The sequence below is a fragment of the Poecile atricapillus genome, chromosome Z (genome assembly GCF_030490865.1).
Source record: "Poecile atricapillus isolate bPoeAtr1 chromosome Z, bPoeAtr1.hap1, whole genome shotgun sequence".
Lineage (NCBI taxonomy): Eukaryota > Metazoa > Chordata > Aves > Passeriformes > Paridae > Poecile > Poecile atricapillus.
Window position 1 is genome coordinate 18247235 of NC_081289.1, and position 142898 is coordinate 18390132.

Consider the following 142898-nt stretch of genomic DNA (forward strand, 5'->3'; position numbering starts at 1 on the left):
TACCTGGAAAAGAACATGCTTGCAGAACTTCTACAAGCATGAAGAAAATGAGGTGTAAAGGCTTGTGAATGCTGTTCATAGTTTGTGTCTTGGAAGCTCACATTTCTCTGTTTCTTCAGGTGCTACGCCAGTTTGTAAGACATGAATCTGATACGGTTACCTCATTGGTACTTGAAAGATGTAAGTAACTCCTGAGATGTAGTTTAGTTGTTACTCATTGTGTTTATCTCAGTTCTAGAGTGTCTGAAATAGGGCAGGAGAAAAGCAGGGAGGAGAATGATAGCTCCTCAGGGTAGCAGCTAAGAAGGTGTTGTTTCAAGCAAAGACTCTTGTGAGTGGTTTCCTATCTGGTCTCAGTCTGTAAGGTGAAGCAGCGCTTTAGGGGGAAAAGAAAAAAGCCCTGACAAGGACTACCACCTCTATAGGGTAGGTAGTTGTACTTCTTGTGGCAGTGGTTTGGGCCTGCTGTTGGCATGGTTTCTAACACCTGCCTTCAGGTGTCTTGTGTGCTTTTTCTCAGACTCCTGGGGCACTTGTGTGTGTGCTGCTGGCCCAGCAGGATTTGCTCTAGGCATGTTTCAGCCTTCACTATTCACTTCACGTGCTTACTGTGCACAAGGGATACTTCCCTGACCTCTTCCAGTTGTCCTTGAACACGGAGAAGGGATAGAGTGTGTCTGCCTAGGCCTGCTACTGGTGTAAAAACTGACTGCTATTCTGAGGATGGAGTATAGTAATGCAACTTTGTTTCAAAGGTACTGCTGTGCGTGTGTCTTATCATTATGAAACAAAAGTCAAGATAAGTTAATGCAAATTTGTCTCAAGTGGTACATGGATGTGTCTGTGAAAGAGATGGAGCAGAAAGAATAAAGAACCTTTGGCTTTTTAAATCAGTTATTTTGCAGTGATAATGACATTACAGGCGCAATCAGCCATCTGCTGGGGCCCAAAAAAGCCAAATGTCACTAGAGCTTAAAAAGTGCTTAGGAGGTGCAGAAAGTTGTGTTCCTGGCCCTTGAGAAAAGCTGCTGACTGATGGCTTGCCATGCTTAGAAGCATCATAATTCACCTGTATGTCTCTGTGTTCTCTCTTGTTTCAGCCATGAATCGTGTTCAGCTGCTTGGTCGGGTTGGACAGGACCCTATCATGAGGCAAGTGGAAGGAAAAAATCCTGTTACCATATTTTCCCTTGCAACCAATGAGATGTGGCGGACAGGAGATAGTGAAGTGGGCCAGGGAGGTGAGTCTGCACGAGCAACATGTCCCAGGTCATGGCTGCATGGCCTGTAGCACCACACTTGCAAATCTCTGGGGTGCAGGAAGGTTCCTTTGATGTCAGCAGAGATGCTGGTGCATTTGTGTGTCTCTTACTGATCTCCAACAGCATATACTAAAGAGAGATCTGCTGTTTGCCTTCCTCAGGAGAGGAGATGGTGTTGAGTGGGTAGTTTGTCACTGTCACTGGTGGGGTTTGTCAGAGGCATGGCAGGTTCATACTCTTACTTGTATTTCAGGATGAGAAAAATAAAGAAAAGATAATTTTCTCATTGATTCTGTCATCAGTTTGCACCTGCAAATGTCTCATTCTCCAAATTCTATTTGGTATGGAGTGTCTGAGGGGAGAAGAAACAAATATTTTTTAGAGGGAACTGAGGGAAGAAATCTGTTCAGCCAAATGAAGCTAGTAAGATTATTTAAAGGTTAAATCAAGGTTAATAAGATGATCACTGTCTTAACAGAAAAAGCAATGTTTTAGTTTGAATTGTGCTTCTGCACAAGACTTTGTTTGGACGCAGACAAGTGGAACATTTTGTTCTGAGTGAAGTGGGAGATGGAGTGCTAGTATACTTCTGTTTTCAAATCACTTCTCATAATTTGAGAATACCAATGTGTTGAAACTAATTTCTGAGTCTTGGATCGCAAAGAAGATTTGGAATCCAGCTCTGTAATTTCTGTGTCCCACAGGTGATATCAGTCAGAAGACAACATGGCACAGGATCTCCGTCTTCAGACCGGGTCTCAGGGATGTCACCTATCAGTATGTGAGGAAAGGGTGAGTGAATAACAAATGTGGGTGAGGATTTAATGCCTTAATATCGGACAACTGTAATAATTATGGTGACCAGGAACTGTAGTAAGATACAGGTGCCATAAAACAGGTTAGCAGAGCTGCTACAAACAGCTGATACAAAAGCCTGTGTGCTTAGAATCAGATTCTGAATTCAGCCTTTTCATCAAGGAAGTGTAGTGATAATACAAGGAGTTGTGGGCTCCAAGTAAAAGAGGGGAAATTTGGGTTGGATATATGGGTGTAAGCCTTACTGTTAAGGTAGTGAGGCCCTGGCACAGGCTGCCTGGAGAAGCTGTGATGCCCCATCCCTGGAAGTGTTCCAAGTCAGGCTGGACAGGGCTTTGAGCAGCCTGATCTAGTGGATGGAATTCCTGCCCACGGCCAGGGGGTTGGAACATATGGTCTTTAGGGTCCCATTTTAACCCAAACCAGTCTATGATTACAGAGTGGAAAACAGCAGCACAGTTCTCTGACCAAAATCAAATTCTTGGGTTTTTTTCAGCTCTCGAATCTTTGTTGAAGGGAAGATAGATTATGGTGAATATACAGACAAGAACAATGTGAGGCGACAGGCCACAACAATTATAGCAGGTAAGGTGCAAAGCACCAAGGTGCCCCTTGCCCTTTTGAAATGAAAAGGGGCTGGAGGACCTCTGAAATGGAGCTTGGTTTGTCTTCATCCTTGGTATCTGCACTCAGGGATTTTGAGAGCATGGACAGTGTGTACTAGAAGATTTCCTCTGGCACTGCTTGTGAACACACAGAAAATGAGAGTATACAGTTGCAAACTGTTGGTGTCATTTGCTTACCCCACAGAATGGATAAAGGAGTAGGCTTGTGCCTTGGAATTACACAACAAAGAAAACTAGGAAACTCAACTTTTTCCTGGACCCTTTAAATAGCCTGAGCATCCTACATCTTTATTGTGGCTAGAGCTGCTACCATGTTGCTTTTGAGTGAGGGATAAATTAATTGGGTAGTAGAGCAAACATTTCTGTTGCACAAGTATGGCTAAAAAAAAATAGGACAGAGGAAAAGGAAGGGAAAAAAAAATAAAAAGAACACTCATATTCCTGGATGTTTCTGCTGCCTCTTTAAAAGCTAGCAGTGCTATAAGTTATTGGAAGGGAGAAGCAATTCTCTTTTTTAATTAGTATTCTCCTAATGGTTTCTTGTTCAAACTGCCCAGTCTCAAGGTGCTTCAGAAATTCCTTAGGCTTGATGAAGTAGGAGCTTCCCATAGTCCTAGCAGCTGTGGACATGGTAGTGCAGACTGAGCATGACAGAAGAAAAAGGAAATAAGCTGTAACTGATAGAGATTGTAGTCAAAGAATGAACCATTATTTTAAAATGTTTCTAATACCTTTGACTGTTCAGCAGCTTTTCATCAGCTTTAGCACACTTGTTTCATAGAACATATGGCCACCTTGAATTGTCTGCTTTCAGGGGATGTAGAGAAAGAACCATGTATTGGACGCTTTTGTTTAATGAACTATTATTCCGTTCCAAAATCCACATCCTAGCGACTTATTTTAACACAAATACCTGAGCTTCATGGTGTGAAGGCTTGCAACAAGGCAAAACAAAGCTCAAGGTTAATTTTTTAAATTTATTTTCAGATAATGTGATTTTTCTGAGTGACGGCTCGATGAAAGACAAGGTGTGATGTCCTTAGTGCTTGGATCCAGGCCATTTCATTCCTTTGGTTTTTCAGTGCTTCATAATTCTGTAATCACGTATACAGCTGTAGTTTCTTTAAGAAATAAATAAAATGTTTGTTACCTAGAGGGTACTTCTGTGTGTTTTGTTTTCCCATGTGCTTTCTCTCTGTTACAATCTTTTGGATTCCTTTCTTTTTTCCTTTCTAAAAGGCACCCCAGGCAGCTGTATCAGTTCTTGAGCTGATGAATACTATATTCATCAGCTCGATACTATATTCATATATACAAATGGGACTCACTCGAACATCTTCAGCTGTTTTCAGACTTTATGTCCTTGGCTGCCTTAATCTCTCTCCTGTCTTGCAGGGCCTGCCAGCCTGATCCACTCTCACTGTTGACATCCCTCCTCTGTTCCATAGGTGTCATTCCCTGTTTTTCTTTCACTAAGCCAGTTGGACAGTAAGTTTAAAGCAGAACCGTTGGCCTTGACTGGTGCTGGAAATTTCTGTCACAGACCCGGAGAAGGCCTCTTGTGCATCTGCCCCTCTGCTTAGGTCTTGTTTGTTGTGGTATTTGGCGTAGGATGACTTGAGCCTTTCCATCCGGTACCTTGGTTAGGGTGCTGTGCCCATTGTTCGCCATCAGGAGGAGCTGGAGGAGCGACTGCAAAAACATTGCGGGCCCGGGATTCTTAGTGTGGGAGTGGCGCTTGTTTAATTTCGTTTTGTTAGAGAGAATTATTGTATTATTGGTAAGGAGTTACTCAGCTGAAAGATGTTTAATTCTACTACACGAAGAAGAGATGAAATTCCCACTAATACAACATGATGTGAACAGGGAAAGGAAAATATTAGAGGTGACAATTTCCCTCCTTCAGAGCTGGTGGGATTTTGTATCTCATCTCTGAGCCCAGTGCAGAACACATTAATAGTCTTTGCAGCTCTTTCCCCTACAGAATTTTGGGGGTTTTTTATGCCCAGTGAACATTGTGTGTATTAACAAAAACTTCAATTCTTTCAGCATCTATTTCTGGCTGATGTTAATGCTCTAACAAATATCTGAGTCCCTGTCACTGGCATACTGGGGTGTTAGATGCATTGCAAAGGCTTAGCTACATCAGTGGCTTGTCATCCACAGGTGATTGTCTTTTCAAACAAAGTCCTGACTTTAATTCCTTTAACTACTTCTTTAATCTGAGCCTATTGTACTGCTGTGAGAACTGTGATGGTGCTATTGCACAGTAGTGATCCAAGTACAGTTTGTACTTGGTCCACACAAATTTCTCCTGCTTGCCAAAAGCTGGGGTTTGTCTTGAGCTTTCTGCTAGGGGGCCTTGAGCAAATGTGCTGAGGTTCTGTTCATTCAGTGGTCACCTTGTTTGCACTCTGCTGTGGTGGTGGAGCTCATGGCAGTCTGTTTTGGAGCCTGGGAGCTGCCTTTCTACTCCAGACTCAGAGCAGAAGTAGCAGCAAGGATTCCCTTTACCACCACAACAAAGTAGCCAGAGCTGCCAGAACTCCGCAACTGCTGAATGCCTCCTGCTAATCTCTGCCCCTGGCTCAAGGTGGAGACAGCAGAGCTAGCACAAGATATTAGCATTAGGTGCCAGCAAAGAAAAATATTTGCTCAAGAACTTTGAGTTTTCTTGCCCTTCCAGTTCTATTTAAAGTAGCTAGTACACTTTTAAAGATTGACCTGCTACAAAGACAACACACACTGACGCTGAGCACATACTGGAAGCAGTGTGCTGAACGTTCAGCACAGCGTGGCAGTAGGGTAGGCCTTCCCAAATGATTCTGCATGGCCTTAGTTGCAGCAAAAATAACCAGTGACAAAGGCTTGTTGTGTGTTCATCTCTTATGTCTGCTCTGCTGCTCTGGGGCAAAGTTAATCTGTAACTAACTCATTTCACTTGTGAGAAAATCCTGTGTGAAGTCAGCATTCCTGTAGCATCTGGTTGTTTTTTTTATGGGTAGGTACTGGTTCTGTGAGGCAATGGAATGGGAATGGTATCACCTGAGTGAAATACAGTGATTCCTTGTTTATAACTAGGCAATGAGTGTTTTCCCACAGTGTCCCCCGGAAAATGGCATTCTGCTTTTTCTTGTCTGTGCCAGCATCTTGTGTAAACCTGGTGAGGCAAACCCTGGTTGCTTACATCAACCAGGATATTTAGAAGTGTTTGACCTTAACAAGGAATTTATTTTATGTATTTATGGAGATAATTGGAAAAGATAAGTATGGGTGACTTCTTTTTAAAATGTCAGCATGTTCACCAAGTATTTGGAGCGTTTCTGAACAGCTCTGAGGTAGAGCTATTCTGGTCTGGAAAGCAGCTCCATGGCACTCAGTTATTTCTGTTAGCCTGCTGTAAGATATAGGAAACTCTTTTCTGCTTGTTTTTGTGGCTGGTGACATGGCATTGTGCCTGTCACACACCAAAGAAGGCTTTCAACTTTAATTCTCATTAATCTGCAGAAATTGCTCTGTCCACAGAAATTATGAGGCATGAATAAGTAAGAGAAGATACTTCAGCCAAAGAAATCAAGTCCCACTTTACCAAAATAGCCCTCTCTGTGTTCTGTGGGGTTGGGGGCACTGTGTCTGTGTTCCCAAATACAGGCCACACTTCAGTTCAAGACCATCAATGCCTGTGGGGGGGGGCTGGTGAAAGCCCTTGCAGAGGGGCAGGCATTGCAAAGGCAGGAAAGCTGAACTGGTGCTTAGAGAAGCCCCTGGGTACAAGAGCAAAGAAGATTCTGGTAAAGGAAGCCTGTATTTCTGTCAGTGTACCAATTATGTGGGTTTAGTAACAGGCTCTCTTCAGGGCTGGCTATCCCACTTTTTTCATATGTCAGAAAAGGAATAAAATGCCAGGATTGTGGGGAGAAAACTTTACTATTCTCAAGCTCACCTTCTATTTTTAACTCTGAAATTTCTGTGGTGGAAGCCTTTTTGCCAAATAGTTGTGCGTGTCTGAATCTACAAACTAAGGCTTGGTGTCTGTTTATCTTGGCAGTGGTGACCTTCTCAGCACAGCAGTGTGATTTAAATCTCATTTACACAAGAAATTTGCTTTGTTAGTGCATTGCCAGATACGGGGTAGTGCAAGTAAAGTCTTTGCACAACACACAAAGAAATAACTTTCACAGGGCTTCTCCTGAGACAACCTCTTGTGGGAAAGGTATGACAGTGTGTGTGAGATTTCTTTCTTCTGCTTGTTGCTTAGTCCTAAAAGTTCAGCTCATTACCATACCTGGCCATTTCACAAAACATCTACAGTAACTACTGTGATCAGAAGTTGACTGCTGGTTTATTCTGTATATTCTTAGACCTGAAATTTGTGCACTGCACTCTTTTAAGAGGTGCTGAATTTGTTGAAAAAATCTCTAGCTGTGGCTGTTTTCTGTTGCTTTCAAGGGGTAAAAACTTTATTTGTAGCTGGTCAGAAACCTGCCTGTGGGCTCTGTTGCTGTTTGTTCTTTCCTGTTTGGTTTCTCAAACTGATTTGAACAGAGTGGCTGTAGAAAATAGATGGTTATCTTGATCCTGGTTGTCACAAGTCAGAAAAATGTCACCTGTAAATATTTAATGAACCTTTGTGCAGCTGACCTGATCGAGAACTGAGTATTGATGTGGTTGCAGGAGTTGTGGCTTCTGTAACCTGGATCTGCAAGAAGAAAGAGAGCACCTTTCCTTTGCTAGGCTCTGTATTGTTGCTTGCTTTGTTCTTTGATATTTTAAGTAAGTGGTGTGTGTTTGGAGCTCTGCCTTAGCAGCCTCCCCTTTCTTAGCTGGTTTTCTCTGTAGGTTTTCATGTGTGTTTTCTGTGTGGGCTTTCTGCTCCTTGCAGAAAGGGAACAGAACTCCCAGTGAACAAAAACTGAGCTCTCCTCTTCCCTGTATGTGCAGATAATATTCTCCCTACCCTTTTATGTTCTTGTAGATTTTTGGTCAATTTTTGCACTCTCCCCCTGTGCTGCAGAGCAAGTTCAAACCCTCTTCAGAACAGTGGGGTGAGGAAAGGGTCTCACACAAAAAGAAGAAATCAAAAATGCTCTCAGATTTACATGGGTTGGAACTTAAAATTACTATTAAAGCTGCTCTAAGAGAAAAGTAATGGAGCATGGAGAAAAAGGCTTGATTTTCAGCAGGCTGGTAACTACTGAAATCCACCATTTAAATCCTCCAAGGAGCATGGGATAAAATTAGGATAGCTGTGTCTGTATCATGTTCCTGTTGGTTTTAAGGCGCTTTCTCCAGTGCCTGATTTCTGGTGCAGTGTCAGTCTGGGCAGCAACATATGACACATTAGACTGCTATCCCATGTGTTGTATCAACACACTGAATAATTAATATTCTCTGGAAAGGATGAGTTTCACTTTTGTCTCTTCCTTCTGGGTGCCCTGTATGTGCTGCTAATCTCCAGCAGAACCTTGTTCTTTCAGATTTCCTTTCCCAAGAAGAACTCAACACATCAGGGTGGTGTCTTTGCTGTTGGTTTCCACCATGCAAAGCAAATTGGTCACATTTCCTTTTAAAGTCTTGGGTAATTGTTTCAGAGATATTGAAGCTCAAAATTTACATGTAGCCTTGAACACTAATTTTAATAACGTGTCAGTAACTGGGCAGGGTGCCCAGTTACCAATATTGTGTTTTATATTTATATTATAGCCCCAGAAATGGAAAGTTTTGTGTGTCAAAATATTTCAGTGGCCAAAGAAGTCTTCCAGCATACTTCTGAATTCTTAGCAGCTCTGTGTCACACAGCAGCTGCTGCGTCTCAGTACCAATGATAAAGAGAGAGCTCCTGGGGAAGTGCAGAGGGGAAGGGACACAACTTTATATGGTGAAGGAAGAGTGGAAAACAGTGGGGAAAGCAGTGTGCTGTTTACCCAGGGTGCCTAATTTTGTCTGAGCGCTTTACTCAAGGGGGAATGACAGAAGTATGTGCCTGTTCAACTCCTTCCTTAAATAAATACTTCTGCCTGAGAAATGTGTTAGGGTGAGAAAGTTCAGCCCAGTGCTCTTGGTCAAATAGCAGTCCTTGGGAGCCCCTTGTTCTCGTCATGCTCAGCAAAGGAAGCTGCACTCACCCAGTCAGGACCACCTTCTTCTAAGGTGTTTCATTTCGTTGGTTTAGGAGGCAAACACGGCTCTCCCTTTAGTCTTCTCATTCTGGCAAAACATTCGTTTAGTGCCCCAGCCGCAAGAAATTATCTAGTCACAGCAGTGATTTTAGAAGGTGCTAATCTCAGCCAGCAGGGTGATGGAGAGCCTTTTGTTAAAGGGATTATCACAAGGCCACAAAAGCTTTGAAAGGAAGAACGCATCCAATGAAAACACGGAGGCTCCTGGATAAGGAACTGACCTTTACAAATTTCACAATCTGCATCTCTAGACTGGCACAATGGAATTGCTTTGATAAACAGTGCCTGGCAGTGCCAGGACACAAGAAGTTTGTACCTCTGGCTGGGCTTGCCAAAGTGGAAAGTAGCAATTCAGGCACTGGTAATTTGGCTTTAAATTTTTAACTTTTGTTACACTTTTACATTTTTTTTTTTCCTAATCAAACCCCAGCAGTTTGATAAATTTTAAAGGAGCCAACCTGGTGCAATCATCATAAGTTCTCCTATTTTTGTTGTGCCTATTAAATGCTGGGAAATCCTTCTGGCTTTGTTTTCCTCAGGGGGCAAGTCTGGGCTGTCCTGAGCGCGGACTGGGTGACTCGCGCTGGCTCTGTGGGTGGATGGAAGCGGCTGCCACAAGAGGTGATGGCTGAAGGGAGGTCTGGGAGGGAGAGAACACGCCAGAAGTCCAGTTCTCGTTCGTGCACAAGGCAGCCTGGACGGGTCAATGAGTGTTGAGCTGACCCCGCAGCACCCGGCCGTGCCCGGGCCCCGGGAGCTGCACACAAGCACTGAGCAATGCCCAGCTTTCTGCATCTTAAACATCCGGCAACTTTCCACTTCTAAAGAACCATGGAATGTCAGTGTTGCCCCGGCCTGGCAGGAACACAAGTCTTAAAATACCATACTTTCCCGTTGCCTGGGATTATTTTTACTGCCGGTTGAGGCAGGCTGCCCAGAGCTGTGAAGTTCCGGTTTTCACAAGATGGTTCTGACCTGGCTTCACTGCACAGGTTCGCTGGGCCGCGCTGACCCCGTCCCGTGTCCGTGGGCCCGCCCTGTCCCCTGTCTCTGGGGCCGCCATCCCGGGCGCAGGGCCGGGGCCGCCGCGGCTCCCTCCCTGAGGGCGGGTACGGGGCGGGGCGGCGCGCGCCGGCCGCAGTCTTGTCGCTGTCCCATTGGCTGGCGCGCCCGCCGCTCCGCCGCGCCATTGGCCGCGCGCGCCACGCCCACGTTCCGCGGCCGCGGCCGCTCGAGGCCCCGCGCTCCCATTGGTCCGCGCCCGGCGCTGCTCGCCCCCGATTGGCGGGCGGGACGGCGGGGGCGTGTCCGGGCGGGGCGGGGCGGGGGCGCGGCGCGCAGCTGGCGGGGGTGACCCGCCCGCCCGCCGCCGGCTGGGGGAACGCGCCGGGGCGGGGGCGAGCGCGCGGCTCCGCGGCCCGGGGCAGCGGCGGGGGCAGGGTCCAGCAGCGGGGCGGCGGACGGACCGACGGACAGACAGACCGACCGACGGGCCGGCGGGGGTGCCTGCGGCCGCCATGGAGGTGTGCGAGAGCGGCGGGGAGCAGCCGCCGCTGCTGCACTGGGACCGCAAGCTGAGCGAGCTGTGCGAGCCCGCGGACCCCGACACGCTGCTGAGCCGCACGGTGAGGAGCGGCGGGGGCGGGCGGCGGCTCCTGGCGGCGCCGGGAGGCCGGGGGTGGGATGGCTGAGACGCCGCCGTGGGCGGCCCCGTTTCGGGGGCCGTGGCGGGGTTCCCCGGGCTCCCCGTGGGGCGGGGGTGTCCCGGCGGGAGCCGGGGTCGGCACCGGGCCGGTTTGGCCAACAGGTGACTGCCGCCGCTCCGGGGCTGCTCCCCGAGGGCCTTGGGGCCCCCTGTGCGCCGGGGGGGTCTCCACTCCCTCCCTTCCGAGCCTGGCAGCGGCTCTCGGTAACCGGGGTCCCGCAGCCCCTGCTCCGGCCGGCGCCGCTGCCCCCGCCCGGCCGGGGCTCCCTCTGCGCTGCCACTTGTCCCGGGCGAGCGCTCAGGAGTCGCCGGCCGTGTCTTCTTCTTCCTCAAGACGAGACTGTCCCGACTCCGTCCCACTCCCCAAGCGCAGGAAGTGACACAAGTTTCCATGTTTTTGTTGTTTATTTTTTGGCTGGAAGCCCCGTATTTTGTTTTGCGCAGATCGCGTGGTTAGGACAGTTCCGAGGAAACGTGTCTTGTTATCTGTGCCCTGTTGGCTCCCTGTCACTCAGGAGGCTCCTCGTAAGCACAGCGATGCTGCCCTGTGGGTGCAAATCCCGGCTGTGCCGGGCGCCTCGGGACAGCAGCAGCAGCACGGGGGACTGCCGCAGCCCGCTGCCGCTGCGAGGCCCGGGCAGCCACGCTCGCTGTGCTTGTCGAGCACGTGTTTGAGAGCCAGAGGAACGTGGTGGTGGCCACTGGGATGTGGCAGTGCCCCAGGGATGGAGCTGGGCAGGGGCTCCGCGCTTCTTCCTTGCCCCCAAGAGGTGCAGTAGAGCCCCGGAGTGAGGCGCCCAGCTCTTCGTGCGAGCAGCGGTGATCCCACAGCCGCTGCTCCTGCGCCGCTCCTGGCGTTGGTCTTGGAAGGCAAACGAGGAAAATCTTATTTGTTGTGTGTGGTATGTGGTCGTCTTACTGATCCGGGATCGTGTCCGTCACAAGCTCCGAGCCTCGTTCCAGCAGGAAGCGAGCCTGCTGCACGCGTGACGGTCTTTAAACAGTGTTTGGCTCCTTTGTCTTTGGAAGTCTTGGCCTTTATTGCACAATATGTATCTTCTGGTAGATCCAGGGAAAAGCAATCATGTTATGGTGGCTTGTGTTTTTAAAAGAGTCAGCAGGACCACTCATCAATGGAAAGCTCTTCCTTCAAACAGCTGTTTTCTTATGGGTTTGTTTTGTTTTGTTTTTCCTTTATCAACAAGAATATTTTGAACTAAATGAGAGGCTCTCTGGAGAGTGTTCCCCTTCAGATTTTACGGTTGTGTTGGCACACTTCCTCTTGCTCTGTTTGGATCGTTGTGATGAGAATGGAGTTGCCACTCCTGTTTTCTTACTCAGTGTTCTCATATCTTCTTTATTTAGTGCCTGGAAGGAGATCTTGCACTTGGGTTAGAACTTGTGGCTGCAGTGACATGGATATGTGTCTTTTCTGCCCTATTTCAAGGAGCCTGAGAATTGAGATGAAGTGTGTCTTGATAAAGAAAACATCCTGTTTGTCTGGTGGATGGAAATGGGATGCTTTTCCCTCTTCTGTTTTCAGGTTTTATTGGGGATTTTCAGCTTCAAATGCTATGATGATGAGCGTTTTGTAAGGGGCAGTGCATAGCTGGATCTGCAAAATCTTGGGCAGTGATAACCTTTTTTGGGAGCAACACTGACATTGATTTGTTTGTATTCTTTTGCTGATTGGGTCTTCATGGGAGTTTAAGATTTCTTCAGAGACCCTCTCGAAGCCAAATAAAAAGTGTGAAATAAATTCCTTTTTTTGGTTGTTCTTGGAATTCTTCTGACAGAAGTTTCAGAAAAAAGAGCCCAACTAAATGCTGTAGAGTAGGTATAGTGAGGTATTGCAATCTTTAAAGAAGAATGTGTATGAAATTAACATTCTTTAGAGTGAAAAAACCCCACACTTCTGCCTGTTGAACTTGTTCTTTTGTGAGTGTGTCCTGCCATGTGGAGGAAAATACCGTGCTTGATACCATGAAACACAAGGTCTCTATTTACCTCTGGCCAAAACTTCATAGAATAATCTGAAATACCCAAAACAAATAAACAAGCTCTCTGGATGAAACATCTGTTCTTCTCCTGGGTTATGCTTTCCATCTGGGAGGACTGTTTTGACCCAGTTACTCTGCTGTTTGTAAACTTACTGCAGGGTCTTTCTGGAAAGACTGGATGATGAGGAGACCCGTCTCGTGCTCCCTCTGCAGGAGTGCCCATGCCCTGTGCTGTCACCCTCACAGCCAAGGAACACATGTCCTACAGCATCTTCTAGTCTTCACACACCCCTGAGGTGCCCTGTAGCTGGAAGTGCAGGTCTGCACATCCAGGGAAACCGTGGGCTTGGGAAAGGTCTCTGGGACAGTCATGCAGCCCTGGGAGCATGAGCTGGACTGGCAGGGGAGGAAGGAGAAGATGGTGATGACTGAGGGCAGAGCTCATGAGCGGGAAGAAGGATCAGTGTCATTCCACAGTCAGACCTGTGAATACAGACTGAGGGTGAGAATTGCGTGCCAGCTGCCTTTTGTGTATTTTGAGTTAAAAATTAACCTTTCTACGACCAAAAAGGCTGTTCCTGGCTCTTGTTGATTTGATGCTAGTAGACAAGTGTGAAAGTATGCATACACTTAAAAACTTGACCTCTATTTTAAACTGTTCCAGCCTGCCTTAATTACCAGGGCTGAAATCCAACCTCCTGGGGATTTACATTTCTTTTTAACAGCTGGTGATTTCACCAGTGCCTGGAGCTGTGTGAGGAGCCGTTCCCTCACCCCACTGGTGCTGTCAGTGATATCATCGGCTCTACCTGGAGAAAGTGGGGCCTCGAGGAGCTCAGCTCTGCTATTGGCAGGCAGCAGTCCTGGAGGTGTCTTGTTCAAGTCCTCACAGTGCTCACCTGGAGGCCAGATAGCTTTATAGCAGTTGTTTTTCCAGCGTGGTTTAGTTTCCCATGAAAGCAAAGGCTGAAAGGTTTCCCAGAAGTGTGTTCATGGTACGTGTCATGTGTTTGCATTATATAATCTTCATCTGTGCCGTAGCTTGCTGTGACTGTGTTGGCAGTGCCATGTGCTGGCACGGTGCAAGGCAGTGTTGTTGTTATTATTATAAATATTACTATTGTTATTCTATGCTTTTTCCTGGTGGTCGAACAGAAGGGAAACACAACACCTGCCACTGCCCAAGGGGAGCAGGAGCACAGCCAGGTGGCAAAACCTCCCGCTTCTTGCTGCTGCTGTTACTTTCCATAACACACAGGTGGGCTTGAAGTGGGAGAGCTCTGCTGTTGGCCGTGGGGCTCTGCTGGAATTGATCTGTGGTTGGACGTGGCCCAGCTGGGACCGTGTCTTCTGTGACAAGTGCCAGATCTGATGCAGATGGATAAGTCTGACAAATATGCTGTGAAATGCCAAGTACCTGTCCCATTGCTGGATGGGGGCTGAAAGAAAGACAGGTGGTTCTGAGGAGCCTTTGACATTCAAAAACCTTTGACTCCTTTTGTAATACTGAGGAGGAAGTTTTAGTGTCCCCCATTTTCATGTTTTTTTTAGTCCTTTGGCTGCTGCTTCCAGATGGTGGCAAAATGCAGCTGAATGCAAGCATGGATGTGATCTCGGCATGGAACATGTAGAACTGCAGCTGCCCTACAGGTGTGGGGGGACAGCAGCTGCCTTAGATATTTAGGATTAAATTCCTAGATGTCATGTCCTGGGTGTCTGGATGAATTGTTAACTGGAAGGTTACCTTCAAATGCCAAGTAGCCCAAATGGTTCATTCGTTAAAGAGCGTGATTATTGAACTTGGAACTCATGAAAAAATTGGAATTAGTGAAATGTCACATTGCTGCTGCTGTTGTCTGAGTGGTGTTTGAGCCCTGTGATCCTGTTTCCATGTTTCTGGCGATGCTGTGTGCGGCTCAGCCCTGGGACAGGGGTGTAGCGTATGTTGGAGTGAGAGAAGGAAGCTTCCTAGGCTGCAGCTACCAAGTTTCTGTCTCCCTGTGAAAGCAAAACCAAAGGTGAAGGTTAATGGTCGGGGTTGTGATTGTCATCTAAGATGAGCTCGGGAAACTCTGAGCTGGCCTTCTTTCCTCCCCATTGCAAACCTCGGAACCTCAGCAGCGCTCGCCTGGTGATTCATTTCCTCTGCCACAAAAACGATGGTTGCTGTTACTTTGTGTTTCTAATGACTTCAGCAGGAAAGCTGCTTCTGGATGAGCTGCCAGGGAGTGCCTCGAGCTTTTGGAGTATGGCAGTCGTTATTGTAATGGATGGCAGCGCTTGATTTTTACAGCCTGTGTGTATTTAATTGAGAGCTGTGGTTACTGCAGCGGGTGGGGATGGGGAGCTGGCTCTTACTGTGGGGTGGCTGCATGTAGCTCTCTGGTGTCAGTATAGTTGGATCCAATTTTTGTTTCATTTTGGTAGGGGGAGAGCTACTTCATTTATTTGCACATGGGGTTTGGTCTGTTGCCCACAAGCCATAAAGCTGAAATCTCTCATTCTTTCTTCTCTATACACCTGCAGCTGACTTTATGTAAAATATTTGTACAGTCAGTACTTGCAAAGATTTTTCCAACATTTCCAGTAAAGAGGGGAAATGAGAAAGTGAGATTTTAAAGTAGTTGTGTACAGAGCTCATGCAAGGCAGCAGTGTTAAATTTTGTCCATGACTTTCCATATCAATAAAAAAGTCAACATCACAACTGCTGAACAGCAAAATTAGTTGTTCCCAGTGCCTTGCACTGCAAACCATTTCTCCTCCTCATTTTCTTCCCAAATTTAAATAAGAAACCTATTCCAGTTTGCCGAGAGACATGTCACATACTTGTAATGGGTCTAACTGATCTACAGTTCCTCTAAAAGCTGAGATAAACACAAGTAGGAGACCATGAAACTTTATCCTGCTGTTTTCTGACAGTTAAAATTAGAAAAATAGGGGTATTGAGTTGCTGGCTGTAACTGTATAGTGAAGTGCTTGATCTGCAGTGAAGACAGGAGCTGGAAAAATTGTTAGTCTTTCCTGGGACTGACTTTGAAGCGTGGTAGATAAGAATGAGCCAGAATTTGATGTACAAACCCACTATTTATTCTTTTTCCTAATGGATGTGGCTGATGTGTGCTGTCCTCTGTAAATGTTTCCTTTGGAAAGCCAGTCCTTACACATGGAGCAGGCTGTGCACGATAGCAGGGGTAAAGGAATTTCACTTCTGGTGTTGCCAGACAGGGCTTTCCTGTGTCTGGAGCTGTTCAACTTATCTACAGGGCTGGTGGGAACTCGTGCTCTTTGCTGGTCTTTGTAATGTGAAGGGTCCCTTCTTAGCTAGGGCTAAGTGAGTTTCCCCTGTCCTGGGACGGGGACCAGGTTTTTGTTAAAGCAGTCTTGCTTTTTTAGGATTATCTGTGTCTGTAGAGGAGGCCAGTGTGTGCTGTGCCTTGCTGGCTACTCCTTCCTCCAAAGAGCTGGGAGCTCAGTGTCACTGTGGGCTCATTTTCTCTTGGTCCCTCAGCTCACAAGGTCCCTGTGAGTTACCTGGTAGCTGTGAAGACACAGTGCTTTGAAAGTAGCCCCCTGTCTCTGATCAGGCGGATTTTCTTACTGCCTTTGCACTTGCAGATAGGTGCTGCTTTTTTGTATCCTAATGTTGGTTATCAGGCCTTGCTGTCCTTAGTCTGTACACCTTCCTCCCTGCATTCCCAAAAAGTGGTTTTCCAGTCACTTCATAATCTGTCATCTGTATCCTCTGTCTTAGGCTGCTCCTCTCCCTTTTGGAGAAGGATCATTTTGTGGGTGAGATGTTAGCAATTACTGATGTGTGAAATTGCTATCAGACAGTGTCTGACCTGGCTCAATGGCATTTGTCACAGCCTGTCTTGGCAGCTGACCCTGAGCTTACAAGGTCTCCCCTTTAACTCCTCTGATTCCCTAGAGCATCTTGTCTTTTTCCAAGACAAATAGGTTCCTGGTGAGTCTCTGAGGGCTGCTCTCACAGCAGAGCTCTTAGTCTGTATTTTCAGGAGGGCACATTCTTTTGTGCTGTTGCTCCCTATTTGTCTCTCTCTGAATCATGGAGATGCCTTCTGACTGTGTTTTTTTTGTGGGTGACAAGACCTGACAGTGCAGTTCTGCACCTGGATGTAACCACAGGCTGCTGTGGCAGCTGCCTGGGAGCCCATCCAGTTTTAAAATTACTTTTTTTGCCAGAAATTAGCTTTCAGGGATATCAGTTCCCTGACATATCTTGCCCTGTAGCAGCCCAGGTACTGACATGAAGGGGCACGTAGGAATATTTGGCTGGGGAAGGGGTAGTGGAACTGCATTTTGAGCTAAAGGAATGTGCAGTGGGAATGGTCAGAGTAGATTTATGAGATGTGCTTAGATGCAAGCCTGGTGTTCATGTGTGTATTTATTTGATACCAGAAGATAATTATTTGGATGTCACTGGAAAGAACAGGGTTTGCCTGGAAGAGGTATTTGTTCAAGGGTCTGTAGGAAAAATGGTTGTTTGAGAAGGATGTGGGTATGTAGCAGAAAAAGAGACAGACCTGATGTTCAAGGAAGCACTGATGTTGGATTGGTGCATGGCCCCACCACCCCATCATGATATCAAGTGCTGGTGAAAAGTGGAGGCTGCCTTGGATGCTAAATTATTTTTCTTTCATAAAAGCCAAAGGAGTGACTTGCAAAGAATAAGCTTGGCTTAAGGGCCACAATTTTGCTGGCAAATATGTTGCCCTTTCACCTCACTGAAGTAAAAGGCAGTAGAGAAGACAGGTGAAAAATGGTGGGGTTTAACAAGGCATAGCTGAGGTGCACATTCAGTCTGAGATGCTGAGCTTTTCAGAGCAGGGACTTTTTCCTCATTCTCTCTGCCTGTGAGCTGACAGACTCAGATCACAACTGCAGAGAAGAAAGTCCCTGGACTGAGTGCTAAATGTGTGCAGGAAGGATAGACATACTCTACCAAATAATGAGCATTCCCTCTCCTGAGAGTGAGTGGGGAAGCAGAGAAGGCAATGTAAGAAAATAAAGTGTGGTTAAATGGGACCTTAATTACTAGAGTTGTCCCCATAGGTGCCATCCATCCAAATGTGGAGCTGAGTGCTGCCAGTGACCTCTCTGTGCCTTCTCTGTGTCTTGGAAACTACTACCTTCTATTTGTTTTGCCATCTGCTTCTAACTGGCTTTCAATCTTCTGTATGTGAGCTGGCTCCACTGTGGTGACAGGCAAAAGTTTAATGGAAAAACGTGGCACCCACTTCATCTCTCTCCTCTATGCCAAAGAAAAACATTCCTGTGCAGCTGTGCCGGGGCTGACTTTGTCCTTTCATGCAATCTGTCAGTCATTTGGGGTGCGAAATAGAGACCAGGCTGCTCTAGTAACCTCTTAGGGAGCTTTGGGTGTCTTAAGGAGTTTAAAGGCCTCCTTCACTGCCAATCTGAATGTGTCCTGAGCAGCAGTTCAGGGCGGAATTTGATGGAGGCTCCTCTCCTGTAGTGTAGGGGCAAAGAGCAATATTCCTGATGGGCTTTAGTGGCTCACCTGGAGCTGGGCTCACTGCACTCCTGCAGCTCTGCTGGGATGAGCCCAGGCTGTTTGGTGACCCTGCAGCGCTCATCTCCAAGCTCTCGCTGCAGCTGCAGATGCCGGCAGAGGTAAGGAGTATGGGTTTTTGGGTGAGATGGGCTGATCTCCAGCAGACAGGAGGAAAGTTATTTGCCCTTGTTCTGCACCAAAGATGTTGAGTGTTGCCCCTGATTTTGGATATGAGCAGAGTCCTCAGCTGTGGCAAAATTGTTTGAAGCACGTGGTGGCTTGTGAAGTAAGAGAAGCAACTTTCAGTTGCTCTGCTTAGGAGTACCCAGTTTAATTTCTCTTTTCCAAAGCTTGCACGCTGTGATGTGAAGGTCTGTAGAAAAGAGTGGAAAAAGTTAGGCTCTTCACACCACAGCATGGCAGGACAGTGAGAGGAAATGGACATCAGCAGAAGTGAGAGAGGTTCAGACTGGTAAGGAAAAAGGGCCTCACAGTGAGGATAACAGCACTAGAGAGAGCTGCCCAGGGAGACTGCACCACCTCTTTCCTTGGAAGTTTTTAAGACCTGACTGGCTAAAGCCCTGAGTAAGCTGGTCTTAGCTTAGTGTTGGCCCTGTTTGGGCAGAAGACTGGGCTAGAGACGACCTGAGCCCCCTTCCAGCTGGAGCTGTGCTGTGTTTCCTTTCACAGCAGTCTGGACTTGAGGCACTGACCTGCTCACATTGAGATAGGGCACTGCTGGGCAGCAGACTGGTTTGTTTCAATGCTGTTTGTCTGTGCTACCTCATACCTGTGTTATTTCCTTTTTATGGATAACCCTGAAGCTATGGGTGTGGGAAGAGACCACCTCATGGATTAGCTCATGTGAGTAGCATAGGGAAGGTTTTCTAGACCTAAAACCTGAAAAACACCCAACAAAAAAAACCCCCAAAACTCCAATCTTTGTATACCAAGCAGATCTCCGTTCTTCATCCCTACAGCAAATTCTGTGTGCAAGATAATGCTTATCCCAAGGCTGCTTTTTTTCCCAGTCTTCTGTAGTTTCTTTTGTTGGCTTTAGTGCCAACAAATCTGTCTGCAATATTTTGGTTTTGTGGGGGTTATCTGAAGACATTTGTGTTCTCATTTACGGAGCTGCTGTTACCCACAGGAGAGATTTGTGTATGGGTAGAACCAAAACACAGGAGCAGCAGAGAACTGATCTTCTCTCCTGGATTTTGTCTCCACTGCTGAAGCAGTGATGGCACAGCTGCCTTAGAAAGCCTGTGATGTTATGGACAGGATGCCTTTGGGGTGCCAGGACTAAGAACTTAGATCTAAGACTGCAGTATTTCTTGCAGCCAGACACCTGGCTTTCTGGGATCTGTCCTGGCTAGCAAGGGATGAAGACTAAAGGAAAATATGATGTCTGAACTCTCCACTTTCATAACTCCTAATACGAAGCAGTGGCTGACTTTCTGCAAAACATCTGTCTTTCTCATCATGGGCGTAACTGGCCTCGTCATCAGCGCTGATGGTATGTCTTGTTTGAGCTCCTTGGAGCTGCAGCTCCCTTTCCCTCCTCCTCTGTGCCTCCCCCCCGCACAGCTGGCTGTGTGACTCAGGCCTGGGAGTGGTGTGGGGTTTCAGGCAGGCTGGTAAGATGTACTTTTTAGAAAAAGGGCATAAAGCAGAAGGGGAAGGGTTCTTTTCAGAGAAAGAAAAGCAAACTGGCACTGCCTACATATGGCTCCAGTGCCTTGCTCCTTGGTGAAATGCTGCAGGGACTGAGGGCTCTCTGGGGATGTCCATTATGGCTGGCTGTGAGCCCTCTGCCCTTCCTCTCGCTGGGAAGCATTTCCCCCTTGCCTCTGCAGATGGATGCCTGTGTGTCTGGCTGAGCCCTTCCCTCACTGCACTCCTGGAGGGGCTGAACCACTGGGAGAGGGCAAGAGCCGGCAGCTGCAGGAGGGCTCCAGATGTGCGTGGGTGCTGCTCCCTCGGGATCCCCAGCCGGCTCTCTCTGCCAGCTGCTGGAAGGCACCGCTCAGGCGTGACTCCCTGCAGGAGCAGGCATGGCAGGAATGAGTTCTGGCACAATTTTTAAGGCATGAGCTTTCTGGATGCAAAATTTGTCTCCTCCTCCAGCTTTAGTGCTTTTTCAATTCAGCTCGTTTGCTCGTCATGGCTTTCAGTGGGTGCTGTTGCTTGCCAGAAGGACTAAAAGAGAAAAAGTAGTATTTTGTACTTGTCCAGGGTGACTTGTGACTTCTCACTTGGGTGTCCTAATTCAGAGCAAAATTTCAGCTAAATTTCCATCAGAAAAGGGCTTTGGAGAGTCTGCCCTTTGACTTGGGAATGTATCCCTATTGCCATTGCTTCTTTATTGGGATGTTAGAAATATGTTAGAAAAACCACAGGGAAAAGATGAACTTAATTTATGTTGTTGGTTTTTTTTTTCAACTACAAACACTGCAAGATCTGCAAGATCAAAATGAATACAAAAAGTGCCGCTGACTTTCAAAATTGTGCAGTTAAAACCTTGATTACTTTTCTAAAAAGTTTAAAGGCATTTCATGTCCAGAACATCTTTTTTTAGCTTTACTGAAAAAGAGCCTTGACTGGGACAGCTTGCTGGCAAGATTAGTTGGGGATTTTAAAAAGTCCTACCTGGTTTTAAGATGTGGCTTCAGTGCTCAAGAGGGACATTATGTGGTGGCTGGGATGGAGCCACTGCAGCTACGAGGAAATTGTTTCAAATTCACAGGCATTTGAGAGGGAAAAGGAGCTTGGAATTATAAGCAAGAAATTAGAGTCTGCAGAAACTTGCATTGCTGAAGAGGCTTTTGAAGCACTAATTGAGTGCAGAAAGCTGTAAAGTCTAGGTATAAAGGAGCCAGGGCTGTGGCTGGCGATGGCAAATTAATGGTGCCACTACCATTGTGGTGATAAAAGTGTTGAAAAGTATGGTTTGGGGAGATTCTTAAAAATCTGAGTCTTGCAGGTGTCAGTATGTCACAGTTTGGCTGAGGACTTTTCAGTTCTTGACACCTGGATATCTGTAAGAGAGCCTGATTTGGGAGAATTCCGAAAACAGCCGCAAAAGTAAGTGGTTGAAGTATGAGGTTTGTGAGAAATGATTACAAACATTAAATGTGTATTGCTCTGAAGGTGGGCAGGTGTTGGGAGGAGTTTGAGGAAGTGGTGTGATCAGAACAGTTTATATTAAGCTCACAATACTATTCTTGAGGCATCTTTCTCAGTTTCCTGTGATGTATGTAATTTACAGTAATAGTACCAGAATAGAGCGTTCTGTGAAAACTTTGATTTCAGCTGTGGTTCTTGTAACACACAGATAATGAATATTTCTGTACTCGCAGCAAGATCCCTTCAGAGCTTTGTGCTTAGATTAAAATTATCGAAAAGGGGATTAGGAATCTTAAGCTATCATTATGCTGTGTCTTTTTTAAACTGCTAATGTCCTCTGGTGTAGTATCTTTTCTCTTTTTGTCCAATCTAATGCTTACAGGTTAGAGAAAGGTAAGAAAGAATCAGTGTGAAATAAAGAGAAGCTGATGATGATCAGCAAAAAATATCCAAGGGGAAAACACAATGTTGGCAAATCATAAGGTTAGAAAGGAGACTTTTCTAAATGGTGTCGTATGAAAATTAACCACTGTCAGTAATCAGGTTACAAAACATTTTGGAACCAATAATTCTAGATAACTGGAAATCCAGATAGGCTGGAAGGTCCCAGAGGAGAAGTTTGGCTTGTTGACATTGATTTTTGTTGGGTCATGACATCATGAGGAAATAGCTAAAAATATTCAATTAAAGAGTAAAGGGGAGGAAATTGAAACTATTCACTAGAGATCCTGGTACCAAAGATATGTGAAAATACTTGGAATCTTTTAGGATTTCTCAGTTAGAGAGTGCAATAATACAGATAGGATTTAACCCTGGTAGGTAGAATTTAATGGAAAGCAGACAAACCTGGTTTCATTCTTTGAGATGAAAAAAAATGACAGTAAATGGAGACATTTTGCAAGCAATTGGCTATTTATTTAATTGTATTGGTTGAAAGACTTTACCGCAAAGTGTATGGAATTAAAGGACTGACTCAAAGTAGTTGCTAATGAAGAATTAGTGTCAGAGGATAGATTTATTGGGTTCTGCAAAAAGGTACCAGACAGGAGGCTTCTCAAGGTTCTCATGCATGGTCTGGAAACAAAGTTATGTGACTAGGAACAAAAAAAATGTGTCTACCTATGGGACAGTGAATATATATTGGAAATCAAGATTTGGAAGGCATAACAAGAAAAGTGCTAAAATATACTTAAGAAAAATGCTCAATCTTTGAGGCACACCCATGTTCTCTCCTGGCAGTTACATTTCAACAAATTATCAGATCCTATGTAAGTGTGTACCTCATGGAAACGGTGGATTAGGACGGGGAAGATTAGGAAGGTTTCATAGTCCTTTCTAGCTTGAAATGCCATAAAACTTTATTGCTGGGCCTGTTGACTCTGGGTACTTCAAGGCATAACATACATCACATGCATCACAGCATTTGGTCATTTTCCTGAACTGTTGATTTCAGTGAAGTTTGAAGAAGTGCTTTAATTGCTTCAAGCTGTTTTTGAACTGCTTGTGTTTATCATGACACCTCTTGGCACATATTAAGGAAAAAAATGTACAGGGTGTATGGAGAAGGATAAGATTTCTGCTAGAAAAGAGACGTTAGTCCCAAAATACAAGGCCACCTTTATGTATATTCCCTCTTGAAGCTGAGTACTAAAGGTGGCCTTGTGTTCTCTGAGCCTCCATCTGGGGTAGACTGGTAAAACACACATGGTTGGTGTCAGGGTGCCAAGGGTCTTCAACTCTGTCGAGTGAAAGGCAGAGGAAAAGAAGAAAGCAAAGCAGTTAGGGTGAGGTATGAGGAAAAAGGGAATATGTGAAGATGGGATAAATACCATCCCAGATAAAAAAAGCAAAGTTTGTAGCTTTGATTTTAAAGGTGTAATTAGTGGAAGGTGGTGGTTGGTATGGTTCCAGTTGTACTAATGGTACCATCTTTTGCCCCAGTGTTTAACAGTGGAAGATTGTTCTTGTCCCTCTGTCTCTGTGCATCACACTACAACCCTGTACTTTTCTACACCATCAGCTGAGGAAAGCTTAAAATCCCTTGCCTGTGGCAGGTCTTACCTCATTAATGCCTGTCCAGAACTTCTACAGCATTTTAAGAAGTGTGGAGATCACTGTGCAATCCAGGGTCAGTCTCCTCATAGTTTAGAGGGGAATAATCGTTAATTCTGACATGCATATTGAAACAGAAGGAGGAGAGTGCCTGGGACATTTGGGAAGGGTGAGTAATTTTTCTCCCTTGGCATCTCTGTATTTAGGTGGCTGGCCGACAGGAGATGCTGCTTTAGACTGCTTCCGTGGCATGGCATAACCTTTTGTAGTGGTAATGCTGTTTTGTTTTTTCTCTGGAATATGCTAGAAGCAAAAATATTTTATTCAAGTATAGTATGGACAACAGATGTGTTTTGAAAGTGTCCAGAAGCTGAATTGGAAACATGGCAGTGATCAGGAGAGTACTCGTCTTCTCTAAAGCAGTGTTCCTTCTTTTGGCATGAAGTCCCAGTGTGCCTGTGATGTGATGTGATGGTCTATGGGGGAGTGCTGCTGCACTCGTGGAGTGGCCCCTTCCTGACCTGCTCTGCATGGAGAATGTCTGGCAAGGAATGGAGCTCCTCAGCCTGACGATCCTGTTGGGCTGGTCAGGCTCCACCAGGAGAGGCTGAAGCTACGTGCTGCTGGGAGTCACCTCCGGAGCCTGTGTGGGGATGGAATAAATGAGCAATGCTGGTTGTTCAGCACCAGTTAGTTTGTGGAGCAAGTTCTCCTCCTGTGACTGCCTTTCTCGTGGAAGCCACTGGACAAGACATGCCTGACTTTTCAGAGCACTGCCAGAAGGCTTTTGAGGGGTCTCTCTTGACTTACAGGTCCTCTCTAATTGAGATAATTAAGGCACTTTCCAGCGGGTGTCCCAAAAATCTCAATTCCCACTTCTACTTAAATATCCAACAAGAGGTCTGGTGTTTGAGCCAGGCAGGCTGCATTCCATCAGTTTAGTCCAGCAACAGGAAAAAAATGGGAGTCAGAATTCTGTGGAGGTGATATGGAGTGAGCAAATGCCTGAGATAACCTGGACCAAGTAGGGGTGTGAAGAACTGTGGAGGCAGATGGGGTAAGGAAATGTAATGAGCCGTGTGCAGCCCAGGCTGTGACTTCAGAGGTCTGCACTAGGTACCAAGGAGAAATGGCTGTGCTGGTGCTGGGGAACAGCTCTTTCACCAGCTCAGTTACTGGCACATGCTGCACTGTCTGTGAGCTTTGAGGCAGTGCTGTGACAATCTGAAATGTGTCCATGTGATGCTTTGCTTCAGAGCTCTTGCATTAGGCAGAGATATTTGACACATCTCGGATTGGAGCTGTACCCATACGGGAGCTGATCTTCTCTCTGGACTTTGGAGGGGAGAGGGGCCTGGTTTAGAAGCAGCTCTGAGGTTTCACGTGGCCTGGTGCTGTCTCATAGCAGCAGGGAGGAGGTTGGGTTTTTTTGTCTCTAAACAGATGTTCAGGGATTTCTCTGAAGTACAATGACACAGTTAATGTAACCAGCACATTCAGGTTCCTCACTGTGGTTATTCGCAACACAGGGACACTTAAATCCTCTTTTGTTAGCTTAGCCAGGGACCAAGCAAAGACCTGGTTCCTTCAGCATCCTGTATTTTCCCCTGATTTGGTTTGAGGAGTGGTGCCCGTGGTTGCACCGCTCCTTTGGGCTTCTTGGAATCTCCCTGCAAACGCGCCTTTTCCAGTTAGTGACGCAGCGCTTCAGGAAGCTGAGCCAAGCCAAACAGGGATGTTCCCCACTTGGGGAGTGAGCAGGGAGCCTTAGGACCTTATGGTCAGTGTAACTGCAGGCAGTATATTCAAATATTAACTTCTCAGAGTCTCCTTTTTAGCAAATAGTCTTTGTTTCCTGGTGGTGTTCCTTTGAAAACCAAACAGGAAAATAAGGCTGGGAGGAAGGAGAGGGTTTTTCCATCCTGCTCTGACAGGGAAGAAAAAAAGTAGGTTACAAAATGTCAATTTTTTTGGATAGTTTTATGCGAGGAGCAGCTCTGCCTTCTCCACTGTAGCCTAATGCACAGTTTCTCACACTGCTGGATGGGCTCATATCAAAGTGTACAAGTGTAACCACTATGGGGAGTAAAAAGGGTTTACATTATTTTATTGGAAAAGGGTATAGCCAGAGGATCTATTGAGGGGATCCAGGGAAGGGGCAGAGAGATGTAGAAGAGCTGAGAAATGTGTGCTCTTTCAGCCCACTCCTGCCCTAGAAACCATACAGTGTAGGAGGGTGTCACTTCTGCTCCTTGCCTTCCTGGTAGGGACTGGTGGTCTTGTGGAGCTCTCATTGTTATGTTTTTGTGTGTCTAACCCAGATCTGCCAGCTCCTGCTGAGTCTGTTTTCACTGGAGAACCTCTTCCCTTTCCAGATTAAGCTTTGGAGAGCTCTTCAGGGAGTTCAGACTAAGGGACAGGGCATGGACTGGACAACAGTCAGTTTGACAGAATATGGGAGGAAAAAATAACAAGGAGCTCTCTTAGCTTGAAACTTTAATAATTAAGGACTAGTTGGACTGACCAGGAAGAGATTTAAGAAAGCAGAAACTGTCTGTAATCTTATTTAAGCAAGAGTTATAACTAAAGGAGGCTGGGTTCCTTTTATTCTGTATTTCTAGTATATGCATGATGAACCTGTGACTTAGAATATTTATCTTCAGACTGTACTTTTTTTATCTTTCCCTGGCAGACGTCATGAAGTTGTGTGTATTGATGCCACTGTGGAAAGCTGGGCCTGCTGGTCAGAGGCACCTCTGGGAAGTCTGGATTGCTTGCTTTGGTCAAAGGCTGACTGATCAAGGGTAGTACAAGCTGGCTCAATCACTTTGGTTTGGATTCTGGCTGGGCTTGGAAGGGTTTAAAGGAGGTTTAAAGACAGGGGGAAAAAAAAAAAAAAGACAAAATCTGCCTTTACCAGGAAGTGATGCAATCCTCAGAAGATCCAAATTTGATTCCCTTTTCAGCAGGGGAAGGCGTGTATTCAGCCTTAGCAAGAAACTGTCATCTGTCCACTGGTGTGTTTTTCTTGGAGGTGTGCAGTATTTTGGAGACAGTTTTTTTATTTTGGGAAAAGAGTGGGAGTGCACCATCCAGAGCAGAATATATCAGAATGTGGCACTGGCACATTAGCAAAATAATGTTTAACTAATGTAGCTTAAATAACTTGAAGAAATTTAATTGCTCATTAATGCGGTGGGATTTTGCTAGATGGAAGCATATGTGAAGAAGAAAACACGGAAGTGTGAAATATTTTGAAATCTCCTCTTGTATCTGCAGTGCTTAAAATGTGTCTTGATAACTCTGTAAGAATGAAATCATTCCTGTTACGAGTTTTTGATAGTTACCAGCCAGTTCTGATCCCTCAATGATCTTGGGCGACATGGGAAGTGCACTGCTCTGGAATCTGAGATGTACATGGCTTGTCCTGTTCATTAGACTTTGCACAGGTGCTGCCTTGCACAGGAGACACAGATTTGGGATCTTGTGGGAGGGCTGGAGCACCAACAGTGCTTGTCACACTGTGTAAATAGGGAGGGAGGGGTTTGTACCTCTGAGTGCATCTGTGGTGTGGGTGGCTACAGACTCAGCTGCGGGAGGGCGGCTGAGCGAATGTTTTACTGCTGCTGTCACAACTATATATGGGAGACCAGAAAAAAAAAACAAACCAAAAACAACCCACTGCAGTGGCCAGGCCAAAAGAGCTTCAGCTGAATTTTATTTTCCACTTGCTGAAGCATGTCTGGATTGTTTCTGTAGTAAGAAACAAAGTCAGGTACTTCTTGTCTGGTGGATGGCAGCTGGCCCAGAGAGGAGTAGATTGCTTAGTTTGAGGCTGATCTGTTGCTACCATGAAGTACATGGCTACCTAGAGTAATCTTTTTTGGTGGGATTTGGGAACATCACATGCCAGAAGCAGATGTTCCCTTCAGGAGGAAGGGTTGAATAGTCCTATGTGTGGGCTCTAACAAAAGTGTGCTTGGGTTTTGGAGGAAGCAGTGTTGCTAGTGCCCTCCCAGAGCCTGCAGAGGCAGCCCTGCTGGTATAGCCTGCAGGATTATGCTGGTTTATGGTAACTCTGACACTTCCAGACATTCAGTGACTCAGGGTTGGGGAGAGTAGCCTATGAAGTCTACTTGGCACTTAAATTTTGTTGTTGCAACATTATGAGAGACAGTATGTCCTGGACAGGATGCACTGTAGCCCGAGGCATTTCAGGCTAATCCATGAAATCTTAAGGACAGGGAACCACACAAACCTCACATTCTTCTCTAGGGAAGAGCTGTTCACCCTGGAGATAGTACAGCTACGGAGTGCAAACTTGGACAGGATGTGCAGATCAATCTGCTTTTTTTTCTCGTTCTCTGATCATGGCATGAAAATTTAGTGAAATTGGACTTTAAAGTGCATCTTCATACAAAGAAATTTTATGAAGTCTTTATTGATAGAGCTCAAATTGCTCATTCCATGAATTTAAGAAGAGTTCTTGAAGATATCTTTTGTCTCTACCAGTTTTGGTTCTTCCTGATGCTGAAGACAGAGTATCTCTTTTTCAGACTTACACATATGGGGATAGGTACATTTGCAGATCCCTTACAGGAATATTCAAGTTTTTCTTGCATTTTCAATGCAGAATGCTGCTCTAGTTTGAGGAGGTCACTTCTTGCACTACCTTATCTGGAAAATAGATGCTAATGTACCTCACCATGTTTTATGGAATAATTATAGAATATATTGTTGGCAAAGATCTGCTGCAAGAATGTGTGTATTATTTTTTATTTTTTTATGGAAGTGCATTTTTCACTTCAGTGAAGTTCTGTGCACCTGACCTCAGCCAGAATGGTCTAATTGTTGCAATTAAATCACCAAATTCTGTCATTCGTAATACCTGTAAAGGAAGCAGTGCTCTGTGCATGGCAGTGTGATTTAGATGAAGCAGCCTAAACAACCTACATCATAATGTCTAGTTTTACAAAGGCTTGCACACACCAGATGATGCAGGAACAATGCATGATTTTTTATTATGTCACTGTAAGATTCTGTATGGAAACACTGATTTACTTACATGCTTCTACATTCTCTTATGTTTCCAAGAAGAAATAGGATGTGAGGTGAGCTGCTGCTGTAAACAATGCAGTTCTGAGAGGTGGAGAGAAAAAAGAAACCCCAATTTTGCTGGGAGAGCTTGAGCTGTACAAATCTGGGTGCTTGGGCTGCTGCTGTTCCAAAGTTGTTGAACTTTGCTGGTGTCTTAAATAAAGTCAGTCCTGGTCGACCAAACAGGTAGGAATAAAGCCAAAATCAGCCGTGGGAGGGACAGCAAGAAATGAACAACTGGTTAGGTGTTCTGGCTGTCCACTTTGGAGCTGCTGGCATAACTGAACCTGGAGTAACTCCCTCGTACTGCTCTGCCAAGGTGATCTCTGTCAGCTTGAATAATCCACAGATCCATCTGGGTGGAACTAGGTGTGAGCAGCAGATGCGGAGTGAAGCTGCTCACTCTGACAGAACAGTGACCTCTGGGAAGGAGAGTGCCATCTTTTGAATATGAGGAATAACCCAAAAGTTTCTGGCAGAAGGGCATGTATCTCTGCAGGTTATGGGTGTTAAACACTTTTATCTCAGAATTCCAGCAGCATAGCGATACTAGGGTTTTCTTGGTGGTGGCCTTTTGCGTGATCTGCTTATGCTGTGGGATGCTGAAAAGAGCCTGAAGTGCACCTTTTGGTGAAACAGATAGGATGGAAGGTCAGGCTATAAGAAATTGCATATTTATGAACTCCTGCATTTTCAGTCTGGTATGATGGCTTCAAATTGAGTGTTGCAGTTGGAATGTGCCTCTTTGCTGTGCTCAGTCTGAGTTTTAATGACAGTGCTGGCGTAACTGAGTAGTTTGCATGTGACTTTGCCAGGACTTGCTCAGTTTTCAAAATGTGCTCTCATCCATTGGATATGAGCAGCATTTAGACTCTTGAGCTGTTAAAGATAGGTTGCCAAAGTATGTTTCATAGCTTGATATTGTTATAACACTCCTTCATGCATGTGGGTTTTCAGGCACATCGAGGTTTTCTGAAATGTGTTCCTTCAGCTTTGTTCACACTGGTTGTGTCGTCTGAGATCCCTGCTTTCTTCACCGCTATCAACAGAGAAAAATGGTTTCTCAGAGTTTGAAAAAACCCAAGTGTTACCCAAAAATGAGGGTAAGATAAGATTGTGGTCATTTAGGCTGGAGAGTGTTCCTTCAAAGTCTAGGAATAGGCAGAGGACCATGCCATCACAATAGGCTGCCTTCTAATTGCTCCCCTTGCCCCTCCTCTTCCCCATCCACTTGAAAGTAGAACTTGGGAAAGAAGTAAGAAAGACAAGAAAGAAGCTGACCCCAAAATGTAGCCAGCTGGGGCAGTCTGAGCCGGTGGAAGCAGAGGCATGCAATTAAAAAAAGCTGCGTGTGCCCAGTCCCAGACATTCCTGCAGCTGCCGGCTCCTGGCGCGGTGTCCGGGTGGGCTGGATCCCTGCTGGATCCTGCTGGATCCCTGCTGGATCCCTGCTGGATCCCTGCCAGCCCCTGCCTCGGCAGGGACTCTGCTGGGGAGCGCACCGTGGATGGGGAGACGCGGTGGCTATTGCTCTTTCTCCACAGGGCGATGGAACTGCTCCTGCCTCTGCTCAGAAATGTCTCACTTTCTGTTTATGTGCCTTGGACGAGCTGCGCTGAGGGAAGAAAGAGCCTCAGAAATCCATCTGAAAGGCAGATGGGGCACAGCTCCCCTCCAGCGGGGAGCCCACCTCTGCTTTCCAGCCTGCCTGCACAGTCCCCGCTCTGTGCGCCCGCGGGGGAACGGTTTCACAACAAATGTCTCTGTGTTTCCTTTGGATCCGGAGGGAAAGGGGCAGGGGTCAGTGCCAACAGTCAGGCTTTTGAGACCCTGGGCCCACTGAGCCTCGCATGTGTGCATAACTTTTAACCAAACCCCGTTGAATCCATGTGGTTTTATTCTGCCAAAGGGATGATGTAAATCCAGGGAGAGGTTAACACATCGGTTACTGGTAGTTAAATATAAAGTGTGAGAGCATGGCTGGGACTTTGGTGGGGTGAATCGTGGGGATGCTCTCGCCTCTTTCCAAGGACAACAACTCTGTGTTTGTGCTTTGGGCTGAGGCAGGCCTGAAGCTGCTCTGGGCACATACTTGGTCTTTCTTTGCACAGTGTTGCTTTTCCACGCTGCTGCCTCCAGTTGTCCCTCTCGTGTCTCTGCTGGGGACTGGCGTGGGAAGAGGTGCCTGGGCCTCACACACCAGTGTTTTAGCTTAACCCTGCCCTGGAAAGCGAGTTGTGCACCTCGTCCCTTCCTGAGAACAGGCACGGCGGGGGTGAAGGCCTGCTCCTGCCATCACGAGAGTGATAATCCTGCAGGTGTCTAGCATGATGTTATCTTACACCAGGGCTGTTTTTCTGGATATTTTTCTAGAACTTGTTTATCTGAGTTTTTGGGCAGTGACTGAAGGGTTCAGGTATCTTGGGGCTAGATATGTGTCTTAGATAAAAAGCACCTGGGATGTTCTGGGTGGCTGTTGGTGAAATATTGTCCCTTTCCCCAACATCCCCACATCCCCAGGGCTCTTCCCATCACAGGCTCACAAGTGTGCTCTTGTGCCACCACTGTCACTGGCTGAACAAGGTGAATGACCACAAGACCATTTTGCTGCTAGAGGTTATCTTGTCAAGGATGGAACTTCTGTCTGTCAGGAGAGGAGGCTTGCTGGTGGTGTTCCTGCCCTGGTTTCACAAGTGTGCTCTTGTTTTCGGGAAGAAAAGAGTCATTGCCATGGGAATTTGAGTGTTGAAAGGCAAGATGGGGAGCTGTGCACATTCCTCTTCTGCTCCCCAGTTGTGTCTTTGTGTCTTGTTTATTCTTGTTGTATCACTGAAGTCTTCAAGAAGGTCTGTGTTGCGGTTCTTGTAAGTCCTGGTAGGAACCCCCTCTTTAGTCCTCCTTAGGTGCTGAATTTTTCCTCTAAACAGAACACCAGCTTCATAGTGTCCCAGGAGAACACCTGAATATGTGCATGGACATCCCTTAGCAGTGAGAGATTTCACAGCCCTTGGCTGTGTCTGTAGACCATTTGCTTATTGGCCCAGGTGGTGCAGAGTTGTGTTGTTCTCTGATAATACAGTGCATTGCCTAACAATACTGTGATGTGATGTGGTGTGAAAATTCCTGTCCAGCTTTGGTTCCTGCAGGTACAGCGCTGTGTGAAGGGCCTCTGTCTTGTCAACAGAAAAGCCAGGAATACAAATACCTACACATCAAAAAAGGCTGATTCTCTGCATGTATCCTTGTTTACTGCTTGAGCTTCTAAGAATGGATTTACATCAGGATTGGTCAAATCATCTGCTTAAAAAAGAATGGCTAGAGCACTAAACCTTTGAAAGCATATCAGATTGTCAGTGATTTTATTTGTTATTTTCATTTTAGTTAGGGAATATACAGTTTGAATTGCTATTGGCATGGGAACCTGGTTTAAATCTATTTCCATGTTCTGTCCTGACCTTTTCTGACTGGTTTAACAAATCCTGTGGATAGGGGAGTAGGTCTAAGTGCAGCTACATGCACTGGAGATTGTAAGCAGGATGGGGAGGTTGATGATCTCTTCTACTCCTTCCCCCCCATCCCACTCACCTGGCAGCTTATAGAATAGCACATACAGGAGTTATGCTAAAAGCTGGATGGTCCATTTAAATTTCTGTTATCTCCATCTGTTTGCAGGCTTTTCTGGGTGTGCCTGCTATCCCCATAAAGCTCAAACTGGAGGCTTGTGTAATGGAACCCTTTAGTGGAACAAAACTATTAGGTCTTTCTGTAAAATGGTCTAGTGTGTTCCTTTTACAAAATTATAACTTTCTAGACCTTTTGAAATGCTACTAGATATTTTTTATTGCATTATTGGAAAAATAAAGATAATTTAGTGGGGAAAAGAGGGAAAGCTGCTGTTTCCAAAAGAAGAGCTTTTCTCTTTACTGTCCTATGCTTGAATTCCCAATGTGTGCATGCTTGCAACTGTTACAACATGGGAACAATTCAGCTTTACAGAAATCCCAGAAATACTGAGTTCCTCTCCTTTGGCATTAGTGCCAGCCATGCTCATTTTTACTTGCCAAAGACCAGGTCTTCCAAAGCCATCTGAAACCACAACTAGTTGGTAGAACAGAGCAGTGTTTTTAAATCCCTTGCTATTTGCACATCCGACGCTTTTCTGGGAAAGTTTGCGGACTCTGCAAACTTGAACTTGTTTCATATTCTTTAGTTTCCTTTGTTAGACTTTGCAGCTCTTGCAACCAGAAAAAAAAAATAAAAAAAATAATTAAAATAGAAGCACAGAGAGGAGGATGCTCAGTAATTCTGAAAATCTGATGGTTTTAGTTTTGGCATGTCTGAGTCTTTGTATTGTTATTGCATTAGATGTGTGATTATTATGAGCCTTGATTTATAAAATCTTCTTGTTTGTGAAACTTTGCTCTCATCTCTAGAGACCAGAAGCTGCTGAAGGGTGTGGAATACAGATCTCCTGAGGAGTGGCTGAGGTTGCTGGGTTGTTTAGCCTAGAGAAAAGAGGCTCAGGGGAGACTTTAGTGTTCTCTACAACTCCCTGAAAGCAGCTTGGGTCAGTCTCTTCTTCCAGGTAACAAGCAATAGGAAATGGCCTGAAGTTGTACCAGGGTTGGTTAAGTGATGCCGCTGAAGATGAATAGATCACACGGACACAGGTCGAGGTGTGGTGAAGGAAAGAGAGAGTTTATTTTTCCTCCCAGGATTTATAGGCTTCTGACCACAGCCAGGGATTGGATGGTCAGGATAACACTTTCTCACTGCACTGGCCATGAGAGATGCCCATCACAAGACGTGTAACAGAAAGAATGTACACATATCTATGTTTATAGTTACTGTCCTGGGAAAGTCTTTAGAAAACCATGTTAGCAAGCTCAGAAGCTGAGTTTTCAGGGTGACACTTAAGGTTGGATAATATGAAAAAAAAGTCTGTGGAAGGGGCTGTCAAGTATTGGAACAGTCTGCCTAGGGAAGTGGTTGAGATTCTGTCTCCACATAAACATTATTATTCTTGGTTAGAAGGATGTTGGAATGCTTTGCACAGGAACCGTTTGTTCTTGTATGTTAGTTTAATGAATTAAAACTTGTGTGGCTTTGATGTGCTTTTCTTTTTTTAATGGAAGCAAAAGGCACTCTGTGCTAACCTGCTGAATGCCAGGTACCACTTTCAGTTCATTGGGGCAACATCAGTTCAGTACTTGATCTGCTGGCACACTGATGCCTGTCCTGGCAACTTGGTTTGGTTTCATTTCATGATGCTGAATTTAAGTGGTGTGAAGTCAGTCCTGTCATCTGTAGCCAGCTCCAACCCCCACAGGAAGCAGCAGTTTTAGGATCACTTCTCCTTCTTTTTTTTTTTTCCTTCTTTCAGTTAAAAAACCTTCCTGATACCACACATTTGTCCGTGTCCCTTATGCAACAGCTTTCTGTGTAAAATCCGCTGCAAGTTTCAAATTCCTCAAGAGTCCCATAGCGTTTTGGTCTCCCTCCCTCCCAGCCCAGATGGTCTGTAGCAGATGCTCATCCGAAATGTTACGCAGCCAACGGTGCCGTGTTAAAAAAATGATCTATATTTAATACACACAGACACACAAGCATGCACACACATACACATGTATATAAATCTATGTATATATAGTCCTAACTGGCTCTGGAGTTGCACATTGCAGATGAGCAGTACAAGGTTCCCCTGATTATTTTTTCTGGCTCTGTACCTGTGTTTCCCTGGAGCCAAACAGCCTCATTTAGCTCCGGGAGAGTTTTCCTCCCTTTGCTCTCCGCTTGAGCTGCGTCGTGCGGGGGGCTGTGCTGGGTTGGTACCTGGCAGCGGGGTGTGGTGTGGCCATGTGCCACAGGTGGCTTACAAGCTGCATGGAAGAAATCACAAGGCCTGAAATTTGAATGCACATTTTGATTTCTGAGCTCCCAAGCTTGCACTTTATCTCTGGGTAGCCCTCAGAGCCTAAAGTACCGTATGTGGTGTTGACAAGGTGGCATCTTGAATCCGGTGTTCACCCTCATGACAGAAAAGACACTGAGGTGCTGGAGCAAGTCCAGAGAAGGGCAACAGAGGTGATGAAGGATCTGGAGCACAAATCTTGTGAGGAGCAGCTGAGGAAGCTGGGGTTGTTTAGTCTAGAGAAAAGGAGGTGCAGCGGTGACCTTCTTGCTCTCTGTACAGCTATCTGAAAGGAAGTCATAGCAATCTGGGGTGGGTCTCTGCTCCCAAGTGATAAGTGGTAGGACAAGAGGAAATGGCCTCAAGCTGTCCCAGTGGAGGTTTTAGATTGGATAATAGGAACATTTTTTTTACCAGCAGGGTTGTCAAGTACTCAGAACAAGGCTGCCTAGCGAAGGGTTTGAGTCACCATCCCTGGGGATTTTTTAAAAGATGTGCAGATGTGGCACTTTAAGACAAGGTTCAATGTTGGACTTGGCAGTGCTGGCTTGGACTTGATGATCTCAAAGGTGGTTTCTAACCTAAACAATTTCAAGTGGTTGTGTGTGTTCATCTCTCGCTCCTGGCCTTTGTGCAGTATTCAATGCTGTGCCCTGCAACAAGGGGCTTTCTCTATCTCCCAGCTGGCATTGGTTTTCTTATGATCCTGATAATTTTGGTACTGAATGTGATGCAATCTTCCATGGCACTACCCTTGAGATCCCTCCCTTCTCACTAGAGTATCGCTTCCTTACTGCCCCTGGGCACGTGGCAAAGGGCGAAGGCAAAGGGTGCCCAGGCTGGCCCAGGTGGTATGTGATGGCTCTTACCCAGCCCTCTAACCACCAGGCCATATTTCTTTTCTTAGAAGAAGGAAAATGTCTGATAAAGTCTGGAAAAACCGCATTTTCCACCCTGCTCCCCCCGCTTCTAAACTGTGGGGTAGTGGTTGCACAAGCGGGGGCTGAGGGGCCCCTGGAGGCACTGGCTGGGTGCTGGGACAGGTCCCATGTCCTTCCCAGGCACACCCCAAGGCTGGGCCTCCCCTGCATGCTCCCCATTCAGGCACCCAGCCACCTCTGAATAGCTGGAATAGATCTTGGCCGTGGCTGGCAGAGGCCTGAGCTAGCGCTGGCCGGGATAGTGGGAATGAGCGATTACGTGTGCCTGTGCTTATGCAATGTCTGATACTTCCCTGCGCCGTCTCTGTACCCAGGACACTGGCAGGCTCTTTCTGCAGTCTCGGGAGAGGAGTCTTCCACGCTGCACAGCTCACTGGCTTGCTCAATATATCCAATTAATTAAATTTCAGTGCTGCAAGTGAAAGCGGCTTTGTTTGCGCATTAGCGTTTGGGAGATGTGGATGGGGAAGATGCTGTGCAGGGCTGTGTGTGTGTCTGTGTGTGTGTCTGTGTGTGTGTCTGTGTGTGTGTCTGTGTGTCTGTGTGTGTGTCTGTGTGTGTGTGAGTGTGTGGGGGTGTGTGAGTGTGTGTGTGAGTGTCTGGGGGGTGTGTGTGTGTGTGTGTGTGTGTGTATGTGAGTGTGTGTGTGCTGGCTGGAGGTTTTGGCTGCAGCACCTTCTGCTTCAGTGCCAGAAACTCACATCGCCTTGCCGGCATTCATCTTGTAATTAATCATTAAAACTGGATGAAACTCCTCCTTTCCTTAAATGCTCCCTCTCCTTTCATTCTGTCAGCTGGTTGCTTTTAAAGCTTTTCTTCATCAAACTAAAAAAGCTTATTTCTAATGTAAAATAAGAGCACAAGTAACCTTGTTCTCACTGTGTTTGAATGGGGCTGCGCATTACGTGCTCGTGTTTGTGCTCTTTGTCAGATTTAAAGCAAGAATAAAGTTATTTGCTTTTGATTTCTCTGCTGTGGGCAGCCTTCTGCTGCTGCAAACTTGGCACTTGGAAAGGATGATAGGCCCTGAAAGAGATGCCCAGACACAAGCAGCTTTACTAACTAGAAGACTTAAAAGAGACTTTGAAATGAGCAATTGCTAAATGACTTCTTTTGAAGCAAATCCCTTCACACGGAAGCTCCCTTTTAATTTCCCCATGCAGTTTAGCATTCCTCTCGCTTGGGCTCACAGGGAATCTCCATCAGCACTGGACGTGGCCATCTATTGGATGTGGCAATCAGTGGTGGACTCTGGAAAGGATCACAGTGCTCTGTGCTTGGGAGTCCTTGCAGTTTGTCACAAGTTTGCTTGTGCTGTGGCGTGGCTGCAGCTACTCCTCCGGTCCTGAAAATCAGTTTCAGAAGGATAGGGGATGGTTTGCATGCGTGTGTTTGCGTTTGCAGTCTCTTTGATAGAGAAGCCTTGGGGTCCAACGTGAGCTTGCCAAGTCTTTCCTCTGAGACCCCCTCCCAGCTCGCTGTTGAGGTGTGGCTCTCGCAGTGATGGCAAGTGGTAGGGGCTCCCTCTCCCACCTAGCTGGAGATGTCTGAAGCCTTCACCAGCCCTCTGGTGTGGGGAGGGAAGCTGACTCACTTGTGCAGCAGAGCTGGAGAGCCCAGCCTGAAAAATAAACAAGGCTTTCAGTGGGCTGAGGCTGCGGGATGTGCCGGCTGCTAGAAGTTTGCCGAGCAGTGTGTTTGGAGCGGGCTTGTGAGTGGGAGGGTTGTGTCTAACATGGACAACCTTTGCTCCTAAAGCTGGGTGCTTGAACTGTGTTCCCCAGCTGCCTTCCTGATAAGGATATCGAGTTACCTGGACTCCAGGGAATGCAAAGCTGCATCAGCAGGTTTCCCAGCTCCGGGTTTGCATCAGTTTCTCCAGAACACGCTGCCATTCTAGTAAACAGCCTTGTTTTGCTGCCAGAAGGCCAAAGGAAACAATTATGATGAATTATTTTAACCTTACGTAAATCAAGGGCTATAAAACTTCACCAGATTGTTTGAATTCCTGCATATCTTTCTAGGGCAACCTCTAGTCTTCAGTTAAGAGTGGTTTGGGTTGAAGAATTTACACTGTTCCTTCATGATTGATTGTTCTCCCGTTTATTTAATATTGTGAACCACAATGAATGGATCTGGTTCCAGCTGGTAAACTTAGCTGAAAGCTGGTAGAGCCATCCTCTTTAAGTCTTATTCCCCGTTTCACTACTTAGGAACATTCACGTTCTGCATTTGTTTCCTCTTTGATAAGCTGAATACATTGTTTTGTTCTTGTTTGCTTATATTTTGAGGCAAGATTTCCCTTTCTATAGTGATTCTTATGATTCTCTGAACTTTCTCCAGTTGTTCAACTTCCTTTTTGTTTTGAAATTTGGTGGCAGAGGAGTAGAGCCTGGCTGTGGCCAGGAGCAGCTGCATCCACCACGAGCATGAAGAAATTTGTGCTTCACACCTCTCTGTCTTCTGAAGTCCTCAAACTCATGTGCTCTGGGTTTCGCAGGGAACAAACTTGTGCAGCAGGTTGTGTGATTGGTGTGAGGCTGCAGTACAGAGCTGTAGCTGGGGGTTGAACTTTACAGGCACACTTCTTTTAAATGTGAAAGAAGTTTCTCATTTAAGAAACAAGTACAAACAAAAGTATTCCTAAATAAATAAAAAAAGGCAGAATTCCTACAGTGCCTTCCTGCTGTTCTTTGGGTGCTGGCTGCACAGCATGGGATGGCTGTGCAAGAGTCCCCAGCGCTTGGCTGCACCTCGAACTGTGACCTGGAGTACAGCAGGGGTCTCCTGCATTTGCAGCATGAGCACATCTGCAGTAATCCCTCCCCAGGACCCAGTGGTTGTGGTACCTGTCCCACAGATGTTCCTTCAGCCATCTCTCCCAGAGTCCTGGGGTCTTGGTTCTAATTGTCAGTCACCCAAGTGTGGCTTGGAGCCTTTTGTTTGCACCATAAGATACTTTTATTTTTATTTGTTTTTACCTTCAGCTTTGCTTAAGACATGTCTCTTGTTTATGGCTGCTTACCAAGTTCTCTGTGTTTTGGTTTTGTGACCTGTGTTTTGTTACTTGCTGCACCTGCTGATACTGCATTATCTGCAGCCTTCTGCAGTGGTGGCTTTTCCTCTCAGGTCACTGATAAAATATTAGTCTGGGACCAGGAGCTGATCCCCGTGGGAACCCACTGAAAACGTGTGGCACAATCAGCTCATTGCATGTGTGTGTTGTGATTCACATCTGGAGATGTGTTTCACATCTGGAGATTTCTGATTTCCTTGTCACACTGAGTGAGCCCTCCTTGGTGACTTCATCTCCCTCTGGCTTTGTTTGTGTAGCACCAAGTCTATATATTGTATAGCACCTCACACTACAAGGGGTACTAAGCTTGTAATATTATTTCAGAATGAGGTAAAATTTAAGAAGCTTGATTATCAAGTATTGTGAAATTATAAGCATAAATTAGATTTATCTTCCTTTTGAAAATCCTTGGGCTCTTTACTACTCTCTTCCCTTTTCCATCTCTTCCCTTCATTGGACACGAGCAGTAGGTAGGTTAACTTGCTGTTACTTTGGTTGCCTTGTTTACACTTAAATATTTTTGTATTGTTTCTTACAGTCCATCAGTACTGTCTCCTACTGACAATTGTTTCAAGAGCTCCTTAGAAGCTCTATTTAGACTTTTCAGATGGAAGTTTTCTAGGTCTACTAATTAAAATGGCCAACTTTGAGTAGCTGTTTTTATAGTCTCTCCCATTATTGTTGGGATAAAAGTCATTTCATTACCATCCTGTGGGATGGCTGTATCATCTGGTCTTATATAAAAAGCAATAATTCAGAACCGCCCCCTCCCAGGAATATTCAATTAAACATTTTGATCTTCTTTTTTCTCCCCTAAATAACTGCAGCCAAGCAATGGCCTGATCTATAATTAACATTCCTCTGGATCATGACAAACTCAGAAGCAATCTTTCTCCCTCCGAATTGCATTTTCTATTAACTCTTTCTTGTTTTCTAGATTCTGATTTATGTTAATTCTCGGTAATTTTTCCTTTCTCCCAGTTGCTCAAATATATAATATTTATGTTCCCGTGGTAAGCAGGTTTGTTTTCCCTGTGTGGTTTTCTCTTCACCTGCCATGGTGAGATGGCAGTGGTTTTTCCTTTCAAGTGGGGAGGAACAGAGGAGAGAGAAAGTCCAGAGCAGTCACGCTCTGTGTCACACTAATAGTCAAAGATTTAAATGGCAATGCACAAAAGTCAATGACACTTGGCAAAAATACACAGCTGGGGATGGAGGACATTCTTGCACAATCTTAATATGCTGCTTATCTGTCACTGGTTTATTTTATCCCTTTCCAGGTGCTGTGACTTTGACTCTTCCTGTTGTTTTCCTTCTGCTCCCTTGCTTTTCTGGCTCTGCTTTGCCAGAGTCTTTGACTGCAGTTTGCGGTTTTATTCCCAGTTCTGCTGCCCTTCTTTGTGTCCTGCAAGGGGATGAGTATCTTGGCCTCCCTTTCACCTGCTTGGGAGCAAAGGCCTGGAAATGGAATGTGCAGAGAGGAGGTAGAGATGAAGGAGAGGGGTGCTCTGAATGGGAGAGGGCTAAAAAAAAGAAGCTGAAATATCAGTTCACAGACAGATGATGGCAACACTGACAGTCTCCCCTGTATTCCCAGGATTTATGAGGAGAGAGAGCTACCATACCTCTTGCTAGATAACCTATTCCACAAGTCCCTGCATCTCTGGAAGGAAGCAGAGAGGAGAAATAAGCACACAAGTTTGTTTTTGTTTAAGACCTGGTCTTAGGATACAGATGTTTCCATCTACTGCTATCTTGAGTCCTGAACCCAAGTCCAGTACCACTCATGGTTTATTTATGTATTTATTTTTTATAAAACTGAGTGAAGTAATGTTTACTGGCACTGTGACAAAAGGCTTGTCATAGAAAATTGGAATACCAGCTCTCAAGTGTGGGATATCTTAAAATTATTTGACCAGATGCATGCTACACATGCTTGTATGTGTATTTTTATTTGATCTTTTTCATATCCTGTCTCCTTTTTTCCTTTCTGCAGATTTCAGCAGGGCTTCAAAACAAATTTTGTCTGCCTTTGGCACAAGTGGAAACCAAGTGACCCACCCACAGTCTTGTTTTGACATAAAATGAAATGTGTCTTCCCTCAGAAGAAGGGTCCCAAAGTACCAGTGCTGATGGAAGTACTGGTCCATACAAAATGATGTGCCAAAACCATTTCTGTGGGTTCCTGTGTGAATTTTTGCAGAGTTCAGGTTGTACAAGTGCAATGTGGGTGTCCTTAAGTATCCATCTCATGGTACAGAGGACCACTAGGGGTGGCTTTAAAATGCAAGGCTTTTTGCTGTGGGATGCATTTGGTAGGGCTGGCTCATCTGAAGCAGCTCCAGTGTCCTGGCTCCAAAAACCATGTTCTCTTTCAGGTAGAGGGTAGGGATGTTCCTGGTGGTGTCATCATCAAGTACTGTCACACTGCTCTTCATTAGCTTGCTGGGCTGTAGCAGGTTTGACATGAAACTTGCTGCAGAGTTGCAAACTGGAAATGTTTTGACAGTGAGGGATGAGAAGTCTGTGATGATAGCTGCTGTTGATGAAGTCCTGGCTCTGTGTGCATCCATGGTGTCTGGGCTTAGTGCAAGCTCATGGGAAGTGTGGGAAGCACGTCAGATCAAACCCCAGGATGTGTCTGCTGAGAGCAAGGTAGAGGACTTGTTTGGAAAGGTGTTCTTCACTGTGGTTGTTTGTTTGACTGTCTGGTGAGATCACACACTGGAGGAGTATTTGACACACAGTCAATTTTTTTAGTGCAGGGTACTTCATGTGTAACCCTCAGTGAGAGCAGCACTGAACACAAAGTCCTGCCAGTGTGTTTCTCCTGCCCTGATAGCAGGTATCTGTGTGATAGACACAGGTCCTGCTGGGCAGGGTCTAAACCCTGTGGCAGCTGGGGCCATTGCTAGCCAAAGGCTGCTGATCCTTGAGCTCTGCGAGGGTTGTGCAGTTCGTCCTCCTGGGTAGGGCAATATGACCCTTTGATTTCTTTACATTTATTTCACAGAACCACTCCATTTTGTTTTCCCTCCATCTACTGTGCTCAAGCACATGTTTCTTGAGTTCAAGAAAGGGTTATATCTGCGTGGTGTTTTTTTTCTTTTTAAAACTATACACACATCTGCAATTTCAACCATTATGTGTATGAATTTTTGGTAGTTTTTATAAAAGCTAATTAATGTTTTCCATAATCAACTCGGGGTGTCTGCATTTAGGCACTTGATAGTCTGACTCTTCAAAACTGAAGAGTACCTAAATAAACATTGAGGAGCTTAAATTTGTGTCTTTTCAAGCCTCAGTTTCTGTGCTTCTATTCTTAAAAACAAACAAACAATGCATCTGAACAACCCCCCCCAAAGAGTACTATAAATCTGTGAAACAAAGCCTCCTAACTCTTTTGTGAAATAAAATGCCCAATCTCTCTTTAAGCTGCCAATACTGATCATAAAGCCTTGCTCATTTTAATAATAACAGCTTTAATTAAAGAGCAGGCTTTTGATGGGTGGTGTGTAGGTTTGCAGCCAGTGTTAGGAAAAAGAAAGAATGATTGCTTCTGCAAGCTGGAACCCTGCTATTTAAACTTTGCAACCATTAAAGAAGAAACACTGTGGAAGGAAAAAATCAGGATTTTTATTTTAAATGTCAAGTGTCCTATCAGTCAGCACTAGCAAGCACTGCTGATAGGGCAGAAGTTGTTTCCTACCTACACCAGTCAGACTAGTGAAGGATCCTCCTTTGAAAGATACTAATTTGGTCCTCAGGGAGGAGGCTGTTGAGAACACTTTAAACATGAAACAGCTGAGCTGGAAAGCATCTGTGTTCTGCAGGACATCCCCTGCACTAATGGGAACCTAGATGTGAAATTACAATTTTTCTCATAACAGTATCAGTGGTTATCTTTTCCTCATTCCTGTTACAGTTCTAAAGTCAGCTGGGAGTTGGACTTGATGATTACAGGTTCTTTCCAACTTGAGATATTCTGTGATCTCTAAGATACATACAAGACTAGTGGATTTTGTTTAAAATACAGGAACTGTGCTGGCTGTGCCCCTTACAAAGGGCTCATCTGTACCCAGTAACAGGGGATGCTGTTACATGAGGCCTGAGATGTATTTTCTTTCATCCCCTCCCATTTCCATGTTGAGGGAAGATGTTAAATGAAGCCAAGTGCAGTGTGTTCAAACGGTGTGAAACTCTCCTATATTGTTAAGATCTGTCTCCTGTCAAGAAGGAACTGGAGCAACCATGTTCTTTTAAAAATGGCTGTAAGTTGGACCAGCTGTGCAAGAACAAAATGTGTTATCCCTGCTGCCGAGCTCTTGAGCAGCAAAGAATATCCTAAATGCCCACCATTGAATTGTAAAATCTGTGTACAATCTGAAAACTTTCTTCACTCTTTATTTTTTGACTTAACCCTGTGAGTTACACGGGAGACACTAGTTTGATGTAAAACTTGCAGTAAATGTGAGTTCCTTCCATGGAGCCTGGAGGTGTAGCTAGGGTGTAGACAAGCAAATTAATATTATCTCACAGCAGATATTTATGACTGGCACTGCATGGCTGAAGCACATCTGGGGAAAAAAAAACCACCAAAAACCCAAACAAACCAACCAAACATACTTTTCTATTTTCTTTTTTCACTGCACAGCTTTTAATACATAGCTGGCCTCTTCAGGTATCTTGTGTGGGAGACCCCTAAGTTTTGGGAGCTGAGCTCCCCTCCCTGTGTTGTGTGAGCCACGCTAGCTGAAGGTGGCAGGAAGAAGTTTTGCTCTTGGTGGCTTGGAGGCTTGTGAGATGCAGATGGGTCAGCCAGGCCTGTCTTGTTGCCTCTGCAGTCACTGGGGTAAAGAATTGTGACTGCTGCTCGCTGGGTGAGGGGAATGGGGACAGGTAATGGAGAGGTTCAGTGTACTGTGCTTCTGCTGCTCAAGCTGGCAAAAAAAATAAGGGATAAGGGAGTAGAGGGGGAAGAACTGAGACAAAAGAACAGCTACATCTGACCTGAGAGCATAATCCAAATGCTTATTTGCAACACAGAATTAGTAATGTACTTTGAGGTCTCAGTCAGGGACTCACATGAGGGGAGCCTTTTTGAAGGGCTTCCAGCTCACTGCCTCACTGCTCTGGCCCCAGTGACTCACTCTTCTGGCTTTGGCATTTTGGGGAGAGGGTGGGAAATAGCAAAACATGCACCCAGCCTGTTGAAAAGTTAGGCTAGATCCAAGAGCTATGCACTGGGAGAAGGGCAGGGGAGTGTGAGAAGGATTTTCCTATTTTGCATAGCTCCCAAGAGGCTTGGGCTAGGAATGAGCAATAGCATCATTTTCTCTTCTTGCAGACAGTGGACTTAAAAGACTGAACTTAAAAGGGCTGTTTCTCACCCTTGCCTCAGCTGCACAAGGGCTTCTTTTCTTCGATTTTTGTTTTTCTTTCTTTTAACCCATATTTAGTCCTGTCTATTTAAGAGTTTCATTTAGGTTTTAGTTATCTTTTTAAATGCAAAACACTTTTTTTTGGTGGGGGTTGTTAAGAAAAGTGAAAGAATATTTTGGAAGACAGGCAAAGAAGTAAGGATGGTTCTTGAAAAATCCCCCTGATGAGTTAAAAAAATGCATGTCTTCTTTGCTGGTTGTGGGGTGGAAATATTTGAGTGTTTGCAACAGGAGTGTGTGCATACATGTGTACATAATGGGGTGGATTATAAGATTTGCTCAGCATGAACTTCAACATTTCCAACTGTGTAACCTGAGCAAGTTGAGGAGATGTGCAGATTTAATTACCATGTAAATCTATTAGCTCTGAATTTCCTGGCATTTGTTTTGCTAATGACACAACCTGTATGTTATTCACTTAGTGGATTTTTTTTTTTTTTTAATCTGCCTATTTTATTTTTTAAGTGGTTAAAATGCTGGTGTGAGAGTCCAAACAATTGTGTCTGCTCTTACAGTGGATCTCTTTGCTGGTTTCAAATACCAGTTTTGCATTACTCTTTATGTTCATCCACAAATGAAGGACTTTCAGTATAGTTACTGAGTAGATATTAAAGGAGTTTACAGTATAATAAAGACATAAAACCCAGGCTGTTTTGTACCTATGGGTGGATAGTGGGATTTTTTTTTTTATCCCATGAGTGCCTATTGTGTACCTGACACTTCCTCCTGTGGAGGGGTGACTGATTCCTTCAGCCTGGGGAGACTTTGGGGTGAGCCAGAAGGGAAAAACTAACTCCCAGGAGGGTAATATCTTGAATTTGTGGCTGGTTATAACCCTGGCATGTGCATGGCTGCCTTGCCCCGGCCTGCTGGGAGAGCTGAGCTTGTTTTGCAGTGTGCAGAAGGTGCTGTCACTGCAGCTGCAGCTCCCCTCTGGCATGGCTCTGCTGGAAAAGGTGGGATTGTGCTGCTACGGTGTGTGGGACTTGCAGCTGATGCAGTGCATTTTGCAGGCTCAGCAAAGCCTGCTACTTTTTAAAAAATTAAATACAATTGGAAAGTGTCATCTTGACTTCTCTGCCTTCCTTTTTAATGAGTTCTTAGAAAGTCAATTTTCTGAAGATGACTTTCATTTTTAGGCATGGTAATGTGTTGTCTTTAAACGACCAACTGGGCTGGTGGAGAAGCCAGCACTGCCATGCACCTAGCAAAACCTGAGTGTTTTGCTTCACAGATCTTCATTTGATCAGACAAGGAGGAAAAAAAAACCCTGGTTCCTGAGGCAGTTGGAGAAAAGGGTTTTTGTGTGGCAGGAACAGGCAGATGCTGTGGAGAGCTGCAGCCTGCGGCACAGCTGGTCTGCAGCCAAATGCTACTTTCGAAGAGCTGTCCAAAAATCCGCTGTGCCCCCGGATGTGAGAGCTTTCCTCTGTTTGCTTACTGCAACGTGATGTCCGGAGGTGTTTGTGTTCCCCAAAAACACCCAGGATATAGGCATGAGCCAGTGTCCAGCCATTGAGTGCTGGAACTCCTCAGGGCTGCAGTTTACTTTCTGTATGTAAACAGGAGTGCTGCTGTTTTGTTTGTCTTTTCAGGGTTCTGGGGGAAGGGGAGGCGGAAGATAAGGTTACATCTGTCCTAAATCCCTGACTTTTTACAGAGGTTAAAGTCTCAGCTGAACACATCTCTTTGCTATGTGGTGAGAATAGTTTAATAATTCAAACAGACTCCTTGTACTAACACATGTCTGCAATTAGTGCTGGGGCTGCCAGTGGGGTGTGAGGATAGCAGGAAGCTGCCAGCTGAGCTGTCTACAGAGGTATTAACAACAATAAGGGAAAAGAAGAAAAAAAAGGCAGATTCTCAGTACAAGTGCTCTTTCCTCTGATTTTTAAATTTTGCAAAGGTGAACTCTCTGGGTGAAAGATGGCCAGCTGCAAGCCATAAACAAAGAATTTCTTTCTTTTGCAAGCAAATTTATATACAGGTTCTAAGGGTCAAAGTCTCAGTTTCCTTCCCAAATTGCCCTTTCCTGAGCGCAGGGGTGGTTGCTACTGTGTCAAAATTGAGGGTTATTCTGGGACTTTCCAGCTATGGAAGTGGCTGATGGGCACTGAGGTGCATGTGGAAGCAGAGAGGGGAGGAAGAGGAGGAGGAAGAGGAGGAGGAGGGGGGTTGGCAATGCTTTGAAAAGAAAGAAGGAGCAGCTTAGGTGTAGGTGGAAGTTTTGGGGAATTGGAGGTCTGGCTGCCCCTGGATGGTTTCTGCTTTAGCTGCTGCTCAGATGCTTTTTCTTCTTTAGTTCTCTAAGCAAATGGAGCCACTTTCAATGAGACAATTGTTTTTTCAAGGACAAAAGGTGATCTAGCTTTAAGCATTCACAGTAGTACAGAAGTGTATAACGTGTGAAAGATTCCTGTAAATCAAGGAGTCTGTGATTTTTTTTTTAATCAGAGTGAGAAGTCCAGATCGCTAAAATTGTCTGCTGAGTTCAGTAGCTGCACAATCTGACCTGTGGCAGTCTCTACTGGCCAGTGTACAATGTTATATCACAGACCATTAAAAATAAACTTGAGAATTATAATGAAGCTAGAAAATAATTTTAGAAACTAACCATTTATTTGCTCTCAGACAATTCTCTTATAAATGCATATCCTTTTCTTGCTTACAGCTTGCTGCTTTGGAGCTGCATGTGAAAAGGGGAAAGCACAAATATTGACAGACAAACATGTTGAACATTCTTCCCCACCCTGAGATCCTCTTTCTCTCTGGTTTTCTGAAGTTGAATGTTTGTTTCCTCTTTTGCTTTTCCTGGAGTGATTTTAGGAAAATTCCCCATTCAGAAAAGAAAAAATAAATAAAATCTGCTAGACCTAACTTCAGTCAAATGGAAAAGTAACATAACATTTGATAAGCTTTTATTCCATATCAAAACAGTGATAGACAGAAGGCTAATAAAAATCTTTATTTGTCAATTTGCCAAAAATAGCTGAGTAGCCTGTGGCCATGTTTCTTTCAGCTGAGTCTGTTAAGTTATAACATTTAATAGTGTCAGACTAAGTCAACACATAGGTATGATACTTTCAAGGATGACATCCTGAAATTGGATGATGCTGGTGGTAAAGTAGCTGCATGTGGAACCCATGGGACAAATATTGTAGCAGACATATTCCAGCATCTGCTGTTCATCAGTCAGAGTAATGCATGCAAGAATTAGAATGAAGGAAATCTCCAGCTTTAGGAAGATATGTAAACAAATATAATTGACTCTTGCTATTGCTCCAAATGAGGTGTGTAGACTGGAGGGAAAAACATTGTCCCTAAGAAAGGCAAAAAAACCCAAAAACAACCCCATTTTTATAGGTTCATCCTTGACTTCTTTCATGGTTGGGAAGTATTTCTGTGCCTTGTTTACACATGAATGGCTGCCTAAACCATTTTACTCAATGTCTTTGTTGATGTACCATCAAGTTCAACTATTCTGGTCATCCTTTTTCTTTCTTCTTTGCATAGTGGGGTGTTGTAGTTCATACTTCTGTCCTTGTTGGGAAGCACCTGGTTGTGAAGTGCTAGTGAGTCCTTGGGTATCAAAATTAAAATAAACGAGGCTTTCTAAGGTGGTCATGACCCTCTAGCAGAGCCCTCTAAGAGTTTATTAGTGTTATCATTTACAGTAGGTAAATATGAGGCTACAAATCTGTTTTGCCATTTGTAAAGGCTTTTCTTGAGCTGGCTTGTTATTCCAGCAGGGCAGCTGTGGTCCTCTGTTTATTGCCCTGTATTCAGTCAATATTTTCTTTTCCTCAGCGTCAGTCAGAATTGACTCAAGACTTACACATTTTGAAAAAGGCACAGTTAGCATTTGGAAGAGGTGCTTGAACATCCAGGGAGCTCTCTGAGAGCCAGCTGTGCTCAGGGTTTTCAGCATGAGGCTTCATGGCCACAGGTGCTGCTGGAGCTGTGAAATGTGAGGGTGTGAGCACACTGTTTCCCTTGTGGGTTTATACAATATTGACTTGTTTAATTCTTAATTTAGCCTACAGGAAACTGAATCTTGAATTTCAGTGTTTGTTTCTGCAGGAGAGAGCACGATAAAGAGCCAAGATCAATACTGCTTGCAAAAACTAAACAAATCAAACAAACTTAGACTTTTATAGCATCGTGCCTCAGCCGACAAAGATTCCTATATAAGATGGTAGATAATGCCTCATTGTTCAGAAAATCTCATTACAATTCACTGTGCAAGTATTCTTATATAAAAATAGAATTCTTTGTGTGAATGAGATGAACAGGAATGATTTGTTGCAGTGCAGATTTTTCATCTGCCAAAGATGTAGTTTTCTGACACTGGAAAGAAGATGAATAGACAAAGTTTTTGGCTATTGATGGGAACTGCATTGGAGTTTGAAGGAAATAGATTGCAATATTTGGTTTGTTCTCATTTGAATAATAAACAAACATGAAATTACTCTGCTACATAGAGATTTAATATGTGTTGCTAGTGTAATGAATTCAGTGCAATAGACATAGTGGCAATTAGTAGTGTCTGTCAGGAGCTTTAGCTCTGGGGCCTAGAAGCTGGATATGGGCTCTAGGTGGAATCCTACTTCTAAAATAGACACACAAATCAATCAGGAAACCCATTTTATAGCAAATGTGTTAATTGCTTGGCTGTGGATGTGCATGGACCCGTTTTCCTGGAGCACACAGAATGTTCTGCACAGCTAAAATAGTCATATGTGGTGTCGGAGTCTGTGCTGGAATGTGTTTCATTTTTCTTCTGTGCTTCAGTGAGCATTAACCCCCTATATTCTATTCCACACATACTATGTTCTGGTGACAGATCCTGTAGGAGCTTTCAGTCTATCTGAGGGAAATGTGCTTTCCCATTTTTGGTGGTGCACTGTAGTGATCCAGTTGGTGTGGCGGGAGGAGGCTGCTTCAGGACTTGAGTACCATGCTTCCATTTTCCATTTTTTGTTGCAGTTTGGTGACAGGCTCTTCAGTTGTAATGTGTGCCTCTGAGAGGACTTTTGTTCTAGCTGTGGTGATTGGAGGAGGAGGTTGTTAGACAGGGCTGGTAGATCCTGCTGCTGACTGGCACGGACAACCAGGGCACATATAGAATTGTTCTGATCTATTCTCTCCTGTGGCTGGCATGACAGACAGGCAAGGAGATAAACTTTCCCCTGCCTTTTTGTCTCCACAGCACTTCACAGAGTTCCTGGATGAATTTTCACCTGATGTCCTAGGCCAGCTCTTGAATGATCCCTTCTTGTCTGAGAAGAATGAAATAATGGAAGTGGAACTGTCTCCAGCATCCCCAGCGCCCCTCATCCAGGCTGAACACAGCTATTCCCTCTGTGGGGACTCTCGACCTCAGTCTCCCTTGACCCACATCTCGACTGATGACAACTTTAATGAAGGTACAACACACTGAGCCCGTGTTCATTTGTTGTGATGAAATGCTCCTGGTGGAACTGTGGCTGTGGAAAATGGTGATGCATAGAAAATGATGAAAACCCATAGCATTTTTAACAGTTATCTGTAATTCAACAGTTAGAAATGTCTGGAGGGGAAGAAGGGGGAAGGCAAGAATGGTGGGAGGAGGAGATCCAACCTTCTTGTTCTGCTGTGAAGGGGTTGATGGAGGAGCAAGACCATGAATATCTGGCAACTCTAAAGAATAATTGCAGTGCCAGGCTGACTCCTTTGACTAATACTTGGTTTATTTTCATCATTAGCTTTACAATACAAAACAGTGCAGTGTTAAGCTGCATTACAGTAAAAGGGAGAGAGATTAGTGCTTGTGGCTAAGTATTACCAGCTAAGCTGATTGTGAAGATCCACCAGGTCTTCAAAGGCTGAGAGTTTTGTAGTCCGAAGTGCTCTGTTGGAACAAGATGAAATCTTTTAGATATTTTACAAGAGGACAACTAATAGAACCTGTGAGAAGGATTTTTCAGTGTGGGACAGGATTTTTTGGAAATGATTGGGAAACATAATCTACAGAAAATCTTCCATTTTTATATTTCCTAGTTGTTTTATATGAATATTTTTAAATTAACACATACAGGAGATATTAATTGTGGAAGGGGAAACAAGCACAAGGAACATCAGAAACCAAGTTTTTCTGGAAGTTAATAGAGAGAAGCTCTAAATTAAGCTAAAAGTGAGGGGAGTTTCCTTTTGGGGAAATTTCTGAAGAAATTCATACTGCTGAGACCACTGTATTAGAACTGTAGTCAAATGGTGTTTTAAAAAGCCAAGAAACATTAGCATGTGGATTTAAAAATAGAAAATGAATGGAAAACATTTCATCTTATGTTCAGTCTGATGAGTGTCTCATAAGAGAGGAGGAGGAAGAAGAGTTGTTCTTGGTGTTTGGGATTTTATTTAATCTTAACCCCAGGATCTTGCTCACGACCTTTCTGCACCTATTGACTTCAAAACAGTGAAGCTCAGAGAAGTGCTTAAGAGAATTGCAGTATTAGAGTGCACCTGGCTGTCAGATAGATATTCAAAGGCATCACCCTTAGGATTTTTCATTCCTTGAATCTGTGAGAGCAGGCAGAAAGGATTTTGTGGATGGCAGTACTGCAGGGCTTGACACTGGAGATGGAAAGCATCTCTGTTACTGGACAGTGAAGGTACACAGCACTCCTGACAGCTCCAATGAAGGCCAGTCCCCTTGGTGGAGCAGAGCACAGATACTGGAAGCTCCAGTGTCCTTTTGGGGACCAGAAAGTACAGAGTGTCGAGGAGGAGGTCCATATGCTCCAACATGATCCTCTGCTGCTGGGGACCTGGGAGGGGTTTTGTGGAGTGGCAGGAGCTGAGACATATATAGAATGTCCAAAAAAGTTGCATTCTCCAAATACCTATCCCAATGGCCAGGTTGGTGAGCTCTTATAGTGTGTTCATGCTTTTTCTGTGGTGAGGAGAAAATAGGCTGGCCTTATTCAGCACAAGATCTTCAAGACAGGTTTAAGCCCTTCAGTGTCTGCTTCCATCTTTTGTTTTTTTCCCCAAGTCTCCCACCACCTTATTGAAAATTTTATTTGATGTTTCCTCTCAGCCATTATGGTGAAGTGATTGTTTGCTCTGATTCCATTTTCCTGGCCACTCCTGCAGGGGAACGAGTAATTTCTGCTGTGAGCTGTTTCTTTCTGGCCACTGCCTGGCCATTACCGTAATTTCTGCAGCTGCTGAGTTGACCTATTCCTGTAATTGTAAATTTTATATAAAGTTTTTCTAAAAGGAGCTAGAACTGTAAAATCTAGGAAACTCATAAGCCTGGGTTTAACTTTTCCGAGAAGTCCTGTTAAAGTTCAGTGTGAGAGCACATTTAAGTGGCCATAAAGTCAAGGTCCAAACACTGGCTTTCCCCACTTACTCTTCTGACTTCACTGTATTGAGGCCATTTTCCCAGCTTTCTACAGAATAACTTCTTTGAATACTTGCAGTCTGTTGCTAGTGTGGGCTCTCCGAAGGTGTCAGTTTTAAAGCACATGTGTACAAGACATCTGGCATTTAATGCATTATTTGGTTTCTCCCCATGACTAGAATCTATTCTTAGATTCAGTTTTGCATAAACTTTAAAGATACTAGAGGGAGATTTACAGGCTTGACCTGTCTGCTTGCAGCTGGCTGATCACTTTTGTTTGCCTGAACTGGTGAATAGGACTTATGGCCTGGGGAGGGCTTCAGGCTGCAGCATGGAAAAAGGAGGCTGTGTCCTGTTTACAGACTATCCACACCAGCTTCACTGCCACCTCTCTCCCACCAGGTTTCTGCTTTCTAGTTTTGATCCCTGGGGTTTTTGGAACAACTGTAGGGTGGCTGTGGAGAAGGGCAGTGGGTAGCTGCAGAGTGGAAAATGCTCTTGAAAGGACATGAAGGAGCTGGGAGGGCAGACTGTGAATAGGGCTGATGGGTAAGGGAGATCTCATCACAGCCTTTTGAGGCACAGATTCATTTCTGACAGCTGTAAAGAAATAGGGAAAGCTCATCCACAGCCTGATTTTCTGCTATGGTCTCTGCAGCCTTTTAGAAAGGAAGGGCTGTGGGTCAGATGGCCAGGAGCAAGGCAAGACCCAAGTTTCAGCAGGCACTGTGGTTACTCTCCTTGTGACTTGAGACATGAGTGTAGGCTCCCTCCCTGCCCTCCCATGCCTGATCTTGTTGGCTGTGGGCACAAACAGCAAAAGAACAGTGGCTGTCCCTTGTTTGGGACATGTGAGATACATGGGTGACAGCTGAGTACAGGTAATACTGAGGGGCTGGTGTGTAGCAGGAATGCGAAGGCAGAGCCTGCAGCATCTTGTGGGGCTTTTCATCCTCTGAGATGAGTTCAAGTGCTGGGGGTGTTTTATGGTGGGGCTGGGTTTGATTTTTCTGGTGTTTTTCACTTTGTGAGCCTGGCAGGGCAGTGAACAGCTGACCAGTCATTTGGATGCTGTGTCTCCTCAGACTGTGCCCAGGTGCCTGGGTGCATTCCTTTCCCAGTCCCCTGAGGCCTCTGCTTTTGAGACTAGTCTGGGTCTCCACCTGCCCCTCCTGTTCATGCTTTCCTGCTCAGGAATGCTTTGAAGTTACTTTTGGATTTGAAGAGGCTTGTCTTGGCTGAAGGTTTGACAGACTGATTGCTGAAATGATGTGTTTCTGTTTTACTCCTAGCTGTGCCAAAACTGGGGCTGGCCCCAGACTGTAACCTGTATTGTTACTGGGTTTTTATTGCTGAGGTTATGTTTTTCTGTAATGTGCTTTTAAAACTTGAATTTTCTTTTTCAACTATTAAACTTCAAGTCTATCTCTCTACATGGTTTGAAAAAGAAAAACACAAACAAATAAGAAACCCAGATGAACCAAACAAACACCCCAAAACCATGGCTCCCACTTTTCTCCCTTCAACAATAAATCCATCCCTCATCTCAGGCAGGGCTATGAAAAACCATTGCTTGGGTATGGATTTCACAAGCAGTAATCAGTGTCATATGCTCTCTCTTTGCATAGAGGCACCTCTATGAGCTTGAGGCTCAGGTTGGTCTTCATAGATTTTATATGTATATTATATATGTATGCACACACATAACATACGTATGTATATGTGAGTCATAAGAGTTTTATTATTTATAGTAGGTTATATTACTAATCTGAGAATCCTAATTTTATTTTTTATATAGCCTCTATATAGAGAGGTATGATGTCCTGCTTCTGTCTTTCTCCAACTACATTGAACAATGAAAATGGGAATCTCCACTGCCCTGATTTTAGAGAAAATGGAAATTAACAAAGAAATTCACTTGTGCTTTCAAAAGTTGCTGCCAAAGCTATACTGGTAATTTTTAGAGCATATTCCTGCAACTTTTTTTCTGTGTAATTCTTTCTCTTTTGTATTTATTTAGGAAATAAGGAGAAAGCCATTAGTGGGAGTAGCCTGTATTTGAATGATTTGTATGTGGAAAGGTAGCAGTCAATCCTTGTCACCATCTGCAGTGTTAAAGTCATAAAATTATAGAATACTCTGAGTTGGAAGGGACCTATGAGGATCATCCAGTCCAGTTCCTGGCTCTGCACAGGACACCCCAAGAATCACACCGTGTGCCTGAATGCTTTACTCTGTATGAGAACAACTAAATTCATACCAGAGTATGAGGAGATTTTAGAACTTCTATATATCCAAGGTCCACAACTCAACAGGTCACTCTGCATCAACCCTGTAACTCCTACTTGAGCAGCAGCATGCCTGAAAAACGTTAGTTTTGAGTTGGAGGTGGGTCTTCAACTTACAGTTATTGTTAATAATTGTCAGCTCTATTTGCAGTCTGGCCTGCTTTAGCTTCCAGTTGTACATAGATGAGATCTCATTTTAGCCTTTGTTTCTTTTAAAGAGCCATCTGCTCTCTGAAACCTCTTTCCATAGGTGTTTGTAGGCTGTGATTAAGTTCCCTCTTGATTGCTGCCTGGATACAGTCTGAATGAACTGCACTTCCTTGGTGTTTCCCCTGAGGTGGAATCTTCTGGAGATTCAGCTATTGCCATGCCTTTCTCAGCACAGGGACTTTGCAGTTTCTTTTTCAAACTCTTTGTCAAGTGACTACAGAAACGGATTTCCCAGGAATAGTTTTCCTGATGATGCTTGTTATGGGAATACTCCTCCCACTTCCAGTCCTGCTGTTTCTGAAACCAGTGATCTCATTTTTTCTGTGGTGTTGCACTAACAGCTTGTGCTCACTTAGTTATGTACTGTGAGCATCAAGTCCATTTCATGTGTGTTGAATTCATAATAGAGATCTGCCTTCACAGCATCTGTGTGGGGTGTGAGGAGAAAAATCCAGACCTGAGAGAGAAAACTTTTATTTGACCACAGTGCTTCTGTAGGTAACTTTCTTATACCTTAAAATATCACTATCCTATATAGAATATTTAATGTTACCCAACTTTAAGGCTGTAAATCCAGCTACCACCTCAGTCTGTGCCTGACTCCCATGTACATAAAGGTGATATGTCTTTGTTTCTATCTTAGTAACTTTGATAGTGATGCACATTATCTGTGGGTTTTACATGGACTCCATGCTGGTCAAAGAGGGGATGCTGGTAGAATGATGATAGTTTGTTATGAAAAAAGCTATTTTTGCTATGCATTATAATTAATGTGTATCACTGCTGCTCATCCTTGCCCCTTTATTTAGCTCTCCCTTCCTGGCACTTTAAAAAGGACCCCAATGTTTGGTAGTCAAACAGTATCTCTTTTGTCGCAGCAGTTCTGAGGGCTTCGGTTTCATTGTTGGCGGTGGGAGCGTGTGTGCGCGCCGGGAGGGGGAAATGCCATCTGGGAAATCTGTGAGAAGAACTGTTTGTCGATGAATGTGGGCTCTCACCTCCCGAAGGAGAGAGGGGGAGAGGTAGAGGCGTTGGAGTTCAGCACTTCAGGCATAATAAACAGGGCCTGTGCCTGACAGGGAGCGTTATGTGAGCCCAGAGCTGGGCACTGAGAACCATCGGAACCCAGGGGATGGGGAAGGAAGCAGTTATTTCTCCAGAAAGGTCCAATTTGCCTTTGGGAGGCTGGAAAGTCTCTGACTGCAAAGTTGGGGACACTGAACTTTCTTCCCTGCAAGTAGCATGTCCAGCTGCTTGGACATACAAAATGTATGCATCAGCAGCCCTTTTGGGCGCATGGTGCAGAGGTGCTTCTCCGACAGATCAAGCAGTTGTTTTCCCCACAAACAACTTGTGAGCCACTTCCAAGAGGTGCCTTCCCTTTTGCAGCTAGCTGGCTCCCAGCTGGCAGCTGTTCTGTGGTGGAGAGCTCGTGAGCACCCCTAGATCCTACTGCTCCATGAATGGAGGCACTCCCTGCTCAGGATGGGGTTCAGGTGAGCACTGAACACGTGTCCAGAGGCCAGCTTTGCACACAGGGACCCTTGGTGCAGTTGAAGCACTGTCTGCATCAAAGCGTGTCATTAGCGTGTGGTGAGCTGAGCCTGGGGCTGCAGATGGTCGTGCATGGCACGGCTGTGCAGAAGCCAGGTGGGCTGTGCATCCAGCCCTGTGGTGCATGCTGACATGCATGGAGTGGGGCATGCACCAAAAGGAATTAGTTGGAGCCCTATTGTTTGAGTCTGTGACACAGCTGAAGAGGAAGGTTATTTAAATACACTTGGCTTTGACTCATGAGGGAACTTCCTGCATTACCCTGTTCAGAGATGGCTTTTCTGATACCTGTGCACTTTGATAGTCTGTGGTCTCCTTAAATTTTCACTTTTGTTTTTCTCTAAGTTACTTTACCCATCGCTTGAACAGTGAACTTTAAGATGGAGGCAAAAGCTGCCTCTTCATTCTGGTGATACAAATAAAGATACATCCCTTGATGTTTCTGGAGGTCTTATTTGCACACTGGTTTGAAATGACGTTCAGTGCACGCATCTGCTTACTGTGATGGAGATCTGTAATGGTGGTATGGGCTTTTATTCCCCTTAAAGATTGGGTTCAGTGGCACACCCTTCATGTGGGTTGTTTACACAGTGGTGCTATCTCACTTTTTACTGCAGGGGAAAAAAGGTGAAACCCATGTTGTTTTTCTGGATACTTGCATCTCTGTACTTGAGATGAGTGAAGGAGGGTGAGATGCAGAGTGAATCTCTCATTTATTTAAAAATGCACAGTAAATGCACATGCAGCTTAATTATCCAGCAACAAGCGTCTCTGTAAACTCTAATGAAGAGTGCTGAAAAGAATGTGGAGAGCAAGGGACACGATTTTAGTTATTTTTGCAAGTTCTGTTTTTCTGTACATTTATCAGAAAGGGTGAAATTTAGTCAGTGTTGGAGAAGATCTACTTTTTCACAGGAAAGGAGGTGGTATGTTGGACAAGATTGAGGAATTAGTTGGATAGAAATAGGAAAAGGAAAACAAAACTTTCCAGGAGCTCTGATATTAGAAAAACTGTATAGTTGAAATAAGCATTTTTGACCTTGTTTTCCACTTTTCCTATCCTGCATTTCCTTAACGTGTTCACGGAACAAGAAGAGAAGCAAAACGTTGCAGTTCTCCTGAGAGATATGAATATCCTAGAAAGCTGCACATGGTCTTATTAAGACACTATGTAGAATTTTTTCATATCTGTGTATAAATACAGATATATTAAAAATGTTTTTTATAAACACAGAAATGGTATATATTAATTATGACATGTAAAAACACGGCTGTTGTTGGTTGTGTGCCTGAATCACACACACTGATTGCAGCTACAGCTGTGATGCTCAGAGGAGCACATTTCTGTTGAAAATCATCACAGTGTGTGAGGTATGCAGTGGAAGATGCATGCTAAACAGGTCTGCAGGAGAAGAGGAACAAGCTTGATGATGGAATAAGCACACAAAAGCTTTCTGAAGAAATGTAATTTTAGTCTTGGATACAGGAGATCTTAGGTGCATGTGTCACAAACCCTGGGTGGCTGTGATGAATGGGTTTTTTGGATGCCTGAGTTGAAACTCTGATGTTTAACTTGCAGCAGTGGTAGATGCTCACAGCCCAGCCTGAAAGCTCAGTGCATACTGGATTTTGATCAAGTGTAATAATGGGGCTAAATAATCTGAAAATCCAATTCCAGTTATCTCCAGCTGGACATTTTAAATTGCTAGTTACTTTTTGGCCTTAGTCTCTCCATGTCTCACTTGAATTTTCAGCTCCACTGTGAAAATGAATTCAGGTTATGGAGCATTTCCCTAGGAGGGAATTAAATAGCCCTGTGGGAACATATTTTGAGTTGTATTTGGTAAAGGAGAGGTAAGGTTGTGCACGAGACAGTGCAAAGAACAAAACATGGAATATCTTCTCAGTTAGTGAAGCACTATGCATTCTGCTTGTTGGATAAAGCTCGGATTCTGCAGAGAAATTGGTCACGTTATTAAAACATTCCTATTTTTAGGTGTATATGATGTGCAAAAGGACACTGAGTTAAACTTTCATAGGTATTTCCTAACACCTGGGCACTTTGCAACCTGAATGTTCGGTTCACATGGGTGATTTACCAGCACTAGTGCACTGCATGTAGAAGTGTTGGGCTGGCATTTTGCTAAGTACTGTGTGGACTCCCTAAATGACATGTTCCATGTGCCAAAATGCCTAGCATTCATGGACTTATGGATGTGTAGGTAAAGGGGAATGCTACTCATCTGAGCAGTCCTTGCATGATGGAGTTCTGAGCTTTGTAGAAAATTTCAGCTGGGGAGGGAACTGACAAGCCAGGATCACTTATTCAACACTGAACTGTTTTGAAGCCTGAGAAGAGATTTTTAAAGAGAGAGAGCCAAAGTGACAGTACTTAGGATGTGTGTTCTTAGCCATTTTGAGAGCTAAAGCTCTTCTTGTTTAGGCTTTCTTCTTTCTATATCTGAATGACTTGTGTTCTGATTGTTCTGTGAAACCTCTCCCGTGGTTCTCTATAACCTTCCATCAGAAATACTCCTGTCTTGGAGGGTGTGCCATACCTCTCTATATGACCACTGATTTATTAGCCTGCTCCATTTTTCCTCTTGGCTTACATTTTTCTGATTTTGTGTTAGATTCTCAAGGGCTTTGGGAGAAGGGTTGCCACTTTGCTCTGCTAGTACAGTGCTTAGCAGAGTACACTAAGATGCCAAGGAACTATTATAAGAGTAAAATAAGAATGATTTTCAGATAATTTCAACCTGCTGCACTCAGGAAGAAGAGAAAGGAGAGTGGTAAATGTCCTTTGTAGCTCCCTTGGAGCAGAGGAGGGATTGTTGGTGACTTCAGAAACTAGAATTTGTAAAAGAAAGTAACTTGTAGCACAACATTCCCTGATCCTGGTACGGAATGTGTAACAGCAACTTGGGAAAAGGGGTGCGGGAGGAGAGTATCAAGGTGAGATTTGACCAGTCCTCCATCCCTTCCTTTCACGGGATTGTTCATCTGGAATGACAGCTGTCACCATGCTTTGTAAGAGGCAGTGTCAAAAAAGTGCCAGATGCAGTTCTTCAGAATTATCTCAGTGCTAAACGCAGCGTGTTGCTGTCGCTGGAAACCATCTGTAGCCACACAAACTGGTCAGACTGGCTTAAAGCCTAGAATAACTCCGAGTAGTTTATGCAGATCTAAGTGGTGATGGCAGGGATGTCAGGTTAATCAGCAAAGTCAGCTTCCAGAGGAGTAAAATGATGGATTCCAGAGGAGTGAAATGACCAGCCAAAGGCCAGCATATCTTGCTGTCTCAGAGCAGCTGAATATTCGTGATGAGTCTGGGGATTAGAGGTGATAAACATCAGAAAGTGCAGCCTTAGAGGACATGCCCTGTTTTGCTGGTCACCCTTGGCTGGTTTTCCTTTCTACTTTCCTGATGATACAAATTTGAGAAAATTGAGGGCTAATTACTGGCTTCGCTAATAGCTCTCATTTATCCATGGCCTTCACAATAGCGCTGCCCCAGGGGTAGCTTGACCCAGAGGTGCAGGAGGCAGCAAACAGAGGCTCTGCACAAGGTTCTGTGGGGCCAGTTTTGACACAAGTTATACAAACAGGCATTTGAAAGTTGCGTTTGCCAAAGGACTCTGGATTTCCAGGCAAATACCACTTGAAAGGTTTTACCTGAATGATGCATACAGAGCAAGGTGGGAGGGAGCTGCACTTTTTTGTCTGTGAGTAGAGAGGCTCAGGGAGGGTTGAAAAAGAGCAATGTCCTCTCTCCTGAGTTAATATTTAGACAAGCCTACCTATTTTTTTTTTCATAAATACTTCTATTTTTGAATTTTTTGCATTTCCCAGGAAGCTTTGGAGTAAGCTCTGCAGAAGCTTAAATATGGTGTTTAGCCCTTGCTCTGCAGTTAAATCTGGCAGAGCTGCTGGCCTTGCTGTTCCTGAGCTTCTGATTACAGGATACATATTTTTCATTTTTAATTCCTTGGTGTGTCTTTACTCAAATTACCTCCTTCCTTGCCAGTGGTGAAGGTTAGGTCCCACCACAAAGTAATTACTAGAACTGGAGATGAACATTCTTCTCCCTTTTTCCAGGCACCCACCTTCTGCCCAGTGCCTGTGTGCTCTGTGCGTGTGTGGTCTTAATAGCAAGGACACACAGCAGCACAGAGGCTGAAAGCCCACTCTTATTTTTGTTACCTGTTTGCAGCTGAACTCTGTTGGCATTTCACCAGCTTGATACACTCAGCTGTGAATGAAGGGTCTTGTGCAGCCTTGCAGAATGCTGGTGGCACAGCACACCAAGGATGTTGGTGCAGCACACAGTTAATTCAAAGCTCTGTAGCTTTTACCAGCCCTACGGTGTGTGCATTACTCTCTGTTTTAATTTCATATATGCACTAAAGAATCTGTTCGAAGGCAGTAGAAAGCTTTGAAAGAAAGATCAGCACTCTTTTTTCTTTCATGTATATTTGCTTTCAGATTCCAGTTGCTCTGTTTAATGGATGTGCCTCTCATGATGACTGCTCAGTCTGTGGTGGAGGACTGTGCCACATGCAATTGGGATGCAGTGGCCCTGGTATAGGATATTCTCCTGCAAGAGGAAAGACTAAAGTCTTTCAGTTGGAATAGGAAGCTTTCTAAGGCAAATTGCAATTGCCAAAAATGCATTTGATTATTTTGTATTTTTAAAAGGAATTGTTAATAGCCTTGTGGAATTGTTTCAAATGTTGAGTGTTTCCAAGTTCTTGGTCCTTTGTTATACTTCAGACCTGGGAAAATAAGTCCTTTTTCAGCAAGTCAAACAGTGAATGGAAATTGGTAGCTAAACTTACTATGCCAGCCTTCTTCCAGTTCTTGGCAATGCTGGGCAAACCCTTCAGCATTGCCTAGAAAAAAGTTTCATGGCTTTCTCTGGACCAGTGAGCTTTCAGTAAGTGGATTTAGGGGATAATTCTGCCAACACGTGATGCATGTTTCATTGCTGCCAGATAAAATATGCATCCTGTGCTGTGCCTTCCCAGAGGCTGTATGGAGGAAATTAACATGATCACCATGGCACTGGTGCTCCTGTGAAATCATCAAAACCTGTATCCTCTTTTGCATGTACTAAATGAGTCCTTGGGGGAAAAAAATGAAGTCAGGGCGTGACAAATACTTTGTTCTTAAAAGTATAATCCCACCATTTGAGCTATTTGCTTACTGCAGGCAGCAGAAGCAGCAGAAGTCTGGCTAAAGGCTATCTCTAGAAGGAGGAATAAAACTGAGTCAGCAGGCATTAGCCTGTTTGGGACATGGCTCCCTGGCTGCTTTACCCAGTGGCTTGTTTAGTCTTGTTCTGCTACGCATTAGCAGCTTTCAGCAATGTGCAGTGATTAGTGCTCTGTGTCTTTCCTCGCTGCTCCTCTGTGTATCCTGGGGCTAGGATTAGGTTACAGCCCTGAAATGGCATGGTTGTCTGCATTGACTGAGAGCTGAATAGTAAGGGCAGAGTTTTGTTGATAGACTTAAAATGTCCTCTGTGTTTCCTTTCTGTGGAGGAGGAATGACATTATTTTCATTTGTAGTCTTTCTGTTTCTGATCTAAACATGTGGTGTCCAATTTCCTTCCCTGGCAGGTGACCTGGAAAATGAGGAATGGTGTCTGGCTGCAGAGTTTACTCCAGCTTCAATAAAGACTGAGCCAGGGCTGTGTGAGACATCAGGCCTTGCTCCCTCAGTCAGTCTCACCGTCGCAGCCACGTCGCTGGAGGGGGAACAGCCTGAACTACAGACAGATGTCCTGGTACTGCAGACTCTCTGTTCTCTCTGCACAGTTAGCTGCAGGTTCTCCTAAGGCTTCACACCAGTGTACCCTCCTTGGGGCCAGAGCTTGGCAGTTCAGGGTGCACACTGCAGTCTCCTTTAATGGTTTTTAATGGTTGCTGGTGTCCCACTATTGCTGTAAGAGCTTGTATTTCAAAACACTTGTCTGCATCTTGAGCTCTTAATGGTTGGGTATACAACTTTGTCTTCTATGCTAGCCCCAAAGCTTGGGGCTCTTGGGTATGTAGAAATATTTGAATAGTTTCTAATGAGCCAGTTGCACCTGAACTGACTCATTCACTTGCTCTATCAAGCCTGTGACAAGCTGAGTGTCTGTCATAAGAATTTGCTTTAATGCTGCTGTGCCTTCTCCTAAGCAGAACAAGACTCCTTGTTTGGATTGATTGGAGAGTTTCCCTGTTTGCCTGCAAAGTTACTTTTGCCAGATATGTGAAGCTTTGACATTTCAAGCTGCTGCTACTTCCAGACCAAGCAGCCTCACAAAGAGCTTTGTGATGCTTTTCTGACCACAGCTGGAGCAGCCAGTGGGCATTCTAAAGAGCTTAGTTTGGTTGGTGCTTGGGTTAAGGAGAATGAACTGCAGCAGCTGGTGGCTCACCAGGGTCCCCAGCCAGTGGAGGAAGAAGCATAGCTGTTGTCAGCCCCCAGGATGCAATGTCAGTCCAGGCTGGAGGGAGTTGATATATGCTGAAAATAAATGTTTCCACTTGGATGTGGATCAGAAATTTGTGCAACAGAAATTATTTAATGAGAAACTGAAAAAAGCTAAGCACAAGTTTCCCATCATTATCTCCTAGCTTGAATGTGCTGTTCCCAGGATGTAGTCCTGCTGTAGCTTGGGATGCTGTGGTTTGCAGAGTGGTGGGACTTGCTGGTGGCTCATTGCTGTTGCATGGATTGGTTACACGGGTTGCTGGGAGAGATTTTGGCTGCAGGTAACCCGCTGGTGTGCCAGTCTGGCTTCCTCAGGCCTGGGACTGTAGCACGCAGACAGGCTCTGGGCAACAGCCCTGTCAGTGGGGCAAGCCAGGTGTCTTCCAAACTTCATTCAGCAGTGACTGTCTCTTTTCCTGCCCCCCAGCACTGTGAAAGGGACTTGGGTCCCAAAACCTGGTGCTCAGTGACTGGCACTTTGCTCTTGCTGCCAGATGACAATGGCCTTTAACAGGCTCTCCCTGACTCCCAGGGGTGTTTCTGTCCTTGCTCAAACAGACCGTGCAGTTCAGCACATCCTAGCAGCAGCTCTGTTGCTAAGAGAAGTAATTTGAGTGGGTTACATGTTAGCTTTCAGTCTGAAATGTCATCTCTGAGGAGTAATCTTTTATTTTAGCTAAATATAGTAGTAAGAAAAGCCATAGTGGGAGTAGTCAGGGCAGTATTCTCTGTAGCCTGGTTTAGCAAACTGTGTGAAGCAGTTAAAGCTTTGCCTTTGGCAGAGCGGGGGAGAGGAAACCTTTCCATTTATGGAGAAGTAATCCTTGTGTCCTTCTATGAGGATTTTTAAGGTGTGTACCCCAGGTTTTCATGCTTGTTTTAATTTCTCTTTTATAGATCAAACCACTGACCCAGAAAGTTCTTCCAGAGATTAAACTGGAGCCCCATGAAGTGGATCAGTTCCTGAACCTCTCTTCTAAGGAAGGTCTGTTAAATACCAAATGAAAATGTAGGGGTGGATGTCCAGAAAATACAATCAATGTACTTCACCCTGATTAAATATTTGGATTTCTCCTTCATCATGTTAGTTTTTAGGCTGAAGCTGTTGTTTTATAGGGATTCAGCTAAGGCTGTTGATCTGGCTGTTGAAGATCCAGAGTCTCTCTGAGCCTTTATGTGAGGTTTTTCTTTCTTTCTTTCTTTTTCCCCTTACTTTTTCATCACAAAGAAAATGATCCCTTTTTCTCTGTAGGGTATTAATAATTGTACCAAAGGGAGCTTGAATTATTCAAGTGCAGGATTATTTAGGATAGAAAAGAAATCAATTTAAGGAGACTTAGTTAAGATATAAGTAACTTTTCTCTTAATCTCTGATGCAAAAGCAGGATGTGAGTTTATATGAAGATAAAATTTAGGTGAGTCTGTTTGTATTATATTAATTTTAAGAACAATCATTATCTCTTTATACTACTCTCTAATGTGGAAGGAGGAGCAAAGATCCCTTCCCTGAAAGCTAAATGCAATTAAAGCCAAGAAAACTTTGGAAGAGCCAAATATTTGTTGTGAAATCTGAGCAGATAACTGCATTTCAGTTAGAAACACTTGATATCCTGTGAGTGAATTAATTTCTGTGGGTAAGTAGTACTGCTCTAGGGAGAGAAGCAAATGATGTAGCAGGTGGATAAAGGGAAGGCTGTATCTCAACTCACGTGTAGATTTGTTTGCTCACTTTGTGGGATTAAGGGCCTTTCTGTTTTTCAAACATTTCTTCTTCTGACAACTGCAAGAGCTAACATGTGAGACAAAAAGAGTATTATAGATTTCTTTTTTATTACTATTTTTCTTCTATCCTCCCTCACCACCCATTTTATCTTTTCAACTCAAATTTACTAAGCATAACAGAAGTGGAAAGTGGCAAATTAGCCCTGTATCTACCTACTTCAAAATCCAATTTCTGTAAATTTAGCTCAGAGAAAAAGAGACTTAGTTATGGCTGTTTTGAGTATCTGCTAAATTGTCCATTTAATAATAAGAGTAGGTGAGACATGTCCTGTTTCTCTCGGTCCAGACCCATTTCATCATAAGCAGTGCTTTGACAGTCCTAGAGCTGATTCTTTTTTCTGCAGTTGAGGTTGTTGGATAGACAGTGTGAGAGAGGTTCCTGTGGTGGCTGCCTGTGCTGCTCCAGCTCCATCAGTGCATTGAAGCCTTTGCTGTCACTAGGTTGTCAGTCACTTCTCAGCTCTGCCAAATCATGTCCTTAGGAGGCCTTCCTCTTCTTCCTGATCATGTAACTCCTTGGATGTCATCCCTTCCTTTGCAAATACTGGCAAATTCTTTAATCCACGGCAAAGTTAGGAAATACTATTGTTTTTGGAGAGAAAGTATGCTGGCTCAGAGTCCCTCTGTTAATGTGGTTTCCCAGGAACAGGGAGCTTGTACTTTACATTATACATGAACCTCAAAGCATTTGAAGAAGGAGCTGAAGTGTAGGTAGAAGTGACTGGAGCATATGCACAGAGCCCTGTTTTGTCTGTCAAACCTAAAGATAGCTGCTGCATTTCATTCCTTCTTTGGAGACCTGCATGCTCCCAACCTCTTCCAAGTTGCCACTTTTGCTTGATCCATTTTTTCGCAGACACTCCTAGTCTTGGCAACTGTGTGGTGCCGGCGGCGGCTGTAGTGGCAATTTAAATCGACACCTTAAACCCTTGTGTTACTTTCTGTCTCTTGTGCCATTTAGCAGTGGATCCCCTGCATTTGCCTCCCACCCCTCCGAGCAGCCATGGCAGTGACTCAGAAGGAGGGCAGAGCCCAGCTCGATCACTCCCTCCTTCCAGCCCAGTCCAGCTCCAGGCCACAGCTAAGGTTGTGTCGCGCACAGCTTCAGTGCTCTCCAATTCCCCTCTCCTGACTGCACCACATGTAAGTTGAGCTGGCTTTCTCCACCATTTATCTCTGTGGGTTGTTTTTTGGTTGGTTGGTTGGTTGTTTTGGGTTTTTTTTAACTTTTTTAATTACTGGTTTTGACAGAGATTTGCTAACTTTCTGTTATTGTTTCGATGAATCCATCTCTGGTCAAAACTGCAGATCCAGTAATTCTCGCTCACTGGTCTGTTCTGTTCCCACAGGGAACAGCATGTGCCTCTCCTTTAAGCTGAGACAGAGTTCACTGGTGTTATTAGGTTTATCCCATCATGGACTGTGTTTTGCCCTGGGGCCCAGCCCTGCTGGGTTGACCTGTCTTTGGTAGATCTGCATCTGTCCTCTTGTCATGTCATTAGCAGGTGGTGATCTTCAGGGAGGGATTTTCAGTAGTGTTTCTCAGGTGTCTCTTTCCCTGTGAGAGCCAAAGGCAGTTTTACTGTTGGCTTCAGTGTGTACAGAGCTGGGCCAAGAACAACTGTTTTGAGGGAATCCTGTCCCAAAGTTTTGAACTCTGAATGGAAGTTAGCTGAAAGGTCTTCCACACACTCCCATTTGCAGGAGCCTGTTCTAGTAGGCCTAGTCCTCTCCGAAGTGGGAGACCTGCTGCCTCTCCTCCCTAACAACCTTTTCTTCTAGGACTGTGTGCACTTACTGTTTTCTTTTATTTCATTTCTATGACCCTTGAAGAAATTACAGGGGACTGGCCCCCTCATCCTGACAGAGGAAGAGAAGAGGACGCTGATTGCAGAGGGCTACCCAATCCCTACCAAACTGCCCCTGACAAAAGCAGAGGAGAAAGTTCTAAAGAAAATCCGCAGGAAAATAAAAAACAAGGTAAATGTTAGCTAGCTTTGCTGGGTGGTTCCTAGTTGTCCTTTATTTTAAAAAATGCTGCAGAATTCTGCAGTAATGGTCTGTGGTACTGTTGAATGCTGTAAGTTGTCTTTTAACAAAGTGCTTTTCTTTGTTCCTAAACACATCCATCAAATTGTCTGTCAGTGTGAGTGTGCCTCGGAGTAGGTATTTACCTGACCCCTTTAACAATAGAGTATTTAGCATGCAGGGTATCAAGTTGCTATGGCTTGGCTCCATTTAAAAATCAGTACAATCCTACCCTTATGGTAGGCAAGGAGTTCTGTATTTGCTTAGGGAGGAAGGTGTTCTTTTCTGTTTCCTGTTTTAAAATATAATGTGTATTTCAGTGCACCAGTCTTCTGATCACTGAATTCACTGACTACATTGTGCAGTTGGTACCAAAGATGTCAAATGCTCTTTTTTTCTTTCCCCTTCTGACATGGGGAAGATCCTAGTGATAGGGAAGAATGCAATTTTTTTCAGACCTGGCCAGCTCACTTGTTTTAGAGGATTTTATCACATCTTTGGTGGTTACTGTATTCTGCTAATATTCTGCTAATGGTTTTTTCAAAATTTTCTGAAGTGATCTTGTGCCTTTCATGTACCACTTACATAGAATCAGAGTCATTTATATTGAGGAGAAATCTGGAGGTCCTTTTGTCAAAGCCTTGGCTTGGAAGGCAGGGTCAGCTTAAAGTAGGTTGCTCAGGGTCTTGTCCAGTCATGTTTTACTGCCGCAAAGGGTGATGAGTCCCCTATAGTTCTGGGCACTGTGTTCCCATTTTAGGCCACCCTTGTGGTAAAAACAAATAAATAGAATCCCTAATATGTAATTGGAATTTCCTTTGCTGCAGCTTGTATTTGATGCCTCTTGCTGTGTGCCTCTGAGAGCTCAGACATCATCTTTGTTGCATGAGATAGCTGAAGACAGCAATAGGATTCCCTCCTTGGCTTTCTCTTCTTCAGTCTGAACAAGCCCAGCTTTTTCTGCCTTTCCTGAAATGTCATGTGCTCTGGCATGCTTATTATAGCAGAGATCTGCCTCTGGGTCTGCTTCTGTACATCCAGAGGATTTATTTCTGAGCCATGGACTGCACTGCTGTACTCATCTGTGGCTTTGCAGCCACTGAACAGAGTGGGAAGAGCCACTCCTGGACCTGCTAGCTACAGTCTCATTGATGCAGACCCACACTTGGTTGGCTGCTTTTCCAGCAGGGGCACACTGCTGACAGATGTTTGACTTGTTCATCAGGACCCCGTGTCCTTGTCTGCAAAGCTGCTTTCCAATATATTCATGGGCTTTTCCTCTCCCAGATGCATGACATCGTCCTGGGATCAGCTTTTGGTATTTGTCCATGGATATTCTCTCCAGATGAATCTGATTTACTTTTTAAGATTAGCAAGAGATGATCTTTTTTTGTGTGATTGAAAGGAGGAGCCTTGCTTCAGAGTGTGGAAATAGATCAAGTCAGTGCTTTGCTTGCCAGGAATAGAAATGAGAACAAGACAGAGGCTTGAATCTAATAATATTGGGGCTTTTTAGCAGTTTATTAATTTGTCTCTGATGCTTTTGTTTTCTGTGCAAATATTTGGTGTTTTCCCTCCTTTTTCCTTAGATCTCTGCCCAGGAAAGTAGAAGAAAAAAGAAAGAATACATGGACAGTCTGGAAAAAAAGTAAGCCAGCCTCCTTCCTGTTTCAAGCAGGCCAATAGCACTAGTTTGTGGGACTGGGAAGTGATCCAGCTGTGGCTGCTGGGATAGTTCCATGCACAGAGTGCCAGCTGCCATCTCGTGGCAATGACTGAGAAAAGGCCTTGCTCCTCTTGTTGGGGTCAGGACTGTGCCTGCCTGCAGCAGGTCGTTAACAAACACTTCTCACCTTAAATTAGGCAAGACCCAGCTGTATTGGCTTTCGCCTCAGGCAGCTGTGTTGGCCTAGAGGACAGGCAGTGTTCAGGGAAAGATGGATCCAGAGTGAGTATATTCTGTCTTCTAGCGCAGATGAAAACAGAAATAGGAAGTGGGTGAGTCAGGACTGCCTGGGAAAATAAGCAGGACTCGGGAAAATAGCATGTGACCCATCAACTTCCCTTAGCAAGCAGGAGCCAAACCCCCAGTTAGTGATTTATATCCCAAATTAATCTTTCTTCCAGGAGATGAATATTCTAGTATTACTCTTATGCAATTCACCAGATGGTTCTGTTAAAACCCTTGTACCATCTTTGGTTATATCCCTGATGTAATTTTCATTTTTTTCTTGTCTCTTTATAGCTCTGTCTCGCTTCCTCAGAGTTACTCTTGTGAAATTCCACCTCATGCATACCAGATATCAAGGCTATTTCCTTTTCCCATTTTAATTCTTGAAGCTGTTCAGGATGGTCCTGTTTGTCTTCTTAGGTCTCACATATTTTACTTGGTCCTCTTACATCTTGTATGACAATCTCCTTTAGTTTGGGGATTTCCAGGGATGGTTTGGAAATGGGTAGTATCTTGGGACAGTCTTGAACACTGTCTTTAATCTTGTGGCTTATTAATCCTCATAAACTTGAAATTTGAGCCTCTGATTTCAGAAGCGTGGCATTTGCCAAACAGCTAATATAACTTTTGCTATGTGTTTCACACTATGAAGTGTGATCAAATACTACGACTGAAGTTCACTGCTGTAATGTTTCTTTAAATGTAGGCAAGATCACAGAGCTCTCAGTGAAAGCAAGTTTGGCTTGTTTTCCAATCACTTGAATAAATAACTGATGTTTTTATATTTCTCTTTCATTGTGTTGTCTCCAGAGTTGAGACCTGCTCAAATGAAAACAGTGAGCTGCGTAAGAAGGTTGAGGTCCTGGAGAACACTAACAGGTAAGGTATGAAGATCATCAAACAACACTTGGCAGCGGGCTATTACCATGAAAAGTGAAAATCTGGAGGTTAAGAGATCAGCTGAAATGTGAACAATAGCTGTGTCTGATGGGGTTCAAGTCAGAGAAAGAAGTGGAAGGCGAGTTATTGTGACTGCAGTGGGATGTAAAGCATGGAGGTTTTGATGTCATGTCTTAAACTGCCTCCCCACCTGTGGTGTGCTTGAGTGCTTTTAGCACTCTTCTCTGAGTTCTTCCACTGCCCAAGGGAATGTAATTAGTAATACAAAACAAAAAAACCACTACAGTCCAGCTCTCCCAATTGCCTTTATTTAGTGAAATTTTGCCAGGAAGCCTTAACCTGAGACATGACACTTAGAGAAATGACAGTGCTGAAACTCACAAGTCATTATTAGTTCCTTATGCACTACTAGATGTCATTGCAATTATTGTGCACCCTTCTAACTATCTCACACCTCAGAATTTCCTTCATTTGTAGGGGAAAATCACCTTCTTCCTTCATTTCTGAAGAAATGGGTGACTCAGTGGCTTTTTCAAAGGACACATGGCAGAAAATGTTGAATAACTAAGCTTTTAATTGGGTGTTAGCTTGAGAGTGTGCAGTGTCAATTCTGGTTTCTGTTCAGTGTGGCAAATTCCAGTGAGTAGATAGTAGATGAGCCCACTCCTAACACTGTCCAGTTAGAGGCATTTGCAGTGTTGTTTGAATGTTACAGAGGAACATGATGGTGACACTGAAGTGTGGGAGGAGGCTGGGTTTTGAAGATAAGACCCACAATCGTGGAAAATGGCCCTAGAGCTGATCTGGCAGCCAGTGCATTGCTAATTGAGTGGCATGTGTTTCTAATCTCTGGATCCAATCTCTAATTTCATGAAGCCAGACCCTGTAGTACTGTGACTTGCTGGAGAGTGTCTCCCACACACTGCTCATGCAAAAAGGCATCTGCTGCTTGCTTGAAGAGAGCCAAGCCATTTCTGTGCCTCTTATATCGTTCTCCAGGGCTTAACATAAAAGAACCAGGAACTGTTCTGTAGCTGTGGAGTAGGGATGTCTCTCACCCAGAATGTGTCCCAGAAGGTACTGAAGCCAACTTCTCTTAAGAAAAGGTTCAGCTGTAGATTATCCCCTTGGGGACAACATGTTGTCAACCCTGGAGCTGTTCTCCCCAGTTAAGATAAATTTTGCCAGCTGCTTTCATTTCTGAGATGTTGAGGGTACACTCATGAGAACAGCTTTGTTGGCGTTGTCCATCCTTTCAGAAAGGACCTTTAGCATCTTATCTATTATTTGATTATCTTAATTCTTTCATGCTAAATGCTCTAAAATATTTTAATTCACTTACAAAGGTAGGTGATATTATCTCCAAATCCTTCATACTTTGGCCGTGTGGGATGAGTTGCATTGTTTTCTTCCCTCTGCAGTAGCATTGATATTGCTCTGTAATCTCATGCAGAGAAGCAGATGTTCGTCCTTCTGCACAGAAATTCTTGTAATTCATGGCAATGCTGTTTTGGCTATTTAGATATCAGCTGTGTCTAAAATCTGCTAAGGCTTACATGTGAAGTACTGAGAAATTTCTTAAAGTGCCTGCTTTCATCAAACATCAGTTTTGTAACATATCATATTGTAGAGTTTTCCACCTTATATCCAAAAAGACACTTTTCCTATTTACTGTATAATTGTGCAGCTTGTACAAAGAGAATGGTTCCAGGCCCTGGTTTAATGTACATTATCCACATCCAGTGAATTCAACATGTCTCATTTCCTCATTGGTATTTGCACAGAGCCTTGGCACGACATCCATAAATTGTTCACATGTTTCAGAACTTGTCTTCACAGCATCCTATAGCTGGAACTTTCATCTCCTACATACAGTCAGGAATCTAAGTTCGGAGCAGTGGTGGTCAAAATTATTTAGTGGCAGTTTGGTGTGTCAGATGCCTGAATTTATATCTTTAGGACTTTATTTCTCAAAGTACCTAGCACAGTTATGCACACATGTATCTTATTTAATATGCTGAAAGCAGAGCCCTAGTTGACTTCAGCTGTAACTTTGAGTGCTCATTTCAGTAAAAAATTAAGACTTTACTGAACATATTATCTAAAATTAGATCTACAAACATCAGAGCTGTTCTCCCATTGTGAAAGATTGTGAGATAACACAATGGAAGATAACAGAAAATTAAGAGTTATGATTACATGTTAAAACTATGCATTCAAGTATAGTTGTAGACAGAGTTGGATTTTTACCTTGTTGAAAAATTTGGCTATAGCTGCTTACCTAAAAGTTCATGAACATGTATTGCTGTCAGTCAGTATCATGTTTGTGTAGTCTAGCTGGATTGACAGGAACTGAAGGACAATTTCCAAAGCATGCAGCTATTGAATAGCAGTTTCCTTTCAGTATATGCAATCAGATTTTAAGAGCATGTTAATCTCTATACAGAAAAAGTTAGCATAGATACATACCTAAGACTTCAGGGGAACCCTGCTTGCATTTCAAAATCTGGCTCCAAAACATGCAAACACTAGAATTTTTTTTCTGATAAAAGTGTTCCTTCACTACTCTCGGTAACATGAAAAAATATAGAAGATTCTTCTTGAAAGCAAACCTTAGTCTGAAAATCTGAGTCTGAAAAGATGCAATATCAAAGGTGCAAGTGTGGTCATTGCATCCACGAGCATCTCCCTAGGCATACACACATCTTAAAAGACAAGGCAGGAGGCTGGGGATCAAGATGCTAGAGTTTTTAATTCTCATTACTGAGTGGGTGAGTGCAGCATTTTTGTCAGCTTTAGTGTTAGAACACTAGCATATGTTACCTCTCCTAATTCGTGTGACTCAATCCCTTAAAAGAAACCCATCCAAGTTCCTTCCTAGGCAGTTTTCTCAAAACTAAGGAAGCATATTATTACATGCTTATCTGTTTTGTCTTATAGCCACAAGTGAGCCTTGGTTTGAGTAGCATCTAAACATGTGGGAAAACTGCTCTTTTAGAAATCAAAGGGTGTGAAAAGAAGCTGGCTCTGGGTATTTAACTGAGTTGTCCCAGTCACCAAGAAGGCTTGACCCACTCACATTTTGGCACTGAGACCAAAGGCAGAAACTGCCAGTGATCCAGAGGATTGCAAACATTCTGACACCAGCGTTGTCTGCCTGGGAGCCAGGTCTGTTTGGGCTTAAAGACAAGTTTGAAACATCTGTTTCTGGGTGTGACGTGTTGAGAAGTGCTTTTGCTTCTCACTTCTGTTGAGTCTGTATTTGTGAGTATCTGGTGATCGCTTTTCCTGGAGAAATGATAGGCATAGGATCCGGTGCATGCGTGGTTGAGAGTGTCACACATGGACAATGAATGCAAGTGGCTGCCAGAGCTGCTCCCATGGAATAACAGTAGCCAGCTGTATAGATCTGCACTCACAAGCACCTTAAAGGCAATGCCTTGTAAATGAAAATGGGATATCCTTCCATTTCTCCAGCTCCCAGTCATCTAAAGAGCAAGTTGCACATCAGTCTGACCCACCAAGGGTTTATTAGCACCAAAGCATCCAAACTTCACTGATTTGCCTGTCTGTTCTTTCATTTGAGACTGGTAAAGTCATTTTACCCAATAATTTTCAAGAAGTAAAGGATCTAGGTTTAAGTTGCAATGGCATATTTTGCACTTAATTTCAGGCCACCATTACAATATTTGACAAACCTTGGCAGCCTTGGAGTAGCTCCTTACTTTCAGACCAGCGGGACATTTGTTTTCATGCTGAAATACCTTTCATGAAAAATTGCTGGAGATTTTATTTGTAATTCAAATGAGGGAAAATTGTGGATTTAAATGGTCTTTTAGTTAAAACCTTACTTTGGGATTTGTCCCCTTTCCTACAAATGGGATGGGCAGATAAGAAATCTCTGTGTAGAGTTATAGAATAATTTTTCTCTCTCCTTATCAGAATTAGGTTTTGTTCCTCACACAATAGGAGCGATCCTCTAGAAACTTTTGATTAAGTGCTTGGTGTCCACTAGAAGTTGTCTTGTTTGTTTGTTCTTTTGTTTGTTTGAATTGATGTAGGATTTTAAACAGAAATACTGACTTGAGGAAATCTTCCGGGTGGTTCTGTAGTGACAAGTTTTCTCTGCTTAATTAAAGTATCTCTGCAAGCAGAAGGGAAGGCTTGATTTGGTCCATACTTTTGTAGTGAAAAGGCCTCTTCTGAAGATGAATTTATGTGAATATGCACCAAAACCAAGACATCACAGAGCAAGTTTGCTGGCATTATGTGGAAGGAAGTGCAGGAATCTTCAGTCATTTTACAGCTTTCCTGTGAGGTGCTTCCATTGGCAGGGAAAAGCGTGAAAGCACGCTCACACCTCCTACGGAATTGACCCTCTAATTGAATATCCCTGGGAAATGTGTCAGACACAGTGAAAATAATCCCTGTGGGTACAAACCCCCTTAGCATGCTGTCTTGGGATTGCATTTTCTCCTGTTAGGACTTAGCCATAGGCAGTGCATGCCACTAAAAGCATTTGTGGCCTTTGTACTGCTATTTAGAGGGAGCATCATAGTTCAGGAAAGTCCCTGTTCTGCAGGGCAGAGATCTGCTCCTTTTGCCTCTCCTGGTCCAGATCACCCATGCAGCTGTCCAGTCACAAGGTTTTGCATGGGAATCTTTTGACCTCAGAATCCAGTCTTCCACCATTCCAGATTCAAATAGAGAGTAAAAGCACCAAGGAGCATCTCATTTTGGCAGTGGCAGGATAAACTGATGTCATCTGATGAAACGTGTTTCTTGTTCTTGCCTTGGTTCCTGCTCACAGTTTGCAAATGCACCTGTATCCTGTCAGCTCCAAACACTGAGTCCTTGTCTGTTGAGAAGAAAACAGTAGCTCTGCTCAAAGAGATAAAGTGCTTGGGGAAGAAAGACATTTTATGTGAAGGTATTTGGTAAATAAGGTGGGGGATGAATCTTCCTCAGAATACCTGCCTAATCATACTTTTCAAAGAGACTGTTTTGTAATCAGCTCTCTGGGCCCCCTCTGCCCAACAGGTTTTTTAAATTGAGCATGAAAAGGCAGAGATGAGCAAAATGAGGAGAATTGCCTCTTCTCTGTTGATTTCCTCACCAGCCATTAGCTGTTTTCTCACTGACGCCTCCACAAAAAGTGGCAAGAATGATCAGCATTTCAAGGCTGCTGCTGCTGCCAGCCCCCGAGCTGAGGAGGAGGAGGAGGAGGAGAGCTCCTTCCTCCTCACTCTGCAGAGCTGTTCTGCATCGAGCCCAGTGAGTCAGGCCTGAAATGGGGGAAGGATTTAGCCTTCCAAAATAGCACAGAAAGTTCAGGGTTGAAAGGGCATTGCTGTCTAACACAGCAGGTGGCACACGGTGGGAATACAGTGGGCAATGTATTCTGTGCCAGGAAACGATGTGCACAAATCTGGTGAACCCCATGCCATGCGGTGGATGTCAGGAGGGATTGGGGAGAGCTGCCAAAGGGAGCAGGGAATTAGGATGGTCTCATTTATGTGGTGGACACTGTTCATATCTCTTCATTTGCCTGTGGTCTCTGTATTACTGAATAAAGGATTGCACTGGGTATATCGCTCTGCTGTTTAAATACTGAGTTGCAGAGTAAGCCATGCCCTCAAGAGCATGCAAGATATCCTTTCTTAACAAGTTGAGAAGGATCTGCTGGCCCAGATAAATCTGTGCTGTGAGAATGCCTTGTGCTCATTTCAGAATGTATTCCTGAAGTCCTTGAATTCATTAAACCCTAATTAGCAGTGAGCATTGATGATTTAAAAAAAAAAATAAAAAATCTATGAAAATAGGCAGACCAGTGTATATTGAGCTGTGGAGGCACCTCTGGATCTGACCTACAATTAGCTTTTAGCCAGTTTGGTCTTAAAATACTCCTTCTATTTTCTCTGACATCCTGACCTTGCTTCTTGCTTTAGCTTTTGACGTAACAGCCTCCAAAACTGTCGTCTGGAGTTTCTATGGGGTATCCTCCACTGCAGATTGTGAAAGTTACAGGAGAAGTGAAAAGTAAACTTGGAAACAAACAGCAAATTTAGCATCTTGGTACAAAATTATTCTACATTTGTGTTGAGGATAGGCATTTGGGTTGCTCATAGATTGTTCAAAAAACTGCTGTGGAAACCCTGTATCAATCATACTTTGAGATCATTTCCCATTTAAATTACTTGTATTCTGACTGTAGTAATTTATGCTGTATTAGATAAAAAACCAAAAAACAAACAACCAACCAGTCAGAAAGGCTCTTCTGGTCTGGGACTTGACTCCAGTCACAAGAGAATTGTCATTATGATTGGGACCTCTGAAAGACACAGTCAGAGTAGCCACTTGAAGCATCTGCAATTTTTTGTCAACTCTGCAGGATTTAATAAATAGCATTAACGTGTTTTATTTATTAAATGAATGTGAGACATGAAGGCTGTGCCTATGTCTGGTTTTAAGTCCTTCTCTTTAAAAGTCAGCTGACGTGTGTTCTAAACCAATAAACAGCAGGTTTTGGGGAAAAGAAGGTTTTGATAACCAACTGTGTAACCAACTAGAGCAGTTGGAGGTTTTGATAACTAACAGCAGTTATAAAGCAGTTATAACCTCAATTCTGCATCTTTAAAAATAATGGCAAAGCTCCTGCTGAATTCATGACATAGTGTCAGGTTATGTATGCAACCGGTCACTTGCATGTAGAGCAAGTGCCATTTTGTATAGAAACACTGAAAAGACAGTTTTTATTTATAAGAACTTAATGGAAGTACTGAAGAAGTAATTGTTCAGGGACATCAGCTGAGGGAAAAGCAAAAGATCTTGAAAGTTCCAGTGCTAATACATCTAAAAACTATGTAGAATTAAAAACATTCCTTGCTAGTAATTTCAAGGAGAAGACTTTAACTCTCTCTAGCTTATCCTAAATGCTGTATTATTTCCACATGTGGAATTTGAAACAAGAATCTATTTAACCAACAAGCAGGTCGGTGTGTGTGATGCTTGTCTGTTGTCTTTGCTTTCCAGAACTCTTCTGCAGCAGTTGCAGAGACTCCAAGCCGTGGTTGCTGGCAAAGTGTCCCGCTCGTGTAAGGCAGCTAGCACACAAACAGGGACCTGTCTTATGGTGAGTGTTCCTAAGGCTGGCTGGGAATTGTAAGGGAATGAGAATCTCTTTCCACTCCTCAAAAGCACATCTCTTGTTCTGCAAAGCCTCTCAATGGCAAATTTGCAGCTTGGGGAGCTCCTTTTCATCATTTGACAATTTTGAGGGAGATGAGACTTGTGACTGATGGAGATTAATGATGGTGGGAAGGTACTGAGTTCTGGAGGAGACTGGTCCTGCACTTTTGGTTGGGTGCTGCAGTGATAAAAGAAGGAGCTGTGCTCCTCCAAGTTACCCACTTTATTATTTCCTGCAGTATTATATGGTGGAAATAGTGTCTAGAAATGAAAATGAGGGTGACCTTTGAGGTTCAGTGCTTTTGATACCAATAAAAATAAACTTGCTCAACCAAATCAAAATATGACTGAGGCTGTAAATCTGCCTCTGTCCTATTTCAGTAGTAGTAGTCAAGATAAGAAAATGAGTAGACTGAAACATTTCCTTTTCCCTCCTTACACTCAGCTATCAAGTTCCCTTTATATCTAAAGTGCTGTAAATTGATGGAAATCATTTACAAGGCCTAAGCTGTTCTCCCAATCTAGCCTCACTTTCTCTTGGAAGCAAGACTGGGCCAGCAGCAGAAATAACCTTGTAAATCCTCAGCAGTATCTGTAGAACACACATGGCAGCTTTGTCTGCTTTTCAACTTTGTGAGGAAATAAGACAGCTGGTCAGAATAGTGCAGTCATTAAAAACGAACCCCAGCATTGAAATGTGCCCTTTAAAACACTGAATGGTTATTGTACAGCTGCCTTTGCTAGGTGTAGAGTGATGAGAGTGGCCTCAAATGATTTGTTTTGATACAGTATCAGTTCTCATGTGCGCATGTGGGTCAAGTGCACTCACCTCTCCCGCATCCTCCCTTTGCCAGATGGTGGTGCTGTGCTTTGCAGTAGTTTTTGGCAGCTTCTCTCAGAGCTATGGGCCATATCCTTCTGCTACGAAGATGGTGTTGCCCAGGCAGCATTCCTCACCAGAGTCCTACACAGATTCCATTGGTAAGTGACAGCTATTCCAGTCCTGCTCTTTGCTTGGTTGTACTTAAGCACTTGTTTTCCACACCCATTCCTAACCCCTTTCTCAAGCACTTCTTGCAGTTCTGCTCCTTAAATGGCTATTTTTTAATATATATAACTGTGTTTTTCTAAGAAAGATAACTTTGCAAACTATGCTGCTGGCAGCAGACTTCATTAAAATGAGCAAAACCTTTTCCCCACTAGCCTGCTTGATACTTCTGTTTAAAGAATTTTTTGCCTCTGTTTGCAGAGCTAAAGTTAGTGGTGTGTGAAAGGTAGCAGGCTTTCTACTTGGTAGCAAATGTTCATACTGTTAAAATGCACAAATTATTTCAGTTGCTGTTTTCTTTGCCAATGTCACCAAAGAGTCCAAAGGCTGAGAGGGAAACTGTTAGTATTACATAACCATAATGGACCAATGTATTATGAAAGTTATTATTTAATTTCGTTCTTGTTTTGTGAATAATTTAGAGCTTTTTGATCCCTACCTGGACCATTCCTGCGGTTTCTTTCTTCAGCTATCAAATTGCCAATTAATCAATATGGAAAGGCCTTTGCAGCTTTGGCTCTGGCCTAACAGTTTCCATTTCCTGAAATGACCAGGGCTGTTCTCTGAGCTGTCTGTTGCTCATGTCATGTTGCCTTCTGTCTTTGTATGCAGTGAGGTCAAGGAGTCTACTAATTTATGAAGAGCCTCACCAACTGGAGGAGCCATCAAGCCCGATCTCCTTTGCAGATCGCAGTGACAGGCAAACAGACGCCTCCAAGTTCACAACACTCTCCCTGGAAGCTGTGTCAGGGACACAGCAGGATGATATCATGCAGTTCACAATAGCCAACGAGACAAGGCTAGAAAAATCAGTGCTGCTGGGCCTGCAGCAGCACAGGTGAGTGCAGGGTTGTCACACTGTGTTCTGTGTCACTCTTGTTCATGGCTGAGCCTGGCAGCTCAGCTGTGCTGGGCACTGTGAAGCGTGAGGTAAGAGTTTGGTTTTGATCTGGACAGCCTATAGGCAAAGTCACTGTTGCTCTGGAGAAGTGGTTGCAACAGAATTGTGCTAGTACAGCTCCCAAACTTGATACTTCTGCCAGAAGCCTAACCCCTGTAAGCCTGTTAGTTTGGCTTACCCACTTCTTTAAAGCACTTGTGTGCTTCCCAAAGGAATAAGCTTTTGGCAGTTGTATGGAAGTGTGAGGTTGTGACTCACTGGAATTTCAATGAGGTTAGGGCATGAAGAGCTGGAGTTTCTCATCTTACTAAAGCATTACTGTGGAAAGTTTGCAGGACTCGGTCTCAAGAGACAGACATGTAAAATTATCTGACTATTTAAGTTCCTACACTGAGTTCTCTCACTTTTAGCATAAATGTAAGGGATTTTTTTTGGTGGTGGTGGTGGTGGTTTGTTGGGTTTTTTTTAGGCATAAATGTAAGTTTTGCAGGTCTCTGAAAAGAAAGAAAGTCACTGGTTTAAATATGTGTGCTTCTTTCTGCTGCACCTTTGCTTGCCTGGCACCAAAGAGATGACTACTTCAGTATAATTCAGTATGTTACCAGATTCAGCTAACTGACAATACCTACCTGGTAAATACTGAATGGTTCTTTAGCATTAGCCAAATCAAGCAGGATATGTACTTAGAAAAATTACTATTAGGGTTAACCTTTGGTTTTTTATTCCCTACAGAGTCAACTCGGAACTAGAAGGAAATGAAACACTGAAGATAATTGAAATAGATAGAAGAGTCAATGCCACCTCTTAAAAATAAAAAAGGCCTTTTTTCCTTGACTTCCCTCTTTCCCACATATTTTCAACCAAAGTTCCCCTGACTTGTCATCCTCAGTGAACCAAAGTACAAAAGAGAGGGAGTTCAACTTCTGCCATTGACTGGTGAGGCTGTGACTACAGATGGGATCTCTTGTCTTTGTAACTCCCTTCCTCACGTTGCACACAGTCCCTGTCTCTGCTTTTATCCCTTTCCTGTCTAACACTGCAAGGGCAGGATTGAATTGTGATGGCAGATGATGCCAGCAGCGTGCTGATGACTGGTGGGTGGGTGTGCCTGCACAGCCTGATCTGAGCACAAGGACATTCTGGAGAAGGGTGAATTGTGTGAAACCAATGGGAGCATGTGGGTGATGGGTTTCCTGGGAGAAGGTAATTGAGAGAGAGAGGAGATGCAGCATGATGGTGCTTAGAGTCTCAGCACAGCTCCGTGCCTACTGGTCTACAGCGCTTGAGCCTTTTGGGAGGATGGAGAAGCACATGTGCAGCCTGCTTCTGTAGGGACAAGAAAGGGCCCTGACACTGCTGAGTTCACAGCACAGGCAGGAGAGGGCTGGTCCATGATGCTGCTGAATTGTCCTCCCCTAGCTCTTCCTCTTCTCCCCTCCAGTCTCTTCATCACTTAGCATGGTAGGTTTCTCTATGCATTGGAAGCAGTCCCTTGAGAAATTAAACAAAGATCAGTCACTGTCTTACCACACTCTTTGTGGGAGAATTATGCTAGTTTAACTAAATCTGTTTAGAAAGCAGGTTTTGTTACATTTATGCAATATTTTAGATGGATGGCCTTTCGTCTGCTTAAGCTAATTTATTTAGCTTAAATCAGTTCCTTCCCAACAAACTAAGTCAATGTAAGGCTTAAACCAGAAGTGCCTCCTGAGAGGACCATATAGATTTAATTTATTGGCTTCTAGCTGGTTGATGAAAATTCTTGTGTAGACCCAGTCTCAGATTGTCTTGTGTTTTCCTTTTCTTGCCATCTTCCTGTTACTGTTGTAAATAGTATTTATTAGCTTTGAAAAATTCTGTTCAGGCAGTTGCAATGAAGAGAATTGAGCTTTCCTAACCCTGCAAGTGATCTGGGCAAACCCTGAAGTCGGACACATAAACATCACTGAACACCCATTTCCTCCCCTTAATTGTCCTAAAATAAAGCCACGTGTCTTATTTTCCTCTTACCTGCTTTTCCAGAGATGTGATCTGAGACTAACTGCTTTGGGCACAGACAGGCCCAGCTCCTGGCTAGAGGTGGTGGGTACTGTATTAACTGTGTGGCAGGGCAGCCTCTGCTCTGGGCAGCTGATGATGTTATGTAGGCAGGAGACCTGGCAAAGGAGGAATGGGATGAGCACGTGGGGAGGTGAAGTGACTGGCCCAGGCTCATTGAGAAAGCCAAGAGCAGCATTCTGGTCTGATCCCAGTCCAGTACTCTTCTCCATGCTTTGTTTCCTTCTTGTCCCGTGTTGTTGTTGTCTTCAAGTGTCCTCTCTCTCTCTCTCTCTCTCTCTCTCTGTACCCTGGTCATGCCTTTGCCTGAGCTGTGCTTCTTGCAATTTGTCCTTGCAGGGGCATAGTTGAACTCAGTCCAGAATTTGAGCAGGGTTTTATCTGGTTCTTACAGAAGGGCACTTGTGCTCCATTGAGGATGGATCTAATGTGAAAATCCTAATTCAGCAGGTTAGCATAGCTACTTTACAGTTTACCAGAAGAAGTCAATTAAAAAACAAAAGTAATTTGAAACTCTCTTTTATTTTTTTTTCCTAATGATAAATAAGGGAAAAACTAACCTAGCCTTACAAATATTTTTTTTTTACTATGTACAGTAGATATTTCCTGCATTCTATTTTGTAAAATATTGAATTTGTATTTTATTACAGCATCTGTCACACCAGCTCCTTTCTTGTTCTTCATTCTCCTTAGAATTCCTTCCTTTGGTGTCCTATTTGCCACCCTCAGGCGTGACTCAAAATCCAGTGAAATGAGTGGAAGGGATTTGGTGACTTGGAGAGGACTGTGGATCAGTCCCCTCTGTGCCGTTTTAAGAAGGTGTTTCACATCTGTGACAGTGAAACAAGTGCCTGACTCCATGAGCTAGCTCTGATGTACAGATATGCTTTTCTAGGTAGTGCCCTATTCTTCTATGCAAGTGCCTTATTATTTTACCTGAGGTGACAATGAGAGTAGAAATGCTGTTGTAGTCTGTTCTGCAAGTGTTCCCATCTTGGCATGGGTCAACCTCCACCATAAAGTCTGTTTCCCTTCACAGTGATCCTGCTGGGTTTTCTGAATCATTCCAGTATCCATTAACAACTTTTGTGTTTGGGGGTTTTTTAAATGGTTTCAGGCTTCACATGAACAGTGATCACTTGTGAGTGCCACCAGGGATGGCTGCATTGCTCAGCCACTTGAGGTCAGCAAAGTGACAGGAGAAAGCTGAGACTGACCCCAGCTGGTCAGCATAAGTGGGCAGGGTCAGAGTTTAGAAAGTTCCTCAAATGGTCTTTTTTTTTTTCCAGAGCACCCTTGGTTTGCCGGATTTGAGGGCAACCAAGTGGTTAAATGTTTTGCAAAAGAGGCCCCAGGGTGTGAAGCACAACACCACTTACTTGGTGTTGCAGTTTGCACTGTGCCCATTGCCAGCTAAATGCATCACCTCCCATTTCAGATACAGCTGGCTGACTTCACCTTGTGAAAACCAAAGTGGAATTATTTCTCAGCTCTTAAAGGACAGATGATTTTGCACAACCAAAATGGCTCCTCCTCTCTGAAACCTACTGCACTGGCCACCATTAAAATTTTGCCCTTTTTTTAAATTTAAAATTTTAAATTTAATTTGGGCATATTGGTGCAAATCTGATATCTGGAAGATAATCATATTTTTAATCATATTTTCATCCTGAGTATTTTAAACTGGCCATGGTCTGGGTCAGGCCTCTGTACTAATTCATCCAAGCTAGTATGGCCATACTGATTTCTTCTAAGTGTTTGATAATCTATTGCTAGAATCCTAATTTGTGTAATCCTTTAAATTATTTTTAGGTACTCTTTTAGGGAATCTCTTTGCCTAGCACACACATTGCTTGGGGATTTATTGTATTATATGTTACTTTATAAGGAAAAGCTTTGCTTCACTTTGGTATGTTTGTGATCATTTTTCTTCAGGGGCTTTAATAGAACAGGTTTCTCTGCTAGAGGCCAGGAAGTCCCCTGTCATCACTTACCCACAGGCTGTGGTGTGGCCAGGACCCCACAGTCCCCAGAGGGAGTTTGTGCCCGTGTTCTGTACCTGGCAGGGGACAGAGGAGGCAGGAGAAGCCCCAGCATCCAGGGAATACCCCGGTGGGAATATTGATGCACTGCAGATCACATGGAGAGGCAGCTTTTGTGCTCTGAGTTAAGGGCATGGGGCAGGAGTAGGAAGGCACATTCAGGGAGAGGATGCCAGTAAGTGCTTTTAGTTAGTTCAGCTCTTTTACTTGAGGCCTTAGCTTTCTGCCAGTGTGCTTTTTCTGGTGATCAGTGACTTGGTGCTGTGGAATCATGTGTGTGTGTATATGGACAGGGTAAGCAAAGGCCTTGTGTGCTACATAATTTCCATTTCCAGTAGAGGACTTAAGTGATAAGAGTCCTCAGCTGCAAGGTTATGTTGCTCCTCAGCATAATTTTATAAACACTAGTACACTTACTTTTTGGCCTATAGCTTTAGAGCATGTCTAGATCTGTTGGGTCTTTGCTTCTAGAGAGATAAGCTATGAAGGAATGTAGGGCATTATTTTATATATATGTATATTTAAAAAGTCTGAAGCACAGGGCATGTGACGTTTCTAACCTTTTTACCAATGTGTAGATAATACTGTTTTCTGCCCCACCCCAGGCTATTTATAGTTCTTTGCTTCACTTCTTTAATTTCATCTGTACCACTCAAAATTTTTCGGCTGCACAAACTAATGGATTTGGCTTAGGTTCTTAGGCCACATCCCAGCTGATATAGCCAGCATGGTTCTCACACACTGCTCTTGGAGGCTGCAGGTCTGATTTGTACTGACAGGGGACCTTTTCCTCCACATCTCTTTGTATAACCATGTATCTTGATGTGTTCTTGATTCTTGTAACATAGACCAAAAATTAATCTAAAACCTCTTTTTTTTCCCTGCAAAAGAAACCAACGCACCTCTCCACTCCCATCCTCCCAAACTATCAGTGGTGAATTCTGTCTAGACACTTTTAGAATGTAGGTCAAGTAAGTGAATGATGCTAATTGCTACGTTGGGAGGGATTTCCACTGAGTATTTGGGCTCTAGATTCTAGCTAGCGCCAAGAGGCCATTGTTCAAAACCCACGCAGCTAAGAACAGAGGAATACAGAGTATTTTTATACTCTTGGTGACTAAAATATTTCTTTCTCGAGTCACTAATTAAAAAGGGAACATTTTGTATTCTGAAGGTGAAATGATAGGTCAGTACTTTGTAGCTACAAAAGTTGTCCCAGCCTATATAACAGTGTAGTGCTGTGATGCATTGCTGCTTTGCACTATCTAGTGTTAAAGTTTAACAACTTTGGGGGTTGAAAGGGGAATGGACTGATGTATGTGTTAGGTAAGGTCTGTACAAAGAAAATGTAAGGATTCAATCCATCTTGTAGTTTTCTCATGGCCAGTAAAGTGACACTGGGCATTCAGAGAATTTCTTGAAGGTTAATCCCAATTAATACTGCATTGCTTAGGTGATCAGCATCCATTGGAGACTCCAGGATTGAGAGGGAAATTGCAATTTGATTTTCTCATTTTTATGTCAGGCCTTTTTCTGCTTTACCAAGGTGTGTATTATATATATGAATCAAATTCCTGTGTAAAAAAAAGTGCCTCATGCAGGGAACTCATTTGTGATGCTGTTTGGATCTGATGCTGAGTGGAGTTTGAATATTCTTTATTAGCAGTAGTCTCTTGTCTGCCCTACAGCCAGTCTCCAGATTCTTCTTCCAAGAGCTGTGACTAAAGAGGTGAGACCAGAACATGGGAAAGCTGGATTTGTAGACCTGTCTTACAGAAAGTGTGAAAGAAGAGGCAGGTGAAGGGACTCCTCACATCACAGGGAAACCTTCTAGTTCTTGATTCCATAAATCAGCAGTGATAGTCTCTTTCATTAGTTACCTGCTAGGTTTAGCTTTACTCCTATTCCCCTTGCTCTTTAAAGCTATGCAGTCCTGTGTATGTAGAGCTGACCTGTACATTATATCTTACTTTACCCTCTAAACATCAGGTAAAAATGTTTTTGAACCTTAGCAGTCCATAATGAAGGGAGTGGAAGAGAGAGAGGGGGAAGCAGAGGCAGGTACTGCATTTTTTTTTTAACAGAACTCTGCTCATATCTGACTTAACCATAGCAGATTTTAATCCAGTGGTGCTGGTTTAATGGCATCTTGCTTTCTTAATTTGTACAGTTAGCGAGAACGGGTGTGAGCGTGTGTGCATCTGTGCACATGTGCATGGTGAATGATCAAAAGGTATCAAAACCACAGAGTTTCATTTGTAATTTCTTAATGTAATAAATGTTGCTAAATAAAGGCATCTACCTGAACACACAGGGCACTTTGGGCTTGGTGCAGCAGAAAGCCCAGGCATTTCTCTCTGAAACCTGTTCACATTCCACATCACTGAGCACTTGTAAAACTGTTGTGTGACTTGCTGTCTGAAGACTGTCCTGTGATTAATTGTCGACTGAATGTTGTTGCACTGTGTCATTTTGTCTGGCCTTTCTAGAGAGCAGTTCTGGCTTGGTACAAAAAAATAATTATCTTATATACTGCTATCATTTTTGGTCTGCAGAATTATGGCTTTGAATGCCTTTTTATTTTTATTTTTTTTTTTCTTATAGTGGTGTAAATTAGTCTTAAAAGGTGGCCCTGGGAGCACTGGTGCCCTAACCACCCCTGGGGCACAGTGAGATGCCAGCCAGGGGAAATAATTTACTCTCAGAGGGTGGTGCAAGTACATCCCAGTTTCCCTGAGATTCACAAGGCCTTGCAAGGGTAAATTACCTGGTGTTGCTCTCTTGAAGAGAAATACATATCCATGGCCAATTCCATTGCCTTGGACCATGCAGAACAGCACTGTGTGACTAAGTCACTCTGCTGTGACACCCCTAGGGCACTTAAGCTGATTTTTCCCTTTTCTCTCTGTTCATGTGAATGCAGTATAGGTTTGTGCAAACATGTAAAACTATCTGAGATGTCAGGGACAGTGATCCTAGTGCAAAAGCACCCCCCCAAACTCCTTGGTAAGCTTCACTGGGGCCTCTTCTGACTGCAGATATCTCTATTCTCTTGCCATGTCTATTTAACTCTGTGTCTGTCTTCAGTGGCCTGTCTATTTTTGTACAAGTGCTGTCATCTGGATACGGTCCCACCTGATTGTTCACACTGCAAGCATGTCCATTGGGTGGAAATAAATTGCTGTTTCTCCTTTTTAAATCATCTGCCTGATTCTGTGAGAAAACAGACTACCTGCTTTTGTAGCCTAAATATGTATGTAGTGAACTATGTTATGCTTTTCATTTCTTGCAAATAAATATTTTCTGTAGAAAAAAACAAGTACTACTTGTTTGATTTCCTGATTATCAGAAAAAATCGGGGCCTTTGACTTTTCCACATGTGCCACGTGTCCATCTTCAACACAGCAGAACCCTGGTGACAGAAAAGGCAGCTGAAAGACAATGATGTGGGGTTTTACTGAAGCTGGCTGCCCCTTCCCTTTTTGAGATTAGCAGGGAATTCTGTCTCAGTAATGGGTGGAAATCGGGTGAAGGCCGATGACATTTTTTAGTGACAGTGACACTCAGTGCTGTGCTGCAGCCCCATTAACAGTAAATTCTCTGTACAAGTGGGATCCAGGAAGGCTGATGCTGGAGGGGGCATTGCTTCAGCCCAGTGACACCATCTGCCAGGGCTTGCTGGGGCTGATCTGTGTGGCCCTCTGGAAGATAAAGCCTTTCCCTGCTCTGGCTTTGCACTGGGCTTGCTTAACCTGGAGCAAACTCTTAAAAGAGCACTTCCTGCTTTGGCTTTTGGGGACTGGGTCTTCTGCTGCCCTCGGCTCCTTTCCTTAGCCTGCCTCACCCCTGAGGTGTTTTGGGAGCTTTCTCCAGCAGTTTGGAAGCTGTTCTGCCTGCGTGAGTACCCAACATTACACCCTACAGCCAAACACAGCATCCAGCCAGGGCACAGAGCTGACCTCTGAGCGTTTGGGTAGACATGGAAAAGGAAGATTCCTTTCAGTTTGGGTCGGCTTTTTGCTGGTCATCCAGGGAACCTGACTATGGCAAGCTAATTTGTTTTATGCCAGTTTCCTACTAGGAGGGAGACCTCATCTATGAGTACCATGCACCCCTACAACAGCACCCAAGAATTTATCTTCCCCGGGAAATAGTAGCCATGGAAGTCACAGTTCCAGCTTAACTGGAAATAGGAGTGAGACAGATGGCTTTGGTGCCTCCTTTCCAAGGCCTCTTAAAGGAGGCTGCTTTAGAGTTTGGGGAAGGCAGCATACCATGGAAATTGGGACACCATGGCCTGCACTAAACTTGTGGCTGATGCGGATTTTCAGAAATGCCTCGATTTTGGGCTAAAGAGGTTAAATAGCAAAAGAAATTGGCAGCGAAGGAAGGAAAAAAATAAGCTCTTCTCCAAGGATCTACCCTGCATGCCTCTTGCTTTCCAAACAGGCAATTTCGCTTGCCAGGACTATTGATCCAGGGCACTTGTTTGCAGCATCAAGCCATATATAGCATTTTTAGAGGAAAATCGTTAGACTGTGACTGATTGGGAAAGTTACCCTCAGCTTAGTTTTAGCTGAGCTCAGTTCCTCCAAGCAACCAAAACACAGGCCGGTGATTTGCCCTGGGTGAAGAATCTCCTTGGCTCTCCACGTGACCCTTAAAGCATCACAGAGGAGGTGATGCTGCAGGGAGTCTGTGATTAAAAAAGAAACCCCACACAATGGGGAAATGCTGTGTGATGAGCTGTCAGCCTCCCCACCTATCAGCCTCCAGGACATGCTGTTCTTGGAGAAGCATCTTAGTGTTTGAATTCAAGGCTGGATTTTGATAAATCCTTTCTCAGGCTGGTTCCTGTTGCAAGGTTGGAGGAAGGATGTCCAAATGCAGTTCATGATGCCTCTCATGGCATGTTTGGGTAGAAAGTGTTCTCCTTGCCCTGTTAGCTTTTGTTTGTACCTACTTTACAACAGCACAGACTTAACCCCCTTGAAGGTATTTCATGGAAGATTCATTCCTGATGCTCCCTTTCCTGATTTGTTTGCTTTAGGGTTTTTTCAGAAACGTGGGCCTCATGCTTGTGGCATGCTGGTGAATTTGGCTGGCCCTATTCCATGCTTCGGATTCCTGGTCTGCAAAGCCAGTGGCAGCTTATTCCTCTCTGTAAATCACGCTGAGATTAAGCTAAGCAAGGTGATCCAAAGGAGATGGAAATTGGAAACAAAAGCATATTTCCTTTCTAATGAATAATAATGCATGAGTGTCTTGTCTCACTCCAGTTTGTGCCTCAAAAGTCAAAGTAATTTATTTGATTTCTCATTTTCTTGGTGTTGCCTCTTTGTGGGCTTCAAATGGTCCCTAGGAACGACTTCTTTAAATTTTCATTACTGAATTAATCTTACACTGTATTTGCATGAGTTCTATACATTGCTATAAAATTAATATTTTTTGTATCTCTAGTAAGGAGAAAATTACAAGTTCTGGCCCCTCTCTGCTGTGGTACAGCTGAGGGAAGATAAGAATAGGTTCATGACTGTTGGGTTGTCTCATTTTCTCTGTCTAAAGAAATGCTGAGGTTCTGGTTAGCCTTCTTTCTTCAGCCTCTGGTAAAAACCTGTGTTTGATCTGCTCAGCTGAGGTTGGTCCCTCCTCACTGAGCCTCCACATCCCTCAGTTTCCCAAAGGATGAGCAGTGTTCTACTAGACCTTCAAATGTTGACCAAAAGGGAATGTTCTTGTGGGTGGATCCAATCTATCAACATTGGATCTGGAATGGGAAGTTGGCCACTTATGTCACATTTAAAAAAAGATTTACAGTTGGAGGAGATGCAAATACATGCATACACATGTCCATGTGTATAAATATATTTTTATATGTTTTGTATGTTCTTCCTGAAAGTTCAATGCTGGGGGCTAACTTGGGGATGAATTTTGTATGAATTTAAGGAATATAGAGCATTTAAAGTAGACTGACTTCCCACTGGCTGGCCTGGCACACTGAACAAGTAAGGTTCCTTTTCTTCCCCAATCCCTTTTTTCATATATCCATCTCTTTTGTATTAGAAAAAGAATTTTCATTCCCTCCCGCTCAGAATAAAACTTACCTCAGTGCACACAGTCTGTGCACACTGGAGTGTTCAAAATGGGATTTAACAGGCGTGTGAGTAATGGAATAAACCTTCCCTTGGCTTTACTCCAACAGGCTGAAATCCCTCCTTTCTCTGCATTTCCTCTGTCATTCCCACCATCCACCCTGCTATTCATGGCATGCAGTATGGTGAGAAGTTTCCACCCAGGAAAAAGAGCTCCCCACCTGCTGAACCTTGTCAGCTCTCCCAGACAATCAGGGGAGGCACCGCAGAGCGATGTGAGGTGCTCCATTTAACCTGACAGCGATTAAGAGAACCCAGACATGGAGTTCGGATTTTTGTTAGCATGATAATCCCAGATACTGGCAAAACCTGCTGAAAAATCTATTTTTGTGCTCATCTTTTCCCTCCTGGCCCAGCGGTATGTCTGCAGCAGCCACACCTTGGAGCAAACGTGATACTCCTACAAAGTTTTTGCTGTTGCTGCCTTGCTATACCCACAGGGATTGACAGCTGCACCACAGGTGTAATTGCGTAAGCAGGGCTTTCCTTCACGAGCCTCAGACTCTCATAATAGCTCATATTCAGAAAAAAGGCAAAGGAAGTCAATTTAGCTCTTCATGTTGCAAATGAGTCATGCAAATTGCAGCAGTCAGAGGAAAAATAGGTAATCCTGGAGCAGAGTGTAAATTTGGTCATGTGGATAAAAGGGTTATTGACAAGCAGGAGCTACAGGAGGGCTTATGCTGAAGGAGGAGGCAGCTCAGTGGCGTGGATGTTCACTGGAGAGGAGGTAGGAAATCCTGATTAGTTGTTAGGCTTTCCTCCAGATGCTCTGGGGGAGGTGGAGCTAGTAGCTGGGGCACAGGCCGCAGAGCTGTTCTCATGTGGTCTAAAGGCTGGGAGAATAAAGCTGTGAGATGATGCAGAGTGTTCTGCTCTCCGAGTGCAAAATTAATTTGCAGTTACAGGTTTTTTAGCGCATGTCATTGGCATCTTCTCATAGCAACGGGCCACACGGTTTTCACCAAAGACAAAACCTCAAAAATAGCACTGACAAGAGAGGGACTTACAGTGCCATCCCCCCATCCCTGAAGCTGGCTTTTGGGTGGCTCTGAGCTGCTCTTTGACAGGTCCACCCCAAGGTGGTTTAGTTTGGTTCTGCAAAAAATAATTTTCATGTGATCTTAAATTGAAGGCTTACACAAACAACATTGGCTGCTGATTTCCCTGGGAGCTCAACCAGAGACTTTCCAGCCTGTGACCCAGCTCTCAATGGAAGGCACTGATGCTTCCAGTAGAGCTCCATGCTGGTTTGTAGATCTCTCTGCAAACAGCTCAGAAGAGGATCTGGACCTTCCTTTTACAGTCCTGCATAAGAACCTTAGTTTTGCTCCTAACATGCAAAGGTTCTACATGGCTTAATTGTGCTTTACCTGCTTCACTAGTAATTAAAAATACTCTGAGGTTTGGGGGAGAAGACATATATTTTACAAAGCACCTGTGCATGCAGGGAATGTATGCAATGGTTATGCACAGGGGTAGAACATTCCCTTGAAGGTTCACTCAACTTTTCAGTACTCATGCTGTAGTGAAAAGACCCACTTTCCATCACCCAACAAGGTGCTGGTGGCTACTGCCAACAAGGGACAGGTTGATGTTAATTGGCTGGCTTGGAGGGCCTGTCAGTGCTGAGGCTGAGGTGAAAGATGTGTACACAATATGTGCTTCATGTGGGGAAGCTGAATCTGTGGGTGGGATTGGGAAGGAGCAAGGATCAGCTGTAATGAATCTGTTGACTGTCATAAACCTGACTGGCACAGGGTTCACACAGAAGAGGCAAGACTGCTTTGGGAAGTCATCTGGGGAGCACAGGAGTTAATGAAATCTCTTCCTGTAGGGTTTGCCTTCTCTGTAGAGCTTAATTGTTCATGCTTCTCTCTCCCTTTTTTTATTTATTTTTTTTTTTCTTACATCTTTCTATTTTGGATTGCATTACTTCTGAGAACATTTGGGCACAGGAAACAAAGCACAGCCTATGTGTAATTCCTGCAATAATTTCTGTACAGCCACAGACCTCAGCCTTTTCTGTAGTTTTTAGTCTTATTGTCACCGTCAGCTCTTGTGCCGAAACATGCTGACTCCTTCCTCTGAAGTTTTCCTAAGTGTCCCCTAATGAGGAAAAGGGAGAGGCAGGGGACGAGGTGGGACTACAGTTAAGCTTAACGAAGGGGCACCGTGATGCTCGTCAGAAGATGTCTCTGCCGCAGGAGAGAGCACCAAGCTGAGACCGCCGGGGGAACAAATCGGAAGCAATTGGCAGACGAACAAGGACTTCTTCTACAGAAGCCGAGGGCAGCGCTGGACGCTCCGGGGCTCTCTCGGGAAGGGATCTGCAGGGTACCCGCTGGGGCGTGGCTGCGGGGCGTGGCGCTGCCGGGCGTGGCGGCGGGGGCGCGGCGGGGAGCGGCGCTGCCATTGGCCGGGGCCCGGCGGGGCGTGGCTGCGGGCGTGGCCGCCCAGGAGTTTCCCACAATGCCCCGCTGCAGTGCGGCCGCCGATGGATGCTGCGCGGTCGCGCTGCCATTTGCAGCCGCCGCGGCTCGCAGCGCGCCCCGCGGCCCCGGGAGCTGCTGTCCCCCGGCCGCCGCCGTCCCCCAGCGCCTGCAGCCGCCGGCCGGCCCTCCCCTGCCCCCGCCTCCTCCTCCTTCTCGGCCCCGCTGCCCCGCCGCAATGAACCCCCCCGCCGCGGCCGGCGGGGAGGAGACGGGGGCGGCGGGCGGCGGCGGCTGCCGGGGGGCCGAGGGTGGCGGGGAGGCGGCGGGAGCCGCCGGGATCCCGGAGGAGCAGGGGCTGTCGGCGGCGGACGAGTCGCTGGAGGAGAAGCTGCGGAGCCTCACCTTCAGGAAGCAGGTGTCCTACAGGTGGGTGCCGGGCGGCTCCGGCCGTGCTGCGGCCGGGCAGCGGCGTGAGGGCAGCACCCTGGAGCCTGAGGGGCTTCTCCTTTCTTCATCCTGCAGCCTAAAAGAGCGCTCCCAGGTCTGCATTCCCTTAAGCCAGCGAGCGAGCTGCTCTCAGCCCCGCTGCTGCCGGCAGGCTCGGGGCGCTCCTCGGGCGAGCAGCGCCAGGGGAGATGGGGAGCGTGACGGGGAATGCGGGTGAACTTCAGAGTTACTCCGAGCCGGAGCCGCGGCTCCTGCGCCGCTGCCTGGGGAACAGGCTTTGCCCTTCTCAGTGCAAACACATCCACCCGTGATCCCGGCGCCTCCAAACGCTCCTTAAGGCGACAGGAAAATCCTTCCTGGCGGCGGCACGGCTGCTCCCGGGAGGGGTTTCTCTGCGGGAATTGTCCCGGAGTGCGGTGTCCCCTCCCTGCCTGCGCCCCACTCATTGCATAAGCCCCGGCTGCTGGTGAGATGGGGGCTGCTGTGCCCGCACCCCACGCCTGGCTGAGGGCCACCAGCGGGCAGCCCCCGGGTGCCACATCACCTGCTACGGCCAGAGCAGGACGCTACTTTCGTAATCAGGGTCTTCTGTTTTTACGGCTGTGCCTTTTCCTCACATGTCTGATGTCAAATAAACGGGTTTGTTCCTCCTGTAAATACACCTGCGCCAAGGGGCCGTCGGTGGGGCTCGTCTGCTCTTCTGTCACCAGCTAGGAGCTGCTAATTGCCAGCATCTGCAGAAACGGATTGCTGTCTGAGAAGGTCCATGCCAAAAAGTTTTTGAGTCTTACCTAATTCTAGTTGCAGAGCCCCTGTGGAGGCAGCACACCACCGGTAACCAGCGTTCTAGTGTGCTTAGGGATGAGCCCTCTCAGCTGGGAGGACAGAAAACACAGAGCTGTTACTTGGCTCTGCAAGAAAAGGGTGTCTCTAGTCCCAGGTAAATTAGCTGAAGATTCTCCCCAGCCACGGGGATGCTTAATGTGCTGTCAATTTACAGCTGGGATAACTTAGGAGCTGGTCTGAGTCTAAGCTCTGCATGTGGCAGGGCTTAAAAATGATGTAATTAAACACTCTTCATAGCTGAAGTTTTATATAATACTTGATGTGTGCAGAGAGACTTTCCCCATCAGGGCTGACGGTCCCAGTGGTGAGTGTGAAGTTTGGGATGATTCATCCCAGACTCAGTAAGGTGAGTGATGTGAAAATGAAAACTTACTGGACACCTCTGAAACAAACATTGCATCAGTCAGCTCTTGGTACTTTTTCATCTCTACCCTGACAGTTTTCTTAGCTTGTACCATCTGGGGGAAAATCTGTTGCAGGTAAAGGCAAAGTCTGAGGTGAGCTGCTGAAATAAAGTTGCTGCTAACAAGATAGGTTTGCTCATCTGTCTGCTCTTGGGACAGAAGGCAAGGAGTTTGCAGTAAGTCTTCTGTCTTTCTTTGGTGGGGGGCATGAGGGCGGGGAAGAAGAGGTTCTCTGTTTCTAATGTTCTGCTCTCTAGATTGTCGAGAAGTGTGTTACAGATGTGGGTGTTCTTGAAATTTTCTGCATGGTCAATATTTGTAAGGGTTTCATAATAAATGCTTTTAGGAGGAAATGTAGGGGTCTTTTTTCCTCCTTCTCCTCTCCTTCATCTATGCAAGCTTATAACAAGTCTTGAACTTCAGATATAAAAGATATTTTCTTAAGCATCTCTTGTTGCATATCACTTGACTTAAGATACGTGCAAGAAAGTACATTTTCTTTGCATCCTTAGATTTCTGCACCTTTTTCTCATTTACAGTTGGTTTCCTACAGATAATATATGCTTTATCATTTATCCATAATGAGAAGAATTGGGATAGATAGAACAGTAAAAAACTTCCACAGAGGACCTCCACTGAGTTCTCCACACCTTGCAACCCTGGCTCTTTAAATTGCTACCATTTCCCTCACTAAATTATGGTGCTGAAATACATTTGCAAATGTAAATGGCTATATTAGGTCCAGGAAAACCTATTTACACTGGCACTTGGACTCCCTTACCCACTGGCACAAGAGAAATTATTCAAGGCTTCACACAGCCTTTCGAACAGCTCATTTAGGGCTCTCTATGCAGGTGCATTTACATTGCCATACACACCCATACAGCTACATTTATACGTTCAGGAAAAAAACCCCAACAGCTGGAACTTGCTTAAAATAATAAAGGTGCGTGAAAATGCATGGAAAAAAAAATCTTCTGGTAAGAGTTGAAGGAGTGAAATGGGAGGTTAGGGTATTGTTACAGGGGGAAAATAGGAAGAAGAACTTCTGCTGTATCAGTGTTATTAAACTGTAGTTTACCTGAGACTGGATTTAAAGTATTCTCTTCCGCCCTCCCTTCTTTTTTGTTTTTAAAGAGCAAATATCGTCGATGTAATAATACATCTCTGCTTAGCTGACGTTGTTGTTGCGCGCAAAAAATTTGTTAGTTTCTCTAGGATTGTACCAAACCTATGAGTAACACGTTCAGAAATCAATGTTTCCTACTGATGTGGCCCGGAGCTCGAAATGCAGAAACTGCTGTATTAAATATGTCATGATTTTGTGCAGCAAATACCAATGTAGGCGTGTTTGTCCCCCAGCCGAACCAGCAGGAGGAAAAAGTTGCTTTAAATGACACAGGTATGCCTCGTGGGGAGCTTGAGGGCTCCCATGCCCTTACCATGTTCCCAGCCATGCCAGCTGGCAGTCCCCAGAGCTCGTTGTCCCCTCCAGGAGCTCGGCTCAGAGCAGGTCCGTGCTGGCTGTGCTCTGTCACAGCGCTGCGCTGTTTTTAGGGGCACACGTGGTGGGGATGTGTCGCTTTCCCTCCCGTGCTGGAGCTGGTGGCTTTGGGGCGCGGCTGTTCCCGTGTGCTGCCAACCCCTCTGCAGGGATCCAAGGGCTCTTCTTTGCCCTGGAGCTCCGGTTCTGCCCGCTGGGATCAGGCACGGGACGGGGGGCTGCAAACAGAACCTTCAGTCCCTTGCTGAGGGGCCTCTTGCAGGCCGAGTGACAGCCAGAGAAATCTCCCTTTCCAGGGAAAAATCTCCCTTTTCAGCCTCACGCTCTTAAAGGAAGCCGACCGACCCAAGGGTTGGATGCTGACATCAGGATGCCAACAGCTAAGCAGAAATTCTTAGCCCCAATATTTTCACCTTACAAATATGGAGTTAAGTATCTTAATGGTATTTTGGCTCTTCTGCTGAAAATCTGAAATATTAGCTCACAAAATGAGAAAACTTTTTTTTAATTTTTCTTTCCTTTTTTTTTCTTCTTTTTTTTTTAAATAAACTGATAGAACCAAAAGTTCAGTCTCCCACCCCGCTGTGAAAAGATTGGCAAATGAAAACTGAAAAGTGAGTTAGATATGTACATCTGCCAGAGAGAAATGCTTTCTACAGTTAGGTTCTCAGAGTACTATTTACCCCATACATTTCTAGACCCAGCAGAATATTTAGAAGATATTGGAACAGAAAGCTGTAATTATTTTTTCCCTTTAATTTTTATTATTTTGTCATTGCAAAGTTTGTGAGGAAACTCATGGTGTCCTTTAGATTAAGCAGAGGTTAAAGTTGTTGTTAAAGTTGCATTCCTGAAGTAATTCTTGATATAAAGAGAAAAATTCAGATTGTTCCAAAGACTGATGCTCAGTAAGAATATTTCCACAATAAAAAGCTAAGGTAAGAGGAAACCTGGGAAATAAAGCTTTATCTGGTAGTTTCCTGCAAGTATTTGCACCTCCAAAATCTAATCTGAAATGCAGTCTTGTCATTTAATTGTTTAAGCTTAAAGAAATAGTAAAAGCAATAAATAAATGAATAAAACCCCCAAACAAACAAAAGATCACCCCTAAAAATCAAAACAAACAACACAACCTAAAGAGCAAGCAAACTGGAACAATCAAGAGAGAAAATGGTTTTTGATCTCTTAATTAATTATTATTTAGAAATTTAGGGAATCTTGATTAGTGGCATTGGAAATAAAAACAAAATTGTAATTTTTAATGTGCCTCTTGTGAGAGCTCAAGTGGTTTTTGGCAAACAGTTCTCACTAGAGAGTAGTTTTCCTAGAGAAACGCAATTTCATTTTGACCAAGTTGAGAAATCCCGACCGAGGCAGTGGGTGGCAGGCTGGAGAATTTTTGTTCCTACTTGAGTCATGGATTTCCAGCCGTGGGGCCATGATGAAGCCTGTGATGTGACCCCCATGATGTGCTGCTAACTGGCAGCATCCTGGCAGCTCAGTGGTCGTGCCTGGTCTTTGGCTGAGGTGTCTTGCTCCAGCAGGGAATCGTGCTTTCGGTAATAGAAGAGGCTGGAGGTGCTGCTTTCCTTAGCTCATTGAGTCCCCTGGCCGCCCAGTTCCACTCCTGCTGGGATGACTCACTGTGGAGGGTCACCACCTCAAGTAGGTGGTTTGAGTTTCCTTGGCTGAAGTTTCTCCCCCGCTTGCCAAATGAATCTGTTTGGGATGTGCCTTGTGTGCTTTCCCGACCCTTCCTCTGCCAGCAGAAGCCAAGAATCGAGCTGGCCTCTCCCCCTGCACCATCAGCAAGAACTGCTTGTCTGCCCTGGCAATAAGTAACAGGAGTTATAATTAGAGTTGGTTTTGTCACTGCATGTGAAGGGGGAAAAATTACGGCAAGGAAATTCTGGGAAATCCTTATTACACAAGCCTTGTCACTGCATGTTGATGAGCATACAAGTACCTGAGACTACAGATGGGGACCAAAATAGAAATGTAAACATAGGAAACATCCTCATCTTTTTTGGTTCTTTTATTTTCAGGCATGATAACAGTAATAAAACATGCATAATTTCTTAGTAAATATTAAATATAGACAGGATAATAGAGGTGTCTCCTATTACTAAGACTTAATTGTTTTATGAAATGTGACAGCATTTACTATTGTGCTGTGAAGCATTATAAATAATTAAAGCTGAATGACATTTGTAAAAATGAAAACACCCAAGCACCAAGAGGAACACACCAACAAGCCTTTGATTTTTTTGATAGTATTGTTTTATTTTACCCAAGTTTCCTTGAATCTTAACACATTCTAATGCTATAAATGAGTGTGGCTGCTCTGCATGAAAGTGATGGATGAGTTTTTATCTTCTACCAAATGTCAAGGAAATAATTCTCACTCTCTGGCCTAATCTCAGAGGATCTGTGTGCAACTGTCTTTGTTAGAAGCTGTGGGTAGGTACTGTGCAGTCTTGTTGCCACCCACTCGCGTAAGTGACTCGATTCACTCTGTCACCCAAGACTTTCATCACCATTTTGTCATTTCCTCCCAAAGCAGATCACTGGATGGTTTTGGTACGTGAGGGGGACTTCATGAAGCTATTTGATTGATAAAGCTTTGAGGTGGAAACTGTGCTGCAGCAAAATGCAGAAAAATGCAGAAAAATGCAGAAAAATGCAGAAAAATGCATCCTAGCAGTCAGAAAGAAGAATCCTACCATGGGAATCAAGCTGACATTTAAGGTTCCCTCCTGACACTGAGCTGTGGCTGCCAGTCTGGCTGTCAATGTCTCTATACAGCACAAAGTAAAGGGTCTGTCTTCAAATTCAAAACGTGTCTGACCTTCTCCCTTTTCTATCTGGGCTTAGCAGCACCTCACAAAAGAGATGTTGTGAGTGGTAGCTGACTAAAATTACATGTGAGCTGCAATGGAATTATGTACATAGTCAGAAGGAGATAAGTGCATCAGTGATCTGAAAGAGTGAGCCTCTGTGAGCACATAATGAAGCTGTTGTGTAGCACAGGCACGGACCTGTACACCCAGATTGCCCTGCAGGTGGAAAATTTCATCGTGTAAAAAGTGCTGAATCAGGTGCCACATAACTTTGATGAAGTGGAAAACCAATTCTGCTCTCTCTAATCCTTGGAATAAATCAGCAGGTAGTCAGTTCTTCTCTCCTAGGTCAGCCATGGGACTGACAAAATTATCTTCTTGAAGTCTCATCAGACTTTTGATAGATTTGTTCGAGTTTTTTTTAATTTTAAGATTTTTTTTTATTTGGCAACTTGGCTGAGGTTTTGGGAAGGAGATGTGCATAGCCAACCATCTTCTGTGCTCTTTCTATTGCTTTATGGTACATGCAGGAGAGCCTGGGCATGAGATACACATGTGACAGTCAGACAAAGGATTTCACAGATGTTAAGGAAAAAGGAATGGGGGAAAGAATAATAATAGTCAGAAATGGCAGCCTCACATCTTTGTATCTACTTCTAGTCACAGAACTGTCAGTGAGAAACTTTACCTTGGAAGAAAATGGATGTAGAAATTTGGAGCTCATTTTTGGCTTGCTTTACAAAGTTTTTGTTTTGGTTTTTTAAAAGCTCTTTGTAAGTCAAAGTAATGCATGAACTCAAGTACACTTGACATGTTCACCCACATGTCCCAGTGTTGGTTTGGGGACATATTTTTATTCCTGCTTCTTTTAGTTTTTGAATGGTTCTATGATTTGTTGCTCTTAGCAAAGAAAAGCCATGTGGGATGAAGTATATTTGAAAAAGAAGTGTTAAGGGTACCTCTAGAGAAGCCCATGTGTTTGTAGGGAGACTATAGGGGCCTCCATGTGGATTAGTGCTGGGTATTTGGTGGCTGTGTGTGGCTAAAGTGATGTCTCTTCAGGGTAAGGAAGGTTTATGGTGGGACATGAACATGAAGGACTTTGCTATGTGTTTTAAAAGTTGCAATCACGTGGGAAAACCATCTGTGCTTTCACCAAAAAATTGCTGGGCCCTCTGTGGGCTGAGAAATGCATACCATGGTGTTCTGTGTTCCTGTGGGCCTTGGTGCATGCTCTCTATAAATATCCAGGGACAAAGATGAAGGGATGTCATGATGTTGCTAATTCCAAGGTATGGTGTGTGAGTTTTCAGCCTTTTTCTGTCCTTTCCTCTAAGGTAGTACATATTTATGAGTGCAAAACATTAATGTTCTTGCTCATGGCGAAGGATATAGGTCTGGTGGAAGGGGCAGTGCCAAATGCTGTGTCCCAGGTTTTCAGGCACATTTCTGTCTTTTTAAAAGCCCCTACATCTCTGGTTTCACTTCTCATTTCTGTCTGTACTGTGTTTTTCCTTTCTGTTTTCCTGTATCTCTTGGTGTGGATGTGCTGGGTGCAGCCGCTTCCCTGGTGCCACGTTGTGCCAGCCCCTGGATTCTCCCGTTTCCCTTTCTCTCAGGATGCTGAGCTCCTGGTGAGGCTGCTGCTGATGCATGTGCAGCCCACTTCATGTTGCCAGCAGGGAACTTGATTCCCTCTCAGCCTGCTTGTAAAGGCTTCTTTTTTCTACCTGGAAACTTGTCTTTTGTGTCCTGCCTATAAAGAAGTTCAGGGAGGATTTCGTCCATGAAGATTAAGATGTGTTCAGCCCTCACACCAGCACCACCTTGTCTACTGTGTTGGCTGCTGTGTGCCACAGGTTAGCACAGACTGTCCCATCGGTGCTTGAATCTGTCTCTGAGGAAAACACTGGGCTTGGGATGACTGTGGTTAGGAAAAAAAAAAAGAGGCTTTTCTGCTTTAAATTTCACCAGAATGTTTTTTTGTCTTACAAAAGACTACAGTCCCTCTTAGTCTGCAGAAGAGATCCACAAACAAAGTAGGAGACTGTGTAGTGCCAAGGAAGTATCTGTTTTTTAACCCCAAAAAAATCTCATGTGCTGGTCAGAGCCTTACCTCGAACTAAAAAAGTGAAATTCTCACCCATTGGATGTTGTCTCAATTTTTTCCACCTATAGGGCTGTAATCTGTGACAATACATAACACAGGCAGTGTAGGGCCTGAATTTTTGTAGATACACTTTGAGAAACAGAGGGAAAGGAACATAAAGAGACTTAGAGTGCAGATGGAGTCTGTGGGACAAAGTGGGAACAGATCTTTAACACTAGCATTTAGAGCAAGACCTCTCATCCAGGCCGAAAAAAGACTGGAAGAGAAAGGGATTGAAACTACAACTTTCAGAGAAAAACCTGAAAGTTAGGGGAGAGACAGAGGACAGCTGTGCATGAATACTGTAATTTAATCTCGCTTAGAGTATAATATACCCAAATATATTTAAAGGGAGCCTACAGGAAAGCTGGAGAGGAACTTTTTTTTACATGTAGTGACAGGACAAGGGATAATGGCTTTAAGCTGAAAAAGGATGGGTTTAGATTAGGTATTAGGAAGAAATTCTTTCCTGTGAGGTGCTGGAACAGGTTGCCCAGAGAAGCTGTGCATGCCTTGTCTCTGGAAATATCCAAGGCCAGGCTGGAAGGGGCTCTGAGCAATCTGGGGTAGTGGAAATTGTCTCAGCCTATGGAAGGGGTGTTGGATCAAGATGATCTGTAAGTTCCTTTTCAAACCAAAGCATTCTTTGTTTCTATGAAGTTTTGCTTCTGACTTAATTAATTGAGCAAGTGGGAAGGCTCATCTTTAAAGATCTTCTGTAGCCTGAGGCTGCCACAGGGCACTAAGTGGTTCTTCTGAATGTCTCAACACCTTTGAATTTAGTGAAGGGGCTTGGTGTAAAGCTGAGGAAGAGGCTGAGGAGAAAGTGAAAGATTTGTTAGGTGCTTCTGAGGAATGAATAATCGCTAACTACTGTGTTCATGACAAAGAAAGCTGGTGCAGGGCTGACCTTATCTGTGCTCTGGGATTGAGCCGGTATTTCCTAATACCTGTCTACAACCGCATTTTTGAGGAAGTTTGGTGGTTTGAAACACTTGTTCTAGAAAAAACCTTGGTAATGAGGTCCTGAACCTTTCAGTTCTGGATTTCCATTCCAATGCAGCTCTGAATGGCACTGCCAGAATCCCTTTCCATTTAACAGCTGTTTGAAAACTTTGCTAGATTCAAAACTTACAGTTCCTAATGGGAAAGTTCTATTTCATAATTTGGTTCATCCAATTTTTATTTTTTTATATTTTTTTTTAGGGGTTATAACATTAATTCTGCCTACAAAGTTTTCCAGCTCACTGTCCCTACTGACTAGCTAACACTGATATTGTTGTAGACAAATGGCCATGCAGTCAGAGAGAAGGGAGGTGTCTAATTGTACTTGGGACTGAGGTTTAATTGAACACTTCACTGCTCCTCCTGTGGCTAAACATGAGAGATGAGAAGATGCAGGATGCCCTTCCCTTGAGATGCCAATAAGGTGTGTACCATCAGCAAAGGGGTCACTTATTGGCAGTGGGGAAAGGTGCTGCTGGCAGCCCTGTAACCCCAGCTAGGCTACAGAGGCATTGCAGAGATATATGACACTGATGCCTTTGGTGGTCTGACTCTGTGCAAGAGCTCTTGGAGGAGAGATGTGGGCACTTTTTCGGTGTCCAGGGACTTGGGGGAAGGCGTTTAGTGGTCAGAGGTGTGGGTAGTGGGAATGTGGTGGGCGAATACTTTGTCTCGCTTTCTAATATACTTTTCAGATTTATTCAACATTATCCATTCCTCCCTCGCTGTTACTAAGGAGTTCGTGTTTAATATGTACATCTAAAATATGTACATATTGAGGCTATATGATACAGAAGTGTTTGGGGGTATGAGCTGATGTTTTTTAGAGAAGGAGAAAAAAAATTATGTTTAATAGAGACATAATTATTAGAAGCACTGCGCTTATGTAGAACTCGCTTCAATATTTGTAATTCCGCCAACTTCAAAGTATTTAAAAACTGTAAAATTTGTTTCAATATTTCTAGTATCTTTCAAGTGTTCATGAGTTTTTCCTGTCATAAAACCAAACAGCAAAGTCCTGAGTAGTCAGATTGTATTTCTCCTAAATTGTATGACTCATCAGGAAGCTTGACCCACCGGGGAGCATTTTCCAAGTGGGGCAGGGATTAAGCTTCAATTGCACAGATTCATCAAAGATGATGAGTCGAACACCCTAGAATCCCTCTGTGCTCTGAAACTGCTCCCTAATGCTGTGTAATATGCAGGAGAGGGGACTGCCTGTGATGCTCTGAGAGGTGCCATGGGGTTTCTGGGCACCATAGGAGAGGATGAGGAAGCAAAATAGCTTTAAAGTCCTTTAGCGTTAAAAGATGATGAGAAAATACCTTCCTGTCATCACTTTATTTCATTAGGTTGCTAATGAGTTTCCTCTAGGGATGGTAATGGGGTAGTTCTGATGCTTTTATCCAATTAGTGAGTGGTCCCAGGAGTGTATCCTTTTGTTGTGAAAACACATGGAGGTTCATTCCTCCTGGAGCATTGCATCCTGCAGGTGCTCTGAAGGCAATGAAATGCCATGTGAAGGTGCATGCTAGGCCAGGTCCTTCATTACTAACTGCTGATGTTAGCCTGATCTGTGGTTTTGAGATGGAGCCCTAGAGGGCAATGGACTCTCCTGTGAAGGTAAGTAAAATGCCAAAGATGTGAATAAAGTTTCATTATGAGTTTTGAGGTTACTTGTAAGTTGAGACACTGAGGGAATTCGCATTTTAAACACCGTCGTGTAGATAGGAAACAAAAGATAAGTGCCTTTGATGCTACTGCCTCAAGGGATATCCAGTACCAGTGCCTTGCCAGCTGCTTGTGCTTGTAGGAACCTTTGCTTCTGGCACTGCAGTCACCTCCAGGTTTTAGCTTGATTTAAAATGACATTGAAGAAGGAATTAGCAACAGTACTGATGCAGCTGACATGTTTGGTTGTGGGTGGCCTTTCATTAGTGAAAAGAACTGAAGCTATTCCCTGTTTTTCATTTTTGTCACTGCAGGTAGCCAACAGCTGCAACTGTCACTCCTCTTGTGGGGCACTCCTTTTGGCTTTGCAGCAGGCAGATTGTCCCTTGCCAGTGTCTACCACGAGAGGATTTATGTCTTTCTATATTTTTTCAGTTGCTCTCTGTCCTTATAATTCTATAATTTTCCTTTGTTGCCCTGCCTTCACCAAGACCCCGGCGCTCTGTGTTATTTATATACCTGGGGCCGTGCAGTGCATGGTACAATGAATGAACACAGAATTACATGAACACTGGGTTCCACATTCTACAAGGTTAGATTTAAGTTATTGAGGTTGCTCAAACCGTTTTTTTCCTGCCTCCAAGGTTAGTGTGAACTTTATAGTACAGTGCTTTATCTCTGATTCTTTGCCATTAAGATGCTCATAAGCTGCTTCCCTTTTCCTTTAGAGTTGCAACATGGGGAGTTTCCAAGCCCTGCAGTGGTAGGCTGTGTTGCAGAGGGTTACATGCTCTTTTAAAATGTAATTGGAATAGACACTGGTTTTTGACTTCTTCTTCCTCTCAGTACAATGCAAACCTATGGCAAAAAGAAAGAGGCACTAGTTACCCTCTCCAGGTTTTCAGCTTTTATTTTTTTTCAGCTTTTTCAGGTATTGAAGGAATGCTGAGAGGTGTCTCTGACAGGCCCCAGTGATGCATAGCAAACAGTGCTGGAGTAGGCTCCCAGTGGGTTGGGTACAGGGTAGGGCTGTGATGCTTGCTTGGACTCTCTTTTGCCTTTGTGAGTCTTGATTCAGCCTGGACAGCAAACAGCAAAACAGTGTTTTTCATTTCCTTGAGTGTGATATGGACCACATCATCATTTGATAAATGTGCCGTGTTCCAGAGTGAACAGCAAAATTACTGAGTGTCAGATTATTTGGCCTCTGTCTTGGCAGCATTTTGTTTCTCTTTTTTCAGCAGAGAGAAGGATGAGTAATGTTGGCTGTGATGCTGGGGCAGCTACGAGCTGGATTGAGACCAATGAAACAATTAAGATACCCCCTCATAGATTTTACATATGGTGTTTAGAAACTCCTACCCTGATGGCCTTAACTCTAGTGGCCTAGGAGTGGTAGCTCTTTCCCCAAAAATCCCCTTACCAATCAAAACTTAATCCATTTGAGAGGGAGAAAAATCTTCAGCAGGGATGGCTGCAGGCAGCCTGGCCTGGCAGGCTCTGGTACCCTCCAAAGGGAGGGCTGGCAGAATCACAGCTTTTCTGTTTTCCAGAGGAGATACTGCACGTCTTTCCCTCTGGGAATAGCCTGGGCTTTCCCAGTGCACAGCAAACTGCTGTCCAGACCCCAGACTCCTGGGGATGTGATGGCCATTAACAGTGTAAACCAAGAATGATGCATGTTTATCCAAGCCTCTGGGCAGTCTCAAGCCAGAGAAATGCTGTCCAAGACAGGACAAACCCAGAATGTTGTGCGAGCTCCCCTCTTAAAGAACGTGTCTGGAAAAACCTCACGTGATTAAAAAAAAAAAAAAAAAAAAAAAAGAGACTGGGTGGAGTAAATTCTGCTAATTTTTCCAATTTTTTTTTTTTTTTTTTTTAATGAAGGACACAAAACTGAGCTATCTCTGGCTGCAGCTGGGTGAGATGTTTAATATGACACACAAGTAATTTTATTTCCTCCTATGTAATCTTCTAGAGTCACCTATTCAAGAGGAAGGAATGCATTCTTTCCAATTTTCACCTCATGTCTGGTGAAAATATGAGAGATCAGATAGCAGGGAATTTAAAAGGAAAACCTAATCTAATCCCTTGGTTGTGCAATATGGTATTTTTTCCCTAATCCCCGGATTGCTCAGTACACTCTTCTCCCCTTACCCCCACCTCCTTAGTGCAGAAAGGAAAGCATTGAAATGTAATTCTGCCATCAGCAGATGATAGGTTGACACTGTCATTTTCCTGCCCATACAATAGCTGCTTACAGTTCCAATTTCCCTTCTCTCTGAAGAAAGGCTTTGAGGTTGGTGTTTATATTAGTACCTGGTCCAGTAAGCCACAGCTGCTGAGCCTGAGCGTGGGGCTCCTCTGCTTTCACAGCTCATGCTATTCCTCTGTGGGAAGAGAAGATAAGATGACTAATTTGGGGAGAGAGATGGAAGGAGGAAGGGAGCTGACCTATGGCTTTGAAAGTGCTGGGTTCATTCCTCGTTTCCTAACTGGTAGGGGCTGCTCTCTGTTCAGGGAGAGGTGCAGTGCAGACAGAGGCAGGGAGAGCTTCCATCACAGACTGATTATACCCCTCTTCTGACTTAGCAGAAAAAGAAAGTAATTTACTTTCTTTTCAGTCTTTGGCCTTTGTCCTAAGATTACTCAGCTTTTACTTCACAAAAATTTGAGATCACCCCATTTTACACATGAAGTGCCAAGATTCCAAATGGCCTTTCTTTCCTGCCACCAGTGATGTTATTTTGCTATCCTTTGTGGCTGTGCATCTTCTCAGTTATAAAGCTGAGCCTGAGTGCCTCCTGAAGGATATGGATGTGCTCCATGTGTCTGCTTCTCCCATCTGCTTGTGCTGGGAGCTGCAGGTGATAAAAAGAAAAGGATTTAATTATTTCAACCCTGTCAGAGTTTTGGATCCTCCAGCTGACCAAAGATAGGCTTTTCCAGTGGGTCACCAGCAATTATAAAATGAGAGAAGGAGAGGAAGGAAGGGTGGAAAGTCATGCTTAGAGAGCACCAGGTAATACTTTAGAACAAAAATTTTTCCAAGCTTGAAAGAAGCCAGTAAGGATGTGAAATACAGAGGGAAAGAAAAGAGGGAGGAAATAAGCTGGGACAGCAGAATCACCATTCAACTCCACCCAATTTGATCCAATGGGTGAAAAAGAGAAAGGCGTGGATTGCTCCCACAGAGGAGACACAGCTTGCTGTCTCAATAGGCAGTTCCCTGGCACATTGGCTCTCCTGCCCACTCCTGCCTGCGCCAGGAGGGTCATGTCCAGAAAACACGGGGTTCTCCTGGGTTTTGCTGTGTCTGAGCTGTGCCTGGACAGCAGCCCCCGTTTCCTGCATGGCAGCCCCTTTCCCAGCCACCCCTACCCAAACACACAGTGGGAGCTTTTTGTTTCTGATTCAGTCACTTTGCAAACAGTGTCACAATTTGTCAGGTGCTGAGAATGATATTTGCTTGATGGAAATGTTGGCCCTATTGTGAATCAATCCTAACAGCTTCTCACAGCGAGGTTGTAAGACAATGAGACAAATTTACTGCACAGGCAGACAAAGCAGCTTCTATTATGTGTGGAACCACAAATAATAGAAGGAAAAATGAAAACCAATGAAAATATCTTCATGATGGGTGGTTGCAGGCACAACAGTGCGTGTCAGCAGCTGACTGGGGTGATGAAGGTGTTGGGGATGGCCAGGTGAGCCTGGAGGGCTCGTGCCTGAGCTGGGGGCATGTGCTGAAACACAAGGAAGATGTCAAGGCCATTCTGTGAAGAGTCTGCTCAAACATAGAGTCAGTGGGAAAACACACATTTGCTTTTTAAAATGGCTCATTCTAAGAAAGCTGGGCATCAGGTAATACTTGTGAAGGTACCACAGTATATGCATTTGCTTGTAATTCCAGTCCTCTATAGTGGAGAAGGGTAGCTTAAAAGTTCACAGTGGAGTATTTCCATTTTAAAAACATTTTTGACATAATATTTTCCAACTGAAATCTTCTGGGCAAGATACTGATTTATTTAAAAATCCTCCAAACCATGACCAATATATTTATATATTCATCTTATCAATAGAATATAGAATGGTTGATATTATAATTAATTTTCTTCATCCTGAGTTGTTCTTTTCACTCTGATTCGGAAGAGAAAAGAGATTTTGTTTTGATTTGAAATTTGAGAGTTTTCCAACGAATGGGAATGCAAGCCCAAGTTGTTATTTGGTAGCATTTGTGAAACTATCTTAGCCATGATTAATTTTTTATGATAGAAATATGTTGTAATAACCACATCTAGTGCTGGTCAGCCCTATGACACTTAGCCTCTTCTGAGCTACCAGAGACAGAAGGAACGTGGAGTATGAGTTGTCCTCTGACTGCTAGCAGGAGCTTCTTGAGGTCATGATTAAATTATCTTATCAGAGTAATATTGGGTAGTATAATTTTTCCAGCTAAAGAGAGCTGAGAGCTGAATGTATATCAAGGTGTATGGTTAATGGTTGTTTTTTTCTTCTCTCTCTGAGAATGTTCTGTATCTATGGGAATCTTCCTCTGCAGCTCCTGGTGGAAGTAACTGGCTAGCAGAAAGCCAAGAAGTCACTTGCTGGCGACAACTCTTGTCTTACAGAGAGGATGAAAGTGATGTCTGATGTTAGAGCTGAAAAGGCTTCTGCCCTGGAGAGATGTTGATGTGCTCTTTAGCCATTCCTGCTGCTCCTTTCTGAGCACGGAGCAGTTGGATCAGCAGTTACCCTCTCTCGGGGAGGGGGCACCAGGGGGGTGGGTCTTGGCAGGATGGTGATCTCTCCCACCATGCTCTGGGTGCTGAGCACCACAGTGTGCTTGGCTCAGCAGGGTGAGAACTTCCTACTAGTCAAATTTCTGTGAGATTTGGCTCTCTGGGCTGAGGAGCTCCCATCCAGCTGGTCTGGGCAGAAGAAAAGGAAGGAGGGTAAGACTGAAGGGTGCTGATAACTGCAGCCTGGAAATAAATGCAAGAGATAGGTGGAATAGCAAGGCAGTGTTTGATATAGTGAATTATGTCTGGACGAGGGATTGCTGAATTGTCAGTCACAGAACAGTGTCTGCTTGTACTGGTTTTGCTGTTCCAGACATATGTCTCCCACAGGATTTAAGAACTTTCTTGGGAAGAGACCATGTGAATGTTCAGTTCTTGCCATTAAGACTAATGCACTTCCTTCTAATGGCTCTGCTGTGATGAATCAGTCCCCCCATGCACGCCTTGGTGGTTGGTGTCACGCCCTGCTGGCTCTGGAAAAATTGTGAGCAGTGGTATGTGTGAAGAAGTCAGTATGAGGAGAGGAGGAATTATTCCTGGAGGATAATTTCAGGCTGGGGAGACTAGCCCTACTCAATGGTTGTTAGCATGTGAGAGAATTTTCTCCAGAGGACCATTTTGCCAACGTAATTCTGGCTCCAAACTGTCCTCTGGAAGAGCCCATCTCTGTTGACTGCAGGCAGTCTACGGAAAGCAGTCTTAAAATTAGTTTTTATGTGGACCCTTCCTACAAAATAGATGAATAGATGTATATGCTTGTTAGTGTTTGACATATGCTTCCAAAATAAAAAAAAAAAAGGCAAACCATAGAACTTGCAAAATTTTTTTTAAATTATTTTTTTTATTTTTGTTGTTGTTTTGGTTTTTTTTGGCAAGATATAAATCTGGTTTGAAGTGGAAATGGTGACTTCTTTTTAGTGGATGCTGGAAAGTATGTCAATTTTATAAAATGCTGCAATATCTCTACAGCCAAATAGAGATGTTGCCATTTTGCCTGCTGTGAACTACATCTTGAAAATGAACTGCTTTGCCAGCTGCAAGGGCAGCTGGGAGCCACTTGTTCTGTGATTCGGTCCTGGTGCAGGACATGAAAGCAAATCTCTTGCCTCTCTAGGGCATATATATCTAGGGGGGCACATTTGTCATGTTTTCTGTGAGCTACAATAGATTGCCTGGAAAATAAAACGTGTGGATTGCCCATGACTGCTGGTCTCTCAGGATTGTTCTTTAATGGTTCAGAGCCAGCCCTGGCTGCTGAAAAGAGCGTGTGTTAGAGGAGGGTTGGGTGGATGCCTCTGTGCAAGTCCTGATGTTATTCCATGGGACAGTCCCTTTTTTGGTGAGCTTTGCTCTTAGCTTAACATTTGCTGTTACTCTAATTCATTTACCTCGCCAGAATGGCACCAACAAAACCTGCAGGGGGGCAGGAATGGGGACAAATCATCTTTATTGTGAATATGTGACACCTCCAGCTGTTGATGATGTGCTGAATGGTACCTGGGTGGCTGATATTTGACCTCTTCGTTAGTTTTGCTTTTTTCTTCCTTTGGTTTCTTGGGAGCCTGAAAAGCTATAGATGAAATGAAAAAGGACTAAAGAAGGGTAAATCACTTCAGGCATTCAAGTGTGTTTGTGATTATTCTGCAGGAAGAGAGATGACAGACTGTGATTATTTGGTTTATAAGTAGAAGAAAATATGATGAAATAAGTGAGCTCAGGGGCTTTTTCTTTACTTGCCATACATGATTGTTTTGTGTGTATTTAATAGGGACTTCACTGCTGCAGCAAATCATTGAAGGGAAATATTCAGTAGAATTCAAAGAAGGATTAGGCTTTTATAGGAAAATGAACTGCATTCGTAACAAGTCTGACTGCTGAGTACCCACAATGTCACTGGAGCTGCCAATGTTTTCGTGCTTCGGGAGCTGAGAATGTGACCTGGAGGGGCTGGAAAGGGAGTGTCTGTGCACTGCATCTTTCCATCCTCCACTGGCTATGTGCCAGTGCCTGTGTTTCTGTCTGCCTTGCCCTAAAACACCAGTATAGTCATTGGTGGGATATTGAGCAGAGTTCTTGAGCTCATTGGGCAGTGATTTGATCAGGTGTGACAGCCGCTAAGGACCTAAACAAATAGCAAAGAAGCTAATTCTGTTCCCCTATCTAAAATTCTAATCTTGTTTGTGACATCACAATTGGTTGCCATAGGGACAATTATGGTGTCATAAAAAAAGGATTAATGATGAGTTTAAGTGAGGATTAAGCAGCTGGAACAGATGAACTTTTTAATAACTCCTGCCTCCTGAAAGCTACTGTTTTGTGCATAAAAATATAGCTCCAAATAAAGAATGATGGGCTGCATGAAAGTAAATATGCACTGAAGGAACTGTTATGCATCTGAAATGATATTGCCCTAAGCTTTTATCAGGATGCTGCACTGTAAAAGAAATCTCATCTATGTAGAGAAATGCTAGAATGAACAACAGATCTCCTGTCTCATTTGTGGACTTTTCCAGGTGTGAAACTCCACAGGTTTTTTTCTTCTGTGCATCTTTTTTTTTTTGTGTGTTCAAACATGAAAAACTATGTGGATTTGGGGTTAGTGTTCCACTGTAGTTAGTTTAGAAAATAAGTATGAGGGAAGCGATACATAAAAGATAAATGAATTTTGATGCAACTGAATATATTCACTTGTAAGGCTGCTTCAAATTTTAGTGGCTTGTCTGTTTGGGATGGCTTTGTCAAGAAAATCAGGATTCCTGGAGCTAGCATACTTCAATATAGATCATCTGATGCTTTAGCTTTTGCCTGGGCTATAAAAGCTGGGAAGGGCTACTGAGCAGAGGGCAAACCAAGCAGACAGGATTCTTGTGCCCAAGCTGGCAGGATCTGAACTACTGCATCAAATGGTCGGTTCATACACATTTTCCATGCTGCTGATTGTATGCCATTTGTAAAGCAGCGTTTAGAAAAACACCTGGATTGTTTCTGCAGCATGAGTGTCTGTGCTGGCTGCTTTGTGCGTGTTCCCTCAGAGCCAGGCAGGCTCCGCGTGGCTCCGCAGCTCTCGCTGCCGCTCTCACCTGAACACCCTGCTGCCATGGGGTAGCAGAAGGGCCATCAACAACAATTATTAATATGTGACAGGGGATGGAAAAGTAGTGTGAATAGCACTGGGGATGGACTCAGTGGCAAGAAACTAGCTGAGGGCTTGTGCGTGGGTGTCAGTGCTTTGTTGTCTCCCTTGCTCTTGTTACATTTGCTTAACTCTGTCTCTCTCCTTCTGGCTCCTCTTGGTGCCTCTGTTATGAGCTGAAGAGGAATGCCTGCTTCTGCCTGCTTGGGAGGGGAAACACTGAGTTCCTGAGGTTTTCTGGGGATCCAGTTCTCTTGTTTATTACTGTGATGTTGGTCTTGGTTGTGACTTTTGAAGAGGAGTAGGACCAGCACGGTTTGGCTGCTGTTGCTGAGCGTTGGAGCAGAGCTGCTCTTGCATCCATTGTAGAAGTGCATGGGAATCCTGAGCAGAACACACTGGCTCGCAGACAGTGACTTGTATGCCAGGTGTTCCTGTGAGGTGTTCCTGCTGGGATTGCCTTCTGCCTGGGTGTGCAGGTGGCAGATGAGGCTGGGTGTCTGTGGTCCTGGCCCTGCTCTTGACTGCTGCATGCTGAGCACAAACCTCTCTCTCAAGCGGTTTTGGGGAGTAATGGCAAACTCTGAGGATTTGTAAAGTGGTTTTCAAAATCCTGTACAGGCATACATTAATCTCTGCAACACCACTGGGGTGGCAGAGGACAGGCTGTTCTCTTACCACAGGAGATGAAATTCAAGAGTAAAGGTTAAACTATGAATTTTTCAGACATTTGTAGAGTTGAAACAGTCCTTTCAGAGTACCTGCTCAGGGACACATGAACTTGGGGCACTTAAGAGTCTGTCTCTGATTTTTAGCCAGGCTGAAGGTTTTGCCACAATTATAAGGGATTTCTGTGGGTATAATATCAGTAGGTTTGGATGCTCTTTCTCTGACTGCTGCCTTCTTAATTTTATTTATCTCTTCTCTCCCAAAGCCTTTGACCTTCATTCCTCCTGGATGTAGCAGCCCAGCGTGCAGCATTTCACCTCAATCTGCCCTTTTGCCCCCAGGCAAAGGATTTCCTGGCCAAGGATCCAACCCTGCAGTTTTGCAATACTTTGGGAAGAGCAGTTTGTAACTGCCTTGGGCTGTACTCTGGCTAGTCCTGCCCTCTAAGGTAGTGATACTGAAATCAGCTTGAGAACAAAAATTTTAAAACAATTGGAAGTATTAGTAAACTGGCATTTTTTATTACAGTGCTGGACACATCTGGGAGATTTTTCCTCTAATTGAACGCATGAAATTTTACAACAGGGTGTTTATTCCACCATGATTAAACATATTCATTACAACATATTTCCTAGCCAATACATGAACATCACTTTTCCTGGAATTAATTTACATGCTTCTGCCTCTTACTGGAAGTCCTCTTATGGTCCTGAAGAGTCCTCTAAAGGGGTGGTTGTATTCACTGAGAACCCCCAATATTGTGATGACTTTGCCTTGAACTTCTCTTAGGGCATGTGCTGTTATTTCTTGATGCATAACTTTGCCACAAAAGACACTGTGCTCCCCACTGTTTATGCACTGGTTCTAGCTATGTTTATCATCCTATGTGCATACTTCTACATTCTTTTATCTAATTTGCTAGTTAGTTTTTAAGCTCCCTTTTGCAGCTTCAAGGCAACTGAACATTTTTATTCTCCGTGTTGTCTCTCAGCAGGAATATCACAGAGCAGGAGCGTTGCTGCTCTGAGCTGTGCAGGCAGGCTGGGGAGTTCTGTGCTCCCAAGTCCTGGAGAACAGAACTCTAAGTGCAGGGCAGAGTGGCGTGATGAGCTCAGAGCAGGGCAGATAACTTGTGCCAACACAGACCTCTATATTTTGGGCTTTTGCGGGGGAGCAAAAACCCTCTGCTGTCTGGACCTTGGTGATTCTCTTCTGAAATAGATTATCCAGTTGAGCCTCTTACTAGATCAGCAGTAATTCCTTGAGAAACAGCTGGGAGGGCACAAACAATTTTATCATCTCCTCCAGACTGAGAAGGTGTGCCCACCACCTGGTGTGGAGCTTCAGGCAATTTGAGAATGCAGTGCCCAAGGAACTACTTTGTTATTTTTCCATCCATGCTTATCCAGTGGTCTGCAAGCTCCTCCCTTCCCATACAGAGATGTGGGGCTCTGACTGCCCTGGGAACACCTCAGCTCAGTGCCAGGCCTCCTCAAGGTTTGCCCTGGGACCTGGTACCACCAGTATAGTGATGGGGACCTGCTGGTAGGTCAGAGAAGTGAATCTGGGAGAAAGCACTGCCTTGGCTTCCTCTGAGATGTGGATTCCCCCCTTAAATCCCAAGAGCTCCTTTGTAAAATCAGACACATTCTGTTTGTTTTCAACAGGCTGCACCTTCCAGAGTCCTTCCATCTTGGTTACAGCAAAGTCAAGGTGTACAGCTGGAAAGAAAAGTGTTCTGTTCTAACTCCTGTGCTATAAAGCCCTGAAATAAGCATATCCCAGTTGTGTCTTGGATGGTCTGTGTATGACACGTGGTCAGTGAGAGGGCACAACTGTGTGCCTCTGAGCTGGGCAGGAGAACATTATTCATGAGTGATCACATGCAGCTGACAAACGGTGGAGGCATATGATAAATTGGACCTTTGGCTACCTCACCCTGGAGAACAAACAGCCTGGCTCTCCACTGAGTGCCTGCTGTGCTGCTGGGGCTGGTGATGGAGGTCCCCTTGTGACAGGAGTGCTCATGATCTGCCTCTCTGTGGGTGAGGAACAGCATAGGGCTGTCCCTCCTTTCAAACAGGGGGTGAAGTACATCTCTAGACTAGCACAACCGTTCCCAAAGTCACCTTGCCCTTGCAGAGTTTGGATGCTGCAGGGGTGGACACCAGCAGCACTTTCTGCTTCCAGTCTGAGGGTTTTTCTAAAGACTGGTCCTGCCTGCCTGGGCTGCAAAAGTGCTCTCTGAAAGTGCAGGTCTTGTGATCTCAGGAGGCATTAAACACAGATTAAACTGAAAAGCATGTGGGAGCAGTGGGTCTGGATGCTAACATCTGCCAGAGCACAGGGGAGGTATGTGAAGTAAGGGGAATTTCTCTGTCTGTTGATACCTAGGTAAGAATTGTGAGCCAGAATGCTTCAATTATGTGTTTATATAGATGTCTCAAGTTCCCTGCTGCTTTCCAAAACACAGCAGTAAACTAAGCCCATTTCACCTTCTGACATTTAAAACCTATTTCCATTTGCTGTGTCAAAATCTCTCCCCTCTTCTCCCTCAGTATTTTATCTTTGTCCTAATTAATTGGAAAATTGTTAAAAGCCCCTACCCAAACCTCATAAACAACTTCTTAAATTCTAGATTGTGAATTTATTTCACTTTAGCTGGGACTGAAGCCTTCTACCATTTGTATGTTACTGAAAAACCTTTGCATAGGCAGTATTAGTTTGCTCCCAAATGGGCAAAGACACTGTTTTGTTTTGATTAGTGATCTCAATATCAAAGAGAAGACCAGGCTCTGAGGCTATCCTGGAGGTCTTTGAAAGAAAGCTAGAGGCAACCAACATCCCAAATCCCATTAATTTCCATAAGATCTGCTCTCCAGCTTTTTGGATTCCTCTGGAAAATTGCTGCAGATGGTTTAATGGGATCTGCCTCACAGAAGCCTTGTGTGGATCAGGGTTTTGCGGCTCTAACCAGGATGTTGATGCTCTCCTTGTTTGAAATGGGGACTTTCCATGGGTGAAGTAGTAACAGTTTATATCTCACCTAAATTTGGGTCTCACTTTTTAGAGCTCCCCTTTTTTGATTTTTAGAAATATTAAATAATAAATTTCGCTGCAAGATATGTGTAAATGGGAAATTATTTCTGGCTTTTTATTTCATTTCTGAAGCACTGTTGTTCAATCTTATGAGGTTTTTGATGATGGTAAATGAAAAAAAGAAAACCCTCTAGCCTAATATCTCTTGAACAGAGCCTCCTCTTCATCTGAATCTGGGAACATAAAAGTACAAATCTGTCTCTTGCTGAAAAATTTCATTTCTGTTCTAATTTGTAATAGGTCTCTAGATGCTGAAACAATTTTCCTTTCTCTACAGATTTATCCCAAGCTTTTGTCAATGGTTTTGAACGGAATGTTTAAAGTAAATTTTTCTCTTTTCTTTCCTCTTACATGTAGTGCAAAGAAAAGTCTAAGCCAGTTGCTGACCAAAATGAGCCATGGTGACAAAAGTGTTAAATACGAGTCAGGCTCTCTTGTTTTAGTGGATGAGTCAGCTTTAGTTTTAAGAAAAACATTAAAAAGTTTGGAAAAAATGCTGAATGGAAATATTTCAGAAGAGTCTCTCTGTTGCTGAGAGAGAAGATGGGAAATTTACTTATCTCCGCACAGAAATGATCACAAAGTGTTAAAAGTAGTAGAAGTGATGAGGTCACACTAAATTGAAGGGTCTTCTTTGGGAGTATCATGCCCAGTGTCCCCAGCTGGCCATTTATGGCAGAGGAAACAGTGATTCAAGGTGAAGATCAGGGATGCAAACCCAGGTCAGGGAGTCCCTTGATTTACTAGGCACAGGTGCATGTGGGTGATGGGATTCCAGGGAGGGAGAGAGACTGAACTACCCTGTCTGGGCTGGCTTAGGGGCCTTTGGAGCTGCACTCGAGGCAGTGGAGTCTGTCACTGCCCTTGGCTGCTGAAGCCAGGGGAGCTGCAGAAGGTGGGATGCTGTGACCACCAAGGAGACTTCTTTGTGTGTGCACAAAGCTCAGACATTTTGGTAAGAGGGTAGCAGGTGTTAAGAGGAAGGGAGCATTTAGAGAATGGAAAGACTGAAGAGTTGGCAGACATCTATGAAAGGATTTTTCTCTCTGGATTTGTTATACCTGCTTCCTGTATTTCACAGTGTTACCTTTTTGAAAAAAGGATGATCAGCCCAAAGGGATAATCTTCAGCTGTAAAGCTGGAAAACACCAGCAGAGAGAAGCAGGTGATGTGTGACACAAAATAGCAAATGAACCAGCTAAAAAGCCATCCAAATTCCCAATAAAAAGAACATATTGACAAAAAGCATAAGAGTTGCCATTAGCATGGGATGGACTATTGCTGTGCACAGTAAATGAAGTAAATTTATTCCTGAATCCACTCTGACTTTAAGAGCTTTGCTTATAGCCAGATAAAATGTTTGTATGAAGAACACAGTAGCTTCTTCTTACTCATGTATAAAGATGTACCATCTAACTGTGGTAATGTATTATTATTATACTTCATCACAGGGTAAGGGTTATTATGTGCTCTGCCTGGCTTTGTTACTTGTTATGAAAGGCTACAGCACTCAGAGCTTTTAGCAAGCTGCAGTGGTTATCTGCTTGAAGCAAAAGCGAGGGATTCTTTATTTACTGCTCTAACTCCTGATGCTCATCCCTGGATTTGAAGTAAAATTTCAGCAGGATCTGGAAATTGCATGGGTTTTGCTTACTCTGCTTTTATTTGCTGTCCTGATGTTCAAACAGGACAGAAAATTGTCATGTCCTCCATGGAAAAATATAAGCCCAGGAGGTTGTTTTTTTGGTTGGTTCCCTCTCCATTTTATAAGCAGCTACTTATGTTTTCACCTAAATATAAAAAATGGGAAGGAAACTGAAGCGTGCTCATATGACAGTTGTTCCAGTGGCCTCTCAAGAACCACCTCTTCCCTCCTTCTGCCCCTCATCTTTTTTTCACTTGGCTACCCTGGGGCAGCCACAGGGTACTCCTCAATCCTCCCTGGACCTACTGCTTTCTTGTCTTCATGTTGGGCAGCTCCTGAAGTTGACAAGAAAGTCAGACACTGGGTGCTGGGGACAGGAGCCAGCAGAACTTCTCAGGAATGTGGGACCGGTGGAAAGACAAGCATCCTTGGAATATTCGAAGGTTGGAAGCTTTCATGTGTGCTGGTGCATATATATCTCTGTGGTCCAGGTTTTCATGTGTGTATTTATATCTCTGTGGGCCATCTGGGTGCTCCAAGTTAGTGGCAATGTGCGTGTCAGCATGATTGTGTGTGCATAATAGCGAGCTTATGTAGTAAAGAAACAAAGGTGCTCATTTAAGGGCTCACCCTCTTGGTTTCTGTCATGGCAATTTGAGTGGAGAGCTAAAGAGGAATTTTCTCCTTAAATGTCACCAAAAACCAAGTGGCTTTAGATGTATGATGTGGAACACTTGAAGTGCTGGGGTGTGACAGAGGACTTTGCAGATTCTAAATGATGTTATGCTTTTAATATGTTCTTGTGAATTCATGCCTTGAAGTGCAAGAATTTTAGAGAGGCTTTGTGAAGGGTAAGAGGACTGAAATTTGACCTGCCCTCAGAACAAGGTTTGCTTGATGCTCCTGATCTGTGCAGTTTTCATTCCTCCTGCAGTCAGGGTGTGATGTTCTGGATGCAGCAGGTGTGTTCTGCTGCCAACCCGCTGGCAGCGGACACAGATAGCTGGGCCACCCTCAGGATGCCAGGGCACTCAGGAAACCTTTCCTCTACACCTGCCCCTTTGGTTACCTGAGTGGATAGACTGAGCACTCATCCCTACTGGTTATCCCTCCCCTTGGTTTCCAGTGAGTGGAATTCTTATGGGATTTCCAAGAGTCGATTTTCCTATTATCCTCCTTCTTTTGTTGAAATTACCCTGGCTTTGAGAGCTGTAAAATTAGTAGTTTCAGAACCCCTCAATTGTATTTGTAACTCCTCGTGCTCAAGATGTTTCTTGGTGTGAATGCACACAAATCACAGTGATTTGGAAGACAGGATGATGTGTTTGCAACAGCCTCTGTACAGACTGTATTAAATACAGAATAATTTGGGACAAGGGAACCCCAATTATTAGTTCCTAGCTTCCACTAATGAATCATAATATTGTGTGTAGATCTTCATAAATCTTGGTTTATAACTTCACTTGCTCCCTTGAAAGAGGCAGCCCTGCAGAAGGCACTGAACATTGCAAACCCCTCTGCACTGTTTTCACAGCTGTTGAACCCTCATGCTGTGCAGTGGCTTTCTAACCCATCAGCTCTCTAGTTTCTACTTCTCTTTATTCTACCTCTTAGACTTCATTCAACAGGCCTTTATCTGAGTATTTTCCTGTCTCTGCCCCAGCAGCATCCCTCATTGAAAACAAAGATGGACTCAGTATAAAAGGCTGTAGGATTAATTTGTTCAGTTTTCTGCTCATCTCATGTCTAATTTGGTATCTGTTGGAAGAGACAGAGTGACTCCCTGTGATTTCTTCTCTGGTTACCCTGGGATTCACTGTCCAAATATGTTTTTGAGGCATATTTTCTTGATTATTGAACAGGTGTAGGTGACTGCATGAGCTGCTGTAGCTGTAGTCCAAGACTCTGCACCTTAATTTTGTGTCTATTGTACTAATTTCTCAAGTTTCATTGATTTTTTTTTTTTTGGTCATTTTTGACAAGAGATGGCATTGTAGACATAAAGTGTTGCTACATTTTATTTCAATTTCATTGAATATAATACAATTTTTCTTACTCATAGTGATTTACCCAGATAACTATGTAAGCACTCAGTGTTTACATTTTGCAAGTTGGGGAGGGTCTAATGTTATCCTGCAGGAAATCAGATGTTATATAACTGATTATAATACAGCAAAAGTAATCTGCTTTTTAAAAAATAATATTAAAAAGAAATTCTTATTTCATGGTTATGAATTTTGAGCCCTAAACTTTAGCCATCTGATGGTATTGGTTGTGAATATATTTTTAAAATTTAATAGCTAGCTAGCAGTGAAATTTTTGGTAAATCCTTCCTAGGTAGGGCTGCTTTTCCCCCAGTAGCTTACAGTGCCATAAAGTGAGTGCATCTACTCTTCAGATTTCTTGTTGTGGTACAAGATGAGGAAAAGTTTGGTGTCTAGGCCTGTATGCTTTTCTTTAACTGTGCTGGGAATAGAAAACCTGTTTTCCTTCACCCCTGAAAGGTTGTACATCAGAAATACTAATTTGCCCTCTTTCCTGTAAGCTGGGTTATGGCAGGGCTGCTGCTGGAAGTAGTGGGTGTTTCAGATGCCATGTGGTCCAGAGCAAGATCAGCAAGATGTTTTTGTTTTGTTTTCTCTTTTGGCATCTATTCATGTTTACCTCAGCTCTGTGAGGAGCTGCAGTAGGTGGGGACTGATGGAATGACAGTCTCAGGAAGTGAAAACTGGTGATTTCTTTGTTTTGTGCTTGTTCTTTGTTTTGAAGGGGGGGAAGAGGAAAGGTGGCATGCTGTATTGTTTCAGGAGAGGATGTTTGTGTCTTTATGCTTTCTGTGTTGCAGTCTCTGCTCTACAGCTGAACCTGAACACAGAGCTGAGGCAAGGAAATGGATGTGTCACCTGTTCCCACTCTAAATAGTGATCATGAGGATAACAGATTTCCTGGAAATTATGCATATAGGGATGAAAGGTTGAAATGCTGCTGGAGACATCAACCAGATGATTTTGAAACTGTGGTGTACTTAACCCTCCTGCCCCCAAACACAGGACTCCTCCCCCTTCTCTGAATCCCAGATCTCTAGCTCTATTTCAGGACTTGATTGATCACAAACTTCCTGAAATAAGGGAGAAGGCTCAAGGAGGATGTTAAATTTGGATATTCAAAGATGTTAATTGCAATAGAACCAATTTCCTGATGAGAGCTCTTCTCCACAGAGAAGTCATCTCATCATTGTAGAAACACCACCATAATTAACAGGAGCTGAAGCACTTATTGGCAGCTCATCACAGAGACCTAGGTTAGTATGTGTCCAGATATTATATCTCCTTCTCTCACAGGAGTGCTATCTTCACACTGAAAGATGAGGAGACTTGGGTCATGTGCTGCCTCTCTGTTACTGCTGATGTCTCAGTTATTCTCTGAATGGTGAATGTGTGGTTCTTTCCTCCAGTTGTCCATACTCAGAATTTGAGTGATTAAACATCTTTTTGGGTAAAGTAGTCCAGCAACTTTCCAGAGTGTTTAAAATTCAACCCAACAAAAAAACCAAAAAAAAAACCAAAAAAAAACCCCAAAAAAACAAAAAAAAAAACCAACCCTGGAAAAGGGAAGAGGGCAACTTTTCTCTTATGTCTCTTCTCCCTAATTCTGTTTCCCTCTGGAGTTTCATGTGTGAGGCTAATGCTGCCAATTTGGACACTGGACAGATAAATGCTGTGTGCCTGGCCTCTGAGTGAGGAACAAAATGAATCCAACTTCTGTTATCCAGCAAGCAGACTAGTGCAGGGCAAATCAGAAACCTGTTCTAGGGGAGAAGGTGTCTGGAAAGGTTGCAGTGCAATTATAGAAGAGTCTGTTACCTGAGATGAGACACAGTTTAATTTTTCTTGTAGGTCTCCAGCAGGGTCACTTGGTTAGGCACATCCCAAAGAGGTTAGACCTGGAAGTCTTTGGTCAGGGAAGACTCTAATGTTGGAGTAGAATTGGTGCACATGTACTGCAGTTGTATGGATCAGGGAAAGAGCAAAAGACTGTTGCACAGAAAGCAAAGCCATTTGCCTAGCTCCAGGTGTTTCCAGCATTTTGCCAGTGGATGTGAAATGAAGACACACAGAATTATGCTTCAGAAATGGGCACTGTTTCTTAATCAGTACACAAGTGTGACAGAAAACTATTTTAAGAGCATCTACATTTGGTACAAAGGATGCAGATTCCCTCATCTAATCTGTTCTGGGCACTCCTGCTTCAACTTTCTCCTCAGCCATTTTCTCAGCTCCCACCTGGAGCTGAGATTCTGGGTTCTGCTGGAATCAGAAGTCTGTCCCTGTTCCCACCTAAGCGACCCACGGCTCAGCAGGCCCCTTGCCTTTCCCAGTCCCTTTCTGCTCCAGGGAGACAGCTTTCCCTACACATATCCCTGAATGTCAGGCACATGTTCTCTGCTCCCACCGCATCCTCCTTCCGCATTTACATCCCACTCCTCCCCACCTGTTGCTGGTTATGGAAAAGGAACAAAAGCCAGCATGAGCGAATGTGCAGAGCTCCGTACAGCAGCAGAGGTGTCAATCTGAGCAAATCCCCAGCTTTAGCAAAAGCCTTCTTTCCCCTGCAGTGCCAGTGATGCTTTGCAGCTTGTGATCCTTCATGTGCTTCCACAGGCACCGGGACCCAGGGGCTGGAAGAGCTCTTTTAATGTCTTGCTTCAGCCTCCTGCTTTATGCCCAGAGACCATCCGAGCACCACTGCCTACAGAGCATCCATAGCCTGGTGGGAAATTAGGGTACCTGCTGGTCCTAAAACTGATGAGAGGTTTTTGTTGCCCTAAACATCTTAAAGCAGGGCAAAACAGTGACATACTAATCCCTCTTCTTGCATGGGACAAACTTCCACTATTCAAAGGAGCCAGTAAGTTCCTAAAGCAGCCCATGGCACACCATGGCTGTGGTCTGATCACAGCTTGTGGGTCAGAGCCAGATCCCTGTGCAGCACATGCACTGAGCAGCAGTGCAGCACTAAAGACTCTCCCTACCACGTGTCTGGTCACGGCTGATCTGCGCATGACAAGCCTCACCTTTTGCCAAAAGCTGTGATGGTGGAAGAGGAGAGCTACCTTAGACCTTCTTGTCCTGGTGTCTTCAAGCACCAGCTCAAAATAATCTTGAGAGAAGCCAGAAGTGTAAGTAAAAGTTGAACTCAGTTGGGTGGATTTTGACTGGCTCTGTCATCCCAGGATGGGGGAGTGCAAGAACTGTAGGAGGAAAGTTGGATGAGAGAGGGTGGTTGGGTGAAGATTTCAAATATGTGCAGGAGTATGTGCCTTAATGCATGGAGTGTGTTGGAGGTGAGGAACTAGAAAAAGAGAAGTTATCTTAATAAGTCTGAGTCACTGAGTGAGTGGGGGTGGTGGCAGAGAAGTCTTAGTGAGGCAGAGATTCATAAAGTGAGGAGGACACTGGAAATTTTGTATGGGCTGGACTGTGGAAGGGAAAGGAATGAAAACTGGTGTGCCAAGCTCTTGTGAAGAAGCCCTTGAACTCTTGGCAGTGCCCACCTATTTCTTTACAGTGTTTACCTTGTGAAGTTTGCAAAAATGGAGTATGCAAACCTTCTGAGGGACTGGGAGTCTAATCTCAAGTAAGTGGCAAATGGTTAACTTAATGAATAAATCTTGGGCAATTTCCCCCTTGGTTCCTAGGCCACCTCCTCCTAGTTTGGCTACAAACTCAGAGGAGGCTTCAGTTGAAATAGTTTCATTTGAATTTGTTTCTAAGGTTGTTCAGCTATGAATCTCTGAGCAAAACTGGAGGTAGCAGACTCATGGGGATTGAAGGAGAAGAAATAGCCCCCACAATGCTTTACTGCTGATCTGTGCACTCTGACAGCCCAGAATATACGTTACATAAGGGGGGTAGCAAAGCCACATGGGATTAGTATATATACCTCTTCAAAAAAAGCAGCCCCCACAGAGAAATGAAAAAAACAAAGTAGAGGGAGAGAGGAAACTTAGGTTGAATTTAAAAATTGCTTTCCTGAAGAATAAGGACCATGATTATCACAGAAAAGAGACTTCTGACAGGGGGCATATTCATTTAAAGTAGGAATTTGCAATACCTTCATCCAGAATATGAATGAACCTTAACTCAACTTAGTGTTATTTTGTTCACTTGTCTCTTCGTTCTACTTGTGGGCTTGACCACACATGCATAAATATTCACAGAGATTGCTGCTTGTGTGCTGTTTCCAGCACTCTTGCAAGGAGTAAGAAGTAGTGGGCATGTCAGAAGGATCCAGGTTATGAGATTATAGTTTGGCAGAGTACAGACTAGTGGGGCTAAAGTTAGCCAAGTTGCATAAATGAAGCTTCATCTGAATTATGCCTGAACTCTGCACTTAAAATTAAGGGCTGCTAATTTAAGAAGGTATATTTCTGAAAGAGTCTGGGGAGGAGCCTATCTGCATTCCTGATAAACAGAGCTATAAGAGCATCCATGTGTGCTGGGCAAGCAGGGGACCTGTGCAAAGCACAGCAATAGGACAACTAATTGTAAATCACACTGCAACAGCAACTGTTTCATTATTTGCCATAGCTGCTGGGTCTTTCAGCTAAAGTCAGACCAGCCCAAACCCTGAATTAGCTAGAAATCAGCAGTCCAAGTGCTTTCAGAATTGTGCTTTTATCCACTGGAGGCAGGCTGAGCAATGCAAAGTCTTCCATGGGGACCATGATTCATATGCCAGTGAACAGCTGCTGCAGATCCCTGGGTATGCCCGAATGATCCTGAAACTGATGCTTCTGCTTTGGTGTGAGGTTACTTTGTTGTGGTGTAGATGAAGGATTAACTAGTTATTAATTTCAGGTTAATAGGGTCCTTGTTTGCTAACCTGCTTTGGTGTTGCATGCAATGGAAATTCAGCCTCTTGAAAATCCCCTTCTGCCTGTTCTTTCCCATCTTGAAACTTTTAATTTTCTAGGTATTTAATTCCATACAAATGTGTGAGATAGTAGAGATAGCATTGCTCTTTCTCTGAATGATATATGTTGTACTAAATATTATGAGGGGAAGAACAACTTTGGAAATCTCTGCATTTAGCATATATATATATATATGTATTCCTCCTGAGGTGGATAGCATGGTTAGACAATTATACATGCACACAAAGCCATGTAGATTTATTCCTTCATGCAGCATCTCTTGCCACTTTAGGTTTTTTGTTTCTGTTACAAGAAAATACATGAAGAAAAAAATGGTGTCTCTGAGTGGGAGTTATCACCTTCTAAGTATTGGTTTAAGACCAGATGAAACAAGGTTTGCTTGTGACCTACATAATTCTGGCCTAGATCTCTGGTCCACAGAATGGAAAAAATCTTACTTCATATTAAAAAGCTCTAGGCCACTGCAAACATCTTGTCTTTGGTGTTTCTTTTATATTTAGCCTCCTTTGCTTTGTTTTCAGCTTTCATCTCTGAAATACCTTTCCAGGGCTGTCCCCTCACTAATGGCATTAAAATTGCATTGCTGATGTATAGTGAGGTAGGACGAGGGTGAGAATGGGGACTGTAGGAGAAGGGAGTTTTCATGGGAAGTGTTGGAAAGTTTCATCTGAAATAGCTGGGATTAGGTGTCTCTGTTATCGTAGCATGGTTCTGAAGCTGCATTATCCTACCCGGTGCTCTCTGCCTTGCCTCTGATACCTCTCTGGACAAATCCAGAGAACAGTCAGGCCTAATGTATCCCTCTGCATCACAGTGGCTATTTCTGCCAAATTATGGATGTTGGACTTGGAAAGCTCATAGGAGCTGTGGAGAAAGGAGGAGAGGAGGAAAGCATGATTATCAGACATATTATCTTTTTGATCTCTTTTTCAGGGAGGGAGGGAGGGGTAAAGGGAGGAGAAGGACAGAGCAGCCATAAAGGAGAGTTCTGATGCTAGTTTATTTAACAAGCAAAACACATAAAGATTAGGGTTCCTATGGCAACTAGCTACCAGCAGAAACACCTCAAGGATTTGGGGAGGAGTGGGGGGAATGATGGAATGGTTAAGCACAAGGTTCTAACATTTTGGATTTTAAAGACCTTTACCCAGCTGCAGCAGCATTCTCAGCTTATTTGCTGAAGAACAACATTTATGTATGAAAATGTCCTCAGCACCAGAGGCAAAGGACATGTTCCCCATGTTAGTTGAGTAAGTCCTTAAAGTCAACAGGAATTGTTTTATTGACTGTTCTGTCATGTTCTCTCTCTGAGGAGTCTGAAGGAGAGGAGTGGGAGATGGCAGATGAAGAAGGGAGGATGCAGGGGCATTAGAAGCTGAGTGGCAAGTGCAGAAGGGACATTAGTTAAGGTTTGTAGATGTGATATCCAGCTCTGTCCCCTATTCTGCAAGGCCATAGGAGCCACATCCCTTCTCCTAGATTTGAGAAAGGTTGTAGAGCAACTTTCTTCTCTGGTCTTGAGACAATGCCATTTCAACAAAATCAGAGAGGATGAGTGTATGTACAAGCAGCAGAAGTCTTTAAAACATCAGTTTTGTTTGGCTTTTTGAAAAAATTATTCTTTTCTCCAGTGCTGTAGTAGCTCCAAGAGCCTGGGTGCTTGTATTTGTTCTCTGCTTGATGCCAGACCTCTTGCTGAGAACAACATCTCTCACCAGGTATTGTGTTTTTTCCATTTGGATTTGAAATGCCAGATCATGCAGTCAATTTGAATCTGGGACTAAGGGGAGGATGAAGAAGGTTAAGCACAGCTTGTGTTTACATCAGCACAGTACAGAAAAAAAAACATCTTTGTACAACCTCAGTTGTTTGTATTGAAGGTCCTACTGAACAGTTACCTGATCAACCCCAACCCTGGGAGGTTGATTGAGTGATTTTCTTAATTGAGTTTTGTCTGTTGATCTCACTTGCTTGTTTGTTTGGGTTTTTTTTCTTACTAATAACTTATTATAATTGTGCCCCTCTGTCTACTAAAAAATCCCCTACACATCACATTGAGAAAGGATTGTATTTGTCCTTTGGCATCTGGTGGTTGGCATAGCTTTCATTAGAGCTCGTGTTACTGCTGAGCAGTGGTCACAGGGAAGCATTCCCTGCTCACCCTGGGCTGTGCACACACAGACATGTACTAGCTTGTGCTGTCAAGGATGAGAGAGAGAGAGTTTGTCAATCAATCTGTAGGTGAAAGCTGAAATCAGGCTAATTTCAGTGTTCATGGAGTAAATAGCAAGTTGTGAACTTGTCCCACCAGAAGGAGTTTGAGTTGTGTGGTACAGTTCCATGAACATGGGCTGTCCTAGGATTAAATCATTCCATATTAGGAGAGCATTTGCACTGTTTGTGACAGAAGACTGTGTGTAGCAGGAATGAGACACGTGTGTGGCTTATAGACAGATAAATAGCACAGGAGGATGAAGGGGCTTTAGTTCTGATCAGAAAAAGGTATGTCCAAAATTTTAATAGGTCATAGCCGTTAATAAGAGGAACAATCCCACTACTGTTATAAATGGAGAGGGTGGATGGGGAAGGAAAAATTTAGGAGATGGGAAATATGCAGTAACATGATGAAGGGAGATATGCTGATATAAGAACCTGAATAGAATTCAGGAAAATGAAATATGATGAGGAGGTTTGAAACTGGGGCGGGAGGAGAAAGGCACAATGGATGCTGTGTGGGTAGGAATGAAGTGGGGGAGTAGGAACTGAGCAGGATAAAAGGGGAAGGGAGGAATGGTTAGTGGAGAGAATGAGCAGGGCAAGGAAGGTAGAGATTTGTAAGGCAGTGGGAGGGAGGAGATTAAATGGAGAAGGTGGAAGAAGGAAGGGAAGCAAAGAACATAAGTGTAACGAGGATACTGAATTAGAGAGGTGTGGGGGATGGATCTAAAAGGTGAGAGCAGGGAAAGGAGGAGAAAATGTTCTATTACCTAGGGAAAGCAAAGGGTTTGAGAGAAAGAGAGCATTAATTTTAAAAGGGGAGAAGTGCAGGGGATGGAGAGAGCAGTGGACACCAAAAACCTAAAAAAAATAGAGCTATAAAACAAACAAACAACAAAAAGGTGAGAAAATAAAAGGAGAAGGGCAAAAAAGAAAGAACCCCCAAGGGTGACAGTGTGTTACTTTGCAGACACAGCACCTGCAGAAACTCCTCAGATACACATGTTCCTGTGAGCTCCCATATAAGCTTATCTTTGTGTTCCCCCTGATCTCCCTGATGGAAAGTGGGCAGCCTTTGCCAAAAGAAATGAAAGCTCCACAGCTACAGGGTATGACTGTCTAGATGACCTAACAAAAAATTCCCTCCACACTGCCTCTGCCTGTATATTTGCTACATAAATTTAGGGTGAGGACACAATTTAATTCCAGTTTCTACCTGCTGTTCAGATAATACCCTTAGTGTATGTAGGACTGGGTAGCATGCATGTTTTTGAGTAATTTGTGTAATAAAGATTTTATTTTAGCAGTAGGAACAAATGCTGTCCTCAAGAAACAGATGTGATCTGTGTATCTTGAGTGGCTGACAGATGAAACTGTGCAGTGCAAATAATGCTCAAAATTGTCCTGTGATCAATGCCTGAACTATCTTTAAAGGGAGCATGCTGTCATTCTCCTGCATACATGCTCTGCCCTGGAACAGCCATGACAAGTTGTGACAGGCAGAGTTACAGGGAAATTCCTGTTAGCTGGAGCTGCCCAGCCAGGAATGGCAAAAACCAGGAGGATGCATGGGATTTTCCTGCAAATCTGCAAGATTCGTTCTTGCAGCAAGAGATGTGCCTAGAAATGCACTTCTAAGCCAGACTTCCAGTATCTTGTGCTCTGAATGAATTCATGAGCACAGCCTGCAGCACACTATTTCTCCCTTGTTCTGGTCTGCCTGCAAAACAGCGTATTAAGGGAAGCTGGGATCCTACCCCAGGCACTCACTTGGTGGCTGAACCCTGTCAGAGAGAGGGAAGTGCCAAACACATGCTCTGATTTGTAAGCACCATGAAGGAATTGTTCTAGAGGGGGTTGCAGCCATTCAGCCATTCTCCCCACCAGGCCTTTTATAAATTTTTCATTTACAGTCAAAGATTGAGTCAACAGAGTAAGTGGTGGATGGGGTAAGGCCTCAGGGATCTTCAGTAAGACAGAAGCTGTCAGGCTGAGCTCTCTGTGTGGAGTTTAATAATGGCATGATGATGATTCTAAGCAAGGCTTCACTTTCCCAGGCTTTGTTTCAGCCTACCTGATAACTCACCTTCCTTCTCTTGATCTCCTATTAGATTTCCTTCTGCAATTGTCACCATCATGAGCATTACTCCTTTGACTTACGTTTTCATTGGGAAATGACTTTTTCCTTTCAACTGGAAACTTTCCACTCCTGTTTTCTCTACACTAGAATTCTCCATTAGTAGTAACTTCTGGGTGTTCAGCCCACTTTGAAGTAAAATAGGTTGCTATATTAAAGTTGCATCTGAAATGCAGAATTTCAGTGGTAGGCTGAACAGAGGTGGAAATTGATCATATCTTTGGCTAATGTATAAAAAAATTCTTTTCTGCCTTAGTGATGTAGACTTGTGTGCCTGGCAAAAAAAATCAAAACAAGTCTTCTGTAATTTTTTTGAAAGCATAGGGGGAAAAACAGGCATGCAAAACAAAAAATAAGTGTGGAGCAATAAAGAATTGGATGGGACTATGCTGATCATTGGATACTGTTTCTGTAATTACAGGTGAACATAATTGAAAAGTCTGGATTTATAGGGGGAAAAAAATTCTAATTTTTCTTGTACCTAAATTTTTCAGGAACTCTCATATCCCTGTAATAAAATTAAGCCCTCTAGCACAGTATTTGAAAAACTCTTCAGTGGTGCAAGGAGCCATCAAGTGAGATGTCAGCTTCCTGGGTCCCTGCTGGAGTGGGAATTTGGTAGTGAAAATACCCAGGTGATCTTGGGGAAACACACAGGGCCATCTGCTTAAGGAAAGGTGGGAAAATCTCCAAGGTTTCTGCTAACCTGAGCTTGTGGGAAGGGCATTGCTGATCTCAGGGTGGTGATTGCTTTAGTCACAAGTGTGTGAGCAAAACACCAGTCAAGTTGCTGAGGGTTTGACTATGTGGTTAACAGTGCCAGTGCTCAAATAGTGAATATTGTTGTAAGGAGGTCAACCAGTACAGAAATTAAAGGAATGCAAGATGTTATTTCTAGTCCAACACCCACTACATCTATTAAAGTAAGCCAAAATTTATAGAGAAGGTTAATTTTTTCTCTTACACAATGTCAAAATAATAGCATAATCTGTTGAGACTCCAAGCACTGATCCCTGCTAAATTCTCCTCCACACTTTTGGTGATGTTAACTGCTTTGTGCAAGTGTAACAAAGATGGGAAAGGTCAGTTGTTCTCCATCTGATCCCTGTCTTTCTCCTACTGTAAAGGGAACCTGCATCTTGTCTTCTGCAACTGGTATTACTGCAGCTAATGTAAAACCTCTATCAACTTTACTGTGAGTGCTGCTGGTTTGTGTTGAACCAGCAGTCTTGTTTTGGGTAAATTCTCTTGTTTGTTTTGGACATTAAGTATTTAAAGCTTCCATTTTAGTGGGTACTTTTTTGGCTGCTGAAAGGAAAAACTGAATGCTTTTATTCTTTGTTTCATCCATAGAGTGTTCTCCCTTTTCAGTGACTAGGCAAGCAATTTTATAAAAGGGAGGACTTTTTTTTCTTTTGTTCCTGATGCAGCTTTTCTTGGTAGCTTCAAGCTACAAGTTTAAGATGAAGCCTCCATGTTATGCAGATTTCTGGAGCTTTTTTAAGAAAAAGTCCTCCTCCCACTCCTCAAAGTTGTGTGGCTTTGTAGCACTGTTCTTGCTGTGTGCAGGCTGCCTGTCACAGAGCTGCACGGAGGCTTGGCTTAGGTTCTCTTCTTTTTTCCCTTCCCTGAGGTCTGAGATACTGCTGTTGTGTCATGACTGGACACTGTCTGTGTGTGAGAGCACACGGCACCAAGTTTTCTCTATTTCAGTAATTGATTGAGGATTAGGACAAACAGTTGTTTATTTTCATGCTGCTGTATTCCTGCAGTCTAAAATGGCTTTCAGAAAGAAAATGAGAAAGTCCTGAAGGCATCTATGAGTTCATCAGCTCTGAAATGGGAGGTGGCTACTGCAAGGACAAAAGCACTTCTGCTACTTTGGCATGTGCTGGGGCAAATACTTTCCTGCAGCTGCTTTCCTCAGCAGGAGAAATTTTAAACTGCTCCTTGCCTTATTTGTACTGATGAAGCTTAGGGAGTGAGGACCGAGCCTATATTAGTGCTTGTGGATGGAAGATACTAAGAATTTCCCAAAATAAAAACTTTATCTTGTAGGAAAAAAATATTGACTTTATCTGCGAAGTCCACCTGAATGGAATGAATAAGACAAAAAGAGATAAACATCTGCTCCAGTTTGGGAGCAGGTGATTTTGGAGCCTACACCCTGTTGGAGTACTTTTTGTCAGAGGAGAAAATGCACTGGGAGGCTGGGTTTGGGGTAAGCTGGGAAGGGGGTGAAGCTGCCAAGAGTCTGGGTGAATCATGCAAAGGAAATTTCTGTACTGCAGCACTGGAAAGGGCTCTGGGGACGGTCAGCAGCAGGCAGGTGTTCACCAAAGGGCAACTGCACAGAGCATCAACCCTCCTCTGGTGACGGGCCAAGCTAGACTAAGGTTCTTCCAGCTGGAAGCCACCTCTGGCATGTCTGCTGAAGGAGAGGTCAGCAGGTTGCCCCAGCAGTGTCCAGAAGCAAGCAGAGATGAGGCTCAAGGCTTTGCTGCTGAGTCAGTGCCTGAGGCAGCCTGAGCCTCCTGGCAGCCATGCAGAGGCAGCTGTGATTCCCCTGCTCTCAGGACTGCCAGCCTTCACCCTCGGAGCATGAGCACTTGGGCTTTGCAGGGCTCCCTGGGGTTTAGCACAGCTGAAAGGTTTGTGTTAGCCTCTGTCTTGCTCCCACATGCTGTACTCAGCACAGATCTGCTCGAGACCCTTTCCAGCCCTATTGACCGAGACCTCATCACCAGATAAATATTTGGAGCTTCACAGTTGCTTAAAAAAAAAAAAGAAAAAAAAAAGAGTAAAGGCTTTTAAACTCTGCTTTGCAAACTGTGCCAAAGGTTTCATAAAGTGGGTATTTTTAGCATGTCATAAAAATATAAAGGCCCACTCTTATTTTTATCCCTTCAATCTCTGCAAAATTAATTGAAGGCATTTTACCTTGCTTTCCTTTTCTTCCTTGACTTTGAGAAACTAGCTAACTTTAGGACCCAGAAGGGAAAGCATCATCAGATGTTGGCAAACGCTGGCCATGTTGTGTGTCTATTTATAGTAAGTGTGTGTCGAACCACCTTGTCGTTCTTTTCTTAGCATCAGCTGGACGAGCACAGCTATCAATTATCCACGAAGCTAATGATAATACAAGGAAAGCTATGTAAAGCAGGTGCTCAGAGGCGAGAGAAAAAGGGGGAGGTAGGTGAAAGGACAGGGAGAATGAGGTTTTAGGAATTGAAAAAAATCCTTTTACTTAGCCTGAAAGCCCTTATTATCTGTAATAATTAGTAATAGCAGGGGTGCCTGTACAAAGTCATTGTGACTGCTTTCAGCTGGTATGCCCCTCCCAAGCATTATTTCCCTCATTTATTTTCATTGTGTTGACAATCAAGGGCAGTGGGTTTTTATCTCCTTTTTTTGTTGTTGTTCTTTTTTCTTTTTCCTTTCTCCCCTACTCACTTTGCTTTTAATAGATCTTAAGATGAGTGTTCTGCTTCCCCCCACTCTGTCCTGGGTTCTGATATTTGGGTTGGTAATAGCAGGTTCTAGTTTCCCTGTGAAAAACGGAGCCTCTGGTATTTCTCATGCTGGGAGATTGCACACACACATTTGTTTCCTCTTTCATCTCCACTGCAGAGAGGATTTTGCCTGTAAGGACACTGGAGGGAGAAGGGAGGAAGTGAAGTGATGTCGTTCCACTTGCTGCCAGTGACAAAGCTGATTGTCAGCTATTTATCAGCCTTTTTTTTTTTTGTTTTTTTTTTTTAATGGCTTGTCTTTGCTGCTTTCATCTCTAAGCGCAGGAGAGCAGGACAGTGTGAACTCTGCTTTTGACGGCAGCTCAGGTTCTGACACCATCTGCCACCTAATCCACTTCCAAGGAAGGGGCTGACGTTTATGTGCATGTGTGTGCACACATGCCCTCCCCACCTCGCCATACATCATTTCAGCAGACTCACACTGCTCAGCTCACCAGCAGCATTTCTCTTCCAGGAACTGGCCTTTGATAATATTACCTCTTTTCTTCCTCCTGCTTTAGATTTTCCTGTTTCAGTTTGACACACAGGTGGGAGGCACTTCTCTGTTTTCTACCTAGCCTGGCTATCTGAGGTGTCGGACTTGGAGATTTCTTTTTAATTTTCCTGGAAGTTGTGAGTGTGAGATACATGGATTTCTTTTGCAAAAGCAGCAGGAAACAGAACAGGTGTAAAATGTCTGTGTCAGGCTCCTTGGATAGCTGGTAAGTGGGTTCTTGCAGGAACTGTTGAATTTTAAGCTTGAAAAGCTTTGACATAATGATTAGTGACATAATGGCAAATCTTGTCCACAAGCACTGAGGGTGTTTCAAGATTTCTGGACTCCTTTCTCTAATCCGTGAGAAATGACAGTTCTCATCACACATGATGCTGTGGTGTATCTGCTGGTGATTTCAGATGAACTGTACTCAGCACTGTTCACTGATTGATGGATCAGGTTTGCTCCTGGTGTTCAGTACTGTGCACATGCAGTGCTGTGGAAAATGGCATGAGAATTGAGATGGAAAGACAAGAGGGGCTTTGGGAATGATGGTGAGGAAAGGAAAAGCATGTATTCAGAAAAGCCACTTGTTTTACTTGCAATGATCTCTTTTGCCATTTTTCTGGGCTAGGGTAATGAATGTCTGAATTAACTTCTGGCAAACTCTATCTGTTTCTACTGTTGGATGGTTATTGCACCTGAGTGTTGGGACTTCTTACTCCTGAGTGCTCATGTATAACTCTTTCTTCCCCCTTTGAAAGAGCCTCCATTGTACAAAAATGTGTCTTTTTTCCTTGCTGAGGAGAAAGGAGTACTGATTCCTTCAAAACTTAACACGGTCTTGGGAAAGAGTTCTCTACATCTGCCAAGCAAGGGACCAGGAATTCAACTTTCCTGCAAAGCTGAGCAGAGCTCTGCTGTGTAATGAAGAGGGTTTGATGCAGAAATGCCATCATCTGCAGGGGACTTTATATCAGGCCCCAAGCCCTCATTGATTCCCGTGAAGATCTGCTTTACTTTGTGGTTGTATTTTTTTTGCTCCTCCATTTGTCTTTGTAGACTCTCTCCCTCATTGTCCAGGCACACACTAATGGCAGGATGTTATTTGCCCATGTGAGCATCACACTGAGCTTGGAACAGAGGAATCCTGCCATTCAGTTGTCCTTCATTTCATCAAACACACTTAAAGCAAAACAAAAAGAAAAAACAGTTTTATACTGCATAATGCTCACTAATTAAAAAGCAAAAGAACTTTATTCAATTACTTGGAGGTAGATTTCTGTTCAAAACTTAATTTGTCAGCAATCTTTGCTAAGTGCATTTTATTTTTCTTGTAACAGAAAAAAAATATTTTTTGTAAGATTACTTGTGGAGGTGTTTGAAGAGAAGTTTATACTGAGACTGTATTGATGTCTATTGATGAAGCCTGAAAACTTCTCTCCCTTTCCCACTGACAAATTAAAGCCATTTTCTGCACTTCTAAAAGAGGTAATAGAATAATTCTCTGCCTCCAACTAGCAATTTAATATTGATCTGACTAAGACAGAATATTTCAAACAATTGATTAAATAACTTATATTCTAACCCAAGTTTCATATTTTGTTTTGGATCATTTCCTGTTCATAAGATGGTTGGAAGCTTCAGGTTAATTTTGAAAGTGGATTCTCCAGAAGAAAGTAACAGTGGAACTAGCAGAGGTGTGTGATGCTCTGGTTTTGTTTAGAGGATGTTATCCTTCACATTTTGCACTAGTCTGCATAGTGAAAATAGCAGTGTGCCCATGGAGGAATCAGACTTCTGAAGTCACACTCTTTTGTTAGAACATTATAATTTTTCAGTGAAATATGTATCTCCAAGGCAATGGAAAAAAATTGTAATGAGAGCTGTGTGTGTGAGAATTGTGCTTCATTTTGAATTCAAAGTATTCAGAAGGACCTCTTTTTCCTGGTTGGTTTATTTTTCATTGGAAAATATCTTCTAATGACTACTAATTAATCCTGATGTGTATTGGCCATCTAAGATAAAAACAAAAGCTCCTTTCACTGCTGAAACATCTCTAAGGAATTGGAAAACTGGCTCCCTTCAGTACTAGAAAGTTTAGTGATTTGTTGTTTCTCAGCTCTATCTCTCTGCTTCTGTCTCTAGCACTCTGTCTCAGTATGGCAACCGTGTCTCATAAGACCTTTTCCAGCCTTCCCTTGAGGTTTTGACAGACCTCCTGCAGGGAGGGCTGGGGAATTCTCTTAGGCATAGGTAGTCCCCTCGTGCCTCCAGCCAAGCTGCAAGGAGCCCAGCTGCTCCTCATGGGAGATGCAGACTGATCTTGCAGTTGAAAGCTTGGAAAATTCCAAATAAATCCCTGGGAAGACATGAATGTTTGAAATAAATCCAGGAATTTTGGAGTTCAGTTTCCAGAAAAATTTAATGCGTGTAAGAAGAGCAATGGTGTTCAGAAGACTCTTTAGTCAGCTCATTGCAGTCAAGCTTACCTGGCACTATTGATAAATTGAAACACGAAGAAAAAAAACCCAAACAAATAAAAGAAGAGCCAAAATTCTGTCTTCTCTTACAACATTGGGAGTAAATGTTTAAAAAAATGGACAAAGTAGGATGATGCACAAGCTCCTGGATCTGTCAGTTAGGAATATTTTTGTCTGGGTTACATGTATCACATTTGGAAGACTCTAGCTGGGTGTGTTATTCTCTGTGGAAAGAAATGCTTTTCTTCATTTATTAACTTTACTATTTGAAAAATAATGTAGTTTCTGAATGTACATACAATTTAAAACATGGTATATTGCTTTTACATTTTACTGAAGAAAAAAGGGATCATGTTGGATGCCCATACTGCGATGAATAATCTAATCTGCTGAGTTTGGGTGCACGGTCATTCTTGAAAATGTCCCTTTCAAGTTTGTCTGTTTGTTCAACTATTTACCTCAAATTAACTTTAAAAATTTCAATAACAGGGAGTCACATGTTCATTCCCCTTATTTTGGAAATGGCAGATATAACATATATTTGCTTGTTTCCTCATCCGTAATATGCATATATATGTTAAATCTGGTCAACATTTCATAAAATTTTAGGCTGAATAGTTTTAACTAGTTTAGTCTCCTCTGATCAAAGGTAAAATCAGGTCAAATTATTAATTGCATCTATGCAGGCAATTCAAAGGCATTTTCCCCCACCTGGTCCATAACTGGATGTCAAATTTGTCACAGATCCTTTGAATGTAAGAGCAGCAATTGCTCTACACTGGAGACCCCTGCATCAGTATTTGGTCATCTAAAATGTAGATTTGTGCCACTGTTTGCAGTGATCAGAAATACCAACAAAGAAGCTGGAAGACTGATGTGAATCTTTGATCTGTGAAAATTAAAGTTTAACTTTGTTTCAGAATTTTCACACAGCACTAGGTTATGGTCAGATTCAAGATTGGCAAGCTCCTCATTTATGTGTTTGTGGTGATCTTGAGGCAAACATCTGTTCGGCAATGTGATTAAATTTAACATCATGTTAACTTCATATGGAAATATTTGTTGCAAGCAAATTTGAAATTTTTACATCAGGGACAAAACATGACTCCATATTGCTTCCTCCCAGTACTCTGGATTTCTTATCTGCAAGTTCCCATTTCAGATAAAGCAACAAAAGAATGTGAGGCTAGATCACCTAAGACCGGATGATACTTGTCTTGGGTTACTGCAAGGAATAAAGTATGAAATAACACTGGTACTGATGAGGACATGTGATACATCCTGAAAAATCAACAGCTGCTGGTGACAATTGACAAAGCACCAGTGTGGGATCTGTCTCCAAACTGGAGCAGCAAGGTGCCGGAAATCAGGGAACGGGCAAGCTGCCCAGTCACTGCAGGGGGACTGGATGAGAAACTTGGGATAGAAAAGGGCAGCACGTTAGTCTGGGATTAAATTGCCATTTCACTCAACAGGTGGAATCTTATATCTGTTAGACTTTGCAGATATGAGGTGGCACAGATGTGGGACTAAATATGAACACAGAATAAAGGCAGTCCAGCATAGCTGTCCTGAGTTACTCGATTTTTCAGAAGACTTTTTCATTGAGTAAGTTATCTGTCAGAATTTGGAGTATCTATCATGAAATGCTGACAGTGATAATTAAGAAGTGAGTAGAACTTCTGCCAGCTCTCATCTCTGTCCTATCATTTTAGTCAGAAGGTTCTTAAATTCCTGTTTGTTTTGGTCTGAAGTAGTTCATACATTTTATATCTCACCCTGGAGGTGGATAAACACAGCTCATCAGTGTATCTTTGTTCTTTAATTTCTGGGAAATCTGCATGCAGTAGGCTGCTTCATCAAATATTCCTAATACTTGAATAGCCTCAAAAAACCCCCAGTGCAACCAAATCCTCAAAGACAAACTCAGCTAGGACTTGCTCTCTTAAAACTCCAGATGAATATTTGTGCCCATTCTGAATGCTTCAAATCCTTCTAAGCTTATGCGTGCATGTCTGGAAGTATCTGTGCAGTTCACAACTGCAGCATTCTGCTCTCAGCACTGCTGTTAAATGGCAATCCAAGGGGCATCTGAACAAGGCAGATGAAGAACTCTGGTGGCTTCAGACCCTGAGCATTCACTTCCTTTGGGGTGGGTGATCCCTTTTTATGATGGTATCGACAGGCCGAGATAAAACCGAACATCTAAATTGCCATCTGTTTGTGAACCTGTATGCTCTTTGGAGAGGCAAATTTTATTTCACAGGCCTGTCAATAGGGTTCTTTTTCATTTGCAGAAAATTCATCTTTGGAAAAAAAAAAGGAGATGAGAAAACATTTGGTAGAGACTGTAAAGGAGGACAAAAATCTCCAAGTAGATATTGGTGTGCCAGGAGCTTTGTATCATGGTGACACTTTAAATGTCAAGTAATGCGTGCTGGCAAAAATGGCCTGAATTCACAGAGAGTGATGTGCTCTGGAACTGTGGAGTTCTCTAAGGAATAAAAGTCACTGTGGATATTTCAGTGGGGATATTTAAACAGAACATTACTGCAGCTGGAAAAGAAAAGGGGAAAAAAAAGAAGAGGGGTCTTCTGAGGAACAGAGTGGAAACTAAGTAGAAATTTGAAGTGGGTAACTGGGTTCATCCATGTCTTCTATATTTTCTCAGGGATCAGTCCTGTAATAATCTTTTTCTGCTTACAGTAGTGGATAAAAGAGTGCAATTTCACTGTAATTAATCAAAAGCAGCATTGAGGTGAGAAATCTCTGCCTAACTCCTACTCTTTGCCTGCACATATCTTGAATGAAAATCACCAGGTGTTTCCATATTTACTGAAATTCCCTTAACTCAAGGTTTTCCCTCAGCTTCGTGATAGAAAATGTTGGTCTAATCATTGTGAATTGTGAAGGAATCACTGGAGTCCTTTGGCTGGAGAGGAGCTCCTGCAAGGAGCAAAGAACTCTACTGCTGAAGGTCTTTATTTTTTACGTTGTTTTAAAGAATGCATTTGAATTGCTGTATATTGTTACTTCTGTCTTTCCTGGTGAATATGTAGGCAATTGTGAGGAACAGAGAGTGGCTCACATAGCTCTGCGTTCAAGTAGGAAACTGCTATTTTAGATCAGATTTAAAAGATTATTTTGAAACTGAACATTGTGTCCTTAGAAAAAGCATTGGGGTGTGGGGATGTGGAAGGAGTATAGAGATTGTTAAATTTAACCCTTGAAAGAGTTTTAGGTTGGGATTTATGCCCCTCCATGGGGAAGGAAATAGCCAGTCACCTGGATATTTTGGAAAGACTGTGATGCAGGGGTAGAGCTGTTACCCTCCAACAAGGTGAGATTTTGCTTTCAACAGATTTTGCATCTCACATCATTGTATTCACCAAGTGGTGCTGGCATGAGTGTGGCTACTACGCATTAGTTCTAAAAGCACTCAGCACTTCCTGATGGCAAAAACCTCTGCCCAAAGGGAAAGTGGTTATGGAAATGTAGTATCTCTCTCACCTTCCCTGAAATGAGGCTGGGAATCAACTCGCATGAGCTGAGCTGGAATGAGTTAAGGCAGGGAGGTGAGCAACATGAGAAGCTGTGGAAGATCTTGTTATTCTAAAGGATGGGTTTGGTGTCTCACTAGCAATGTTGGCAATTCACTGCTCTCTCTCAGGAAGGCTGTTGGATCCAGACATGTAACTGCAGCCCCCTGAGGTTTCTCTTCTCTTGACAGACAAGGAGGCTGACTCAGTCCAGTATTTAAAGTCTGCCTGACAGTTCACTTTACTGTACACTCCTGTGTATGTTTTCAGGTGAATCTTATTTCTTCAAAGCAAAATAAGCAGATGACCTTTCTTCATAGCTTCTTTAGCTAATAAGGACATCTCTGCAGGATGTTTTAGTGAGAAAATTGCCATGTAAAATATTTAGCATAGTGGTATTATTCAAGAGTTCCTTTATTTTTCTCCTCAGGTCTCCATTTATATTACCCTGTAGCAAACAGACTTTGTGCTGGGATGTGACTTCCATGAAAGATGTCTAATATTAGAAACAAATTGATCCTTTTCTAGTTCCTGTTTAAGTGGTCATCTATGTTAGGGGTCAGTTCCTATTTTAGTGAACCTGTGAAAACGTGTCTCTGTCCTGTATAGCATATAAAGAACATTACACAAACAGCGGAACTTTGAGCAGTTTAGGATTACATCCTATGGGAAAAGACAAAACTGCAGTCATTATAAGGTCAATAAACACTTGAACTGATCTATACTGGCATTTTTCTGGGTTGCATTCTCTTCTGCCATTCCTCACATGGGAAGGAAATGGTTTTCTGAAAATGTTTTCTGCTGATGTCAGCGCTGGTGTTCCTAAACACAAAACAAATTCAAATGGCCTGGGCTTCAGTGACAGCTCAGCACTTTTTGGTCCTGGTCAATATGAGGCTTAGTTCTCTTATAATTTATTTGGCATGTATTTGGACCTCTTTCTGAATTTTACTTTTTTCATGTCTGAGTTGCTTGCACTAGAAAAAGATGTGCTAGCAAAGATTTTTGCCTTTCATCCACAGGAGAGGCACCTCTTCCATTGTTTTCTAGCTATTTGGCATTGCTGTTTAAGTATTTTTCTATGAAAAACAAATTGCAGTCTGTACTGTCCTTTCTATGAACAAAATTACTGACAAACAGCCATAATTGTACTCTTCCTCTTAGGTCAGGGCTGTTGATGCTTTTAAGGGGAAAGGGTAAGAAAGGCTTCAGAAGTGCACTTTAATTTAGAGATGCATGTGAATTTGAAGAGATTTACAATGCTTCTCTTAAAACAATGCAGAGCTGAAGTCTACAGGGCTTGAAATTGGAAGAAGTCTGAGAAAACAAATGGAGCTGTTGGACTGTATAGAAAATGATTGTCTGCACAGCCCAGTGAACTGAAGGGAATTGCAGGAATAAAAAAACACATGCAGCTGAATTCCCAGGTTTTTTTCTTCATTGTGAGTGCTTCTCATGGAAGATCACTAACAGGGGCTAAAATAATTTACATCTCTACAGTGTTTCTATCCTCCTTAGCAACCCAGTCCTATGCTGCAGAGGCTCTGAGCATTCACTTCTCATTTGTGATGCCATTCACAGTTTCCTGCAGACACCTGGCACATGTTGGCCTTACTGGGGAAGTGGTGTGGAGTAGTTACTGTGCAGAGTTATCTGGCAGCTGAAAGACAGCCAAAGTGTTTTAGCAGCCTGGTGGAAGCAGCTATTGAGGCACACTTTGATTGCATTTAATCTATAAATACCTCAAACTATTTAATCTAAATATACACAGCAAAAAATTTGGGCAATGCCTGCTACCTCCATGTTTTGTACAGTATCTACAAGCAAGGAAGATATTTATTTTTTATATGGTGGAGGCATGTCATTCCCACCCACCTCGACCTCCAGAAATACTCCAGGAATAATCAAACTACTGCTTTTTTTACAGTTACTTTCCTAGCTGTGTCAATAACTATCCCGTGAGCAAGAGATGTGGTATGTTACAGCTTTAGGGATGAGTGGCTAGTGCTTTATTTCCCATACATGTGAGCTTTGAGATAACTGTGAATCCTCGTGGGATTTGGATTTACTATTGATATGCAGACAAATCCCTAAGCCTGACTGGGATTTGCTTGCATTGAGTTTGGGTTGCTCAAGGCTGGAGATGGGCTGAAGTGGCAGTATTTAGTCACACTACTTCTGGTCCCTCTGCCAAAGCTGTTTCTTTATTTTATGATCTAATTGGCATAATGTATCTGTGTTTGCTACTTTTTTGTTTTTCTGAACAGCATTCTTGGTCTATAAGAAACAAAATTGTATTCTGTGGGGTGAATTATCTTGGTCTAAAAACTGATTAAAAAATACTAGACGCCAGTGGTTTTTGGTCTAGAGGGGTGTTATCAGAGATTTATGTGGAGCTAGAACAGTTGGTGCTAAATCCACTCCTGGAAATTGTTTGGAAAGAGGAAATAAACTATGGGCTGCTGAAACTTGTCTCTTAGCTATTTAAAATGAGAATTAACTGTGGAGTGGAGGGAAGATCAATTGTAGTGAATGAACAGACTATAAAGTGGGGCTTGCAATTCTGTGTTGATAAGGCTACTTTTCTCTGTCTGCACTACACTGCAGGTAACTCAGGCAAGGACGGACTGTGCATTAGTTAAGTGCCCGTTTGGAGAGAGATTTTGTAGTCACTGTAGATAAGCCTCTGAATATTTCTGCTTACTGCTCAAACAGAGCAATAGTAATTAGATCAGTGAAATGGAACAGTTTATGATTGGGAAAAGACTGAATAGAAAAAGTTTTACCAGCTTGAATGGCTTGGAGAGCAAACAGAAGGCAGGTAGGGAACGCTAGATTAGTCTTTCCTGTGATGTGGGAGCCAAATAAATTTGTCAAACAGGTTTAAAAGAAGAGGAATAACGTTTGCTTACAATTCAATATTATGCGGTGGTTTTCATTGCCACACAGTGTCAATGGACACAAACATACCTGCGTTAAAAATCCAAATAACTGAACACTGAGAACTCATTGGTGAAAAGGAAGTGGGAAGATTCGATGCAGCCCCTTCCACGGAGACCAAAGCTTTGCTTTGCTAAAGGCAAGATGGATATGTGGAAGGCAATGTACCTTTGTACTCACCACATTGGCATGCTTTCTCTATTAATGCCCATCACTAATTTGCTGCGAGCAAGAGCTGCTGGCTTAGGTAAACATTTGGTCTGTCTCAGTAAGATTCTCCTCTTAGATTACATCGACAAGTAGACAGAGGTAAGATTATATTGCCCTTTGCATGGTACAGGCTGGGAGCTTGAGCCTGAAGAGCAGCTCATCTTGTTGACATGATAGTGAGACTAAACCCCCTGCTAGCAAGATTGCTGGATCCTGCTGCCTTCGAGTGGCTCGGTGTGAGGTGGCACAGACATGGAGGAACTTGATGGCACAGAGGTGTCAGGACTGCATGTCAATTTTAAGAAGACATAGAGATCACTCTTGCTCCACTCTCCTAGCACCTCCCTGTTAGCCAATTTAGCTGCTATGTTACTTGGAAGAACCTAGTTCCTTTCCTCTCAATAAAATATTTTGTAGGGAGCCCGTATTTCTTTGTGGGGTCATCTAAAAATGTATCAACAAGACTCCACATTAAAATACATGAATCTGCTTCTGCCTCAAGCAGTTGTTCTGGAGCCTGTTTTTTTTACAGATGGTTCCTGTTATGTTTCATTGTTTTTATTTGTGCTGAAAGCTGTAAATGTAGCTGTCCTCATGTATGTTTTAATGGTCTAAAACCAGTCAGGAACTGCTGAGAAAGTTCACTAAGCTTGAAATAATCCATGTTACCCACATGCTTCTAGTTTTGCTGTTGAAGGCTTAGAAAATCCTTCAAACTTCATAAAACTCAGTCTGAAATAAGCAATTTTGCTGAGCTGCCAGACAGGGAAATTGTTGCATTTGTCAGATCTCCGATGTGCAAGCAAGGCCAAAAGAATGGGAATGGAAGCTGCTTTTGCTGTCTCTTTTTCCCACTTTTCTGATGCTCCAGTCCTGATTGCAGAGCTGCACAGAACGGTGCTGTCCTCAGTACACTGATCTGGCTCTGTTGTGCCATTGCAGTTTTATACTAGCTAAAAGCTGATTTATGAGACATTCAGCACTTGCTTTTTTTTCTGGCCAAATCTGTAGTGAAATTTTTCGCAAGGCAGTATCATTGATTTTAGCAAGCTCAGTGTATATCCACTTGTCCTTCAGCATGTGGCATCCTAGAGATCCATGCCAAAAAGAGTTTCTCTAGAGAAGCTGGCACATAGTTTCCAGGAAAAAAAATAAAAATACTTTCTAGTTCTTCTATATGTGTACACAGTGCCCTCCATGAGTCCTCTGTGGTTTGCCTTTTACATTAAGGAAGAGTAATGTGGTTTAAAGAAAAAAAAAACCCAAAAATTGTTTTAAAACCTCACCTCTTTGCTAGAGTTTCCAGTTCAAAAGTTTTTTTTTTGTTTTTTCCTTCATTTAAAATATTTTTTTCTATTTGAGCATCTTCTCTGACTGGAGGTAGGCTTAAAGTAGAAGTCAAGCTGCCCTCAGTCCTAGCACAAGATGTGTACAGCTTCCATGAAGAAAACAAAAATGTTAAGTCAAATTATTTTTTTTCAGGTAGCTTAGTCTACCTTTGATCTCAAAGATCTCACTGTCTTAAAAACTTGACTTAAAAACTTGAGAAAGAAAAAATGCTATGTTTTGCTCATGGCAAAAACAACCAAAAAAAACCCAACCAAACAAAAAAAACCAAACCCCTCCAAAAAACAACCCTCAAATCCAAAAACATAGGCAAAACAGATCTTACAAGAAGAAATATGGGAGAGAGAAGAAAACAAGATATTGGAAGAATTAATTCTTAGCTGTGTATAAATTACCAAAATTAAGGTGCATGGGATCAGATTGTATTGTCTCTGATCTTTTGCTGACTTCAATTAGGTCTTCTGCACCCTTGGTCTGACCTTCTGAGAATTATCTTTGGTTATGGAAAACATAATATTCTGGCACTGGTCTGCTGGGGGAAAACTGCTGTCTCCACTCTCTGTGAGGTCCAAGACTGGCCTTTCTGCACTGGAACAACTGGTTTCCCTCCCATCTGATTGGTGTAGGTCAGGATTGCTGGGCTTGGAACATCCCCTCTTCACTTGGAGGCTCTTGTCTAATATAGGCCTCAAGAAGCATGAGTAACGTGTGGTATGAAATTAGGAGCATTGGGTCAGTGGAGGCTGGTGCTGCATGAGCTGGCTCCATCCTCTTCTGCCAGCAGCTGAGGAATGGTGTGGGTGGCACCCCCTCAGGAGAACAGGTTTGACACATTTGTGAGTGCAAATATCAGCCAAAGGAGAATCCAGGGTCCTTTGTCATCTCTCCTGTATCTTGTCCATCTGTTTGGCACCTCTCACCTTTCTGCTCCAGCAGCAAGGGCTTGGGGTATGAAGGTCTTACTACTTTAGCTTTCTGGAGAGATGTTTTCCTGCCAGCTACCTTAGCCTAGGAAAAAAAAAAGCTGTAGGTCTTGTTACATATCACTCTCTTCTAAGATACAGAAAAATAAAGTTTGGGGGAGTTTACTGCTTTTCTTCACAGTGGGAGTGCCAGATGAGTGGGATTTGTTAGTCATTAGCACAAGTAACAAGGATATTCTGATTTGCCTGAAATGAACAACCTGGGGAAATCTCATGACAGATTGATTACATGGAGTGCCCCATTTTCTTTGTTTAAAGTCTGTAAGTTCACACAAGGACCTGCCCTTTTGCCTGCTCATTTTGAGAACACTTCTGAGGTGTACCCAGTGCATAGAGCTGCCTCCAAGCACATTATGTATCATAAGGTAATGCGTCAAACTGAGAGAAAATAGATGCTTTGACAGAGAGTTCTGCACTTAAAAAAGCAACATTTCTCCTAGCTTCCAATCTTTTTGGTTAGCTATTTTTAAAAAGTATTTTCCCACAAAAGCAATTTTTTGCCAAGTGTATACCAGCAAAAGTGGAAAGTGCAATCACTGTTTCGAATTTGAAAGGTCTTGGTGGGGAATGATAGGTGGTACAAGCACTGTGGTTTGTTAGCAATGACTGTCAGTGAATGCATTGTTTGATTTATTTTTGTTAAAATGCTCAGTTCTGCTTCTTCAAACACTGCAGCTCCCTCTTTTCCCTGTTTTGACTCTTGTAAATTAGGGAAAGAGAACAAAAGCTATGCTTACCTGTCTCTTTTTTTTTATAAGCAGTGCAGAAGAAGTAGGCCTTCAGAGGGGATTTGAAAGGGAGGAAGACAGTGGTTTAAACTGGTACAGGAAGTAAACTTAAGAGGATACAGAATCTAATCTGTGGTGGGTAACAAGGAGAGTAAAGTAATAAAAATAAGAATAATATTCAAGTTGCTCATAGTTTTGGAGGGAGTAATGGTCAAGTGGCCTATGAGGAAACAAAATCATGCTTTATAATGTCTTCTTGACATGGAAGAATGCATCACATGCTAGAAAGACTCCATTGTCAAGAAAGCATTTAATTTTAGTTTGAAGGAACTGGAAAGACTGTATTTTCCATATGTTCCTCTATTAAAAATAAAAACCACATTTTTGGGCAGGAAAAGACACTTTGTACCTTTTATGTGATATCTGTATTCGGTACCGTTTTGTATGTTTAAAAAAATCATTAGAGCCCCAAGTGGAAAATCAAGACTTCTCTTTATTTTTTAAAATTTTTTATCTTTTCATCCCAGCCCTCTTCAATGAGAATATCCTTCTCTGGCCAAACCTGTGTGGAATTAACTTCTTTTGTGTCAAATGGCCCAAGGGAACCATTTAGGACTCCAACAGATCTTGTATATTTTAAAGTCATTATGCATTTTTTAAAACTGTAGTGTATACCTCTTTTCAAATTGTGTCTTTTATTCTAAAATGTACCAAATGGTTCAGGTGTTCTGTTTTGGTAGAACCACGCTTTTCTCACCAAAACCAGCTGATAACAGATTCTGTATTGCTGGAAGGGATTTTGTAACAGTGACTGCCAGGGTCACTTGTATGTTGAGTCCAACTCTTAGCATGAACTGTTAGTGCCAGGCAGTGGCTGGATAAATAAATACAACTGAGGACACTGCACAAAAACACTTAAATACAGCAGGTTGAATAAATGCTGAGGGGATGGAAATCTCAGCAATGAGGACATACATTA

General features: G+C 43.6%; 2 protein-coding genes across 3 annotated transcripts in view; both read left to right on the forward strand.

Moving 5' to 3' along the window:
- Positions 1 to 3857, forward strand: part of LOC131573702 (single-stranded DNA-binding protein, mitochondrial-like) — a 4793-nt gene extending 936 nt beyond the window's left edge. Inside the window, exons 2-6 of the mRNA XM_058827903.1 lie at positions 120 to 180; positions 1101 to 1241; positions 1967 to 2054; positions 2575 to 2663; positions 3692 to 3857. Coding sequence (XP_058683886.1) covers positions 120 to 180; positions 1101 to 1241; positions 1967 to 2054; positions 2575 to 2663; positions 3692 to 3738 — 426 coding nt within the window. The 3' untranslated portion in view covers positions 3739 to 3857. The remainder of the gene's footprint in view (positions 1 to 119; positions 181 to 1100; positions 1242 to 1966; positions 2055 to 2574; positions 2664 to 3691) is intronic.
- Positions 3858 to 10325: 6468 nt separating this feature from the next.
- Positions 10326 to 84908, forward strand: LOC131593047 (cyclic AMP-responsive element-binding protein 3-like protein 2). Of its 2 annotated transcripts, none has more exons than XM_058865222.1 (12): positions 10326 to 10508; positions 48979 to 49195; positions 60830 to 60996; positions 62589 to 62676; positions 64438 to 64616; positions 65307 to 65453; positions 67091 to 67149; positions 68263 to 68331; positions 75385 to 75484; positions 76395 to 76521; positions 77201 to 77426; positions 78222 to 84908. In XM_058865222.1, the coding sequence occupies exons 1-12, from the start codon at positions 10401 to 10403 to the stop codon at positions 78295 to 78297; spliced, it is 1563 nt and encodes a 520-aa protein (XP_058721205.1). In that variant the 5' UTR covers positions 10326 to 10400; the 3' UTR covers positions 78298 to 84908. The 2 variants fall into 2 exon arrangements, with proteins under 2 accessions (XP_058721205.1, XP_058721204.1); XM_058865221.1 differs by having other exon boundaries at positions 10328 to 10508; positions 64435 to 64616.
- The last annotated feature ends 57990 nt before the right edge of the window (positions 84909 to 142898 follow it).

Bases quoted from the DNA above. Each gene is read 5' to 3' on its own strand.
- LOC131593047 (XM_058865221.1), top strand. From the start codon at position 10,401: ATGGAGGTGTGCGAGAGCGGCGGGGAGCAGCCGCCGCTGCTGCACTGG. The intron at 68,332-75,384 runs GTAAGGTATGAA...TTTGCTTTCCAG, and splicing joins GTCCTGGAGAACACTAACAG to AACTCTTCTGCAGCAGTTGC. The intron at 76,522-77,200 runs GTAAGTGACAGC...CTTTGTATGCAG, and splicing joins GTCCTACACAGATTCCATTG to TGAGGTCAAGGAGTCTACTA.